The sequence below is a fragment of the Neopsephotus bourkii genome, unplaced genomic scaffold (assembly GCF_033783945.1).
Source record: "Neopsephotus bourkii isolate Nb327-2 ecotype Australia unplaced genomic scaffold, CSIRO-AGI_Nbou_v1 NB_382, whole genome shotgun sequence".
Taxonomy (NCBI): Eukaryota; Metazoa; Chordata; class Aves; order Psittaciformes; family Psittacidae; genus Neopsephotus; species Neopsephotus bourkii.
In genome coordinates this window covers 1,710-145,888 of record NW_026900887.1, presented here as the reverse complement: position 1 = coordinate 145,888, position 144,179 = coordinate 1,710, and the positions used below count along the sequence as shown (strand labels likewise).

General features: G+C 40.9%; 1 protein-coding gene across 1 annotated transcript; it reads right to left on the bottom strand.

Moving 5' to 3' along the window:
• Positions 1–54,300: 54,300 nt before the first annotated feature.
• Positions 54,301–139,031, bottom strand: SETBP1 (SET binding protein 1; the record flags this gene model as incomplete). Its single annotated transcript, XM_061349040.1, has 3 exons — positions 54,301–57,165; positions 63,144–63,311; positions 135,566–139,031. Coding segments are annotated over 3 exons (4,197 nt in total), but the record flags the coding sequence as incomplete, so codon positions are not given.
• Between the last annotated feature and the right edge of the window lie 5,148 nt (positions 139,032–144,179).

Here is a 144,179-nt window from a genome sequence, read left to right as displayed (position 1 = left end):
CCCAAGCTAGAGCCTCTTCCGATTCGCTTCTGCATTTTAGGTGCATGAATCACTCTGAGTTGTCTCCAAACAGACGAATCTGTGTCATGGCTATGTGGCAATGCCAGGTGCCCAAAGGAGTGTATGAATGAATGGACCCAGTTGCAGACTCAGACCCATTTCAGGTAATTCCTATGGAGTGTGTTAGAAAAACCTAATACTATGAAAACAAAGACATCAAAATACTTCGATATAAGAATATTTAGTTGTGCTAAATGGCTCTGTGAACCTGGAAGAATTTGGGATCTTCTCAGCTGACAGAACTTACTGTTGCTGGAACTTGAAAGGATTGTGAGCAGGTTTGAATTTGGGGTGGGGTCTTTTGTCAAATATTTGAACAGTGTCAAAATACACTTTTGGACGCTTGCAAAGGAAAATATTTGGAGTTTTATTAACCCATGTTTTTGCTTTGATATTTGAATATCTTTGTAATTAAAAACCAAAATTAGGCTCTTTCCCACAGGAAAATGAATCTGAAATCTTGACTATGAAAGTTGCTTATGACATTTTAGGTTCAGTGACTTCACTGCACTTAGTTGCCTGTGACCATTTCAATGTGACCATGCTGTAATATTCTTATGGTCATTTATGTTAGTCTGATGCACTTACAAGGAGTCCAAGTGTCTTCAGTGCTCTTCTCTTTTGGCTCCTGCCACATGATGACCCACACTGAAGCCTTGAACATGGGTGCAAAAAGCCACAGATGTGATAAAGAATATGTGCAAAATATTAAAATCATCCTCAGGCAGTGTCATGGTTTAAATTTCCATTTCTGTACCAGTAGTTTTGACATTAATCCTTTTGCCTTGAAGATTTCATTTCCTTGGAAGAAGGAGGAAGAAAGGGATGGATAATCACTCTCTAGTTCCACTTCTGTTGTTGTATGGCCCTGATACTGAGATCCCATTACTCAAGCTTTATTGACATTGATAAAAACCTTTGACTTTCTGAACTTGCTCTCACTTTAGGTACAGCTATGGAATTATGGATTTCCCGACAAAATAATTAATCTTTTTCTTGCTTTCTCTCTACGTATGTGTGGGAACCCAGTAAGCTCATATATAAAATGTTTTGATGCAGCTTCTATCCAAAAACAGTAACAGTTTTTTGCTCATAAACTTCCAGGATAAATGGCCAAGGTGATCTCTGCCTTACTGTGCTAGACACAAGAAGCCACCATAAGTTCTGCCATTGTAAACTCACTCTAACCAACATCCTTGCAAGACAGATCAATACTCACGTTAAGAAACAGATGGACAAGTGGAATGCAATCTCACTTTCAGCTAGATAGAGAGGGACACATTCAGATTACACCATAACCTTTTTCAAATCCCTACTGTTACTTTATTTAGGGAAAGACTATAAAAATTAATTCAGTTTAGCATAAAATTGTGAGATGTAGTGAGGCTCTTGCTCGACCACTACTATTTAATGACCACAGGATATCTAGAAATGAAAGTAACATATTATGACCCTCATGTATTTGTTATATTCTTTATCATATTTTGAAAATATATTGGAACAGAATACCTTATATTCTGGATACAATATCTTCAGGCAGAAAGAAAATTGTACTATAGGTATTGTGTAGTAATTTTAAAAACTTGGAAACTGGAACAAAACTTTTAAGAAGTCATACGGGGAAGCTGTAGTGAAACCAAGAAATTTGTATCTTGGTTAAACAATATGACTCAGACATTTAAGGGATCTACCACAATCTGAAAGTTTTCTGTGGATCAGCTGAGCTGTGGTCGTTGTCCGTGTGTATGCTTTTAGCCCATGTGCAATGGTTCATAAGACAAGTTATCTAAGTGCTCTTCATTGTAGTCTAAGCTGAGATAGAGGATCGTGCATCAGAGTAGACCAAGAGCATACATAAATGTGGTTACAGTACGGTAAATCTGTAAGCCATGATGAAATGTTTTGATGTTTGATCCCTCAATCTGGTAAACAGATCATGAGACTACATTTTTTACCAGGCACCCCCACGGGACAGCTCCTAACTGTGGTGTTCACATCACCTTTTAAAGTAGGGAAAGAATATCCTGATGGCTGATAAACCACATGCAAATTGGAATCTAAAGTGATGTTGCAATAGCAAAGTATTCATTAATATTTCTGGGTTGGTGTTCATGTATTTTTATAGACATGGACAGGCTGGTCTTCAGAACTTGCAAGAATTTCCCTCCCCTGACACACACATGAAATGACATTAGGAACATGTTGATATTTTGGTAAGGTCTTTCTTTTTTGTATTGAAGCTGCGAATAGCATCATAAAAATTAGATTTGGGAATTCCAGAGAAAAGAAGATGTCCTTGATTCAGATATAGCAGTCATTTTTTCTCCTTCTTAGTAGCTGGTGCAGTGCTGTAGTTTTGACTTTCAGCCTAGGAACAACACTGATAACACTGATGTTTTTAGTTGTTACTATGTAATGTTTACTCTGACCAATGACTTTTTGAGTCTTGTGCTCTTCTGGGGAGGAGGGGAAGCTGGGAGGAAGCAGAGACAGGATACCTGACCCAAACTAGCCAAAGAGGTATTCCATACCACAGCATGTCATGCCCAGTATAGAAACTGGGGGCAGTGATGCAGAAGGGCTGGATTGCTGCTCAGGTCAGCTGGGTATCGGTCGGCAGGTGGTGAGCAGTTGTATTCTCTTCCCTTGTTATTTCCCTTATCATTATTATTATTGGTGGCAGCAGCAGTGGTTTGTGTTATACCTTAGTTACTGGACTGTTCTTAACCCATGGGAGTTACATTCTTTTGATTCTCCTCTTCATCCCTTGGGGAGCAGAGGGGAAAGAAGAAGTGGTGGAGTGAGCGAGTGGCTGCATGGTTTTGGGTTGCCAGCTGGGCATCAACCACAACAGAACATTAATGAAAATTTGTGATACAGATTGCAATAGGTTTACCTCTGAGTTGCCCTTTTCATAAGGGTCCAAGTTTCAGTGTTTCAGGTGCAAAGATTAGTGATCACCATTAAACTTCAGTCTATCTCTTTCTCACGAGTGCACAAGCAGGAAAACAAGGACCCAGCATCCCTTAGTATTAGTGAAGGAGATCAGCTGCATCATGCTGAAGATATCAGAGAAGACTCCAGGAAGACCTTAGAGGAGCCTTCAGGTACTTAAAGGGAGCCTACAAGAAAGCTGGAGAGGGACTTTCTACAAGGGCCTGTAGGAACACGACAAGGTGGAATGGCTTTAACCTGCCAGAGGGTAGATTGAGATGAGATCTTAGGCAGAAGTTCTTCCCTGTGCGGGTGCTGAGGCGCTGGCACAGAGTGCCCAGAGAGACTGTGGCTGCCTCATCCCTGGCAGTGTTCAAGGCCAGGTTGGATGGGGCTTGCAGTAACCTGGTCTTTTGAAAGGTGTTCATACCCATGGCAGGGGGTTGAACCTCGGTGAGCTTTAAGGTCTCTTCAACCCAAACCAGTCTGTTATTCTATGAAAGTTGAATGCTTTTTCTGAGGAACCAATTTCCCAGTCTTTCTCTATCTAGCACTCACACATACTTATAATTGCTGCATCAGATTGCTACATCCAGCCACATGAAAGTGTCTTCCCCCTCCACCCTTAAATGCAATTTTAGGGAGAACGAACCAAAGCAAATGCTTTGACCTGCTCTGCCTGATCCCTTCCTCATCACTTTTTATTTGCCAGTGTCTTCTGTTTATTTATTCATTTATTCATTTCTCTCTTGAGCCCCGCTGGAGACTTGTGGCTGATGATGATTTGTTTGATGCGAAAAGCCTTTGCAATGATGTTCTGGACCAAATTTCATATCACTAGGAGCATAAAAAGATGGAATGAATTCAGTGCTAAAAGGAGCCAAAGGCTGCTGTGGAAAGTAAAGTTCAAGCTTTCTGTTCTATGGCTATGATGTTATGTCAAGAATACAGAAAAGATTAAACAAATGAACAAAACAATGCATTTTTTTAGAAGACTTAAAGAAATAAGACAAAGCCTTAGCAGTAGTTCTTATAACCTGAATATAACAGTAGCTGTACTGCAGATTTATTTAGGAGTTTCAACTTTTTTTGCAAACACTATGAATGACTGGATTATATATTGCCTCTGAACCAGAAAAAATAAATAGTGATCTTATTAATATAAGACATAATAACATTTTTAGCACAGATGTAAAATATTATGCTTGGAGGAATGTCAGAACTTTAAGTCTATTTCAAATTCTGGGTATATGTGGTTAGTTATACTGCCTCATATTTGCAAATATCAGAAAGTAACTGTCTAGGGGAGAACAAATTTTAAGTAACCCAGTGGGCACTCCTCGACCTAGCATAATGAAAGTGTATCAGTAGTGTCCCAGAAACTGATACAATCGTCATGCTTGCCTGAAGATTTTTAATCCCAAGCCGTACACAGTTAAGTTCTCCCAAGTTCTCTACTCATACCATGTCTCTCTGGCCCTATTTGGTGGTCCATGATTGATGGGTCTGGTGCAACAACAGTACTGACTTGTCAGATCTTCCCTTCAGTTACTAAGGAATTACGTGTCATAACATACCTTTCTGTGTCCTAAGCAGTGGATGTAAGTCTTGTGTTCACCTTATTTGCTGTAGGATTTCAAATGCTGTGTTGGTGTTGGGTGTAATGCAATGCAGTAAGGCAGGCATGTTTATGGGTTTGTTGTTTTTATTTTTTTTTTTTTATATTCTCCCAGGGTCTCTGCTTCACCCCACAGATACAGGAAATGGGTTCTCTTTCTTCAGCATCCCCATTGCACAGCAAGCCATCTTCACATAAACAGAGAGTGAAAGTAAGCTTGAGCTACCAATATTTCATGGTCAGACACTCTTCCAGCAGATTTTGCTGCAGCATAATCCGTTCACATTAGAGCTGTAGCTGGCAGCTGAGGGACATCAATATTCAAATCCACTAAACTGATATTTACCAAAGACAGTGTGTCAAAGTCTTAATCACAGAGTTTTTCCCTGACATGCTGTCATAGTATAATGATAACACTGGGAAAACATTATAACATTCCAACAATTGCATTTAAAATGCATGTTAAATTTGCTATCAATTTAGGTGTGTGATTGTGCATGTGTAAATAATAAAGTGATAAAAAAAACACCATATCCTTTTCATACTTTTTAGCTTCAGGTCTAAGATACAGATCTCCGAAGTTTGGAGGTTGTTTTTTTCCTTCCTCAGTATCAAAGACTTCTCCAGTGTACCTTGCAGTAAGGTTAAGCTTGAATTTTTCCTGCAACAGCAAGATACCTCCTGGATGGGGTGGTGTTGTAGTCCTTCTAGGTAATTCAAAGTCACTGAAAAATTGCTGTTTTTTCAATGTCCTGTTCATTATGTCTCATAGCAAACTACATTTCATTTGTTTATACTCCCCATGGTTTTGTCTTGTATTTGTTGGGAAAGAACTAATTGGAAGCTTGGATTAAATAAATTTACTGCCTCTTACAGTATTAGTAGTTTGAATTTTTATCTGTCCAAGCCAGTTAGCTTGCTTCACAATGTGTGGCTTGTTCTGGGGAAATAAGTCAATCCTAAAATATTACCCACTAAAGGCATGGAAAGGTTTCTACAATCCAACATCGAGTGTTGGACCAGGATCCTGTTAAAGACTTCTGCAAGTTTCTTTATGAGCAGCTTAGCAGTTTGATCTGTCAAGCTGATGACTTAAGTATGTAGTTGATATGATGTGACCAAATTCCCACTCTCATATAAATAAAACAGCTCTTTGCCAGCAAAGTGGGATTGCATTCTGGAATTAAATAGTTTGGTGTGCTTTGGTTTCTGAAGTACTACATTGCTTGCCTTTCAGTTTCCCAGTATTAATGTCTAGCAGTTCATCTATTTCCCAGATGTCTGAGTATTAGTCTACTTTCAAAAACTCAGAATGAAATGTTGCCTTCCCTGCCCTCCTTCTGTTCATCTTCTGGGGATGCTTTGTGCTTTAGGTATCTCTCTTCTTTGCTTGCTCTGTTTTTGCTCATGTGTCACCCATGCTAACTAGGTCTCTGATGTCCTTGGCCATATTTAGCCAGGACACTGGTTTTGTAGACTCCTGTTTTGTATTCCAAAGAGCACCTCTCCTTTCAGTGATCAGAGTGTTATAATTCAAATTACTACATCTGCAGTGGTGCTATGTATCCTTTATTCACACATCACAATGCTTCCAGAATTTCTGAGAGTTAACTTGGCCTTCTCCTATGCGACTGTCAACTCTAACAGAATATTATATCAACAGCTGGTTACATTTGTTGGTAGATAATAATAAAGTTTTTCACACACAAACCAGCTTGGGTAAGGATTTCCATATCTTTTCATGTTGTCCTTAGTTTTCCTCAGCTAAGAAGCTCATATGCTAGTTTGTTCTCATATTTCAATGCATAGACTTCTGGATTAGAAACTAGCTTTATACATCTCGTTTCATTATACGTGATACTGCAGGCATGCATTAAACTCATGCTGAAAATGGGGTTTATCTATTTTCTTTTAAAATTGTTCCCCTTCCCTGAAAAGAACACTTTGGTTTGGGCACTCCAACATCTATCAGATTCTTACCAAATATCCCTTGGAGGCAATGATACCAAATGCTTTATTCAGGCCACTCTGTGTAGCCTCTTTCTTCATATCATCTTTTCCTCATGGATAGCTGATGATTTGAGACATGAGTCAGCTGAATCAAGTAAGCATTATATGGACCGCCTTTATCCTCTTGACATACTAAGAATTCAAAGACATTTTAGTAGCTTAGAAAATGCTTTCTTCATAAACCCTAACCATCATAATAATTTAAATATACTTCTGAGAAGTTATTTACTATACTAATTCTATATTTTGGGAAGTACTGGAAGCCATTGGAACAGAAGAAATGTTTGATCTATATCATGCTTCAATGAGTTGCAATCTTCTCTTGATTTTGTTTGTATTAAATTTCAAATGTATTCAGTGACTCGTTCTTGAAAACAGATGGGGTTGTGATTGTGACCTGTCACAGCTTCTGTCATGCTGCTTCTATGGGCTATGCATGATGGTTGTAGGTGGATTTACATACATACATCAGTGCTAAGCTAAAGACAGTGAAGAGTGATTCAGAGAACACCCAGCCAGGGTTTCCACTGCCTGTTTTCCTGTGCAGTCATGGAAAGAAGCAGGAACCAACCTCTTGTACGAGCTTAACTGAGGTATGGTGGTATATCTCTGGAAAAGTAAGGAAGTATTTATGTCATTACATTGCCAAAGACTTTGAGGACATGACATGTCTACAATCCTGGATATAGCTTTGTAGCAATCACACCATTCATGTAAGCATGCATTTGGTTCTTGGACCCTCTGGTACTGCTTGCCAGTGAGCTGATATGGTATTATTTCCTCCTAACAAAAGAAGATAAAGAGACTGAGAGCTGAAACATACCCCCAGGGAGATCTATTGAAGAAAATGGATATGGATCTTGAACTGACAAAGCCAAGACTAGCTCCAAACAAGTCAGGGCACAGAAGGTTAAAACAAAAACCTCAACCTGTGCCTGCTTAAATCTGCAAAGAATCAGGTCTAACTCCTGGTGCACAAGAACAAGCTATAGACATTTGCTGTTAGAAACTGAAGAGGTGTGCAAGCACAGAGAAGAAACAGAGCTATCAATTCAGTGCTATGCTGTGCAGGAGTTGAGAAGTCCAAGAATTACAAGGTCAGTGCTGTTTCCGACTAAGGACTATGTTATAGATTTACTGTACTATCCTGGGGAAGTGAAAAATTTGAAGAGTTTAGGAATAGAGTAGAAGCATTGGCAGTTGGAAAGCTAAGAGTAGCATAGAAAGAAGTGGAAGAGTTACCAGCTGGAGGTTACCAGCTCTCCCTTGAGTAACTAGCTCAAGGGAGAGAGAACGATTCCCAGATTAAGATATTTAATTTAGGTGTTCATGTGAAGGCATATGCTTGTGAAGTAGTTGTCTAAGCCATCATCAGCTTAAACTAAAGTCAAGAGAAGGAGTCATTACAGTCCATGGAGGCTGGTGTAAGGTTCAGATTGTTGTATGCCTGGAGTGGTTGCCTCAACAGTCTATTTAATCAAGCGTACTGAGGAAAGGCTTGATTCGGTTACCAAAACAGTCGCCTTTTTTGCATCTGGGGTTTTCCATACTGAGACATTCTATGGGTCTGTCAGATAGGACCCACAAATCTGCTCCTACATACTGTTCTTCTACCTCAAAAATTACAGACTATGTCTCAGTCAAAGTGGATTTAGTCAGCTGAATTGGGCATCAGATTGTAGAGAGATCACAGATACTATCATCTCATTTGTACACACCTAAAAGTAGGTGTCTCATTTGTGGTCATAATCCCATTTTAAATAATGAATTATACTAAGATAAATTTCAATTCTGGACATTTCATGCAAGTGGGATTTGTGCAATCAGAAATATGCAGAGGTTTAAGCCTCACAATAGGATGCTTTTCTTATCAATTAGTGTGAAAATCATAGAGCTTAGTACAAGAGATGAAGCAGAACAAAAAGATCATGTGAGGGGTATATATCTGTGGCTTTGGAAAACAGAATTTGTATTTGTACTGCCTAATTTATTTCTTTAGAAGGAAACTGTGGGCTATGGACACTCAAGGCAACAGAAATAGCTAGTTAAGAACTAAATAATTAAGGCAGCCCAAAAATTCAGAAAAGGAAAATGCTTGCATTTGTTTCGGAAACAAAATTAAATCAAAACAGAACAGAATAAAGTTAGGAAATAATTGTCTACAATTTTACCTATCAAAATATTCCTTAAAGAGAACAAATGTCAAATTTTCTGTGAAGAAATTTCAGATTTCCCGTAAAACTTTGATTTTCCATGAGAAAACTAAAATAAAGAAAATTGAAAATTGCAATATTCTGTCAGGGAAGTTCTGATGTTTCTTTTTCCCTGTACAGGTAATTTATGGAAGATTATTGCCACAAAATTAAAGCTGATAATAGTACGGTTTTGTTTTTTTTTTTTTTCATACAGATTTGAGGAACTCCCCTCTAACAGAATTAAAACTAAGGAGCTTGATCTTGTAAAAAAAGCCTTTTCTATTTTTCATACAGTTTTACTGGTCAGCAATGTTATCATTCTGTCTTACCAGTGCTGTCACATGGCAACAACGGAAGCATGATTTATATTTATAATTATTCTGTGCTACTGTTGGGAAAATAATAGTTAGATTCCCCCTGTTCGTAATGCTCCCTGTCTATGTCATGTCATGTCCCTTTGGCTTCTCTACAGCAGTTTTGAACAGGTTATTTTTAGTCTTATTATTATTTCTTGGTGCCTGTGCTTTCAAGTTTCCCTCTGACTTTAATTAAAGTGTCCTTAGGCTTGTGCATGTAAAAAGCTAACAAGTTCACTCAGTCAAGATCTATCCTAATTACAATGCAAAGTAGGAGTTCAAGTGAGGAGAACATCAAACAGTTTTTATGTGACATATGAGAGCTTGACACTGTATTTTGACAGGCCTGTTGTAGAGTACATGATGCCACTAAAATACATTTAAAAAGTAATATCCCAGCTTACACATCAGCCACAAAACAAGCTGATAGTGTAGAGAGCAAGCTGTACAACATACTGCATAGAGCAAAAGACAGTGTTTGGCATGTTATTGATGTGTTATATAAACAGTTGTAAGATCCAAAATACGATGACTTTTGGTTTTGCTTCTTATGTATGATGGCAATCACAGATTAACTAAATATGTAGGCCAGTTCTTCAGATGGCGGAGCCCACAGTGTAGCTGCTTGATGAAAGATTGAGCAGTGGACCTTTGCCATTAACAAACACAGCCTGCCACAGCATAAGCTAAACAGTGCAGCATTTCTAGGCAGGAGTAGAGGATAAGCACATTTTCTGTAGATGTGACACAGAGAAAAGGCATAATACAGTCTCATTACACTATGAGTCTATTCACCAAAATCCATTCTTTTCACCCTAATTACCTTTATGATCAATAAAAGTTAAGGTCCCACACTGCAGGTGCTTAGAAAGGCAGGCTGTGAACCCACCATATGCCTTCTTTTTAGGCTGCAGTTCATCCATTCTAGGCTGAGACTAACCATGCCAAGAGGTTTAATTTTTTCCTCTGCTTGTAAGAGGAGCCAAAGATAACTAGCTTAGATGTCAATGCTGCAAGCACCTTCACTTTAAACCCCACCAGTGAACCAATCCCTCTGCATTTTTTATGTCCTCTCTTAAAATTTTAGCTCTCCAAGTAAGCACAAAGTAAACTAGTTGGGGAAGGAGACAAGCTGGAACTGGGAGAAAATAAGAAGGGAGGATGGATATGACTAGTATATATTATCAGAGCCAAAATGAACAGGGATTTTTTGCTGAGAGATTTTCTCCTTCCACAGAAAATTTGTTGCTAAAACTGGAATTTTCTTGAAAAATGCATTGTTTGGTTGAGGTCTCAAGATATTGCAAATAAGATTGAGAAACAATGCAAGACATATAAAGAAAACGTCAATGAAAAGTATGAGCGGTCAATTTCCTGACCTTCAGCTCCACTCCTAACTCATTCTCATCAGCAATACTGAGTATCCTGAGATGAGAGCTGATGCTATGGTTGCAGGAATGGGTGAGTCAAGTCTTGTAGGCATGCAGATGACTGCACAGGACTCTTGCATGACCAGCACTTTTTATTTCACTATTCACAGTTTCACTCAGCACTCAGCAAGACCTCTTCAGTTGCAAGATCAATACGCTGAATGCGAAGAGGTGAAGAAAGGAGGAATGTAAGGGAGACAAAGAGCAGAAATACATGGAAGAGCAGAGAAGGAAAGTGGAAGAATGAGATGTACAATGTTAAAAGGGCAGAGTTTTTTCCTTTTTAATAATTGCATAAAGTCAGTCATGCCCATTTTTGTTCAAGGGTGACATTTCTGGAAGATTCCCACAGTATCTTTATCTGCAGTTTCTGAATTCTGCTGTCAATAAGAAGGCAATGTTAATAGAAACATTATTTCATACAGTATATCACAGCTTAAATACTTAAAGCAGCCTAACAGCAGAGCATCTGAACTGCCAAACAGCCAGTTGTCTGAGCAAAGTTTAGGACTGAAGAGCAGAGGTATTCTGCATTGCCTCAGAATTCAGGCCAAAAGGAGGCAACAACCACCACATTTTGCTTTCTGCTCATCCCTGGCTGAGAACAGCAACAATTTCCTTATAACCGGATGCAAGTACACAATATGCTCGGAGGCAAAATAATGTGCAGAGACTAGAGACATAGTGTCTCATATCTTAGAACTTCTTAGGCATCCATTATTAGAGCTGCATTTTCCTAAATGTATTTCAGCGTGAATTGTCTTGTAAGAAGTGTATGTAGACAGTGTTGTAGTTACTGTGACAGCCACAGGGTCTCCATGAATGGCATAGCACAACACACTGTACTTAATGTTGACACTGTTCAGTGAAACAATTATTACAATCTATTTGACTTCTATTGCTACTTCTTTTGTAAATCTCTGGGTCATTAACCTTAGCAACATCAATGTACAGTCAGTATACAGTTCCACCAAATTAGTGTCCAAGGTAATAGGAAAAGGAATGTACTAATGTGTTATTGGTGACTAAAAGAGACAGCAACCCTCTAATATGCTAAGAAGAACAACTGGGCATGCAAGAGAAGAGGAAGCAAAGAAAATCATAGCAGACGTATTTGGTGGTATATGTCAGGTTATCAGGTTAGGTGTTAAACAGCTCAAACTCTACCACAGGCTCAGGAAGGCTGCAGGGATGAGGCTTTGTCCATGGCATATGACAAACAAGCAAGGGATTTCATTTTGGGATGGGCAAAAAGAACCCTTTTTCACAAGGGTGAAGCAGAGCTCCATGTTTGAGCAGCTGAAGAGTAGCATTGTGTAAAATCATACGGTTGTACTGGAAAGAAAGGAAAAATACTCCTAACTAGGAAAGGATTTATTTTTTTTTGGCCCACATCATACTCCATAATGTAGGTTACACTTCAAATAACTTCAGAGAAGTTATGCTGGGCTAATATAAACAAGCCTTTGCATCACTGCCATCCAGTTTATCTTCCAGCTGGCAGGCTCTATGTGACATCTTCTGGTATTGTTTGAAATGGCTCTCTACTGAGACCATAGGTCTCAGAGCTCATCATGTCCAAAAAAAAAACAAACCACAGAGTACCCACAATCCAGTAGGATGGGTGCACTGAATCTCCAGATGGAGTGACCAATTGAGCACTGAAAATCCCACTGACATACAAGTGTCATGAGAAGTGACGTGTTTGAGCATAAGTCCTGCCAGCTTGCATTAGCAGAGAAAGGTGATGGATGAACTTGGCATGACCCAGGTAGGATTTGGATCCCTTTTAAATTCCTGCAACATCAGTCTTTACCTGTAATTACTGAATGGGCATTGTACCCCTCTTCCAAGAAAAGCTGTATTCAGATGGTTGATGGTTTTTCAACATCTTTGTCAGTGACATGAACAGTGGGATTGAGTGTGCTGTCAGTGAGTTTGCCAATGACACCAAGCTGTGTGGTTTGGTTGATACGCTGGAGGGAAGGAATGTCAACCAGGGGGAACTTGACATGCTTGTGAGGTGGGCTGATGCCAAACTTAATGAAGTTTAACCATGCCAAGTGCAAGGTCCTACACCTGGGTCGGAGCAATCCCAGGCACAGCTACAGGCTGGGCAAAGAATAGATTCAGAGCAGCCCTGCGGAGAAGGACTTAGAGGTGTTGGTCGATGAGAAACTTAACATCAGCCAGCTTCAGTATGCACTCGCAGCCCAGAATGCTAATCATATCCTGGGCTGCATCAAAGGGATCGTTGCCAGCAGGTGGAAGGAGGTGATCCTGCCTCTCTTCTCTGCTCTCGTGGGACCTCACTTGAAGTATTGTGTACAGTTTTGGTGTCCTCAACATAAAAAGGACATGGAACTGTTGGAACAAGTCCAAAGGAGGCCATGAGAATGATCAGGCGCTGGAGCACCTCCCATGTGAAGACAGGCTGAGAAAGTTGGGGCTGTTCAGCCTGGAGAAGAGAAGGCTGCATGGAGACCTCATAGCAGCCTTCCAGTATCTGAAGGGGGACTATAAGGATGCTGGGGATGGACTGTTCATTTAGGACTGTAGTGATAGGACAAGGCGTAAGGGGTTCAAACTTAACCGGGGGAAGTTTAGATTGGATATAAGGAGGAATTTATTTACTGTGAGGGTGGTGAGGCACTGGAATAGGTTGCCCAAGGAAGCTGTGAATGCTCCATCTCTGGCGGTGTTCAAGTCCAGGTGACATGGTTTAGTGTGAGGTGTCCCTGCCCGTGGCAGGGGGGTTGGGGGTAGATGATCTTAAGGTCCTTTCCAACCCTGGATATGGTTCTATGATTCATGTGATTCTATGAGTCTATGTAGCATAGAATAGTGTTTCAACGGACATCACTCAATAGTTATAAATATAAGCTAAGACAACATTTTTAACCAATTTCTCATTCTGTCTTCAGCACTCACCCATAATTTTTTATGCCACATCAGGTTACTACTCAATAATAATAAATAAAAGCTAAAATAACATTATTTTCATCCCACATTCCCAAAGATCTTTATAGGCTATAAAGGAAAGTTACCGCTTCAACACCAAAACAGAAATCCTTCATGATCAACCTTTCAGAGCATAAGAAATAGACAGGAAAAATTAGTGATATGTTTAATCATGAAAGTAGTATTTCTTGAACAAAGTAGATCAGGCACTTCATTTAGGGGTTGGCAGGATCACTGGATCTAAATGTTTTCCTATAGAGAAAGTTCTACAGGATTTTAATCTTGTAATTAGGATTCTTTTCTTAGGGCTGAAAAATGTCATTCTGTGTTCTGGCAGGGCACATTCCCTGGTGTTTAATTTATATTCTGCAAGTCCATACACAAAGGTAAAGAAAACATTATCGTTGTTATTACTATTAACATCATTATGAATAATAGATATTAAGAATAATTTAACCCTTATATTTTGGCAAACTAGATAACAAATGTATAAAAATATAAATAAAATACTTCAAGTTTTACATTACTGAACTTTTATCTTGCACAGCTGATCAAACCCATGGCTATCATTTGCTAAAAGTTCCAATTTTCTCCTATCATGAAAACCTGATGAAACATGTAACTGAAATCTCATAGTGAGTAAAATTTTAACCATCCCTACTCTCTCTCAAAAAAAAAAAAAAAAAATCTGCTGTGATAGCCTGATACCAAACCTATCATATAGTTCCCAACAGTATTGATGAATTCTGGATGAGGCTGTTGTACATGGCTAAAATTATTATTAATCTCATCAAATGGGATTAGTTTCACCTAATTTTAGCCATTTAATAGATTATGTGTCTAATCTGAGATTTCTGAATGATGATCTCCTATAGCAAATAGCTTCAGATAAATGCCCTGAGATGGGGTGTGGGCACAGATGCAGTTGCAGTTACCTGAGGTAGGTAAGTAGCATGGGGAAAAGGACTAGGTATCTCTCCTTATCAACAGAAGTAGGAACTGAGTTGGCTAGTTTAAATCTGATTAAAACTTTGAGTTCTGTATAATTAAATGCAGACGAGAAATGCAGATTAAATGCAAGGCAAGACATACTTCTTGTGATCAGTTAGCTTGTGAGGTGGAGCAGTGAAATGTCATTGCAATGTCACAGGAGTTCTCTGATGACACTTTGTTATAGAAACTAATTATTAATTAAAATATATTTTAGAAATATTTTAGAAAGGAGAATAAAGGGTGGGGCATACTATCTTCTTCACTGTGCTGCCATGGGTTGGAATTTCGATTTTCTGCCTTTCCTGGATGCCAAAGCAGCACTGAGTTTACCTTATCTTCATCTTTTCTTTCCTTGCCTTTTTTAACGATACAAGAACATGAAGTTTGACACTTGTATTGTTTTGCCTTAGGCTGTGTCTGCGAGAGAAAATGGAGGCAATAGCTCTACTTTCAGCACTGGATAGCCTAAGAACTTTTTTATTCAGAGGGATCTGATGAGCCAGGAAGTTTTTATTTCTCCAGGCCATTTTCATGGCATGAATTATGAATGTCATGGAAATGTGGCTATTACACATTTGAGAACGTGCCACTGCATAAGACCCACAAGTGGGGAGAGGAAGAATTATACTCAGTTTTAAATTATGTGAAAAAATAGATTGAATTTTCATCATTTGTACAGATTATCATTTTGGTTTGCATCACTATCATTTTGACTAAACAATGCTGGTTTGTTTCATAAAAACATACAGGATATTTTATATATTGGTATACCAAATATTATAAATAATACCTAATATTTGATAGAATGCCCCTTCAGTGTAGTACTTTATGAACATTGGGTAACATTTTCTCTTGAGACTCAGCCTCTTTGCATCACTCAGCTGCAAAAGTCCTGAAAACATTAGAAATGTCCAAATGATGCAAAACAGCAGGTTCACATATGCTAGTCTAAACTGGCATAAACCATCACTGTTACTGAAAGAGAAAGTCATATCTCCCATCGTTTATTCCTACCCAGGCTGTACAATCCAGCCAACAAAATCCAAAGCATTGAACTGATGTGCTTTAATCAGCTCCCTAACCTGTTTAGTGTGTGGTTGCACAGTTCTTGTGTTGCTATGTTGAAGAAGTGCCATAGAGGCAGCAAAATATAGGCTCACTCCTTAATTACTGCATTAGTTCATGTTCTCGTAGAGTTAAACATGAAACTCTGAAGCTCATATCACCTACAAAGAGAGATTCACCAATAGTGGGCACTACATTTCCACTCTATATCGTATGGGTTGTGCATGGAGAAGCAGCTGTAACTGAGCACTTCTTCCATCCTGAATATTGGCCAAGCTGTGAGTTTGTTGTCTGTTCAGAAGAGGAGTCTCCCAGTCCTGAATCTATAAGGCCAAGAAAGGCTGCTCTACTGAAAGAATTATGCTAGTCAAACACAAATTATTGGACTCCATGCAGCAGTAACTGAATACATTTTTTTATTGCCTATTTTATGCCAGAGGTCAGACTTGATGAGATAATCCTCCTTTATGGCTTTAGAGTATATAAAACCAGACAAAATTAAACCAGAGGACACCCCTATGCCTGTAGATGCCAAGCAAGTTATCTGCTCTATCTGATTTTTGGTATTCAGGGTTATTATAATTCATCGGCTATTATTTTTCTTCCATTATTGGATTTTCTCTCTTTGCAAATCCCAGCTTTTATGGGTTCATAAACAATGTGTGAGTAATATGAGCAGCATCTTTCTTTGTTTTCCCTGCCAACCTGGACTACAGCCACAGTTTCCTTAATTTTAAAGAGTTTTCAATTTTCTGTGGCCATGAGGAAAGTCAGAAAATGGTCTGCAACTCACAGATCAGAGGCCATTGCACATGGCTTCTCTTCAAGAAGAGCTGATATATATCAGGCCCATCTTTCCTTCCTTAAATTAACAAGAAAGAAGGAATTTTCACCTTTGTTCCAAGAAGAAGTCTGAAGAATATGGTCTGAGACAACAATAATGTCCCAGCAAAAAGGCTGAGGTTTGCCAAACTACTTTTCAGGTTATTTTTGCTTCCACCCAGAAGAAAAAACAATTTGTTTAGTCTGAAAGTGTGGGTTGGGTTTTTTCAGTGTGGACTGAGTGTGGCATTTTGGTATATACTTGTGCCTCATCTCAGTAGCATGCCAGTAACAATGCTTTCTGACAGGTATTAACAAATTTTGCTTTGCAGCTCTCAGGAGACATGAACAAGTGCTATTCTTGGCTTTTTGGATGGGAATCAAGGAATAAGTGTCTTGCCTCATAATATGGATTAAGTCAGTCACAGAGCTAGGAACCAAACATACGTGAACCTGACTCCCTCTCTGGATCTGTAATCAAAGCCCCAGCTGTCAGTAAATTAAAATCTTAAGAATATCAATATATGTGTAAAGCATACATGTCTCAAGATAGATGAAGCAAAATCTATCTGGAAATTTCTACAATACTTCCTCTCCTCTCCTCTCCTCTCCTCTCCTCTCCTCTCCTCTCCTCTCCTCTCCTCTCCTCTCCTCTCCTCTCCTCTCCTCTCCTCTCCTCCTCTCCTCTCCTCTCCTCTCCTCTCCTCTCCTCTCCTCTCCTCTCCTCTTCTCTTCTCTTCTCTTTTCTCTCCCTTCCCTTCCCTCCCTTCCCCTCCTCTCTCCTCTCTATTCTCCTCTATTCTCTAGTCTTCCTTTTTTTTTTTTTTTTTTTTTTAAGTCTTTCTACCAGACATACAGGACCCATTTCATAAGTACAAAGAAAAATGTGGACAATCAAAGAATACCAACTCATGGAAATAAATAGTAGGGGAGTCTTGGCTCTAAATTACACAGATCCTTTGTCACAGCTCAAGTGTGTTCTTTTGGCCTGGAAGTGAGATGGTTTTCTTGCTAAGTCAAGTCAGGCACTGGCAAAGTTTTTATCTTCATCACTTTAGTGGAGCATGTCCATTATTCGATGAGTTAATTTCAGAAAGAAGGCCAAGTTTGGAAGGATTAACTGCCAGCTAAAGAAACAAAGCTTTCATGATCTCCTGCCTATCTTGCTCAGGGGGGAAAATTGATGCAGCTTTCTATGTGTGTGCTCATTTCCAAGTGCCTTCATGAGACATGGCGTGACAAAGGCTGCCAAGTGTTTAGCACAGTAAATGGAACCACATTTTAAACACAATAAAAACCAGATGAAACCAGCCTTTTTTAAAGCCACCCACCTTTAGCACAACACATTAGAGACTTTGTAATAGAAAAACAAAAGGAAACAATAAAAAACATTTCTTTATATATATATATATATAAAACAAAAAAACAAACCAATAAAACCTCTATATAGGAGTACAAACACAGGACCCTTAGTGGAAATAAAAAGATCGGGAGATTTAAAGTTATTGTTTAAAAGGAAGCAGTGGTAGAAGAAGAGGTGTGCTCAAGGGAAGCAATCTCTATGGTGCAGCTAAAGATCTTAGGCAAGGAGCAGGCAATGCCTCAACATGAACACATAGAAGAAATGTGTAGAGTCAGATTGGTGAGCACCACATTAGGAACTGGAGGCGGTATTAAATGCTTACGAGGTTTTTTTCTGCAGCAAGGGAAAGCAGACAAAGCTTCTTCCTCTGGCTACTCTTTGGACTGGTCCAGCCTAGCAAAGGAGATGGCTGAAGACCAAGGGGAAAGGGCTATTGTTAGTGACTGCGGACAGTTTGGTGATTATGTCTGCTTCCAGACTAAACAGATTTCTTCTCTCCCAACAGAGCCCAGTGTATGGATAGGGTAAGAGGTGAGGACCATAAGAGAAGAGGCAGGAAGGGAATATGCCCTTGAAAGGTGTTTTTTTTTCTGAGAGTACTTATGGTCTCTGATCCCTGGTTTTAGCAGAGCTGTTTTGGCTGGTTATTGGGCTACAGCCAAGGGAAGCAGCACTCCTGATGCTCATAATGCTCCTCAAAAACAAGGGGCAGGAAGTTCCCAAACGGTGTGGTGGAGTAGCCAAATGAAACAGTTTCAGTGTGTTTTCCTCCAGGTAGAGATACCTGAACTCCAATTCAAGAAGCTCGAAAGGCTAAAACTGAAGACTGGTAATATATTATTGAAAGGGTTTTTTTAATGTTACTTGTTCAGATAGCAACAAAAACATTTCAGTTCTCTGGAAGCAAGTGTTTTCAGCTTAAATGTATACATATTTGTATATTTAGAAGGAGATAAGATTGATACACTTTTCTTGTCTTACCTTCAGCTAAAGAGGAAGGAGGCATCCTGCTGATTGCAGTGCATTTATCTTTATCTTCTACTAGTGAAAGGTTTCTCAGGGAAACGTATAAACAATTTTGTAAGTTAAAATGGCTCCAATGCACCTCTAGCACAACACTGATGGCCCAGACTCAAGAGCCGTAAGTGGCTTCTGTTCTTCCACATTCTCAAAAAAGTCCAAAGAAATAAGATAAATCTATAAAAGATTGAATCCTATGTGGCTTCCAAGAAGAAATATTTCTCTAGAGTATGACATGGAGTTGCATGGTGTAGAAATGGCTTTATATATTTAGAGTATAGAAATGGAGAAATTTTTATATCTGCCTTCCATATGCCTCAATCCCAGTGGGTGCAAGGAGGCAAATCAGGCCAATGGGTGTACTCTGGCACTGTCCCTCAGTAATTTGCTTTTAATATTGGCTTTGCAGCTCAGAGACCAGAAGAAAGTCTTGCTCTGTTTGGGTACCATTCAAGTTTTTCCTTGTATCATATGCAAAAGATATAAGTCAAATAGAATGTAAGCCTATCTGACTCCTAACCAGAAGATATGATGATGATACTATCTGCTTCTTTTCTTTTCTTTTATTTTTTATTTCTTTTATTCTTTGTTAACCTATTTTTGTGAGGCTTCAGGGAAATAGTGAGTAGTTAGTGCTCTGCAAAAGCTTTAAATACATCAAAAGTCCCAAGAATGAGATGGAGATCCCATCACATTCCTTTTGGTTTAGTGACAATGACATTTTTTGTTGTTGTTTAGGTACCTTTAACTTTATTCTTTTCAGAAGAAACAATTTATTAGAAAGGCCTAGACTGAATTTAAACCAGTGTCCTGAAGCTGCCTGCAAATTTTCCTGACATCTAGTCTGACACTTTTAGGTCCTCGGGTGTCATCTCTAAGGAGAAAGCTAGCAATAAAGATGCCTGCAGTTTGTAAACAAAGGCAAGAAGAACATCCTGACAGGAGGCTGTAATGTGGTCTTTTTTGCTTTAATTATTTACTTGCTGAAGAGTGAGATTTTTTCCTCTGGCCCCTTCCATGACATGGATCCCACTCTATGTGCTTCAACAGCACTCAACACTTGTCATTCCCATAGAGATCTGCCTTCACAAAGGGTACGAAGAGAAGATCTTGAGGCTGCTGCCTTGGCACACTCCCATGCCAGCGGGACCTACAGAGAGGCAGCGTCATGTAAGACAATTTGGCAGTTCCCCTACCATTTCAACAGTGCAGCAGAGTTACATCTCAGATATGACACTTTCCAAACTGTGGCTGGCGTAGAAGCGTCCTTGCAGGATTTAGTCATAACAAGAAAGTAAAGGAGTCAGGACAGTGATGGTTTAATTTAACACATGAAGAAACCCAAGTGTGGAGGCTTTCCCTCAGTGCTGGGGACAGCTGTGTATGTGGCCTTGTTGTTTGCCAGGCGATCCCATATAATTCTGCCTCCAGAAGATAAAGGAGGGCAGCACCCAGCCTGTGCTCTCAGCTGGAAGAAGTATGGATGTCAGTTTGCAACCTGATATATCATGACCCATGAAATGTGCTCATTTTCAAAGGAGTTTTTTCTCAGTTACTGAACAAGCAATTCCTTCAGCTTTCAGCCACTATCTTTAACTAGCTTTAACAGACCAGGGAGTTTGCTTACAAATATTTCAACATAAGGCTTTTAAGTTATTATGAAATGAGTCAAAAGTGACTAGATAGAGCCAGCTGTCATGCAAGCTTCTCCCCATACTTTTGCAAGGCTGTCGCTATGTGCAGTACCTATATACCAACATGGAGTATAGTCCTGGATTCAGCAGTAGCAGTCATTTTTCTCCTTCTTAGTAGCTGGTGCAGCACTGTGGTTTTAACTTTCGGCCTGGGAACAGCGCTGATAACTGATGTTTTCAGTTACTGCTCAAATATTTAGTCTGACCAAGGACTTTCTGAGGCTCGTGCTCTGCCAGGGAGGAGGGTAAGCTGGGAGGAAGCAGAGACAGGACACCTGATAGAAACTGATTCCATACCTGGGCACGTCATGCCCAGGATGTAAACTGAGAGTTACCCGGAAGAGCTGGTTTACAGCTTGGTCGGGCTGGGTTTAGATGGGTGGTTTTGTATTCTCTTCCCTTGCTATTTCCCTTATCATTATTATTATTGGTGGCAGCAGTACTGGTTTTGTGTTATACCTTAGTTACTGGACTGTTCTTATCTCAGCCCGTGGGAGTTACATTCTTTCGATTCTCCTCCCCATCCCTCCTGGTGTGGGGGGAGGGAAGAAAGGTAGGGGGGAGTAGACTGCGTGGTTCTGATTTACATTCTGGGCTTAAACCACTGCAAGTATGTTGGCTGTTACAGCTTTTAAGCAAGGCTGAAGGTATGACTTGGACCTGAATTTCTTCACTTCTGAGGCACATATATATGGTCCCAGATAAAGAAGATTCAAATAACTGTCACCTTAGAGAAGACATGGTGTGCTGATAATTTTAGCCCTCGAGCTACTCACCTCAGATGCTGAGGTGAGTAGCTCGAGAGAGGATGCGTTGAACACCGGGGCGGGGGAGATCAGCATCCAGGAGCCTCAACTCAGAGTGCCGAGAGCCACCGAAGGAGCCTCAAGACCTCGACAGGACCTGCCCAGGAGCCGGCAGCTCAGCTGTAGGCGAGCAGGGACTCACAGGGGGCGGGGCCAGGAGGGGCGGCACCAGCCCTGACTGGGTAAAAACCTGCCCCAGGGAGTGCGGAGAACAGGGAGGGTCAAGGCAGTTTGCGTGGGCAGGTGAGCAGGATGGTGAGCAGGATGGTGAGCAGGATGGTGAGCAGGATGGTGAGCAGGATGGTGAGCAGGATGGTGAGCAGGATGGTGAGCTCGATGGTGAGCAGGATGGTGAGCACTCGCCGTGTTACCAGGGCCGGCTCTGGGAGCTCTGCTCTGGCTGCCCGGGCAGTGGCCACTGTAGTCACCCAGACAGAGCCAATGAGAGGGGAGGCTGCAGTGCAGACTTCGGGGTGTAGAGAGTGCCTGCACTGCTCTGGTGAGGGACAGGTACACAATGGGCAGGGCTGCACTTGGTGCTCCCTGGTGGAGGACCCCCTGCAGCAGGTGACTGAGCTGTGGAATGCTATTAATGGGCTGCAAGATGTCAGGGTAGCTGAGAAGAAGCAGGACTGCTTGCTCCCGGCCCAAACTGTGCAGGGTTCTCAAGCTTTCCCTGTAGCTCAGGGAGGAAAGAAGGAGGCCGTTAACCCGCGAAACTGGGTACTGGTGACAAAGAAAACCAACAAAAAAAGGAGGAAAAGGACAATTAAAAGCAAGGGAATTCCGCCGTTGTCCCCACGCAGAACCACTCTGCTGTCCTGCAGGGGGCTCATGAGGAAACACACTCGGGCCAGAAACAGCCGGGTGATGCACTAGTAAAGAAGATCTCTACTGGTGCTGCCAGGAAAAAGTGGCGGGTTGTAGTAGTAGGGGATTCTGCTTTGAAAGGGACAGAAGCAATCGTCTGTCGGCCTGACCCAGTCTCAAGAGAGGTGTGTTGCCTGCCAGGGGCACAGATTAGGGATGTGGCAGAGAAGCTGCCTGTTCTAGTAAGCCCCAAGGACTATTACCCACTTCTGGTGATCCATGTGGGTGCTAGGGTTATAGATAGTAGTAGCCTGGGGAGCATAAAGAAGGACTACAGAGCCCAGGCAGAGGTGGAGAAGGGCTCTGGAGCTCAGATAGTCTTTTCGTCTATTCTCCAGGATACAGGGGAGGACCTAAAAAAAGCTAGAAAGATTAGCCAGGTTAATAAATGGTTAAAAGGGTGGTGTCACAGTCAGGGGTTTGGGTGTCTTGAATATGGGACCCAAGTTTGTAGGCCAGGTCTAGCAGGGGCTGGTGGAGCTGGACTGAGCAGTTTTGGTAGGAGGCTTGCCAGACTGGTCAAGGAGGCTTTAAACTAGATGTGTTGGTGGAAGGGGGCATCATTCCATCCCAACACACCCAGTCAGTTGCCAGCGCCTATAATAAATGCTCAGAGCAATGTAGAGATATTCCAGCCAAATGAGCCGGATTCATTTGGAGCTCGGCTCAGATGCCTCTATACAAATGCCCATAGCATGGGGAACAAACTAGAGGAATTAGAGATGTGTGCATGTCTATGGGAGAATGATATAATAGGCATTGCAGAAACATGGTGAAATGGCTCCTATGACTGGAGTGTTGGAATGGAAGGTTACAGACTCTTTAGAAAAGACAGGCCTCGCAAGTGTGGAGGGGGAGTTGCCCTTTATGTTAGGGATAGGCTGGAGTGTATGGAACTGTCTGGGGACTGGTGAGCAGTTAACAGAGAATTTGTGGGTCAGGGTTAAAGGGAAAACAGCGATGGGAGACATTCCTGTGGGGATCTGTTACAGACCGCCTGATTAAAGAGAACCTGTGGATGAAGCAGTCTATAGACAGATAGGAAAAGCCTCACGCTCACAGGCCCTTGTTCTCATGGGTGACTTCAATAACCCTGACATCTGTTGGAATGACGGTACGGCCCGGCACAAGCAATCCAGGAGGTTCCTCAATTGTGTGGAAGACAACTTCCTTCTGCAAGTAATAGAGGAGCCGACAAGTAGAGGTGCCATGCTTGACCTCCTGCTCACCAACCGGGAAGAGCTCCTTGGAAATGTGATGCTCCAGGGCAGCCTTGGTTGCAACGATCATGAGATGGTTAAATTTGAGATCCTCAGGATAGTGAGAAGAGCGTGCAGCAAGCTCACTGCCCTAGACTTCAAGAGAGCAGACTTTGGCCTCTTCAGGAACCTGCTTAGTAAGGTTCCATGGGCTATAGCCCCAAAGGGCAACGGGCCCAAGACTCCTGGTTGATATTCAAGTATCACCTGCTACAAGCTGAGGAGTGTTGCACCCCAAATAGAAGGAAGTGCAGCAGGAGGGCCAGGAGACCTCCTTGGATGGGTAAGGAAGTGCTGAGGAAAATTCAAATGAAAAAATGTCTTAAAGAAAGCGGAAGCAAGGACAGGCGGCTTGGGAAGAGTACAGGGATGTTGTGTGGGAAGCTAGGGATGAGGTTAGGAAAGCTAAGGCCCAGGTAGAATTAAACTTGGCTAGGGATATTAAGGATAACAGGAAGGGATTCTACAGATACATAGCAAATAAAAAAAAAAAACAAACACTAGGGACAGCATAGGCCCCCTCAGGAAGCTCTCGGGAGAACTAGCTCCTCAGGACTTGGAGAAGGCTGAGGTTCTGAATGAATTATTTACCTCGGTCTTCACTGGCAAAGGCTCTGACCGCACCACCCAAGTCTTGGAAGACAGACGCAGGGAATGTGAGAATGAAGACCTTGGGCCCACTGTAGGAGAGGAATTGGTTCGAGACCATCTTAAGAAACTTAACATGCGCAAGTCCATGGGTCCTGATGAAATCCATCCGCGGGTCCTGAAGGAGCTGACAAATGAAGTTGCTAACTCACTGTCCATCATATTTGAAAAATCATGGCAGTAATGTGAAGTTCCTGACAACTGGAAAGAGGGAAATATAACCCCCATTTTCAAGAAGCAGAAAATGGATGACCCGGGAAATTACACACCAGTCAGTCTCACCTCTGTGCCTGGCAAAATCTTGGAGAAGATTCTCCTGGAAGGCATGCTAAGGCACATGAAAAACAACAAGGTGCTTGGTGACAACCAGCATGGCTTCACTAAGGGGAAATCCTGCCTGACCAATTTGGTGGCTTTCTATGATGGGGCTACAGAACAGATGGACATGGGTAGAGCAGTTGATGTCATCTACCTGGACTTGTGTAAAGCATTTGACACTGTCCCACATGACATCCTTGTCTCTAAATTGGAGAGACATCAATTTGATGGATGGACACCTCGGTGGATAAAGAACTGGCTGGATGGTTGCACACAAAGAGTTGTGGTCAATGGCTCAATGTCCAGCTGGAGACCAGTAACGAGTGGTGTCCCTCAGAGTCGGTGTTAGTACTGGTCTTATTTAACATCTTCATTGCTGACATGGACAGTGGGATTGAGCGCATCCTCAGCAAGTTTGCTGATGACACCAAGCTGTGTGGTTCGGTTGATACGCTGGAGGGAAGGAATGCCATCCAGAAGGACCTTGACAGGCTTGTGAGGTGGGCTGGTGCCAACCTCATGATGTTTAACCATTCCAAGTGCAAGGTCCTACACCTGGGTCGGAGCAATCCCAGGCACAGCTACAGGCTGGGCAGAGAAGAGATTCAGAGCAGCCCTGCAGAGAAGAACTTGGGGGTGGTGGTTGATGAGAAAATGAACATGAGCTGGCAGTGTGCGCTTGCAGCCCAGAAAGCCAACTGTATCCTGGGCTGCATCAAAAGGAGCGTAACTACCAGTTCAGAAGAGGTGATCCTGCCTGTCTCCTCTGCTCTCATGAGACCTCACTTGGAGTATTGTGTGCAGTTCTGGTGTCCTCAACATAAAAAGGACATGGACCTGTTGGAACAAGTCCAGACGAGGCCCACGAGAATGATCAGGGGACTGGAGCACCTCCCATATGAAGATAAGCTGAGAAGGTTGGGGCTGTTCAGCCTGGAGAAGAGAAGGCTGCGTGGAGACCTCATAGCAGCCTTCCAGTATCTGAACGGGGACCATAGGGATGCTGGGAAGGGACTGTAGTGATAGGACAAGGGGCAACAGTTTAAAACTTAGGGAAAGTTTATATTGGTTATAAAGAGGAAGTTCTTTCCTGTTAGGCTGGTGAGGCACTGGAATAGGTTGCCCAGGGAGGCTGTGAATGTTCCATCCCTGGCAGTGTTCAAGGCCAGGTTGGATGAGGCCTTGGGTGATATGGTTTAGTGTGAGGTGTCCCTGCCCATGGCAGGGGACTTGGACCTAGATGATCTTAAGGTCCTTTCCAACCCTAACTATTCTGATTCTATGATAAGTAGATGGCATTCCTAATGGCTCTTGAATATCCCTTTAATATTTACGTAATTAATGTACATGCTCAGAGAGTGAGTTTGGTTAATGGAATCAAATACACATTTTCTGAGGTTAACAAATTACATCACCTCTTACCACTTTGAAGACTTTTTACAAATCTGTTCATTCATGGAACCTCACAGACAGCTGTGTGGGGTGATCGGCAAAAGGAAACCCTATGTGTCCTAGACCTGGACTTCCATTAGTGGAACTTATTTTTAATGGTTTCTTCTTTGTTTGTTTCTAGGATTCTAAATTCAGGTTTCATCTATGCTTAAAACCACCATGATAGGTCCTTAATTTTTAAGGTGAAAAAGAGATCAGTGGAAACAGAGGTTTTTATTTTTAGTCTCTCACCACTGGTCTCACCAACTAGTGGACCAGCATAAACACTTTCATAGGGGAACTCAATACTTTCCACTTCCTGAAAGGAGGAGATTGTACAGATAGTCAATTTGGGATTATATTTGGATTTTACTCCCAATGGTCAGTATTTTTCTGCTTTTTCTAACCAAGGTAAAGCCATAGTCCTTTCCGTAAGCATCCCTGAATTCTCCCTGGAGGCTCTTAGGAGCATCTAGGGCACTCAGTTGTTTGTGAGAACACTGATGGTGACAGAAATATTGTACCAGAGCTGGTATTGCTCAGGGTCAGAAGAGGTCTTTCCAACCTCCAGCTCCATCTGACTGTTCCAGGGGTATGTTGCCATCACCTGATGACTGTGAGATGGTTCTGAAATGAAGTGAAAACTCCTCAAGAGATGTTTGGTTTTCTCCATTCATCAATCATTGGGCAGGTGTCACATCACAAGAAAACACTACCAAGAGCTAACTCATTGCCTGCCTGCCTTTATACAAGAGACCAGAGGAAAATAAATGCAGGGACCAAGTGATTTTCCCCTATGTGATGGTTGAGGTCAGGGTTGATGGCACTTTGGGAGGGGGCTGGAAAAGCCAGGCAGGCTGGTGGGTATGATCATGGTTCTTCCTTTCATCAGTCCCTGCGTGTTCTTTTGGTAAAATCGGGTCTTCAAGGTCCAGTGAGCTGCCGGTGAAGCATCTTTCATCAGCACAGAAAACAGCCCCTCACTTTCCTCACCTGCAATTTCCCAAAAAACCTCTGAAGCCTAGTGAAACCTTTACAACAGCTTCCTGCTTGATCCTGAAATCCAGCACTTAACAGACTGTTCAAGAAGAGTGGGCCAAATCCCCTGCTAGTGCAAACCAGAGGCAACAATTCATTGCACTGCATTTACATTAGGCTCTGTGAGCATGCCCCAGCGGGAGACTTGGCCCTTTAGCCCTGGGAACTTTTAAAGAACACACATTAATGAAAATAAAACACAACAACAGAAACATGAAAGTGAATGTAGACTAGTAGATTTGAAATCTTTTCTTACCCCAAACAGAGTGCAAAGGAAAAAGATAAATAGCATTTTGTTGCAAGCAGAAAGCAGGAGATAAATGTGCAGGATCCGTGATCTAATATGAGAAAATGTTTATTTTCTTTGCCTGGGGAAAAGAAAATAAAGTAAATGCTGCTAACAGCTCAGCCGTTTTCCTCTACACTCAGTTTCACCCACCTGACTGCATTATGGCAAGACTGGCTCACATCAGGGAATCTGTTTGCTCTCTGGTAAAGCTTCACGGCAGGAGGGCAGGTTGAAGACGTTGTTGTTTTCTTTCTTGCTCCTCTAAAATACTTGCTTCTGGTGTACCTGCTTGGTGCGGCTTTTTTTGTGTATGTGAGATTGCATCTCCCCACTCTGTGCTCCATGCTGGATGTCTCTAATGAGATCATTTTGGACTTTCATTTCAGTTGGCACTGGTGACCCCAAACACAAATAGGATTGCTGAATCTTCTTTTTTTTTTTTTTTTTTTTTAAGAAAGTTTAGGGGGAAAAAGATGAAAAAGAAATAAATTTATTTTAATGTGAAACTGACACTGGTTAATTGAAGTCCAAAAGTTTGGGGGATCAGAACTTCAGTCAATCATGGTGTTTCTTTCTAGTCCAAATTTTATACGGCTCTTTTTCTGCTTCTTCCCTCTTCAAGCCGTAAGAAGTTTCTCTTTGGAGAGGGAGCTGGGGCAGCGAATCACACCAGGCCTCTCTAATGAGTGGTGGGATGTTACACCCCCCCTTAATTTCCTCCACATTAGCACCGCTTTGGTTCCAGGCTTGTTAAAGAGTTTCTTTAAGTCAGTACTGACTAATGTCAGTCTGGTTAGTGCTTGAACATAATATATTGGGGTGAATAGAGGTCTCATCCTGGTCCCTAACTGACAATGAACCTACCCTTCAGGAAGAGGTGGTAATTAGCTTCTCTACTGGCATCCTTAGAAGAAGAAGTAGGGATTGATTGGGCTCTGTAACCCAAATTGGCTACTTGCTACTAAAAGGGAGATCAGCGTATTGTTTCAAAATAATGTAAGAAAGGCTGGTGCTACTCCCATTCAGACAGTATGGAGTGAGATGGATCTTGCGTGGTGCAAACAAGCAATGGTCCATTGAAGAAAAATTCAATGGGTGATCTTGTCTGGTACAAAGGTTTGTTTCAACTCATGAATTATGCATGAGGCTCACTCATTTCATTACCATTTTATGTTTCACTCTCAGCGTCCCTTGCCCAGCCTCATCACTGTGCAAGAAGCACCACTTTGTGTGACTTGTCCCCATCTGCATCCATCCCCATCCTCAGGTCCCCAGACCAAGGGCAGACAGTGCCTCTCCCAGGCTCCTGCCTTGCAGAAGAAGATATCTTGTCTATTAACACATGCATTGGGTACAGATATATTTCAGGAGCCAGGATGAACTGGCTGCAATGCCAGTTCGGCACTTTTCATAAACAATAAAATTATCCCAAAATTTGAATATTCAGTGAAACAGTGACCAAAGGGGTTTTTTTCTTAGTAAAATTCTACTTTTCTTGTTGTACCTAATAAAACATCTTTTTCCCCAAAAAAAATTATTTTAGATAGTGTTTCTTTCCTGTCAGCCAGCCGTCACAGCTAGAATGACAATATTGCAGGGAAATAGTACAAACCACATCAGAACATCCAAAAGCTTGGCTTGCTTCAGCCTGTTTTCTGCACAGCAGGCCTGACTTTAATATCTCATCTTAACAGAGAACAATTTCTCTGGGAAAAGCAATAATCACACAATTTACTCACTGTGCCTCTGTATAGTTGCAGGCTCTCAATGGAAAGGAGGCAAGTCATTTGGATTTCTATTTTAATTGAATGCAGCACTGAGAAAATAGGCTTGCTGAAACCTTCAGAAGTGTTTGTTATTTTTGTTATGGACCAGCTTCCATATGCTCAGAGACACCCCATGTTAATGATTAAAATTTTCAAATAAGCAATATGAGAAAGAAGAGATAGTCAAATTTTTCCTTCAGCAATCCTTTGCAAAACTCAAATCCCAGAGGTGAAAGTGGGAAGACAGGAATGCCAACAGGCAACTTAGATGTCACACTGATAACAGAAAACATTGTGTGCCAAAGGGTCTATCTGAGGTGACTGCCTTTATTGGTGTTCTGGGTTGATGATGATTGGGATGGTGTAAATTAAACATTTTGTCCCCTTCCTAAGTCTCCAGTCCTTTGATCCCTGGCACTGGGATAAGTCCTTCAGTGACAACTCAAGAGATCTTTCTCCATCCCAGTCTTCTCCCTAAAATGTCTGTGCTATAAGTCTCGCTTCCTTTGTGACAGCTCACTGCTATGCTGGTGATCATAAATGTTGAAGATACTTTGGACATAGCGGAGAAACAGAAATATTATGGAAAAATTACCCCTGGGAGCACATGGCTGATCAGCACCACTGCATAGTCTGCAGTGCTCATCCTGTGGGCAACATCTCACCAGGACAATCAGGACCATCTGGCTGTGGCTTCTACAACTGTGGGGAGCTGAAGACCCTTGCAGGGGACACTGCTCAAAGGCACAGCCCAGAGATAGAGGTGGGAAGAGCCATGAAGGCAGAGAGACTGGGGGACAGGGTGGCAGTAATAGATGCTGTGAAGGTAATTATTATAAAACTTAGACCTTTACTATGTGCTAAACATCTGACTTCTGTATTATCTCTCTTTTTAAAGTGTAGATTTAATGCTGCTGTAAAGTGCCTGAGTGGCAGCTCTGGAGAGCAATGGACCTTTCCTTAGGACAGAGGGCAGAAACCAAACAAACTTTCTTCCATGCTAGCCTGCAGATGTGTTTCAGTCCCAGCCGTGCAGCTGGCTCGGGAGTGGTGGAGAGGAGAGACCCTTCCAAGTAAGAAGCCTGGAGAAATCCCATAGCCATTCCAGGCACAGGGCGCAGGACCTCTACAGGAAATACTGCAACTCCTGACACCACTGAGCCCACCATGCAGCCAAGCAGTTAAGCACAATTTAAAGCACAAGCTAGATTAAGTGCATGGTTAGCTGCATTTCCAAGTCAGGCATACCAAGCTGGTTACGTTTCACATCCCTGGTCCACATATATGTTGACTTGGCTGGACCAAGTCCTACATGGAGGTTTAGAAGGACCACTCCAGACCTATGCACCTTTGCTATGTCTGGACAGCTCATTTCATGCCAATGTTAATTATATTGGCATGGAAACTGACTGAATTTTGGAGCACGAAACACAAGGCATATGTGTTTTTCTCTCCAACATGGCTTGCCACTGGGTTTCTAAGTCCAGTGGTTCCAAAGTGCTGGGCTGGACGGCAGTTCCCATTGTCCTGGACATACAGCATTATTATTCTTCTACAGGCTTTGCTCCACCTGGCTCCATCAGCATTGCTCACTGTCACCCTCCTGTGCCCCTCTGTATGTCTCAGACTGTCTTTTTGAATCTTTCCTCAAGACTGCTTGGTTTTCCTCCAGGCTGACTGTGAAACGCTAACTGCTCAGACCTGAGAGAGCCCCATGCTGAACAGCAAAGAGCCACATGCAGCTCAGCAGCCGTAGCCTTGGACTCTGCGGCAGCAAGCAATGGCATGGACCAGGGCTGGCACATGTTTCACATCAAATTGCTGGTTTATTTTCCTGATTTATTTTTATTAACAACTATTTCTATAGAGGCTTCCTGAGCTGTGTTCAAAATACACTTGCTAGTGTTAACACCTGTGAGTTCACGCCTCCAGTGGGTTACATGGATACTGTGTTTCATATGCCTTAGCTGTCCCTGGGTCTGATTTTTGCCCACTGGAAGCTTGCATTCTTACTGAATTTCCTCCAGAACCAATGAGGAGCTGCATGAATCCATAAAGCAGCCCTCAAACAGTGTCACAGAATAATAGCATTGTGTTAAGAACACTAGAGCATAGTTTAGATAAAGCTTTATTTCTTATCCAATCTTGTTTCTATAAAATTATTTTCCCCATTTTTAATATATCCCTTGGTTTTGTGCTGCATTTTGTTTATTTTTGCTGGTTGAGATCAATGAATTTTTCCTTAGATGCGTCTTATACTTCATGGAACCACTTAATTGCTTTCCCATTAGGATATTGGAGTTATTTCAGAGCAGTGCTCAGACTTGGCTAAGGATACCACTATTTTCTTAGGACAAAAGACATAATTTTTAACATTTCTGTATAGCTGAGCCCTTCCTTTAATTAACTTAAGGAAAAGGCTGGAATACCAGCGTAAGTGGGTTAAATCCACACCTAATAGAGATGAAGGCAGTTCACTGTCACAGCTATATACTATCACACATGGCCCAAGTAACTTGCAGCCCTGAAATTTCTGGTGAACTAAGGTATGATTTTATGATGTCTGACACATATGAACTTTATAGTCTGCAGTCCATGGAAGTCTAATGTCTGTGGACCATGCACGTCTAGCCCTTAGAGTGGTGGCTCATCAAATGACAATAAGTATTCTCTTTGTTTCCAGCTTCTTAGGTTGTTTTAGGGAAAACTAAACCACTTATTATAGCTTTTTAATGGTCCTTTCTGCTGGAAGCTATTGGCACACAGACATCTTACTCACTGACAGAAAAATGGCTAGCAGGTACATAATGCAGAGGGGAAGTGGTTGTATAGCAAATTATGTGCTTGTTTGTCATCTATTCCCTACATTTCGGGATCCTTATTCTGGACAATAAATTACTGAGCACAAAGTAGAAAGATTGTACTGGACAATATATATATATATATATATTTTTTTTTTTTTTTTTTTGGTAATTTTTCTATGATCATGAATTTCAAGGCCAAACAGAATGATGGGGTTCATCTGCTTCTTACCACAGACTGTGGAGAGTTACTCAGGAATTCTAAGATTAAACTGTAAATTCTGCTGTCAAAACCTTGACAAAATAGCCAGAGGCAGAGGAAAACTGCCTTCATCTTGATCAAGGTATTCCAGTGGTTAATTACCTGTACATGCTGTGGGTGAGGACTGACCTTTGTAAATAGTGAAAATGCTGTTATGGGCAAATTTTTAACTGCACTTTCCCATTCATTTATTACAGAGTCTTTTGAAGAGGAATTTCATAATTTGGTCTTGCGTAAACTTAATGCTTGGGGAAAATAAGAAGTTAATAGCACTGATTTATTCCAGGTGTATGATGAAAATGGATTTGCAACATTAAGTATACAACTAATGTGCAGTATTTTGGAAATATGCTTCATTTGCTGTTAAGCTGAAGTTTTAATGGCAGATGTGAACATGTATGGCTGAGCAGGACAGCACATAGAAGAAAAGCTTTACACCGTCATCTGATGCCCATGACGACTGTTTCACACTATTCACCCAAGGTGAGCTAGGCACAATCACCATCAGGAGAAGGGCCAAGAGCAGTTGTACAAAGAGGCAAGAATATTGTGGGAGAAAAAAAACAAACAAAACCAAAACCAAAAAAAAAAAAAAAAAAAGAAAAAAAAGAAACCCCACAGAACAAAAAGAAAACAGTAACCAAGAAAAGTATCTGAAATAACCATCAGTCCCTCTGGAAACAGGAACAATTTGAAACTACTAAGGTAACATGGACTATTCTTGCTGAAGTAAAATGCTCTTTAATTTTTCTGCTACCAGGAGGAGAGTTTTATTGTGTGTAGAAATGAGAACACAGCACATCTTTGCCTGTGTGACCAGCTCGGATGAGGTCTGATAGACTGATAGATATGTGTATCTGCACCTAAGAAGTGAAGGACATAGCATTCAGGCATGGCAACTTCTGTTTCTTCAGTCCAAATGATCATTGCAAGGGTTGGCTAAATAGGGAACATGTTTAGACTAAAAATTAGTTTGTAAATCAGAGCCTTTTGGAAATTTCTCACTACCCACTCTCTACTGAAATTTAATGTTGTTGGAAGAACAATATTATTATTAGAAATGACACAGGTGCCATATTAAAAAATGCACAGTTTGAGAAAAGCGGTTTACATATCATGTGTTGTACTTGATTATTGGGTGAACTACTGATTGTCCTGCAACAGTGCCTACTAGCAGATGCATAAGGAGAAAGTGTAGGAAAACCCCGAAAAATTGGGTTTCCTAAGGTACATTTGAGCTAAACATTGAATTGATACGATTTTGTTTGATAGCTACCAAAGGAAAAAGAATGCATGTTTAGGATGATTTGTTTGACGATATCTTCCTTTACACATCTATGAATTAATGTCTTTGGGCTGTTGATGGCAAATCATGAACTACATGAAACTGATTCAATGTTACATCAAATCCTATGACCAATATACATTTTTGAATATTAAGTGGGAGACACCAAATAATACTGCCCAACCAACTAAGCAGGTAGGTTAAACAAAGTACGCAAATAAGATAGACGAATAAGACCAGGGTTACATATTGGAGAATGATGCGTATAAACCAAGTTTTCTGGAGAACACATACAACAGGACTGTTCAGGAAGGATCCATGGCCAAGAGCAGAAAAGATTTCTTAAAAGACAAGGTTTTCTTAGAACTCATTTAGATAATGTGTTAAACTCTAAATGTAATGCCAGCTTTGCTGTATGTTTCACCATGAGAGCAGGAAAATGTTCCAATAAAAATAATTCAAGACATCTTTGAAACAGCCACATCAGTGGAATGAACTGAAATTTCTTACCTTTCAAAGGCAGTTTCTATTTGTGAGACCTAAAATGTGTCTACACTTAGCCTCCATGACACACTAGGGTATGAGAAATGTGAGGTGAACTTGTACCTTTGACACTAACATGACACTTTTTAAAGGCAACTAAGGATATAAAACAAAATTTCTGTGATGTGACTGAACTGAAAAGTTATCAATGGTTTATTGCTGATAAAGTTCTGCGGAGATATGCTCAGTAATGTAATATTTTAATTAACAACCTGAATTATAGAAGGATAGGTATGCCTATTGAACTTGCAAATCATATGAAGCTGAAAAGAAATGGAGGATGCAAGTCTCCCTAAGGTTTAGATAGAATTCAAGCTAAATGTAAAAGATGCAATGACCTGATGAAAAAAGGATATGATTTAGCCGAAAGAATAAAGAACAATTGTGTAAAAAAAACGTGTTTACAAAACTTCAGGATGGATAATGATTGGTTTAGCCTTATAGAAAAGTTCTCTCATACCAATTGCCAAGCTGAACAAAACACCATTATTGGTGATAAAAAAGACACTACCTTATTGGATGCATAAGTAGAAGAAATAAGGATACCTAATGAGCATTGCCGGAACTTCAGCTGGAGAAATGTGTTGTTTTGAGCGCCACAAATGAAAGAAAGTGGCAATCAACTAGATACTGGAAGAAATTCAGGAAAGGGTAACAGAAAATAATTGAATTTTAGAGATTGGAACAGCTGGAAAAATTGGAACAAGTGAAGTTATTTAATTTATAAAGAGTCCAGGAGTAGTCATCATAGCCACTTTCAAACACTTAAAAAATACTGTGTTAGGAAGAAGAAGCAAAGTAAAAGCTATTGTCCTTGTTTGCTAGGTGTGGGATGTGTAACAATGAGCTGAAATTACAGGAGGATATTTGAAAGTCTAATATTATTAGGGGATTTATTATTCCATTATATTACCTAGGGATGTTTTGAAAGTCTTCAGTAAGAAGTTAGGCAAACATCTGCATGAATGACATAATAGATTTTATTCCGTTTAAGGCGTGGGAATGGACCATACCGTCTTTCTGTGGTGCTCTTTCTAAACCCAGCTCTATAATTATAATGGTGCAATGGGGAATCAGGCACTCTGTAAGAGAGAAAACTTTCATTGGAAGTTAGCGGTTTCTGTGAGTCATTAGATCAAAGATGGACACCCTACTGTGTAAAATCTGAACTTGAGCCAGGACTCTATGTATATAGCCTGTCACCCTACTATATTTTAAGGATGTGACAACATTATAGAAAAAAAATTAAAGCATAAGTTAGTAGAAGAGACAAGAAAAGAGTCAGAAAATCTTATTTTGCGCTCACTAAGGGAAAGATTTCCTGTAAAAATGCATATTCAAACTCTCTAGAGTTTATAAATCAGTTACAGATCTATAGCAGTGCTGTGAAACTACCCGTTGTCATGTTCTTAATTGAATCGATAGCTGAAAAAGTGGCAATAGCAACAATTAATTATAAAGATTTTTTCTTGTACATCTATTTTTTTTCAAAGGAAACGAGAGTTCCATAAGGTCAAATCTCTTACAAAACTACTTTTGTTGGGGAAACGTAGCAAGACTATTTGTCACCATTGAGAATGCTCATTTTGGCTGAAACCAAATTACCTAAGAGAGCTAAAAAAATTACAAATTTACAGATGGTTGATGTCAAGGCAAGTTGCCAGATTCTTTTCCCTGCCCTTTTGTGCAAGAACAAAATTATGTTGAATTGCACACCTTTTCTTTCCTTTCCTCAATGTATCTAACAAATAACAGGCAAAAAAAAAAATAAATTGTCAATATAACTGAATAATCAGAGTATGTGATTTGCAATTCAGCATACACACGCTTTCTGTTACAGAGTAGGGTGTTTTTAACAGTCATTTTCAGAGATTGTATGTTTTTTTAATGTATGATTAATTAACAAATAATTATCCTCAGCTAGTAGAAAGAGAAACAATAAACAGGCCATAAAATTTAAACAAACACAGAATCTGTTGCCATTTCTTTAAATCACAGCTAAGAATATTCACTGATGTGATAAAAGACATAGTGAACCAGCCACAACAGATAGTCAAGGTAAGATAACAAAATTAGTATCAAATACCACTCAGTAAGAGGTATACCAGTATTCTAAACCACCTAATTTATATTTTTCTTGGATCTTGCATTGACATGAAAAATTAAATAACTTAAATTACATAATAAAAAACTGCTTGTAAAGAACATGATCTTTCTTTCCCCATACTGACTGTATAGGAAAAAAATCAGTGGATGATCATTACTTCTGCCTACAAAGGAAAATCTCCTGAACTACTCTACTCTGATCATTTACTTAAACCATATGTCTCTACGTACTTGCATTTCAACATAGTCTACAAGATAACATCTTTTTGTGCAAGTTTGAGGATCTTCGCTTTCTGAAATTGATAGAAATTCAAAATTGAAAAAAACCCATGCCCCAAACAGAAAGCAATAGTAGTAGGCATAACCCTATCAATTCAAAATGTTGTAACTTTCTCTGAAGTCTTTGGACTGGCTAATACCTGCTGTGTCCTGGGTCTGAAATGTTTATTTTGCTATCTTGGTCACAAAAGCCTTTGAAATCATCCTCTACAAGAGTATATATGCACTGAAAGGATGCAATAGATAAGGACAGTCATAAGTTACCAGAATGTGAATTATGCCATATAGACTATCAGAATGTACTGTCACGAGTCAGTGCCTTCCATCCAGTGGTATTTTTTGATAAATCAGGCCTTCAAGGATGACATTTCAGTAGATTTTGGGGACTCTACGTTACCTTTTTCATAGAACATCTGCTTTCTGTCTTGTATACTGGACATATATGAGCATAAGTGTGTGTGTCCTTTTCACTGGAAGGAACAGTTCTTACTGCCATGGGTAAGAAGGCTTGTGTCCTTAATATTAATCCTTAAATCAGGTTCTTGCTATGAGAAAAAGCTACTTCTTCTAAGCCTGCAAACTGACAGGGGACCTCTCATGAAAATGTGTGTGATTCCTATGAACTCTCATCCTACCTCCTTTCTTGTATTAGCTTCAGAAAAAACAAACAGAAAAAACTCAAATTAAAAAAAAAAGGAAAAAAAAAAAAAAAGCAAAAACAAAAAGCCAACCACCTACCCTGCCAAAAAAATGCTTCACAAGGTGTGAGTGAAGAAGACTGTGTTCAGCCAGCAGCTATAATGGCAGGCAATTTTCATTACCTGTGTTTATAATCTGTTTTGAATTTGGCCAAGCACAGAAAATACCTCTTTTCTAATGAAATGTCAGATAAAACTTCCCTGCAGAAATGCCAATGTACTGGTGCTCTGTCTTCTCAGTGTTGTGGCAGAAAAGAGCAGCTTTGCCTGGGGGTCATGTCTGTTAAGTATGCTACAAGCATGTGATGTTTCCAGAGTCCCTTTTATCGCTCGCTTTCCATCTTTCCCAGTGCAATCAGCAGGCTATTTACAGAGAGAATGTGGGTAGTGGATGTTGTAAAAGTGACTAGTGTCCCTAGAAATTAATGAATAGTTGGAACACTGGATGCCTATGTATGAATTTTAGAAGGCAGCAATGTGTCAGTGCTATTTGGGTTTGAAGAACAGCCAAGGGCTGTCAATACCCAAACTCTACATCACTGACCTTTTGGGGTAGAGTTTGGATGAGGCTGTAGATCAGACATATCCATTAATCAATGACACTAATAAGCAATCCATACTGCTGGGGTTCCCCAAATCAGTGTCCATGGAGCTCTGAGGCCAGCTTTGCTTTTTAATGGAATCATAAAATCATAAAATCATAGAATGGTTTGGGTTGGAAAGGACCTTAAAACTCATCTGGTTCCAACTTCCCTGTCATGGGCAGGAACACCTTCCATTAGACCAGGTTTCCCTGTCCAGCCTGGTACTGGTGCCCCAGTACCTAGAGTGAAGGGATCAAGATTGCTACTATTGGTACTAACACTGGTAGGGCAATTGGGCAATTTTTTTTCCCTGTTTAAGGACTAGTGGTCTGAAATCAATTTTCCATAGGATATTAATATCAATAATATTTTATTCAGAATATGCACTGAAAATATAGGTGCAAATATATAAGCAATATGAAGACTAAATTGAACATCCAAAAATCTAAAAATTGAAGAAGTCCCATCACTGAAAAAAGATCAAGACAAAAGAAGAAAACAAAACTAGAGACTACATATACTGTGGCACAAGTAGAACACACAGAAGAGGAGGTATCAGAACTTGCAGTGATATGGACTGAAGTGATCTGGTTTCAGTGATAAACATCACATTGCACAAAAATCAGTTAAGCACATGACAGCTATTACAGTTACAGACTGGTATGGGTTGAAAGGGACCTTAAAAATCATGTAGTTCCAACCACACTGCCAAGGGGAGTGACATTATTATCCATGATTTAAAGAATTATCCTTGTTCTTGGTTTTCCATATTTGAGCCTCATCTTCCAGCTGGTCTCTTTCCAGTTTCTATTGATCTTAAAGGCACCTGAAATTTACTACAGACACAAGAAAAATAACGCCTTATTCTCTAGAATATCACAGTCTAGTTCTGTGGGAAATATTTTGTTTACCTTTGTGTGCTCCAGACATGCATTATTCTGAAAATGTCACTTCTCCCTTCTAAGCCAAACTCAGGTATCTTTATCCAACCCCCTTTCCCAAGCTTCTTTCCACCTCTGATTTTAAGTAATAAGGGGGTGCCTCAGTGTTCCACATCCCTACAATGCTGTTTGTTTTTCTCTTAAACACATAGCTGAGCATTTCTCCTATCCTGAACCACTAAAGACCTTACAAATAGTAGAGTTTAGATGATATTCCAGCATTCTCAAGGGAGGGGATTCTCCCCCTCTGCTGCACACCCAGGAGACCCCTCCCCTGCAGTCCTGGTCCAACTCTGGGGCAACAACACAAGAGGGACGCGGAGCTGTTGGAGCAAATCCAGAGGAGGCCAGGAAGAGGCTGCGAGGGCTGGAGCAGCTCTGCTCTGGAGCCAGGCTGAGAGAGTTGGGCTGGGTCAGCCTGGAGAAGAGAAGGCTCCTGAAGTGGAGACCTTAGAGCAGCTCCAGTGCCTAAAGGGTCTACAAAAAACCTGGAGAGGGGCTTTGGACAAGGGATGTAGGGACAGGACAAGGGGAATGGCTTTAACCTGCCAGAGGGGAGATTGAGATGAACTTTTAAGCAGAAGTTCTTGCCTGTGAGGGTGCTGAGGTGCAGGCACAGGGTGCCCAGAGAAGCTGTGGCTGCCCCATCCCTGGCAGTGTTCAAGGCCAGGTTTGATGGGGCATGGAGAAACCTGCTGTACTGAAAGGTGTCCCTGTCCATGGCAGGGGGCTGGAACTGGATGAGCTTTAAGGTCACTTTCAACCCAAACTAGTATGTGATTCTACGATTCTACGAATTAATGTGTATACACTTTTAGGTGGGATGTGTGTAGCCTGGATAGGCACAGTGTAGACACAGAACTGTTCAGAAAGGGAAATACTATTGTTTAGTTCTCCCTTCTCTAATTTTAATGCCTCGCCCTCAAACCTCAGTCCTCTTATCTGCTTTTCCAGCTTCTCACATTGCCCCTGTCAGTTCCACTGAATAAATGATGTCATCCTTGTCTGCTTGAATGTTTACTTCTTTCTGTACTGCCCTTGGCACAGAAAACTCTTACCAAAACTAATCCATCCTGAAAGCCATTTCTCTTTTCCTTCCAATCTACCCTCTGCCCGCAGTAAAATGGCAGCTGCAAATGGCTAAACAGATGCTAAGAATATAAAAGCTTTATAAAGTCTCTGCCTCCTGAAGCCAGCCCTCCAATCTCAACGCAAGCACTAAAAACTCCCAGCGCAGGCAGGGGAAGACCCGGCAACTTGAGATATGACTAACTGCATGAAGGACAGTACCGCAGTCTTTACATCTTATTTATCTCAGTCAGAGCTTCATGGACACACCGCCCACCGCTCCTGATCAAAGCCTCCAGTGGAAAGAAGCCAAGAAAACTGTTTACTTTTACAATGGAAGGAAGCGGTAACAGCAGCTGCAGCTGATGCCATGTGCTCAAACACCAGCTTGCTGGCTGTGTTCTTCCACCAGGAAAGAGAAATGACAGGCTCCCACTCAGTTTCTTGACATGCCACAGGACATCCATCCTTTGAAAGAAAGGAGTAGACAAAACTTCCTCTGACAGTCATCTGTTCATACAGATATGTAATAGAACCATCATTCCCCACAGAAAAGACCACTAAAACAAATCAGGGAGAAAGAGCTTACCTGTGAATGTAGATGTGCTAAAATGCATTGTTGCAAACCTGGGGAGCTTCTAAAACCAAAGGAAACGACAGTTAGGGTGAAGTGGTGGCTTGGAAGGGTGTACCTTGCCAAGGACATAGGTCCCAGGACTACTCTGGATTTTCTCCAGGTTTATATCATTTGTCCTGTGGAAGAGTGCAGAAGGTAACCTAGGTTTACAGCATCTTTTTTTTCCAAAGTCTTTCCTCTTCTAAAATGCAGCTACTTGGTATTTCTAAGTTTACCACTGCTCTTTGGAGAGCTATATATTTATGCATTTTCCAGTATAATGAAATTGTAAGCCAAGTATTTCGGGAAGGATTAATACAAATTATACAAATGACAACAGAGAAATGATGAAAAGACTAGTACAAATTATGCAAATGATAACAGAGAAATGAAGAAAAGACTAATACAAATTATGCAAATGATAACAGAGAAATGATGAAAAGCTATGAAACTGGAGCAAAAACCCTACATCTTCACCAAGTACCTGATCCTTCTTTATGATCTCTGTTGTACTGTGTGATTCTGTGCAAGGTTCTGGGAGTGTTCTTAACTTGACATAGCTCAATCTGAACAAGCTATTTAGCAAGCATTTTCTCTGCTCTTTTTCTTCTTAATTACATGTACCAAAAAAACACCAAGTGAGCTTTCAAATAAAGTATACTCCTTCTCTTAAATTGAATTTACTGTTGTCAATATAATTGCAGATTCAGCACTATTATTTAATTTCAGGATTTAATAAATGTTGTCAGACCTCCTTAAGGGATACACATGAGGCTGATGAACTGACTTACGGTTCACTTGTGCATTGTAGTCTTCAATTTCATTTAACTAAATAAAGTCTTTACCCACTTTCTTCCGTTGACCTTTGTAAACATCTCTGAAATTCTCTGTGTGTTATACCTCTAGAAAATGTTACCCTGTGTATGTAGTCCCCTTACACCTTCAGGGTTACTGCTAGCCTCTTATTCTTCCTTGTAGCTTCTGTTCATCTTGCACTGGAGAAGAACAAAATAGGCTTTACAGGGATTCAGCTAGTACATTATCTCCAAGTGTGTCTACCTGACTAGGATGTCTTCCAGGCCTGTGACAGATATAGTGCAGTAGCTACACCCCACCCCACTTCCCACCCCCCCCCCCCCCCCCGCCCAAGGCATTTCATGATTTAACAGCGCAATTGTTCTAAAGCTCTCTCCTTCCCCAAATTATCTTGTGTTGATTCCTGGCCCAAATTTTGGGATGGCACTTATTATATGCAAACTTTCAGTTCTGCTGCACAGGACAGATATGAATATACTACTGAATGTTATGATCAGAGTAGTTAACAGAGAGTAATAAAATATTTCAGACCTATTTTTGAGCTATATCATGGGGCCATTCTCTATTTTAAAAAGGACATCATATTTTCACTTTAGCTTTAAACGTTACAGAAATATTTATTAGAAGTTTCTTGGTGTCCTGATGATAATTCAATCCTGAATTGCTACCAACCAGCTGTCTTAGAAAACAACTACAAATTTTACTTTCTCCTTACCTCTACAATCATGAAAGTCTCTAATTTTTTCTTCAAAAATCAAGAAAGAATTTTCAAAGGTCACAATTTATTCCCCAAAATATCATTATATTTCTTCCTATAAAAATGCTACCAAAATATGTAAGCAGCGTATCGAAATGGAAGATAATAAACTAATGAGATAAAATTGGGGTCAACTGTAGTAAATAAATGCCCTTTTTTTAGGCACCTCAAACACAACTTATGGGCCAGAATAAAAGAAAAACTAATTCTTGCTTTGATGCTTATTTCAACAGTATTAAAATAAACTGATTTAAACAAGAAACTAGAACTGATAAAAGGGGTGAAAAGGAGAGGAAGAAATATTGATAAGATTGGATATGTGGAGTATACATCAGCAAAAAGTAAGGAGTAAAAATAAGACTATTGGAGAATAATGGCCCACTGCAAAAGTATATTTGTATAATGGCACCCTACTTCTAGGTCCAACAGATTGCCTACGGGAGAAGATGCAGTTCTAAATCTGCTTGTGAGTTATCATGTATGTTTATTGAACAACAAAGCTGAAAAATCTTTAAGCCAGTGTCAACCTAAATACACCTGGGTGTATAACAATGTTACAACGAGGTTGCATGACTCTATCCCTTACATGACATAATTAAATACATAATTACACCGTTTAGGGTTTCAGAGCCAGCTCTCTTGCTGCATAACCTGTGCTCATTTCACCAAGGTCTTTATGCTGGCAACTAGATCATATTGTGCATCGCATTGGAATTATTTAGAACATACGAGTTCTAAACACTGCCAGCTCATGTTAAGCTTCTCATGAACCAACAACCCCAAGTCCTTCTCCTCAAGGCTGCTCTGAATCTCTTCTCTGCCCAACCTGTAGCTGTGCCTGGGATTGCTCCAACACAGGTGCAGGACCTTGCAATTGTCATGGTTAAACTTCATAAGGCTGGCATCAGCCCACCTCACATGCACGTCAAGGTCCCTCTGGATGGCATTCCTTCCCTTCAGCATGTCAACTGAAAACACAGCTTGGTGTCACTGGCAAACATGCTGAGGGTCCACTCGAACCCGCTGTTCATGTCACTGACAAAGATGTTGAACATCTTTGTGCCAGGAATGCCAAGATACCATCTTGGATGGGTAAGGAGTTGCTGAGGAAACTTTGAGGGAAAAAAGGGGCTTATAAAAGATGGAAGCAAGGACAGGCGGCCTGAGAAGAATACAGGGATGTTGTCCAGGAAGCTAGGGACCAGGTTAGGAAAGCTAAGGCCCAGTTAGAATTAAACTTGGCTAGGGATGTGAAAGATAACAGGAAGGGTTTCTATAGGTACATTGCAAATAAAAGACAGACTAGGACAACACAGGCCCCCTCTGGAAGCTATCAGGAGAACTGGCTACCCTGGATTTGGAAAAGGCTGAGGTTCTTAATGACTTCTTTGCCTCAGTCTTCACTGTCAAAGACTCTGACCACACCACCCAAGTCTTGGAAGGCAGACGCAGGGAATGTGAGAATGAAGACACTAGGCCCACTCACTGTAAGAGAGGTTCTGGTTTGAGACCATCTTAAGAACCTGAACATACACAAGTCGATGGAACCTGAAGAAATCCATCCACGGGTCCTGAAGGAGTGGGCAAAGGAAGTTGCTAACCCACTGTCCATCATATTTGAAACATCATGGCAGTCATGTGAAGTTCCCAACGACTGGAAAGAGGGAAATAAAACTCCATTTTCAAGAAGGAAATGGATGACCCAGGGAATTACAGACCAGTCAGTCTCACCTCTGTGCCTGGCAAAATCTTGAAGCAGATTCTCCTGGAAGTCATGCTAAGGCACATGAAAAACAACAAGGTGCTTGGTGACAACCAGCATGGCTTCACTAGGGAGACCCTGCCTGACCAATCTGGTGGCCTTCTATGATGGGGCTACAGAAATGATGGACAGGGGTAGAGCAGTTGATGTCATCTACCTGGACTTGTGTAAAGCTTTCAACACTGTCCCACATGACATCCTTGCCTCTAAATTGGAGAGATATCAATTTGATGGATGGACCACATGGTGGCTAAAGAACTGGCTGGATGGCCGCACACAAAGAGTTGTGGTCAATGGCTCTATGTCTGTCTGGAAACCAATACTTCGGTTGATACACTGGAGGGAAGGAATGCCATCCAGAGGGAACTTGACACACTTGTCAGGTGGGCTGATGCCAGCGTTATGAATTTTAACCATGACAAGTGGAAATTCCTACACCTGGGTTGGAGCAGTCCCAGACACAGCTACAGGTTGAGCAGAGAAGAGATTCAGAGCAGCCCTGAGTAGAAGGACTTAGGGGTGTTGGTCAATGAGAAAATGAACATGAGCCAGCAGTGTGCGCTTGCAGCCCAGAGAGCGAACCGTATCCTGGGCTCATCAAAAGGAGTGTAACTAGCAGTTCAAAGAAGGTGATCATGCCCGTCTACTCTGCTCTTGGGAGACCTCACTTGGAGTATTGTGTGCAGTTCTGGTGTCTTCAACATAAAAAGGACATGGAACTGTTGGAACAAGTCCAGAGGAGGGCCACGAGGATGATCAGGGGACTGGAGCACGTCCCGTATGAAGGCAGGCTGAAAAAGTTGGGGCTGTTCAGCCTGGAGAAGACTGAGTGGTGACCTCATAGCAGCCTTGCAGTCTCTGAAGGGGGCCTATAAGGGGGCTGGGAAGGGACTCTTCATTAGGGACTGTAGTGATACGACAAGGGGTAGTGATTTCAAACTTCACCAGGGGAAGTTTAGATTGGATGTAAGGAAGAAGTTCTTTACTGTGAGGGTGGTGAGGCACTGGAATGTTTTAAGAAAGGGAGTTGTGAATGCTCCATCCCTGGAGGTGTTCAAGGCCAGGTTGGACAGAGCTTGGGTGAGATGATTTAATGTGAAGTGTCCCTGCCTGTTGCAGCAGTGGTGGAACTAGATGATCTTAAGGTCCTTTCCAACCCTAACTATTCTATGATCCTATGAGTCTAATATGGACTGTGGAGACATTCAGAAACCTGAAAATGTGTACTCAGCTGTATTACTGATGAACAGTGTTGACTAGCTGGCATACTTCATCATCTTGACTTTACTTTTTCAGCTTCTGACCTGCTGCTGTGTCTTGTCCAGTTAGAATATAATTTCCCCTAGGAACTTAACTGATGTCTCCTACCACAGCAGTACCTTAGTGTTGAGTATAATCACAGAATAATAATAAACTAAACCTTACTAATTCAGAGTACCTGATGTGTATTCACATATTTTGGATATCCTCGTGTCTTGGGTGACTCTGAGTAAGTCTGCTTTCTTTTATCAGATCTTGAGCCTCAGCAGTCTCAGCTGTTTCTTTAAAGCTTGAAAGAGAGACTACTTGGACATCCCACATGGAAACAGGAATAAATCGTGAACCATGATAAAGAGGACAGAAAATGTGAGGTGGCAGAGATGGGACTGCAATGGGAATGTCCCTTTGGTTCCCAGTGCAGTTGTTTTTTATCCTTCTCTACCAAAAAATAACACATTATAGTGCATGAGAAACAACTCTATACTCCGCGCTTGATCTGGGTTCTGTTTTTGCAACAGTCCTCTAGCAAAAGATTAAGACTGTGGTTGGCGGGTGGATACTGTGTGGTTGGTATCCAGCTGGGTGTCATTCCAGAATTTCCTCCTTCCCTCTCTCAACCCTTCTGATGCATTAGAGTCTCGGTGCTTATTCAAAATCATAGACCGTGTCATTTAACAATGTTTGGCAAGTTTTATTTATTAAATATTTTCCAACAAAAGCCTGTAAGGCAACAGAAAAATAAAGCATAAAATACATTTGACTTAATTGGCAGCAGCAGACTGCGTGCGTCAGAAGGAATTAACCTTCAATAAAGCAGGATGTGCAGGAAACACAATGTACTAGTTTGATACGGTCTTTCAAAGCTACTAGAGGCAGAAATACAGGTTGGCTAAGCATGGAAAAGGCCATTGGATTTATCTGCATGCAATAACTCTCAAAGGAACCCACACATGCACATCTAGAAACCTAGAAAGAAGGAATTCAGGATTCTCTTGCAATGTCAGGGTTTTTATATTTATTTTGCCCTTTAGTGTTTGGATCCCAGGAAGACGGATCACAATGTTTATGCCTCACCACCAGTACTCACCCACAATGTACTTGCTTGGGCATAATGTAAATATTAAAGCAGTCAAACCAGACAGGAATAGGTTTTGTTACACCCTTATCAGTAAAGATATAAATACATGACCAATCCAAAACTATGTAATTAGTATCCTCACTGAGAACTATTTAGAGAAAGCTGAAAAAAGAAAGGATTTCATGTTACTTTTTTTGAGGTAATGAAGGATGGACAGAAACATATGGCTGCAGTAAAGAAGGACAAAGAAACCCTTGCCGTAATTTAAAGACTCATTTTCACTTTGCTGTGTAAATGACAATGCCTCATTCTTCATGGTTTAAAGAAATAAAGAAAGAAGCTGACTCAGAGAAAATGTCCTGTCATGAAAGTCTCAGTAAGGATGTTATCTTGTACGTATTTGCACCTTTTTTTCAAACAATTCACAGCTTTTTGGTAATGCTAACAAAGAGTCCTCCAATGTATGCAAGCACTGCTCATGGTAAACTGAGACCTGGGACTAAGAATACGTTGTGAGATTCTTAAAACCAGGAACTGATCAATTCTTATTTGCACTCAAAAAATAAAGTTCAGTTTGGGCAATTGGGACTAGGTTTTGGAATTAGAAGTCAGTTATTTGTGTAACAGTAATTAATCATCTATTTAATTTTAAAGTGCTTAAATCGTATTGACATCAGTGGGATTAAACCAAATGCAAGTTTTTCTTTATGTTACATCCCAAATTTCCAGAAGTGTGTGCTAATGTGACTTTTTGAATTGAGGTGACAGCAATTCAGACCCCAGGGAGGCTGTGCCTCCTTGATCCCCCTTGATTTTCAGGAAGAAAAAGCAAAGTAAGGATCCTATAATTCACAGCTGATAGGATCCAGTCTCTCAGGGTTTCCCTAGGTATTCTGGAGACAACATTGTAGTGAACCACCATTTGAAAATACAGCAAAACAAAAAAGCTTCTCATGGTACCCTATAAAAAACCTAGTAGCTCGCTTCAAGCCAGATTCTTAATTTTTTATTTTATTCACACTTCCACAAAAATCACCAAGATCCACATTCTGGAAAGTTTGCCTCTAAGAGGCCCCTCAATTAACTATATGGCCTCTTAAAATATGTGGAAAACACAGTATATATTGGGTGCTTCAAAATGGAAGTACCCAATAGCAGTGAACAATTCGGAGGGTATGAAATTTATTTTTTCAGTGTTTCAGTTGCCTCCTCTAACAAATAGGGTTGCACAATGACTTGTTCTTGGGCAGAAAGCACCTTGCATCCCCCTGAGAAAGCAAGTTGCTGAGATGCATAGCAGAAGGAAGTATGTGACCGTCAGATACTTGGGGTAGATGTTCAGTCAGCATAGATTCTTCTCATAAGAAGCTACAGGATCAACAACACCTAAACATTACTGTAATATCTTTGAAGTAAATTAAGCTAAGTCCAATTGTATCAGAGAGGGCATCTCTTTGAAGTCCCATCTTTGTAAGCAGACTTCTGTACAGCTGTTGTCTTTGCTATCAAGCCTTTGTTGACATTTGTTGATCTGTGCCCAGGATTTTGGGAAACTGTAAATATCAATAATTCAGGCAAATAAAGTTTTACTTCTAGCAGTAGCTACCTACACATCTGAAGTTTAAAAAGAGAGAACTGGAGACTAGTGGTCATTAGCTATGCCCTGATGGTAGCTGTTTAATGAGAATAAATGATGAGTTCTGCATCAGCTTAGAAAACGGCAATAAAGTCACAGTAAACATGCAGGCTGCCTCTTCCATCTTCTGTTGTAAGAACCATTTTTATATTCTGTCCATGACCTAAATCTTCATATCCAGCCTCTCCCTTTCCCTTTTCCTCCCTTGAATGAATGTCCTTTTGTATTTTTGAACTTGTTGCTTCCCCTTCAAGTATGCTGCTTTATTTCTTCTCCCCATGTCTTCTAAAAAACTAAGCAGTGCTTTCCTTAGTCATTATCTTCATTAAAGCTCTACCACATCATCATTTGCTTCTTTCAGAGATCACTTTTCATCTCTTTTATAATTGTGTTCTTGACGCGCTCTGAAAATGCTCACTAACAGATGCTCTTCATGTGCTCTCTTTCTTGCAGAGCCTTGCAGAGGCTTTCACAGTTTACCCTTTTGAACTGTTCTGCTTGATATACTTGATCTCTGATTGCATAAACAGAATATTGGTTCAGGAAAGTAGAAGACAGTATTAGCTATTTGATTCCACAGATAGCATTGTGGCATGCTAAATCAAGGAGATGTGGTGGAGAATTTTGTTCCGAGTCAGTGACAAAACTCCTATTGATTCATTTGGAGTGTTGTTTACCAGTAACACTTGTGGGGCAGTTTAAGAACTGCCAGATAGGAGCATGTGTGGGAGTGGAATGAAGTCAGACAAGAAATTTGCATGACTGACCAGGGGAGATCCAGAAGGGTATAAATCCTATTAGGCAAACAGATGCCATAAAAGATAACGTTTCAAGTGCTGCAGAAGAAACACTGGGCTCCCTATATGCTTGATTTATGCAGGGCTGATGAACTCCATAATACCAAGACCTGGAGAATTTCTTTGGAATTTTTTTTTCAAGTGCAACAGAATCGTGAGAGGAAGTACATACTAATACTTAAATACCTTCCTGATACATTGAAAATGATGTCTCAACATTCCTCAAAGACTCTCCACTATTTTTACCCATTTATTTCCACCGCAGCTCTTATAAAACCATGCTGACCTGTTTACAAGTGCTGCTCAACCCATTTTCCTATCATTTGATTTTTAACAAAGATCTACATTCTCAATATGATGCTTCTTAAAAGCAGCAAACAACAGTAGCTTGTATTACACTGTATTGCTAGCAGCACTCCAAAGGCACTTTGGGATGAATAGTTTCCATAAGGAAAACGAAAACAGATCTTTTGCTCCTGCAAACTGTTTTAATACATTTGAAACTGACAGTGCTTATCTGCATAAGCTGAGAATGTGAACCAGGGGGTCTTGCTCTGTGTTATAAAGCAAGTTAATTGTCATAATGAAATGACTTATGATTGTGCTAACATTATGTTAAGCTCCTCTTACAACTCCTGTGGTGCTTTCGCAACACTTATTCCTGCAGCTCACAGTAAAACCCTCATAGATTGTTTGATATGCCACACTTCACTGTGATTTCTATACACTATCTCTCTATGTATTTTCTATACACTTTCTTTTAGCTCTGAAACCTCTATGCAGTGCACTTGTCATGTGGCTCATTAGTTGTTCATCAAAGACCAAACATATATTTTTTAAGTTCTCATCCAATGTTTCCCTTTGTTTCTAGAACTTGCCAGATGGTAGGTACTGAAGGGCTTTGAGTAGGGTCTTGTCATTGATCCCTTCAAAGTATTGGATAATGTTTTCTACTTAGACAATAACAGTAGAATTGTTCTAAAATTATGTGCATGATTTGTGATACAGAATAGCAAGTAATGCTGCCATGAGCTCACACAACTTGCATACAGGCTGTGGCATCTCCATCAACTAAAATTTCCTTGACACAAAATGAATACGACACATGAGATAACTCTGGAGTCTGGTGGGATATGGTACCTGAGGGAGAGCCAGCCTAAAGTTGAAGCTTGTCTCCACTAGCTGAGGAGGAGTTAAGGTCACCATGGTCAGCCTCCTTATCCCAGGGGACGTGAACAAACTCCATAATCAAAACTGAATTAAGACCATACTTTGACCTAAGGGACTGTGTTCATCTCCTTACCCGTACCTTGATGGTGGAGTGTGAAATGCTCTCCTAAGTTCAAACTCCAATAATATGGAGGACGACCAAACAAAGTTTGAATGAAGCTTCAGTGTTTCTACGAGCAAAGGATGCTTAAAAAAAAAAAAAAGGATAATCAGAAAAAATTATTTTTATGACAGTTGTTTCCAACACACATGGTGTTTTTATTATTTTTAGTGATACCCTATCCCTGGAATTGTTCAAGGCTGGTTGGATGGGACTTGGAACAAGCTGATCTTGTCGAAATTGTCACTACCTGTGGCAGAGCGTGTTGGAACTGGATATTTAAGGTCTCTTCCAACCCAAACCATTCTATGAATATTTCAGGGTAGGGATTAATAACAAAAGTACTCTAAATTTGGAAAACAGTGAACTCATGCAAAATGAGACAAGGGAACAATACCTCATTAAAGAGTACCTAAAAAAAAAAAAAGTTACAACCTACCAGAGCTTGTAAAATTCCTAAACTTTGTTTCTAAGACTTTCAGCAGTTTTCATTACAGGTGGTTTAATCCATAGGAACTGACAGTGCTAGAGTAGTTACCAGAGATTAAACAGTTACAGATCCATCCTAGCAAGAACCTGACTGGCCTGAGAAGGCAGATGGGGGCGATGATCAAAAACTCTTCCAGGCCCAGGAGGAGGCTGGTGAAGGAGTATGGTGCTCTGGCCCTGTACATAGTGTCAGCAGTCTGGTGGAAAAAAGAGATCAGAGTAATGAAAACATGAAAACCTTGCAGACAGAGTCCCTTGTGTGTGCCCTCCACCAAGTGTTAGAAACCCAACATCCCCAAATGCAGGGTGACATCACCAAAGTACAGAGGAGCTCAGTAGCGATGCAAGGTACATCTCAGAAAAGAGCTGATGGGAGGGAAGATCAATCCTGAGGTAATGCAGCAGTAAACCCAAAACTTGACAATTCACAGATGCTTCCAAGGGAGACTTACCACAGGCCTTTTGCAAAAATGTGGTTTATTTGGAGACAGTAGCTTATACATCACAGGCCCCCATACAGTGAGTGAAGATGTCAGCACTTTTGCAACTGTTGTGAAAAGCTGGAGTTATGCACATGTTAAAGAAAGAAAGAGGAGAAATTAAAAAGCCCCATCATGACTGAGATCTTTACAGCAGCTCTATTACAGTAACATAAAGCAATAGCTGTGAAAACAGCAGTCAGAAGAGCCATAATTGCAGTTAGTCTCACCAAGCCAACCCACCCCACAGAGGTTCACAAGGGAAGAACGTGAGAGGACACTCATGTTCATGAGGAGCATTGCTGCCTCCTCAAGGAATTAAGATTTAACTTCCATCTGGAGGATGCTGAGCCATTGGGTAAGGTGGTGAGTCTTCTCTGAGGAGGAGGGGAAAGATAAAATCTGATGTTGCTGCAGAGGAACTTGTGGATGCTGAGGCTGTCTGTGTAACAGCAGCTGACCACTCTCAGCAGCAACTTTGAAAAGAAACTTAGAACCATGCTAAAATTGGCTCCCAGTCCCACAGTCACAGCATGAGATTTCACAGAATGGAAAATACCCCTTGGCCTACAGCCTTTCATCTCTGATGCTGAGTGGTGAGAAAGCTGGCCCCTTGTCCATAACCCAGCCCTGGGACTCCCTTTTCTGCAGGGATCTGGAAAGGGATGCTCCATCTGCTTCATGAGCAGAAACCCCACCTGGGTGGCACTACCGTAGTGGTGGCTGTAAGACACAGTTTGGACCAGAGAAGTTTTTGTTCATTTGGTGAGAAGCACAGCCTCAAATTGTGAATCCCCCCTTTGTCCATGGGGTCCACGGCACAGTCCGTTTTTAACTTTCAAGGATATTCTGGAAAAGAAAAATAAATAAAAAAAATAAAAGAATAGAACCAAAGCATGTTTTTCTCCATTACCATAAAGAGGGCTTGTGAATGCATGGTATTAGTATCCCAAAAGCTATTAAACTCCTTAGTGATGGAAAACAGATGGAAAATAAGGCAAAAGAATTCACAACTCATGTTAGACTGAATTGAATTCCTTTAATTTCACACAATGAATAACATATGAATAGGATTAACTTTTTTTGTTTTGTTTTTGTTTTGTGTTTTTTTTTTTTTTTTTTTTTTGTTAAGTGCTCTATAGTGTGCTAACCTGATTTGGTAGCGAAAAGACTGAGCTTTGTTTTAGAAAAAAATGTTTAAAAACCAACATCTAAGATCATGAAGGAGCATGACATTAAAGCATGCCAGATGTATCTAAGCCTCAAAGAACATCAAGTCCATACCCATTTTTAAATGTACAAAAATGCTTCATGAATAAAAACTGTTACAAAAAGAACATTTCAAACAATGTACAAGTTTTTTTCTTGCCTCTATATTCAATAAAATACAAATACATTTTTTTGCTCTAAAATATGTTTACATACAATCAAAGTAGAACATGCAAATTACACTTTAAAAAAGGCTTTTAAAAACCACTTATGAATACAAACTAAAAATTAGCCAGCACGACTTATAGAACAATCTTGTGCCCCATTTGTTTGATTTTTTTAATTTTTTTGAAATACAGTATATACATATTTAACACTTCATGTGCATTTATTATTTAAGAAATAGCTTAAAAAAATAAAGAAAAAGAAAAGTAAAACAAAGCAACATGGGATTGAACTGCTTCCCCATGTTGTCCAATTGGCAGCTCTTTTCATGTTTTTACTCTTTTTTTTTTCTTTTTCTTTTTTTTTTTTTTTCCTAGTAGTGTTTCATACAACCTAGGCAGGCATCTTAAGGAGATCTTGAATATGTGTTCTTTGTTGAAATGTGCTTCTAATTATCTCAGAACTGCTGCACCCCAGTTTTTTGGATGATACAGAAGGAAGAGGCATTGCAAGGCATGATGCTTGTTTTCTCCATTCAGAAAACCATCTTGTTGTTGTTTTTTTTTTCCTTTTTCCTGTCTTTTTTTGTTGTTCATTTTAGTCTTCAGGATGCTACTTATATGTGCTTAAGCGCAGTCCTGAATCAGGGCCTGTGAAAATAAGAGTTGGGGAAATCCTTGTGTACAGAACAGGGAGTCCTGTTTAGTCGTCGTATTGCTGTAACACTCAGAAGCCCTAGTGACAAACCAGAACCTCATTGTACCAGACACTACTCAAAAACTGTAATAACACAAACAGAATATTCTACACAAATGGTCCAAAGCATTGCGGTCAAGTGCAGAGTCATGGGCCATGCTGTAGGATACCCTTGTTATACCTTTTTTTCTTTTTCTTTTTTTTTTTTTTTTTTTTGTGTGTGTGTGACGGTTACCCAGAAAACATGTAAGGTGCTTCACTGAAAATCTGATATCGAAGGGCTCAAGGAATTGGCAATATGAAGTTCTTGGAGACACAAGGGCTTGTGTATTTTTTCCTCTCTCTCTCTGCATGCTTATCCCCATTCCTCATTTTATGCTGGGTTGAGGAATACAACTATGCAACAAGACCCATGGAGAGGATATAAACCCATTTCATGTGGCTCACAGCCATGTGGTCTTTTTTTGTTTTTCACATTTTTATTGAAGCATACTAGGATGTGTGAATCTGTGACCCAGTGGAGATGTCTGAAAGATATTTTTGGTCTTAATAAGCAAAAGGGCTTTCACCCCAATTTTATACAGTTGTTGGAAATGTGTGGAGAGAGTTTAGAGTTCCTTGGTAAATCTTCCTAGAGGTGGTGGTGGTGGTGGTAAATCAAAAAGCTCATTACTGGAATATTGTTGGGTAATAAAATGAAGGGGTGGAATTTTAGCCTTAAGCCCTAAAACTAAAACCTTTATGTTCTGCATGTAGTACATCGCCTTATAATATTATTCTGTCGGCAACTTGCTTATCATCTTTATAAACTATGCAACATGCAGAACACAAATTCTGAGTGACATCTAACAGTATATTCAGCCTGCTTTCATACAAATTAACAAGCTAATCTTTCTGCCAGCTAGGGTTGGCTGCACTAGGCTATTGTTTGGACAAAACTTGGGCATCTGGATAGAGTCCATCCTACACGGACATCTTGCAGCTACCAAGTCTTGTATGCTACCCTTAGTTTCTTTAGGATCATAAACAACTCTTCTTTTTTTTTTTTTCCTCAGTGGTGCATATATTGGGTTGGACCCTGTGAGTGGATGCTGTTCTTAAGTGTGGTGCCTCTAACAGCATTTTAAATAGTACTTTTTTGGAAGGATAACAGCATTTTTTTCCGTAATCTCAGGAACATGGGAGTCATCAGCCTTTCCCTACCAGTGATCCTTCCCTAGGTGGGCTGTATCCCAGTGCATGTGGAATCCAAAATCCAGACCTTATTGGCACTTTGTGAGTGCCAACTGACACATCTTGAAGCCATGATGGGTGTTCAGTGACAGAACTTGGTCTTTTCAGACTTTTGCTCCACTTGCTGCACATTGAAATGTCCTTCAATGTTAATAAAAGAATCACGGAGGGTAAAACTAAGGATATGTTGTTGTCTGGTTTAGTTTCAGCTTATAGGCTATGTGGAATACCAAATTTATAGTTTTTCTTGCATTTTAAGTGATACTGTCACCTATTTTCAGGCCCAAAGGAGAAATGGAAAAAAAGAGATTTCTGAATCAACTAAACCTCATCCATTGCTTTTTAAGGGAGAATGGGAAGAGCTTAAGGAGGTTTAAGCTTTTTTGTTTCGTTTTGTTTTGTTTTGCAGGCCTACAACTTCAGTAAGTAACACTGTGCTAATTCAAGACAACTGAAAAGCAAAATTGTTTGTAACAGAATGAGCGACCGGCCAGTTTATTTCTAAGCTGCATTAATTGGAAAACAAAAAGCACAAATGAGTATGATGAATGATGCAAAACAAATTTGAAACAAAATTCTGCAATCCTTCTTATCAGTTTTAAGGAAATATCGATGTTTGTTCCAGCCTTTAAAAAAACCCCAAACCCAACTTTCTCCCAGCCCCCCCAGCCCAATCCAAACACCAAATGCAATCAGTTTTAATAACCTAAGGTGCTATCACAGAAGAAAAATCAGTTTCTAAATATAATGAGCTGTATGTTTACAGTGTCCCTTTAACACCATAGTCTTGATATGATTTTTGTAAATAAATAACAGAATAGAAACACAATTTTTTTTTGTTTTGTGGGGACTTTTTTATTGGATTTGTTCTTGGTTTTGTTTTTTTTTTTCGTTTGTTTGTTTTGTGTTTTTTTAGTATCGTGCTATTTGAAATTTTCTTGGCAATAGGCCAGTTCAAAGATTTCTCAAAAAAGGGAATAGCAGTTGGCTTGTGAATCATTAAATAATTTCTATCCCCTCTTGCTTGCTGGAATTTTCCCTCCCCCCTCTCATTTTAATATCCATTTTGCCATGACAGGTGTTGAGTGTACTGAAGGGTTTAAAAAGAAATGAAATAAAATCAAAAGTACCTATTTCAAATGTCAATAACTGGCTTCTTTTCTAAAGCATTGTTACTGCAGTGGAACAGTTTCACATTCAGTCTTTGTTTTAGTTAAACTTTTTAATTGGGCTGTGGAAATGGAGCTTGGATATTTTGCTCAAGTTAACTCAATGGCTAACGTACAACTCGAATGAGAAATGTACAGTTTGAACTGACCATTTAAAGAGACGATTTGTCACACACAGTTTGCATCCATGCAGACTGAGACCTTTATAATTACAGTATGTACAAAAAAAAATTATTTTTTTGTTTTTAGTTTATTAAGGCAACCACAACTTGGAAAACATATCCAAAGTGGCATTAATACAATTGCAGTGGTGATACCCTTTGAACATTTTATTTTTATTTTCAGATAAGAACACTTATTCTTTTTCTTTTTTAAGAAATAATTGCCAAGAAAGAACCTATTTTCCATAAGGTGTTGTTTTCTTTTTTCTTTTTTAAACAATCTACTTTATCTATTTTCTTCAAAAGAACATATCAAGGCATTGCTACCTAATGCAAATTATTTGGATCCTGGGATTCCCGTCAGTTTAACTGGGAATTGCAGGTGGCAAGAACTGGTAGGTTTGGGCCCTGTCTTTTTACTCTATTTTTTCTGCTCTGGTTTTTTGGTTGGTTTTTTTTTTTTTTTTTTTAGATCTTTTATCTTTTTTATATTCTTTTTTTTTGGTGATTTTGTTCATGTTTACTATAACTATATTCCCCAGAAATGTCTTGCTGTTCTCTAGTCATATGTTCTGAGCATGAAAACAACTTGGTTGATGCACGACCTCTTTTTCACATGCCACTGAAAATGCCAAGTTGCTTCATAGAATGTGCTATCCATGTACACCTTATTTTAAATGCTGTGATATTCTGTTGTTCCTTGGAATAGCACTCGGAATGAGTGTGCACGCGTGTAAGGCTCTACTTTTCTATTGCCTATATTGCAGCTAGTTGTAACTAGGCAAGTAAATGAGAAAGAAATATATTTCTAGCAGGAGTCAGGCATTCTGGGTTATGCTCACCCAAAGCCTGGTAGGTATATAAAACTGGAAAAAAAAAATAAAATCAAACAGATTATAACCAAGATCACAGTTGAGAAAATTACACTTTTTTTTTTGTGGGTTTTTTTTTTTTGTTTCTTTTTTTTTTTCCTTTTTACAGTGATTTCTACTATGGTATGGTTACTCTTAGTTTCACCTGGCCCGCCAAACAGAATCAAAGTCGAGCATGCAGCTCTAGTGACAACGTTCAGCTCTCTGCGAGGATGACCTCCCACCTCCAGGTATGATATGAGAACAGCAATGCTGAGATGCTGATTAATTTTGGAAACTGTGTAAAGTAGATGCTATCCCCAACTTTGAAACACACCCCCCTCCCCCCTTATCCCCAACCTTTCCCACAGCCTTTCCCCCTCTTTCTGGGGGGGGCTGAGGCAAAAGCGATGAAGAGGAAGATGTGAATCCCGGCTGGCACAGATATCCACAATGGGTTCTGGCTGCCGAAGAAATGAAAAAGTCTGTTGTTGCCGCAGGGGCAAAGTGGACCGTGCTCCTCCAGTCCTTCAGTCTCGTGTGCCCCGCTACTAGCACCCCACTATCCTATGAGGTGTTCTGGCCTTATGGAAGGCCCTCATTTTCGCTCCCCTTGCCTTTCCGGTGCCGCTTCACTTTCACGTCTTCCTCTTCCTCCTGCAAGGTCTTGCTTTTCCGTTTCCCAACCCGCGGTGTGCGGGGCAGAGGGAGAGGTGGCGGAGGAGGAGGAGGAGGAGGAGGAAGAGGAGACGGCAGGGGTGGCGTCTCTCGAGCCATGTGTATGACAGCCTCAATGGTGGCCATGATTGTGTCTTGAGTGGCTGCTTGCTCCAGTATCAAAGGGTTGAGTGTCGGTCTCTGACCTCTTTTGCTGGGAAGGTCAATGCATTTTTCCAGAACTGGCATTTGGTCTCTGGAGTCTTCATCAAAGGAAAGGGGCTGCTTCCGAGGACGCCCTCTCCGCTTCTTGACGAAGTTATTGCCTGTCTTTGATTGTCTCTGCAGCCGCTTGGCTTTCAGGATCTTGTTGACATGATCCAGATTCTTCTTTGTGGACAGGATCTTGGTGTAGTTGCACATCTTGCGCACTTCGCACTGGATCGCCTCAATTTCACGGCGCTTGAACCTTTTCTTCAGTGGTGAGCTGGCTGTTGGGAGACAAGGAGAGAAACAGGGGTAGATCAAACAACAGTGAATGGAAACTCTCCTTTGCACGCTTTCAGAATCAGGAAGACTGAATACTTTCAAGCCTAGCAGGCTGAATATGACTACTGAAGAAGTGATAGCTGTAAGAAAGGATTCTGAATAGAAAAATTATTAAAAAGAACTAAAAAGAATATTTATTAGAATCCCAGAAAAATTGCTGTTACTTTTTTTTTTTTCACTGTCCTACTTGAAAACACTAACTATTAAGCAGTCTTCAGAGATTTCTCTTCATCTCTCTCCACTTCTAGAGCAACAAAGCTTTTCTACAGAAATGTTTCACCATGGGTTTGCTTCTCATTTCTAAACCTCTAGTGGCAGGGAAGGAAAGACTGCTTAGCATAGCTGTCATACTGGCTGACTGTGATTATTAAACTTTCTATAGCCCAAGAATATACACCTGATGTTTTCACCTCAGCCTTTAATACTTATCATGGATGACAGTTAGTATGGAAGGTCTGCTACTGAAACTGGTGGGCACAGGCTAGCTGTGTGGGTCACTTCACCTGTGCCAAATTCATTACCCCTACCTGGATTTCTTTACTATCATCACTGCAGATACCAACTGAAACTACTCAGTCATATAATTGACTTTAATGGCCCCTAAAGTAAGCTTAATCTTGGTTCAGATCACTTAGTTTAGACCTGAGCGAAGTCCAAAGTAGTTAAGTCTCTTGCCAAGGTCATGTTGTGAGTCACTGTCAGAGCTGGAAAGAGTATCCAACATTTCTTGGCTCCTGGTCCCTTGCTTAGGACATGAGACTTTGCTCATTTTTCTTAAATTGTCTCATTGTCCTCTACTGAATGTGTCATCTGTTTAGAGTTGAGGATTTGCTCACAGATTAAAAGTATCTTCGTGAGAGAAACAGAATGTATTAATTCTGCTGTTGCAATAACTAGTGCTCCTTTCCACTCTTAACATATCTATTTTGTGCTGCTGGAAGAGAAATGATGGAGTTCAGTATTTCTTTTACTTAAAGAATAAAACATCCTACTAAATTAACCTTAGCACACCTCTACTTGCAAACTTAATTTACACCTGACTGTCAAGCAGTCATTTGGGTTTGAAATCCTTGAAATTTCCAGAGCAGCCAAGATTTCTAGAAAGGTTCATTTGAAGGTTATCACTCCCTTCATGGCTAACAGGCTAACCTGGTCGTGGTAGTTTACATCAAGCTGCTATTGTAGCATTTTCTGCAGATAACCAGGAGCTGTCAAGTGGTAGAATCTCCTGTTTTCACTATGTGCTATGACAGGTTCATCACACAAACCTCAGTCACTGGCCTCCCCTCTTGGAAAACATAAATTATTGGCTCTCATACCACCATTGCTTGGATTCAGCATAGAGCTTGCATAAACAAACCCAAGTTACAATGCAAGAATTAAGAATGAGTCATAAACAAAACACAGGCATATGCTCTCTTATAAATAAAAGACCTGGATGGCCAACTTCCCAAAGTCTGGCTTTCATTAATTACAAAATAAAGTACATTTGCCATATGTAACCCACTCCCCACATCAACAAGAAAAATAAAACCCACTTGCAGTTTGTGATTCACAGAGGACAAAAGAAAAGAGGAATGCAGTCATTTTGGTACCAAATTAAAAGAGAAAGGAAATGAAATATCGAAGTTGCTCAGAAGCTAATCAGTTGCATGGAATTCCTCTCAAGTAGGTCACCCTTAAAAAGTATGTATGCAAGAACCCTAAGGGCAAGTGGCAGTGAGCTATTTCTCAGTCACCTGATCAAAAAACGCTTAAGTCACTGTCACACTAAAGGATTATTTTCATCTGGCCTCAATGGTGGTTGACATATACAGTCCTGATTATTTCCAGCTCTAAATATTTGACTTGAGTTGCCCCCAGATCTTCAGAGTAGCTTCAGGTAAGAAGATTTAAGAAATCAAATATTTGCACACTCTTCATATTCACTCTCCACCTTTTGCCTCTTATTACTATTGTCAGGGTACATTTTCAAGACATTTTTGAAAATTCCCATATTTAAGATGCAATTTTTTTCCCAGGAAGGAAAACTGAAAGTTTCCAGTTGATGATGAAAATCTTGAAGATGAGAAATCTAGCAGAAATATGGGAAAAATTGCAAGGTTCATGGTGAAATCAGAAGATCTGGCATTACTCTCAACTTTCAGCAGAAAGAAAGCAAGCCAAAGGACAGGAAATGAATACGAAAAAGAGCATTAGCCAAGTATCTGCAAAGATTTTATGGTTTTACTGAATTTAGCTATAGTTGGCTGTTTCTGCAGTTCAGCCCATTGCAGTCAGTGGAGATCTGCTGTGTACAGTTGTTAGAGGATGATCTTAATTTCTTAAATGGGAACTCAATGCAACTTAAGGTGACCATGCACATCCTTCTGACACCCTGATGTTGGATAAGAAAGGTGCAGGTTTATTGCCTATCCTGTCAAATCCAACAGGTCTCTGAGGCACCCAAGAGGTCCAGTTCACCCAGGGTGAGTGTCCAGTGGAGCTTGATGGTGAGTAGGCAGTGCCTGAGTAGAACAAAGGTAGGCATCTATTTTCTGCCAAACTGCCTAGTTCTCCAAAATTAACTGATATGCACACAATTATGAGTGGGAATTTACACTTATATTTAGATCTGTAAGTTGAACACCACTCTCAGTGTCTTACTTCACACTGGATACTTTTTTGCCTCATAAAACTTTGCAAGACAACAGCCCCTTTCCTTTCAGAATGAAATACTTACTTTCATTTAGAAAAAAAACCTCAAAACCTTCACTGTTGTTCTATGTTGGCTAACTGCATTAATTTTTCTTTCATAAATGCTTTGGGGTGTTTATGACTTTCTCTGGAAGCTTTTTAGAAGCTACTACTAATAGTTTCGCATTTCTTAATAGCAAGCCTCTGGACTTTCAAGCTCTAGAAAGTGTTTGAGTTGTTTTACATAGTCTGTCAATAGTCGGAAAGCATGGATCAAATAAATAATATGCTTTCAAGTCAGGCTTTTTAAAGGAGATATTAAAAAAACCTAATATTATTTTAACTTTTAAGAATCAGGGACATCTGATTCTACATTTGGTGTAGGGAGACTATGTGGAAAAGAGTTCAATGGGTCTGCAGGGGGAGATTTGATGAGGTGTGCATATGACAAAATATCAGGGAGATCTGCCAAAATAAACCACTATTGAAGAGAGAGCCATTAGGTGTTACTAACTCATCTGGAAGTTCTTGGTAAGCAATCTTTGATACAAAATATTTTCCTATATTGCCATGTGATATACTGCTCTGCTGAAAACTAAAGCTAAATACTAATCTTTTCCATTTTATCCAGACAGATCCTGCCCAACCCTGTACCCAAATTGTTCTGCATTGTTTTAGACTCTGTGTTCTCTTCCTGCACATATTGTGCTTCTTGCACATGGAAATATTGCCTTGGGAGGAAGACTTTTTCCTTGCTCTATCTAGTGGAATTCATATAGAAGTGTTTGAAGAGGAAGTGGGGAGTAGTAACATTATACATGCAGGCATGAAAGAGGGAATGTGCTCCTACGGGTATGATACAACAATATGCATGATAAAAAGGACATGGAACTGTTGAAACAAGTCCAGAGGATGATCAGGGGACTGGAGCACCTCCTGTATGAAGATAGGCTGCGAAAGTTGGGGCTGTTCAGCCTGGAGAAGAGAAAGGCTGTGTGGGGACCTCAGAGCAGCCTTCCAGTATCTGAAGGGGGTTTATAAGGATGCTGGGGAGGGAATCTTCATTAGGAACTGTAGTGATAGGACAAGGTGTAACGGGTTCAAACTTCACCAGGGGAACTTTAGATTGGATATAAGGAGGAAGTTCTTTACTGTAAGGGTGGTGAGGTACTGGAACAGTTTGTGCAAGGGAGTTGTGAATGCTCCATCCCTAGTGGTGTTGAAGTCCAGGCTGGACAGAGCCTTGAGTGGCATGGCTTATTGTGAGGTGTCCCTGCCCATGCAAGGGGTTGGAACTAGATGATCTTAAGGTCCTTTCTAACCCTAACTATTCTATGATTCAATGATTCTATGATACAAGACCCAGGTGCTGGGGATACATGGAGGTGGGCAGATTTTGCATGGCAGCAGTCATTTCCCCAGGCTGTTATCTCCCAGGCTGCATGGCCATTCAATGCTTTTATGAAGGCCTGAAGCTAGTTAGCAAAATACAGGCCAAAGTGAAGAGAAACTAGAATGCTTGACACTGCACAGGTGCTTCTACTTTTCCTTTATTTTCCCACCCTCCAAACAACCTCACCTAGCTGTCCCAAACAAACAAGAACTAACATTAGTCTTAAAACACAGCTTTACACATTTAAAATAAGGTACATGGAGGCCCAGTGTTTCTCCTGTCCCACGGTTACACAGATTCAGTGAGGCTCCATCTCACGAAGACAAACTGAAACAGACACAGACCATGCCAGGAAGTCACTCAGGATTGATACAACCTGGAAACAGTTTCTGAGGCAAAGAGAGAAATCTCTACCAAAAATACGCATTTCCAAGAATAGCTTGGAGCAGGCTGGAGGACCCACTCGAGCATAGCGGTGTTGAACAAACCCTTAGAAGTTCTCCATCAGTCTCCTAACTTTATTCTGGATAGCTTTGTTATGTCTGTAGTACTTAAAACCTTCTTACTGCCTGTCATTTTCCATCCTTTCAGAATTGCCTGAGGCCACTTGCCAGAACATGGCACAGAGAAGACTGTTTGTTCAACAGCTGGGCTCAGTTTGTCGACTTGGTTTGAAAGGAGGACTTTTCAAAGAGCTCCCTATTAATTACAGGAAACCCATAGAACCATCCTGTTTTCCCATTAACACAGTTTCTTTCAGTTTTCAACTAAATTATTTCAACATCTGGGATACAGATAAACCAACAATTTAATTAGACTTCTGAAAATGGAAAGAATGAACTATGCAGTCAAGCATACACTTTCATCTTGAAACTGATCATAAAATATTTGTGTGCTTTCATTCTCTGCTGCATTGAAAATCTATCCTGAGTATAAATATTAGGAAAGTATGAAAGACGAAACAGAGAATCCTGATTTTTTAATATAAAAAATCATCTTTATAGAGGCTACTTGTTTTCACCATTCAGGAAAATCAAAAGGACTGCATTGAAACAACACATTCAGTTGAATAATTAAATATGTGATAATTCCATGACTCAGTGATACACATATATTTTGTGAATGTGGTATCAAAAGTTTGATAAAACTTTGAGACTACTAATACTTGCACATACTGTGGGTTCTTCATTCACTGGAAATTAAGACACAATGCAAAATTAACTTCTCTAACCATACCCAAGAAAAGGCATGATGACACCTGAATGACTTGACTCAATTTCTGACTGTATAAAGCTATCATCCTTCTGATCTGATTCAAAACAGAAGCACAAAATATAAGTTGATTGAAAAACATGCTATTCTGACTTATTTATTCTGATATATTTTAAATCGCTGTTCATTGCCCCAGACAATTTCTCATTTGCAAGACAGAATATTATGCTAAAATCACTGAAGTATGCAGAAAGAAATCTCAGCTTCTCCTTAGCTATTCATTATGTATTCTTTGTGTTCATGTTATAGGGATGGGAATGTTCAAATAAATGAACAAGGTGGCTGAGAAAGGAACCCAGGAGTCTTGCTTCAGAGTCCCTTGCTAGGCCATTTGGGTTGGTGCTACTTGTGTTCTCATTTCACAAATGGTGGTATGTGGATAAAATAGATCTGATATGCCGAGATAGGACCATAGTAAGAAAGTATTAGAAAAATTGCATCCAGATTATCACACTAGATATGCACATTTGCAGTTACCTCTCCAATTAGGAAGAATAGTACAAGCATGTGTTGTCCATTCCAGTGCCGGAAGGAAGGAGATGGGGGAGAAATAGAAGGGATGGAAGGAAAAAAAATTACCTGCTTCAGATGTTGCTGATGAAGAAGGTAGAAGAGATAACACTGGAGTTGGCATTGCAACACTGTCAACAGCTGCTGGTTTCCTTCTGGTCATCATGTTACAGGCAGAACTTTCCATTTTACCATGAAGTAAAGTCTGGTCTGCTTTTAAGTGGGGACCTGCAATTCCTTGGGGAAGAAACAAAATGTAGATTAATACTGATGAAGTTACAGGTCTGGGGAATATCTGGAAAGGAGTAGTCAGCTGCTGTTCTCGCTATGACTATGAATCTATTTCTGTATTTCCCCATGTAGGTGTCTATAGTATGGTCATGATACCAGCAAGGATCATAATTATTATTTGGCTTTGATAATTTTGCTTAAGAACATACAGTCATGGATCTCTATAAACAATGTAGCCAACATAATAATTCCACATTACTACTTTTTCTTCTCCAAGCAAACACACACCCTGATACATGTATAAAGAGACATCTGCTTCATATCTCTATTTAGTGGGGCTATCTGTCATTCGCTGGGTAGTTGATTCTCCAACACAGACATACGTCTATAATGACCTGACCCAGTGGGTGTTTCATCTGAGTAAAGAGCATTCACCAGGAACAGCCTCAATATGTAGTTACCTATCTAAAGTAAATTAAACATATTTTTAGGAGTTCCCTCCCTAATGAAAATTTACTGAACAACTCACCAAAGAGACAGGAGTTTTTTAAAAATGAGCAATTTATCACACATTTTTCCTACCTAGGGATTGCAATGCAGAATATGTAAGCAGTAGAAATACACCAAAGAGGTCAAATATATCAGGAAAATAAAAGTTATGCACTCAGGGATGGTAGATTCTTCCCTCAGCAATGCTTCTCAAACTCTCTTATGGTTTGAACACATCTTGTTTGCTTATAAACACATCAAATTTTAACTGTTGGATTAAAATTTTACATAATGGATCTCTGTCTAAAACTCCTGAATGTGTATCCACCTATTTATATGCAATATTTGTGTGAGTTCATGTGTGTGTCTACATATTGCATGTGTATCTGTATGAATTTACCAGGTGGAAAAGCAGCTAAAATGCCCCAGTCACTTTTTTACTATAAGACTGCAGGAATTTTTGCCCATTTTACAAAACTTCTAGCAGGTGCTGCTTTGTAAAAATCCAGTATCCCTACTCTCATGAGACCACAGAAGTCTGCTAGGATGCAGAATTGCTATTGAGTCTTTGACAACTTATGAAAACCTCTCCCAGTCTGTCTGATGCTGGGCTTCAACATACCCAGGACAGCCATTCATTTTCCAAAGATAATCCTTCATAAATTCCTTCTCTTGTCAAATCTCAATCTGCACTTGGGCCTCAGATAAAATGCATCAGAGTCTGGCAATTACATTTCATGAAGATTCAAAAAACACAGAGCAGTTGAGGTTGAAAGGCTCCTCTTGAGACCACCTAGCCCATCCTACCCTGCTTAAGCAGGGTCAGCTAGAGCAGGTTTCTCTAGACTGGCCAGGGAGGGAGAGTCCACAACCTTTCTGTGCAACCTGGTCATCCTCACAGGAAAAATATACGGTTCAGAAATAACCTCCTGTGTTTGAGTGCCCACTGCCTCTTTCCCTGTCACTGGGCACCACTGAGAAGAGCCTTGCTCCATCTTCTTTGTTCTCCCCCATCAGATTTTTGTGCACATGGAAAAGAACTCCCTGAGCTTTCTCTTCTCCAGGCTGAGCAGTCCCAGGTTCAGTCCCAAGGCTGAACAGTCCCAGGCTGAACAGTCCAAAGTTCTCAACCTTTTCTCATAGGAGAGACCATGTTTAAAGAGATATTGGGCTCAAGTGAAAGTTGGACTCTCATATACATGCACGTCTCTGTTTTACTGAGGAGCCCAGAATTGAACACAGTGTTCCAGTGTGACCTCACCAGCGCTGAATAAAGGGTAAATAAAGACTGCCTCTCTTGATATGCTGGTAATGATTCTAATGCAGCCCAGGAAACTGTTGGCCTCCCTTGCTGCAAGGGTACATTGCTGAATCGTGATCACCTTGATGTCCACCAGGACTCCCGGAGACTTTTTGACAAGCTGCTTTCCAGATGGCCAGCCCCCAACAGGTGCTGGTACAAGGGGTTATTCCTCCCCAGGTGCAGGACTTTGCACTAGCCCTCATTGAACTTTGTGTGGTTCCTGTCAGCCCATTGCTCCAGCCTGTTGAGGTCCCTCTAGAGGAAAGCGTGACCCTCTGGAATACTAACCACTCCTCAGTTTTTGTATCTTCTCCAGATTTGTTGGGTGTGCTCTACCCCATCACCCTGGAAATTAACTAATATTTTAGGTAATTTTGGCCACCTTAGCAAACCCTGGGGTGCATCAATAATGACTGGCCTCTATCTGGATTCTGTGACACTGATTATAATCTTTTGCTCCCAGCAGTTCAGACAGTTTTCAGCTCACCATACTGTACATTTTTCTTGCCTGTATTTTATCAATTTGTCTATGAGAGATTTATAGAAGACAGTGCCAAAAGTGTTGCTAAAGTCAAAATAAACAACATCAGATTGGTCAGGCATGATTTATCTTCATAGATTTAGGCTAACTACTCCCCATCACTTTCTTCTCCTTCGTATGTTTGGAAATGCTCTGCAGGATTATTTGCTCCATCAACTTCCCAGGGGTTGAGATGAGGCTGACCAGCCTATTGTTCCCAGGGTCTTTCTTCTTACCCTTATTGGACTGACATTTGCTTTCTTGTAGTTCTCAGGATCCTCTCCCAGTCAGCACAACCATTCAAAAATAACTGAGAGTGGCCTCACAATGATGCCAACTAGCTCCCTCAACACTTCAGGGTCCACCCTGTCAAGTTCCATACACTTGTGTATGTCCAGTTTGTTCACCTGTTCCCTAACCAGAACAGACTGACCTCCACCTCACTACAATCTCCTGTCATGTAGTTTCAGAGAGTGATGAGGTCTCCCCTGAGCCTTCTCCAGACTAAACCACTAAGTTCCTTCAGCCGTTCCCTATCACACTTATGCTCCACAACCTTCACCAGCTTCGCTGTCCTTCTCTAGACCCACTCTAGCACCTCAATGTCTCTCTTGTAGTGAGGGGCCCAGCACTGAGCACAGGATTCGAAGTGTGGCCTCACCAGTGCGCAGTACAGGGGCATGATCACTGCTGTGGCCCTGCTGCCACACTATTGCTGACACAGGCCAGGATGCTGCTGACCTTCTTGGCTACCTGAGCATGAGCTGGCTCAGGTTCATCTGACTGTCAACCAACAGCCTGAGTACAGAAACAGGAGTGAGTCAGTATTACAGATCACGGAGTGGTGGACATGTACAGGAGTCTCTCCCTCTTATACCACATCCTTCCAAAGCTTAAAATCCAGTATTAAGCATCTGAAATGCTATCTATTCAACTTCAATCTCTTCCTGCTCAGCTACTCTATTGCAAATGAGAACAATAATATAACCCTCATCTCAAGAGCAATGCTGCAAAAATAAAATTATCAGTATTCATGAAACATTTTTCTATTCATATGAAGGATTAGAAATGTGAAATAAATGAGATATGATGTCACACACTGAATAGCAACAGGAAAATTCAACTGCCAAATAGCTGTTCATTAGGTGAGTGCTCTACACTGAATAAAGCAGTGTCCCATAGAATAACTGGGATATTTGACTAGGTAACTATGCTTATGGGATCACACCACTGTGGAGTTGTGCCTACGCAGAACTGAGGTTTTACCACTCCATAGTGCTTGAATTTGAGTCTCAGCATTATTTATTCATGAATATAGTTTTTGCAGAAGAAATGTGTGTATGTGGGTACATGTATCAACACACATAAATATACATGCATGTGTAGATGGTACATAATGATGCTAACAATCTCATGAATTCCATATCTGGTTCTAATTAAACTGAAGGGCCTATATAAAGAACCCTATGAAAACATGCAGCTGTAACCTGTCGACCTTTATTGATAAAAAAAAAAAAAGCCTCTGTGAAGCTGTGCTTCAACATACCAAGGGACAGTCATTCATTTTTTCAAAGGTAATCCCTCACAAACCACTTATCCTCTCAAATCTCTACCTGCACACAGTGTTTGCATTAGGGACCTTGATTTATGGATTCCCAGTCCTTGGGTGGAGAGGCTGACTTCCTGTTGCCTTGGTTACTTGGATCTTGGTTCAAGGTTAAACTACTCCCAGATCAAAATCAGTGTCAGGCACAGCACCTAACAGCCAGGTTATTGACTACCCTAGGATGCTTAAAGGTCAGAGACCAAAGTGCTGCTTACTGCCTTAGGGGTGAGTCAATATTTTCAATATTTTTATTCTGTTTCTTCTGAAGAAGTAGTTGCTGCTCAATTACCACCTATCTGGGTTTAGCAAGGTCATACAAATCACTGAGGAAAATCCTCCCCCTACAGAAGGGAGACAAATGTAATGAATTACTTCAAAGTCTACATGGCCCAACTGCAGCTCATTGCTGGTGAATCACGGGTTCAGCCATCTGTCTTTTGTTTGAGGCATTTGGTTTCTTCAGCCTATATCACTCACCCCACTGAAATGCTCATTTAAACTGAGGAACAGGAGTAATTTATGGATCTGGAGTGGACAATAAGGAAGAGCCATCAGGTTTCTTTCACAGATACCAAAATGCAAACAGAGACTCAGAGGCACCATAGGAAACCAGCAGAGGTGCAGCTCACAAGGCTGTGATTCATGCTGCAGTAGTGGAAGGTCCGTCCCTTGAGTGATGGACTGCTGGCATGGTATGATCACCTTTACAGGACTTTTTCTTTTCATTTGGGGTTCTCTGTTCAGAAGGCCTTACAGAAGAGAACTCCCCAGTTCAGTCTTTGAATCAGGTGAAAATAAATCATCTGCAACACTATCATGGGACAGGAGGGTGAGTTTAAAATTCAGACAGACACATATGTGATTCCAGTGTATTTTATCCTTGGTTGCTGCTCCAGAGAGAGAACAAGATGGTATATACAGGTGGCCTGATTCAGACCTTACTTATTGTCTGTGTGTTTTTGTATTGCCTGTCTTTGCGGATTTCCTCCAAATTAAAGCTTGCTTCATCCTATGAAAGACCTATACCTTAACTTTCCAGAGTCCTACTAATAGCACAGACAACACTACATACACATTCGAGTGAGCAATGGCCAGCAAAGTAAGGAGGAAACCAGTCATTATTTGCTTAATGAGAAAGGGCAAAGGGAAAGGACAGCTTTAAAAACAAAGGCAGACATGAAGGAGATTACCAAGAACCTAACCCAATAATGGAATGATTATAAATGAATAATCCTAATGATCATAGAGTAAACAGTAAATCAAATAAATAAATTAAAAGGGTGAATCAGGAGAAGCACTCTTCTAGTTCAGGGCAGATTGGCAGAAAACCTGCATATAAGAAAACAGTATTGATGTGAAACAGGTCTTTTTCTTTAAGATGCATGGAATTCTTCATTCACTGGCTAAGCAACTTATGAGCCCTGACTGGTAATTTATACACTAGCTTTAAAGGCCTAGTCATTATTGTTGTTGTTATTAAGTACTTCGGTTGCAAGATAATGTGCTCTAGCTCCATTGTGCTAGGTTCTGTACAAATGGGTTAGATATTCTTGCTTTATTGTTAAATCATCCTCACTCTGATTATCAAATTAATTGTCTCATTTTGTACTCAATATGGAAAATTTCTTGGACAACATCCACCTTTTCTTCTTTAATTTGTGTACAGAATCTAGAACAATGTACACTCAGGCTGGAACTCCGAGTGCCAGTTCAAAAGGTAATAAATGTAATTTGCCATTGGAAAACAGAGAAAATCAGCTGATAAAAAATTGACCTCAGCAAAACTTCTGCTAGTGGAAGATTTTTCTTTAGAGAATTCATTGCACTGCATTTCATACTCCCCACATATTTCTGGAGATCCGCAGCTATACTTAAATTGTTTATGCATCTGACCATTGTTATGAGAAAACTCTTACAGTTTTTCTCCCAGTGTCTTTGCACAGTGTAGCTACACAATGCAGCTGTACAGAGATGCACATCTGGACTTTAAGTTACTCATGCTATTTGCATTTTGATAACTCCTCCATTTTGAATAAAGAACCAGAAGAAACCTTGTATCTGAGTGAATCTTCTCTTAAGGCTGATTTTAAATAAATAAGTCAAAAGTTTGGCATTGCATGATATTCCAGAAGGCAGAACTGAATTACTATGTGATAAATGTAGTTAGGGAAAGTAATTATTCTTCTTAAGGTAATATTATTACCCTTCTAACTTATGGAATTCATTTTCCTGGCTTCTATTTGACATGTATTATCATTTAAAAATAACTGTACTTTCAATGTACAGCACTGCTTTATGACTTTAGGTCCTTTTATCGTATACCCTTTTCCACTACCACATTAGAAACTTCAAATTACACCTCTTCTGTGAGGGATTTTCTATTCTGGAGGATGTGTCCCCCTGAATAAAGCCAAGATCCTGTATAATAATAATAATTTAAAAATATTGCCAACACACAGAAAGTTAAGACACAGAGTCTGCTTTATTTCATTCAGCTATTTTTCTACATTTTTTTATTTTTTTTTTAATCAGGATTCTTTAGAGAAAGAAGAGGAAGACTGAGAAAGCTATCATTAGGTAGATCTTCTGATCTTTATCTGCAGTAGCACAGTCAGAAGAGCTAACGCTATGATGATAGCTTTGAAATCTCTTAGGAACTGGGTAAAGAGAAGCGATAGTGATGAACTCCCAGCTAATAAACACAGAGTGCTTATTTCTGCAGAATGATCAATTTCCAGATGTCCTGAGGCTTGTCTGATACAGTTGATTTACTCATTCTCCCTCACTTCACTAATAAAGCTCAAGTCCTACATCAGATTAGAGAAGAACCAGATTTCTTAAAGGGGCAGAAGGAGGGCTGGCATCATGGCATGCAAATGCTGGGAGACATACTAATCTCTTCTGCCTCCTCCTATAACCACCAAGCTGTCTTAAACAGCTGCCTTCCTCTGCTGAAATCATACACTTTATCTGCTTTGGGTTAGTACAGTAATACAGACAATTAATTTGTTATCTTGTTAGTGGAAATTTAATGCAATGATCTAAAAGAACTCTTACATATTGTGATAAACTTTAGTGCCTCCAGGGTGCTTCTCTTCCATAGGACTCATTTCACATTCCATCCATTATGTAAATGAGATGTGGAAATAGTTTAGTTCCCCTAATGTATCTGTACACTGATGGATTGCACAAAGTCATCCCTACTGAAACTAATGAGGTTAAATGCATCTTGCCATTCGTTTCTACTTGAGTGAATCTCTGCGCCCAAGTTCAAGAAATGCAGTGCAAGTCTTACTCTTCACTTCTTTGTGAAGATAATTGTGTTTCCTGATGGGGAGCACAGTGGCAACTGCTGCATACCTGAAGCCTCACAGGGCCTTACTTCAACAAGCAGAGCAGCTGCTGTTGCTATATACAGCACTGGGGATGTCTGTCGAGGCTTCAGATCATCTTCCACTTGTGGGAGGTGGGTCCCAGGGCTCCATGGAGCTGTAGGATGCAAGAATCTGCAGCCTACAATGATATCCAGTGTCTGAAAACAACATAGCTACCTGATGAAAAAACTGAAGATCTAGACCCAAGGAGTAAAGGGTAAGAAAGCGCTATTTTGCTCATCATCAGGATAAGCCACAGATCACCATTGCCCCTCTGCTAAGAGGATGATCAGCTGTAATTTGAAATTTCAAAAGGCCAGTTTCTTGCCTGTTTCAAGCCCATATTTGCAATGAATTAGACTTCCTGAGAGATGGAGTCTTGAGCTTTGCCTTTTGGGTCTGCTTTTTGGGATTGCTTTTTCCTGCAGTGGTACAGGAAGAATCATGGATCTTCCATCTCATTCCTTCCCCTCATTCTCCAGAGGGTGTCTGATTCAGGGGACTGAGGAATAACTGATGTGCAGCCTCAGTCATGGCAGATGAAGTCAGGTGTGTCTGGAAGCTCAGTCCTTCATGTAGACAAAGATGATAATTTAATGGACCTGGTGGAAACAATTCATATTCCAGGGCAGTACAAGGCAGTAACCCAAGGGGGCTGTAAGTTTACTCCTGCCTAATCTCCTCCAGCCCCCCCTGCATGCCCTTTCCAAGCCCCAGACCTTCAAACAGAGTGTGATGGAATTTAGAAAATGTCATGGAAGAAACCACCACATTTTGTCGTGGCAGGAAGTGGATGAGCATTCCAGAAGAAGTTGGATCAAAGTAGAAGAACATGTTAGCTGTACACTGGTGACAGCAATCAATAAATTTAATGAGAGAAAACCTCCAAAGTTCAAAAGACTAATTCAGAGTCAAAGGGTCCAGGATCCCAGCCTTGTGGACACGGATTTAAGCTAAAGAGGCTTGCTGATGGGTTCAGAGTCAAAGGCTTTTCCTGCCCAGAGCCTGAAACTTCCAATTGAGCAGAAAGTTACTGTTAACAGTTGCTGGAGTCTGATAGAATCAAGAGAGAGAGAAACCTATGGTGCTGGAGAAATGAAATTTGTCATTAAATATCTCAGTGAATGAATCATTTAATACACAGTGATGAAGAACTAAATTCTCTCGGAGAAGGTTAAGAAGAAAAATTAAAATCTTTTAAAGCAGTTAAATGAAAAAGAAGTGTTTGATGGAGGATGGTTAGCTAGAAGAGTGAGCTAAAAGGCCCTTTTTAGAGGCACAAAAACCCATTAGCTATGCTGAGGGGCAGAAGCAGAAAGACCTGCAGTGAGGAGCAAGGAAATACCTAGAGATGAGTAGTCACACTAAGATGAGCTGTCATAGTGGATGAGGCTATGCTCACTGGGGAGGAAGGAAAGGGAAGATAGGATTTCTTTCTCAAGAGCACAGCTGAGGAAAGACAGATGGGGAAATTTCAGTCTGTAAGTAATGAGAAAAGTCAAGGGTGGTGTTTTGAGTTGTTGTTTTTCTTAACAACAGGGATAATAATTTTCAAGCGTGGCAGATAGAGCTGATATCCACTAGGCAAATGGAGTTGGGAGCAGTTCATATTTATCACAGATTAAATGGGACACTGACAGCTTTGGTAGGAGATTGCTGGCATGAAGCACAGGCAGAACAGTGAAGTTGCTAGTGGGGGTAGGACAATAAGACACAAGGGCTGGGCTGGTGTCATGATGGAGTCATTTTTCAGGCACATCCAGTGTACAAAAAGTGATGAAATCTAAGAGGAGTTAGCAACATAATTAGCAAAAATCTTGCTGAGCAAGTTTGTGTAAGAGACCTCCGCTGAGAGAAAACAGTACCGTATTCCTTCAGAAATGGTAAGGCTTTGTTTTTCCTGTGTATGCATTTAGCAAAATACAGTACCTGTAAGATGTAGATTCAGCTGATATTTTTCTCTAACAAAAATGTTATATTTGCATTACACCAGTTTAAGTACTCCTGCGGTGTTGTCTGTGTTAGAAAAGTAAACCATACCAGGGATGTTGCTCAAACCCAGCTGCCCATCCTGTTACACAGAGGGAAAAGAGAACCAGTTAGGCACCTTCACCATCGAATTTAGTCCAGTAATACTTAAAATTTTCCCACACCTTTCTACTCACTGCAGCTGCAAATGAAAGCAGCTAATCCATGGTAGTAGGCACTTGGGAACAGGTGAGATGAGGATGGGCTGAGAGACATGTTGCTGATAGGAGCATCCAGGACTGCTGTCTTCTAAGTTAGCATTCTCTCTCCTGGGCAGCCTAGTCATTTCATTTTTCTTTTTATATTGGTAATAAGCTATGCCTCAGTTCATACAATGAGAAATACTCTGAGTATGACATGCATTTGAAGTAAATTCTCAGCACTTAATAGAAGTCCCTGCATACTCTGCAATCTAGTAGACTGTAATGGAGGAGGTTTTATTTTTAGAAGGTCTTGTGCTGGCTTTAATATCTGAGTCCATCCCACTTTAATGCTGATTTATCACTAAAATGAGTGCTTGCTTAATCAGCACTAGAGATGAAAAATAATGCACACTGGGGGTGCATATATTGTTCTTCTCTCTCCTTTTCTGTGTTTCAGATCAATAGATTTGGGTTATTTTTTACTTTTCATTCCAAAACCCACAGCAATTGACTGCAATATGAAAACTGAAATCTATTTGAACAGATGCATAGGTAAGATTGTGTTACTGCCAATTAACTTCAACAAGGAATTTAACAGTTAACGAGTATTATGGTATACAGGACTGTAAATGTTGCCCTATTCTAATGGCATTCTGAAAACAAGTCAAATATCTGAAAATGATCACAGTATTTTAACAGCTCAGTGTTACTCTGGAGAAAAAACAGATAGGTCTGGATATCAGATTTTTTCCTGAAACTCATCCTTTTCTTTGTATCTTGTTAAAAACCTCAGTGATATGCCATTGTTCTGATATGAGCTTTAGTGTAAAATCCTCAGGCTTACCATTTCTTTTTCAAAGGAAAATTCTGAAAGAAATACTTTATAGAGAGTGGTTCTCATTAACATTCTTGCTAGATACTGCTTCCTATAACAACATAAGAAGGATGGCAGAGGGACCACATGTAATAAGGTCAGAGAATGCCTCCATGGACTATAGACACAAGAAGGGAACTGACTGATGAAGAAGAGGTTAAAGAGGTGAAGAGTGCAAAGTGGTATGAAATAGGGAAATAGATGGAAATACGAGACAAAGAATAGATTGGAAGGAAGCTGGAGGAGGGAAATCGCTTATTACAGACGTGTGAAAAGCAGATTGACAAGAACCAGAATAAAGAGCATACTGGGAAAACCCTAAATGCTCTTAACCGCTGACATTTGGAGTTATGCTATCAAGTTGAATGCTGCATGTCTATGCTTGAGCTGCTCTAAATTTCCAGAGTGTTTTTTCTGCACAGCTTTGGTGCAAACTTGTCTTCAGTTTTCACATTTATTGGAGCCAAAACAGGATATTTTAGGTTCTTCAACCAATGAACCGCTATCCCCATATTTTATAACACCAGGCAGACAAAATACAGAAAGACAGATCAGGGTGGGAATATGTTCCCTTTAAACATCCACTCTGAGACATTGTCATGGCGGAGTAAAGATGATACAAGCAAAGATTTTCTTTAATTAAGATTGCTTTCCTGGGGTGGCAGAATTTTATTATCCAAAATGAAAGATTTAACAGTGGTATAATTTGATGAAATTATGACCCTGACTGAGATTTTAGTCAGGCCATAAAACTTTAGGAAAAACAATAAACTTCAATAAACTGTCAACCACAGGCTTTCCAACCTTTATGCTTGAAATTAAGTTGATAATGTAGATTATTTGCTCAGCACTCCATATTTCAGAACAGATTTACTCAAGGATAGGTCCCAGTTTCAGACAATTGTTTGCAAAAGCTGGCTTTGGAATTTTTGCAGAAAAACTAGTATTCTGGGAGGAAGAAGTCTAAAGGGATTTTATTTAGCAGTTTGGGCATGAAAAGGCACTCAGGCCTTGTTTTCTCTTAGTGGGACAACTGCCCAGAAAAACAGCTCAATTGAGTTCAGTAGTTTGAATTTTGTTTGTGAAAATAAATCTATGGATTTGTACTTACACCTTCCTGATGGTGTTTTCCTTCAATAACTGAAGGAATGTGGGGTTCATCTCATCTAACTTTAGATGGATGTAACATGAGTGTCTATATAAGAACTGTGTGTTTGAGCTGCCATGACAAGCAGAAGAGATCAAATTGATAGCATCGTGAGTGGAGTGAGTGTTTCATCTAAAAAAGTGGGGTTTACTTTAGTCCAAGATTAATTACTTTCCAGGCAGTGTTGGCTAAACTTTCACTGACTACAGTGAAAGTTGAGAAACCTAACTCACATAGCAATCTTATGTTGTAGACACCCAGATTCAGGTGAGAGGATCCATCCTCCCCCTGAAGCTCTGCGGCCAAACCACCTCTCAAGTTTAAATTCTTCCCACTTAAATGGAGAGGCTCAAGTGTGGGTGGTACATCCCTGGGCCAGGAGTCTAAGCTCTATATAGGCACCTGGTTGTATTTGAGATGCCCTGAGCTATTCGAAACATCTGAGGAAGGCTAGCAGATATGATAAAAGGCTTCAGGCAAGACCTCTGCCCTTCTGCAAGAGCAGTTGGAGGCCAGGCAGGATATCCTAGGCATCTCAAATGACAATTGACAACTACGTGTAGGCAAATTAATTGAGCCCTGAGCCTTCATTTTCCCTTGTCCCAAAGTCTCTTGTGGGTGGGGAAATATCACTGTAAATATCCCCTTGTCACCCATGAAGGAGCAGCACAAACATGTCCTGTCAGCTCTTCCCTGAATGGGAAGCAAAATGGCTGCAATGCAAGACATTTAAAATGCAAGTAAATTTAAAATGCTGGAAATTGCTCTTGATCCTTTCGGATGGATTTGTTACCTAAGAAGAAAGATTTTTTTTTTTTCTGTCCCATGACAACGGTCTTTTGGTTGACATTATAAAGAAGTGAATACATTTTCTTTTCTTCCAGAAAACAGAGCATTAAAGAACCCCAGAATTTAAAAAGAAAAACCAACAACCTAGCAATTCAAAATTGCAGGTAAGAAAAATACACAAGAAATAAGGGACACAGCTCTGTAAATGCTATTATATACAAAAGAATCAACAAAATAAATGTAACCTATCCAGTAGATACAAGAACAAGTCACTGAAAGTCATAATTTGCTTCATCTGTGTTTGAAGCTAACTAAAAGCAAAGGCGGCAAAATGTCTCAGAATGATTAGACAACTAACTAAGCTTAACATTTCCTCTTCCCTCTTGTTTATCCATTCTTCACTGTTCATTTAGAGTTAGGAAAAGTATCTGGAAGCAAAACCATCATGATGGCTTACATACATGTATCACTTAAATCCAGCATAACCTCTCAATAAATCTTCTAAAGGCAGCCTAAGTTATGGTTAGGTCTTAAGCTGTGTTTCTCCACAGGACTTTCTCTCCTCCCCACAAACATAAAAGTAATTTCATCTACAGATATGAATCATCAGAGATGGGACCCTCCTCCCTCCCCAAATGCCAAAGACAAATCAGTAAAACATCTTCACCAGTGAAGATTAACTGTTTCAATGAAGAAAAAGAATGTTTAGCAACTGCTGTACATTTCCAGGACTTGCTGTGCTATTTCTGCATAACCATGCGACTGTTTCTCATTCCAGGAGTTAATGGGGAAAAATAAAAAAGTCTTCTATTTTTTTTAAATTATCTGGAACCACTTGGCATGTGTTTAGTGCAGCCTTACAAAAAAGTCATGCAAATCTATCAGCCTAGTCCCCAAATCTACTTGCCTGCCTTGTATCATCAGTCATCATGCTAATGAAAATACTAACGACATTTCAATTGCATTTCAAGAGAAATGAGCTATTTCAACTGAACACGAATTGGGGAAAAACCCCCCTAACTTTTGCACAAAGAGTATATCGCTCTCTGGTGGGTTTTTTCTGGGCTTTTTTTTAGTTAGATGAAGCGTTGGCTTCAGTGAAGGCTGAGGTCTCACTGTAAAAGTCACAGTAGACATAGAAAGTGAGAAACAGAGCAGATCACTAAACAGAGAAAAGTTAAATAAAAGAGGAAGAACAATAAGTATAATAGGAAATGGAAGCACTAAAATGTTTTCAAGCTGCTCAGTGAAGTCTAAGCTATTTTAGGATTTTATCTGATCAACAGACAGAAGACATCTCCAGAGGTCATCTCACTCCACCTGGGGTAGATGCCTGTGTTTTGAGTACAATTAACTGCCTCTGGAGTTACCCACGTTGACTGAGAACCAGACATCCAACTTTCAGAAGTATGGCCATATGAATCACAGGCAAAGCATCTCCCCACCAACTCATAGCAGGTCAGTGGGAGATGCAGATTCACCCTCCCATTCCCCAAGCCAATTCCCTATTACAGCCATCATCTCAGGGTTATTGGCAAGATGGGTGCAAGCAGTGCATAACCTCAGGAGCACAGGGGCTGGACAGGCAGATGGTTCCACTCCCCAGGTGGCACCACATAGCCTGGCCTTGCATTATCAGGAAGGAGCTGGACAGAGGCCCCCAGCAGATGAAGGTGCCAGCAGGTGGTGCTGATGACCAAGGGGTATAAGCCATGGTTTCATTGCACCAGTGCACCTTGATCATGGGCAGTACCTGTTCCTTCCCACAGCTCACATTTTCCCTGGAAATGATACACATTAATCACAACATCTTCAGAGACTTGCGATGTCTATTGCAGGTTTTGCCTGTTATGTTTCCCAGTTGCTGTCTTTACTTCAACCCACATGTTTTTTCACCTTATCTTCTCCTTCTGTGGAAGAGTAGGAGTGAGAGAGTAGCTGGGTGGGTGTCTGGCAGCTGGTGAAGGTCCACCCACCACAGTAGGGGACATGGATAGGGTGCCTATAGGAGGTTTTGTGATGGATGCATGTGCCATGGTCTTACAAATCAGAAGCTGTGGCAAGAAGCTGGGACTGGTGGACAGCAAGGAGGGGCACTTGATCCTGGGCAGTCCCTGCTATGTGGCTTGGGAAAACACCAGCACTAAAGTAGCTGCCTGCACCAGTGGGTGAGCAGGCTTGACAATCCAGGGGACAATTGCCAGGTCTGATCCCAAACCAAACACTTTAGATTTGGAAATCTGGAAAGATCTTTAGCAAAAAGCTTAAGAGGGGGGATGGAATGTCTTGCCTGAAATAAGTACAACAAAAAAAAAACCTGTCTCTGAAAAGCCACAACTGTTCCCTGTTTCAATATGCTCTGCCATGAAACCAGAACAAATAGGCTGCGGCACAGTTTTAAGAGTAGATTATAAAACACCCCATCAGAACATAAACATCCCACATCGACAAAGTAATCTCTGTGGATCTCAGTGGGCCTGACCCGCTGCTGCCCTCTTCCTTGTATAGTCATGAATACAAATGCAAGGTGAATGCTGGCTGCCTTCTGATCTGGTGACATTTTACACCCATGTTACTGATGTCAACAACTGCATGAGGGAGCAGAGAATCAAACTCAGGATAGCCACTTGCAAAAAACAGAAGTGCAAGCTGAAGGCATGTTTCCAAGGGTTTAGGTATTTCAGATCTGAAACTTACATGGCTAAGTCAATCCCTTCTGCCCTCCCACTTTACTTAGAGAAAAGTCTTGCACTTTGCATTGTGCTATAACTTATCGCTTGAACAGACGCTGCCCTTTCTCAACAGGAGAGGTGTTCTTCATTTCTGCCATTTCACCCTGTGAGTACTAAGTCAGTGTAGAGAAATACCTCCCCAACAAAACTCTTCAGAAATTTTTAGGCTGAAAGCTGCAACTTTTGTCTCTGATATGCGTTGGGAGAATTATGACTCATGTCTCATTCTGTTCAAATGGTCTTTTCCCTTTTTAGGCAAACAAACAAATAAACAGCAAATGCCCTATTCCCACCTGGCATTAGGGCAATGTTATGTTTGAGGCCTTAAAAGCATAAAAGTCAAACCATTCAAAATGATGGGTCCCGAAGCAAATGTAACATGGTCCCAAGAGTAAATACGTGGTGTATGGTATTGCTGCACATGATATTAACTTTTATGTGTTCATCTATATATGCAATGTGGCTCATTTATAGTTGCTCTGGGAACCCCTATGTTTACATAAATTTTAACTTCTTGTCTTTTGTTTGTTCTCTTTATCATCTTTCTAAAACAAAATTTTCCTTGTGAATTTTAGTGCTCAACAAATTATCCGCAGATGGAGGCACTGGAGAATTGACATCCTCTGATTTTTCCATGTGGCCCTGGCAATATACCTCCACTTTGGTTTGGACCCATTAGGAACTGTGGAGCTCCAGCAGTGGCACAGTATTCCTACTAGAGCAGGCCTGTTCCCACGGGTCATGGCAATTTTGGTCTGCTGTCTCCTGGGATCTGGCCAAAGCCTTCCTGCTGAGTTGACACGGGCCGTATCATAACTCATTTTCCTGTTTTTTGTTTTCCTTTCAAATGCACAGCTTGTTAATTGAATGAATCTGGCTTTTGACTTCATATAACCACACTTGAATTATTTGACTTCAGATTTTGGTGCAAAAGCCCTTTGCCTAACTAAATCAAGGTGTTTACAGCTGCCTGAAACTCATCTTTCATTCTAGCTTGCAAAACTAATGCCTTACTCAGTAGAGATCTGATGGCACCTTGTTACAAAAAACATTATTATAAAAGATTGAACCTTAGAGATGCCAGTTACACAGAAAAACAGTTCATGATGGTCCAGCTACACATTAATGCAGTGATCTTCATAAGCTGTTAATTAAAATTCAGTGTTGACAGGACCAAGCCTTGCTACTATTTTTTAGGGAAACAAAGAATAACAGATAAAGCCAAATTATAATAGGTCGGTGCAGCAAATCCAAGAAAAATATGGCAGTTCTCAGCAGCTGTGATAGGAATCCTTCCTCCTTTTGAATAATAAAGGCTTTTGCTAATTTTAACCAGAGCTGAATCTGAAAAACCTGCAGTTGCATGTGACTCAGAGAGCCCCTGGGGAATGGGAGGTGGGGGGAAATATGTGTGTGTGTGTGTCTGTGTGTATAATCTAGCAGTGCCCAGAGCTTTTGAGATCCTGGACCACTTCAATAGCACAGGCCAGATTCATTAAAAACCCTGGCTACATTCCAACAGTCAAAATTGAAGCAGCATATTTATTGCATTTTGCTCAAATAAATCTGAAAATGTGTGAATCATATCCCTTGGAGAGAAGGGAAGAAGAAGTAAACAGTCTCGGGCTCTCACTCAGAAGCAGGGTATGATGAACAAAGATGCAGGAGGGTCATCTTCACAAGGTGCTGAAGGATGCTTGTTGAGCCAGAGGGTTTGGGAGGCTGAGGGTTCAGCTGCCATTTTCTCTGCTGCTGCTATTCCATCCTTGGATCATTTGTTTAGCTTTCTCTATTTTATTTATAACCCTTACACACAAACACACACACACGCACGCACATGCTTATATTTTAAAGACCTTCTTAGCTTATGCAACTCCACGGTTCTCTGTGGTTTTCCAGATGCTGTTCATGATGCTGGCATCTCACCCCCACTGCAGCTGCATTCAGCTGGGATTCAATTACAGCCTGTCTTGCAAAGGAAGATTGGTTTTTCAAAGATAACATACTTTGGGGATGGAGTTGTTCTTTTTATTTTTTTTTCTCTGAAAATAAGCAATCTTTATTAAGGAAGGAGATGCATGACTTGTAGCTTGATCTTGCCAGGTGCTGAATGCCTCCAGACAGGTCCTTAGCACCCTCGATATTGTTTTTCTTCAACACTTTTAAAGAAAATACAGCACCCTGCAGGGTTAAATTCTGTGAGAATAAAGTGCTGGCAGAGCAGTCTCCATGCCTGCTTCTCCCATGGGGAAGCTATCAGAAATGGTATGTTGATAACCAGTTTTCCCACGACTGACTTTGCAAACAGTAATCAGCTTAAAACCAGGAAGAATAATCACTGATTTATTTATTTTTTGACAGATTTTTTGGGAAAAGAAGGGTAGATAGGTGTTGCAAAACCAGGAGGTGATTGAACAGTCTTCCAAGAATTTCTCTGCACCTTGGATTTCCTTTTTCTTCAGCAGTGTGTAGCTCTCCTTGAGGTGATGGACAGCTGATGTGCAGAGAAGAATCCCACGGCTTGGCTGAGTGTAAAACAGGCAGTGTGGGAGACAAAGGGGGCACCAATGCCAATGCCCAGCAGCTCAGTAAGGCTGCACTATGAGGAAGGTGGGAGAGAAAGGACAAGTTTCCAAGACTGTGGTGTATTTAGAGACTGGTGTTGGGATTAAGAGCACACCCTGGGAGCACAAGGGCTGGAAGGGTGGAGGGATGACAGATTTTAAGCTTCCAGTCCTTGTTTTCACTTTTACACATATTCAAATATTGGTTACACTAATGAAAGCAAACTGTCAATGTTACTGCTTCCTTCCAGCTTTGAATGGTTCTCAAAGAGGCTGAACACAGTACTAGGACTTGAGATACAGACATCGTTGCTCCTAAAGCATCTTGAGAAATCAAAGAGAGTGAAGTTGTACATCATCTATTCCTGATATTAGGCACCAAAATAAGCAGCCTGATTTTGGTAGATGTCAGTTGTGGTCTGGTGAAATCCTCAGAAGCAGATGATAGCAGGGATCTTTGCAATCCAGATAATACAATGTGTTTTGGTGACTGATCTTGTTTTGGCAAATGCTGATCTGCACTCCCCTGCCTTAGTTTCCCCTGTATGTAACAGGAGCTGTGGGGATGGCAAAAATAACAAGGAATATGAAGATGAATAAAAAAATGCTTGTTTTAAAGAAGAAATGATGCTTATCAAATGAAAGTATGCTGAGGCTGTTTGCACTTCTTTGGGTCAGAAAACGAGACAATAAAAGCCTTATTTATTGCTTATAATAGCCTTATTTATTAATCCTGTACAGCTCTAGCTTTCCTCAGTCCTTCTATATGTGTTTTATTTGCATGCCATTAAACCCAACTGCCTTTTCAAAGACTTACTAAAGTTCATTACTTGCAGGGGAAGCAGCTTTGACACAAAGGAGGAACAGACCTGGGAAACACAACTGCAAGGTTGTTGGAGGAATTTCTTCAATTTAATAAAGTCCAAAGAGGCAACGCTGGCAGAGCAGCAAAGAGGGCAGTATAATGGTGCAGCAGCAGAGACCCTCTATATCTGTCTTCTTAGTGCCATCGAAGGATTGATGGAGCACTGAGCTTTTACAGGCCTCTCCCTGACTGTTTGACTTATCTTCAGTGGGAAAGCTTGCATTTGCTATGAAGTAACCACACTGCATTAAAGAGACACAAGAGTGGCACTGAGCTGAAAGCAGCTCAGAACATCTTCTCCAAGCCCACCTTGGGATTTCTTTCTGATGATGGGCCCCATGTCCTCAAGGAACAGGTAGCAAGGTGAGAGATGGAGCTTTTGCTTGGCTAAATGTCGTTGCTCAGGTTTGGCTTTGGGAAACAGCATCCAGTGGCAGTTCAGAGCTAGCTCCTGTTTAATCTAAATCTTAGTTTAACAATAGCTTTACATGTGTCTTACAGTGCCATTTGCTTGAGCAGTGCAAAACATTTTTACATATATTAACAGATGTGGTTACCCAGAACCCCTGGAGCTGAGAAACATGATTCTTCTTTCTAGTGAGTGAACTAAGCTATCCTATTGATTTTGTATCATGATTTCTCTTGAGGTTTTGTGACAAGTCATACACTATACCTAAAGGCAGACTTTCTGAATTATACCAGTACTATCATTGAGATAAAGACAGAATATTTAATTCCCCAAATAATCTTTCTTTTTCTAGTTAGTGAATTTGAAGACATAAAGAGTAACTGCAGGTCCATTCAATTGGGGGAGCAACGCCATCATAGCAGGGTACATTGACATGAGATGTTAGCACAGGCACTGGAGAATAAAAAACTGATTTGAACCACAGAGAAAGACAACACTGCAGATCTGCAGCACTCCTGATGTTCTTTCTACATAGTGCAAGGAACAGTCATGAATAATTATTTTAATCACCTTATCCTCAAGTAGGCTACATAAAGATCCTCAAGTAGACTACAGAAAATATAGCACAAATGAGGAAAGTGGAAGATATTTACTGCCCTGTACCAGCCATCTAGAGCCTGCACCTCTCCATTGCCTGCATCTGTATATCTTTACCAGCATATTGTGATTATGTAGCACACAGCGGTTTTCGTTATTGCATGGTTTTCAGCATCAGAATGTCTACTTCTTCAGTTTTGATTTGTAAAAATAATATTAACCAAAAAAAACACCAACACACCCAATCCAAAACATGAGGCATAAGTCCATGCTTGTGTCGACAGGGAGGAATTTAGGGTAAGTAAGGAAACTTGTCTAAATATTCGCCCATCTGACTTCTGGAATGTGTTTAATAAAGACATTTTTCTTGATGACATGGTCCAGTGTCCACTAAACTCTCGACTGCATTTCTGTTGACTAAAGAGTGCTTTGGATTAGGCCTTAAATGAATAAACTAAACAAAACTAAACATTTGCTTCATCAGCTTGATGCATGTATATTTAGTTGAAAGGTTTCCACTAAATGGAGGGAGAGTTGTGAAGCTAAATCTCCAGGCGTGACATCAAAGATTTGGCTGCAGAAACTTATTTATTAAGGCTAAGCAGGACTTCAGTGAGTGCGGTTTAAAAATAAAAGCATGGGTCTTGAAATGCAGTGCCAGGTTTTTGCTAATTCCCTCCTCCCTCATCACATACATTTTCCTTTAAGGAAAAACAAAAGCTCGCAGACCACTTGTGTGGCACTTTATTTGCTGTCTGCAAATAGAAACAGGAATGTTACAGGCCTCCAAAAAATGCACTTTTTAACTGTAAGACAAATTGACCCTCGAATGCAGTAGCACTTTGTGGCCCCACATGCAAACAATCCTCTATTGATTCTCAAGGCCTCCAGCTTCAAACCCACTCTTGTTTTCATGAGGCTTCCCACTGCAGGCAAGACACTGTCCTTGCTAATTCTCCCTGCCTGGAGGCTGCTCGGCATTTCTGCTCCTCGCTTGAAGTGTTATCAAAATAACGACAGCTTGCAAAGGGGAATTATTGAACGTTAGTTTTTCACTGTTTTGGAGTACAGGCAATGAACTCATAATCGTACAAACGAGCTTTTATTACCGCCCTCTTTGCACAACTGCCAGAAATAATATTGAGGAATATGATATGGGAAATATACAGCACCAGGAGGAGGGATGGAGTAGATCAGCCGCTACTGTAATGTGTCCCAGGGCAAGTTTCAGTGAATCAAAGGCCATCGAGGAAAGCTGCTTAAGCCTCAGTGCTCCCTGTAAGCATAGTATATATGCCACAAACAAATCTGCTTTATGGACTATAGGGGAAGATACAGAGGGATCTGAAACAATAAGACTTGAAAAGGAAATGCCATATAATATATCTTAGATTTTCATTACAACAAGAATTTACACTTCAACTGCCTCAATTTCAAAGTTTAAAATGTTCAAATCACTTTGGTATACCACCAAAGTACGGGTGTGAGGTATAAAACAGTTGTGCAGCACACACAACACAGCTATACCAGCAGTTTGGGATGGGCTGCGATCCTAATGTATTGGCTTGGAGAAGGTAGCTTAGGCTGTGATGGGCAAGGATAAAGCTGGTGACTACACTCCCTCATGTGCAATGAAGAACTTATCTAGTCTAAGCAGAAAGGAATTGTGCTTTTGCTCCTACATTTAGGTATGTTAGTATCACTTAACTGAAAGTGTTTAAATGCTAGATGGGTATGGACAGAGCTTGAGACTTCAAGTTTGGAGATGCGTACCTCACAATGGAGATCCCATTGATTCCTCCCCATGGACTGTAATTACTGACCTATCCACTTGCCATAAGTCTCCATCATCTCAAAGAAAGCAGTCCTTAATCTCTACTGCTGAATGAGACCTCAAATGGAAATGGTGCACTAGTCTTAGTGTGAGCCATAGCAGGAACCTAGGGCATGGACTCTGGGGAATACACAGGATCTACTGAATCTAACAATTCAAGTTGCAACACTTACTCATCTGTGACATTTTTGCTGGTAATTGTGGGTCTTTACTTTACTAAGTATGTAATAAATCAAACACAAAGAAAAAAAAAAGAACCTGGGTTTGAGTGGAAGAGTTAATAGATGAGCACTGAAGGAGAGCACCTCATGGGCTGTGAAATAATAATTACTCCTTAGGGACCTGAACTTCCTAATTGTTAAATATCTCTCAGTAGATCCACTGAATGTTTTTGGCAGAACATGGCAAACCCCTACTTTTCCCTGGAAGAGGGACCCAACAAACTCACAAGAATGACAAATAATAGTCTAAGACAAAGGAGTTATGTCTAGATACAAAGGAATACCCACAAGATAATTTACTTGTTTGTTTGACTGAAGGCTATTGTGTTAAAAAAAAAAAAAAGGAAAAATTGCAAGAGAAGGGTGCTAACCTGAGCATCCTATACTGACCAGCATGCAGCCAGATCATGCAAAGAGAGAAGCCACACAATAGAATGCTGCCAGCTACTGCAGCCTTCACATATTGTAATTTTATTCCACAACAATTTCCTTTAAAGTAGAAACTTCTCAAAATAAGTGATGATGCATGTAAGATGACTTTAAGAAAACGGAGATGGGGATGAGAAGAAACATTACACCCTGGAAATGCATGAAAGAACAAGTTGAGCACAATGAAAACGGTCTTTTACATGTTTGTAAATATAAAAAATAAATAAATTACTAATTCCCCAAATTGCTGATGCCTGAGTGTGTTAGAACAGTTGGGGTGTTATGGCATTGCTAGGACATTAGGATCAATGTCTTCAGGTGATATTTAAAGAGAAGGAGGAGGCCTCAGTGAAGGGCTTATCTGGGGGGCTGTGGAAGAAATCAGCTCTCCATTCAGTACCCTAAAGATTTATGTTCATAGGGTCCTACACCCCCTATAGCCTCCAATAAGAGCAGCATGACCTTCTCTACATGCCTGGTGTGTTCTGTGTATCATCATGTTGGAAAAGCCACACCAAGTCTTGCACTTCCGCACTCAGGAAGAAACAAAGATATTAATGTAAATGTTGGTGGGGTAAGGAGGTATTATTGATTGCACTCATAAATGAGCATAAGAAAAGTCTCTCACAAAATCATGGTGGAGTCAAAAAGTTGGACAAAATGGATATTTTCCTGTAAGCTACATGGACATATAGAGAAGGTGCAGGCTGACTTTTGAGCTCATCAGCTCAACTGGACTTTCACAGATTTCGAGTGATGCATAGAATAGTCTTTATCAGTGTGACATATACCACCCCCTTAATCTAAAATGTAATTAAAAAAACTTTTAGAGTAGCACCTTATTACTTTCCCACAAAGACTTCCCAGGGACAATCCTTATCCTTCAGCTTGGAGTTTGTTCCTTACAGTAAAAACACTCCAGCGCTGACCTGGTTTTTGGTCACCTCCAAGGGGAGTAAATGTTATAGAATCACAGAATCACATCAACTTGCTCTTTTGCAATATATAAAATGAGGTAGCGAAGGGAGGCTGTGACCAGAGTTAGAGGTTGCAAAGGATAAACCAGTCACCATTCAACAGAAAAGTTGCTTACCCCTTAGAACAGCTTTCTCACTCTGTATTATTCCTGAAATCATCAGCTGACTTGTACTGAAGGGATATTATGCCAAATCTCTGACACTGGATCTCTGCACAAGATGCAGAATTGGGGAATGTCAGTGTGATTGGTTGATGTGGTCATCCTATGGCCTTTTTTTTTTTTTCCTGGAAGGATCCCATGTCATCCCTAAAGCTAACCTGACACAATTTGTATCATTTGTTTATTCTCAAAGCCCTTTCAGAAGGGAAGAATGATGAAACTATTGCAACAGAGATTCCCCAAAGAGTCTGGGTTACAGAAACTGAAATGCAAAAGAAAATAAATATATATGTGTGTACACACTCTTAGGCTTAGATTCATTTATATCCTCAACAATCACCATGAAAATTAAGTAATGCTTTATTTACTTAGACTCCACAGACCATGACAAGTGGGAGGAAAAAACAAGTCATGTCTGAACTTAACATCCGTGTTTTCAACTCAAAGTTTATTTTTCCTGCCTGGAGTGAGATTATTTGTCATTTACTTAAAACCTGCACCATAACAAGGCATGCATTGATCTTCCAGCAATTTTTTTCTTCAGTGTTCTTTCCATAGTCTCTTCTTTTCTTTCTTTAACTGTTTCCCAAGTTCCCAAACAAGATAATGTGAGTCAGAAATAGGAGGCCTGATCCCTTGCTACTTCTGGAGACCAAAGTATCTTAGCACAGAAGTTGGAGAGGGAAGAAGACAAAAAGCCACAACTGAATGTCCAGGGATCCTGTGGTTATGACTTGTTTGCCTACTAATAGTGCTGTTCCTCATTTTCTGGTATGTTCCTTGAAGGCATATCTGCCTGCGTTGGTGGGTCTTGACAATCCAAGTTTAGGTCAGACATATTACAAATGGAAAAACCATATTAGCTTGTCTAACCCATACTTCCAGCTGTCCCAGAATAGGTTAATCCATTCAGCCTTAAATTACTAGGCTTCCCCAACTTCTCTGGGTGTTGTGGTTTAACACCAGACAGCAACTAAGTACCACACAGCTATACCACTATTAGGAAGAAAATTAACTGTGTTTCAGCTGAAATCATGACACTAGGAAATATTATTTCAAAGTCTGTTAGGCTTTCCTTGTATGAACTGCTCCTGATGTTAGATTAATTTAGATTTGTTTTTTGAAGGAGAAGGTTTAAGAACTGTCTGCTCTTGTGGGAAGGATGGAGCTGTGGGTGCTTAATCTGGAAGAAGAGATTTTCACAAGCTGCCAATCACCTACAGAAAAGGGCTTTTAAAGGACCCTTGACTGCATGAGCAAGGCACTAGGCACTTTTGAAAGGTTGTTTTTATATACATATATATACAGATGGATATACATATGTAAAATATATACACATGTATATGTAATATAAAAAATAAGGGTTTTTAAAAGCTGGTATAGGGGCAGAACTTATGCTCAAATGCTTGTCTTAAATGTTTCTGAGGGATCATTAACCTGGTCCTCTTGTTACAGGCTTGTCACCACTTACAGAGGCAGATGAAAAACTAACTCCTAAGCAGAACTGAACATATCACTTTTCTGTAAGTAAATATGTTACATAAACTCTTTCATGCTCTTTGACATCATACAGTAAGATGTAGCTGTGGAAAAAGCTCTCCACAGCTACCATGAGTACCCTTACAGGCTGTCCATATGTGATGACCTAGATTACCTTAACTATTGTCAGTGTATGAGAATAATGGGTTTAATTATAATGGCACAAAAAGCCTCTTCCTAAGCTGTGCAGCATCCCCTGCAATGGCAGCAGGCATGCTTCTGTGTCTGGGGAGATGATGGGGGAAGTGAGACGATTGGGCTGGCTCTGGCATTGCCCTGTTCAGGGCAACAGCCTTTTAGGAAGGTCTGTGCTGGAAACAGTTAAGCAATATTGCTGCATAGCCCATACTACTACTGCTGTTTGTCTTCCTCTGCAGGCAGTCAGTGCTGTTATTGCCTTGTCCTGGCTCTAAGATGCATTACTCACTGACCTCTTTTCAGTCTCTGTGGCTCTCTTTGTCAAAGCAAGTTCAGCCTGCTTTGAGAAAGCTGGCTCCAGTCCCTCTTACTGGCCATGACAAAGGAACTCGCAGTAGCTCAGATCCACTTTTTACCTGACCTTGAACTGATGTGCTACCTTACCTTCTCTCCAGAAATTTACGCTTTGCTACTTGCCTACTAAGTGGTTAATTTGTGCTGGATGAATAGTAATAATAAAAATATTAAAAAGCTAGTGCTCCCAAACAAATGTTACTTTTCTCTGATAGAGACAGGGATAGATGAAAGGGTTTGGGTATAAATGTTATGCTATGAAGTTTTTAAAGACATCAAGGCTACTTGTAGGCTGAGAGGGAACAGGGATTAGAGACACAACACGTGCACAGAATCCTCACATATTTCATGGGACTGAAGGCCAAAGCCCATAATTTATCCAGCGCAGCATGGCAAATAGATCTGCCAGCTGACCTGGTCAAGAAACATTTCCCAAGGCAATGTGTGCATGTTGGAGGTGGCCACTTTGGCACTGTGCTGATGGCACCTGCTCAATAGCAGCCCTAAGTCATGTAGGGTAAGGATGGCTACTACACCCTTCCTCTGACAATGTGAGGGGCTCTGCTCTGCGAAATCAGTTGGAAAAAAAAAGCATCAAGACACCCCTGAAGAGGTTTGGGGTATTTTTGTGCTTTTTTTCTTTTTCATCCTTTTGTCTTCAGAAATTTGTGTGGTTTTGAGAAATATCAGGTAAATCTCCATGAACTACATGGAACAGGCAGAAGGGAAACATTATCTTTGGCCCTTGGGCAATAGGGGAACAAAACAGTTTTAAGGAGCAAATTAGGTCTTTTGTGTCCTTTTTTAATTCATTAGGGATTAATTGAAGGTGCAGTGAGAAAAAGCATTCACTGCCCTTAAGGGAGACCAAAGAGAGAGGGCAAAGGGTATCTCCCTCCAAACAAGCAGGTTTTATGCTCCTGGAGTTGTGGAGCACTGCAGTTTCCATCCTGCCGCATACATAACTCCATTGAGTTGACAATAATGTGACATAGCCTGTGGCTATAACATCATTGCAATTTAAATAGATCAAAAATGTACCACCACGACCACTGTGAACAGACAATGTGATAGACGTGGATGTGAAAACAGACAGGTGGATAAATGGGCAAGGAGACAAAGCAACAAATACAACAGTCTAATCACAAACTAGAGATGAAAAGCTGCAAGGGTGACTTTGCTCTCCCTTTGAGCTCTTCCCTACTCCCAGAGCTCATCCTAAGGAAGTCATCAGGTTTCTCATTTCCCATCACCAATGCAGGGGAAATCTGAAATGATGAGTGCTTAGGCAGTTGGCAATGTTGTTCTCTGGAAACTATAAAATGCTGAAACCTTTTTCTCAGCCATATGATTTCTGCTGCCTGGAGACCTACAAAGAAGCAGGCCAGCACCAGAAGAAAGCCTGAGGCTGCTACAGATGGCCAGGACCCTCAGGATTGCCTGTAGACTCAAAACCAGTCCAACAAACTGCGGCACTGGAAGTTCACAGCATCCCCATATCCTGAACCATGCTGGTTTTAATACCAACCCTAGCACAGCAGAAATGCCCTCAGCACCCCAGGAACAGCTTAAACCCAACCATATGCAGCTCTCTGTGTGATCTCTCCACAGACAAGTGTTAATATTATGCTAAGACCCCATGTGTTCAGCAGACTCCCTGCTCCTATGGATGATCCGAACTTGAAGCTGTTAATTTTACAGATACTGCTAAACCAGAACCTGAGTTATGAGAATCTCTAAACGTTAGCACAGCTGCATGCTTTTGCCCAGTCTTTGCAAATATTCCTTTTCTTTTAATGGACTAGTAGAGGTCTCAGAGCTTAAACTCAAGTCAGGGGGCTCAGCAGGATGCCAGACTATTTTGTATATAAAAAACTAAATGGTACAATATGGACTTTTCTTTTCCTTTTTCTTTTTTTTTTTTTTCACATAATTTCCAGCCCACATCCTCTGGTCTGGGTGGCACACAAACTTTCCCAAACACTTTTGCTCTCACTTGAGAATTTACTTACATGTGTTTAGAATATACTGATAGCTTTTGAGACAGAAAATGTAATCAAAACCCACCCTAACCCATAGTAGGAAAAATCAAGTGTCTTTAGCTTAAATATTTGCTTCCTCAGAAAAGTTGGAAAAAAGCAGCTCTTGCACATTCAAGTCACTGATGGAGAATTGCCACTTACTACAGCACAGGGAAAGAGTCATAACATATCTAATGTATTATCCCCACTCCAGCACATTATAGCTAATTAGTTGGAACATAAACAGCTGAAGTTAAAATGCCAGAGACAGACTGTGACTGCACAGTTGTGAGTTAAAAACACATTGCCATGTTTCAAAGAGCTCTGAAGCAACAAGGATTGAGGCAACACAAAAATTAGTTGCCCTACACAGAAGAGGAGGGAGTACAAAATGATCCAAGATTGCAGTTCACTTATTGTCAGTATTTTTAACATATTGTAAAACCTCCTGATTGCAGTAAAGTTCTGCTGATCAACGGATATATCAGAAATGCAAGCCACCCATCCACTGAACAGAGTTGGGTACATCCAAACCCTGGTTTCAAAGCTAAGCTGCTTTCTCACTGCTTAACAGCAAGCAGAGACTCCTTTTTATTGAGAGACTAACACAACTTTATGATAGCACTAAACAGATACAACTGTCTTCTTATCTCACAGAAAAAAGGGTGCCTGCCGAAATAATTGCATTACTGGGTAGCTACTGTGTTTTCACAGGGCAGTAAACTCAAAGTTCAGATCAGTGCCATGCTGATAATGAATCGATAGTAGTCATATACGAGCACAAATAATCAGGAGAGCAGGTAGTCAGATAACGCTATATTTTTATGACCCTCTTCATTCAAATATAGGGGAAATGGTAATGATTACAAAGAATCATATTAACGGCTAAAGAAAAGAATGGGAAGTCTCTGGTTGCTGCAGCTCTGGAGTTTCCCTGTTCCTAGAGCAAATTGCTCTGTCACTGTGTCTCTGTTTCCCTCTGGCAGTCAGGTGCTCCAAGGACAATATTCTAGGGGTGCTTGGCTCCTGGAAAGTCCTGCAAGACTTTCCTCAGAAGAAACCATTGGGAAGGGTCAGGAAAGCTGTGTCGATACAGTGCTGCTAATCTCATCACTCATATGTTAAGTGGGAATTGGTGGTTTAACACCAGAGAGCAACTAAGTACCGGACCGGCTGATCCCTCTGTATTTCCTGGTTGGGTGCAGAGAAAAACATCTCTGAAGTGGGATCCCCTGTCCCAGTTAGCCAGGGGAAAACAAGGAGAATAAAAACATCTGGACTCCAATCCATCCTTCAGCACCTTTGCCCATTTCAAAGCCTCTTTGGCATCCACACTGGCAGCGCCCATTCCTCATGAATGCCAAAAATGCAGGACGTTCTCCATCAGCATTTACCCAGAAAAATGGGAATATGAGTTTAACCCATTCTCAGACTCAGAGGGACCAAAACCTGACACCTCCCAGGGGAGTGCTCAGAGCATGTAATGAGTTTTCTCTCTGTCCTGCCAGCACATAAGGGCAGTCAGAGGGAGACTAGTTCAGCTGTAAAAGCTGTAGTGCCAGTGAGCTGCTCTCAGAGCACCCTGTCTATACAAATAATTTATCACCCAGTCAGGACAAACCTGCCTTGAAAGCACCTCTTGTTGCCTCCTTCCCAGAAAGCACAATGGGGCTCATCAGACTGAAGTACATGGCTGCCTACAAGTGGAAACACTGATTTTAGAGCAAGTCTTTTATGGGTAGCAGAAGCTAGCAATGATAACCAACACAGTTTAAGGGGCAACTCAGCCCAACCTGAAGTAGAAGGATGGATGGTTTTGGATGAATGATGCCACTGCTGGCATTGACCTAGCTGCACTGACCCTTTCTTCATCCACCATCTCATGCCATACTAGGCTGGTTGGGCCAGTGCTTCTGGATTTGAGGAGATTTGCACAGCTACAAGTGCTACATTTTAGGTGCTGCGACTGTCCACTGCATCAGCAGAAATATGCAATGAAAATGAATTAGCCAGAATCCTACATCCTTCCACCTGCAAAACAGCTCTATTAAATGGTGCACATATCACCTTTCTTCCTTGCATCTGTGCTGGCTAAAAATTTATGGCACTCACAAGCAGACATCACTGCCTTTATTATTCCCTTCCTCTTCCTTGCACCCATTGCAACTTGCAACATTTGCCTCACACTCCTATGCAGCAGAAAGGACAGCAGGGCTTGGGATATGCCACAGCAGCCTAGAAAAATATCTTTCTGCTTTAAACATGCTTGGCAGAGAATGAGGATCTGATTCTCCTCTCCATCATGGCAGCATGAAAAAGGAGTAAATTCCTTGCAGTGGAGAGATGAGATGAAAATGATCCTGGGAGACAGGGTCTGCCTGCTTGATTGATTTATTGCATCAAAATGTAAGCTTTCAAAGCTTTTTTCTCTTCCCTTCATTTTTGGCTTTACCTGTTAAAGGGTAGTCCCTCCAGACTACAATAATCACAATCAGCATAAAAGGAGTCAAGCTGCTTCTCCCTTAAATGAGTTCATTTTCTTGGATTCTGCTCTTATAACAAGGATTGAAGCAAGGCAGATAAAACCTGGAGGCTCCGAACAGAGAGGGTAAAGCCACCCACACTTTGTAATAACAACCAGTATTTTAATTCTGGCACTACCTTTGGAAACATTTACGGTCTTAAAACATAATTACAAAGATACGGGGGCTTGGGGGTGGTGGGAAGAAAGACACACACACTGAAAAGAAGAAAAATGAGTGAAACAACTGTTTAATTTCTTGCTGTCATTAATACCAGAGTATTAAATAAAATCTCCCAAATGAATAGAATGACTCTGCTGAGACAAAAACAAAATTCCACTGGACTGGCCCTGGTTTTTGCAAATAGCAGTATGTGTATGCAAAGGAATTCCTTGTCCCTGAAAATGTTTACAACTCAGAAATAATTGAAATCAGAAGCCAATCCTTTCCACAAAAAAAAGGCACTTTTTTTTTCTGCATTTGTTTCTTGACTTTTTTTCCTCCTTCCCTCTCTCCCTCTCTCCGTTGCTGAAGGTAAGAATCACTGTGATTGTAACCCCTTCCAGCTCAGATTGAAGCTAAAAGCAGAACTGCCTTAGAGATGTGCCAGGTTTTTCCCAGTGATTTCAAGGGTAACAAACCTGCCTGCTTAGGTCAGTTACAGAAGAAAGGGGTGGCAATTCATTTTTTGGTATTTCATGTTTTTTCAGACAAAGATGTCAAACAATTTTACAGATTTTAGTGAATCGAGCCTTTGAAAGAGAGGAAAGTACCTACAGTTATTATAACCACTTCTTTACAGATCATAATTGGAAATGATTGAAAGGCATATGGAAAAAAAAAAAAAAAGAAGAAAAAAAAAATCCCACTGCCTGCTGTTTTGTTTTGTTTTTTTTTTTTTTTTTTTTCCACAATACAAGGACTGTACAACCCTTAAGTCCACTCCTTTTCTCTTCTCTTTTCTTTATGTGCACAATTTGGTAAGTTATCTCTGAGGATTAAAACTTTGGTTCCCTGACTTTTTTGGTCTTCAGAGTCCCATCAAGATATGGCTAGAAGTTCTCATGAGTAACAAATACAGTGATGACCTTCTGCTGTGTCTGCAGATTTGACAGCATGCCTTCCCAGTTAATTTTTACTAGGGTCTACTCTTCTATTCTAAGCCCACAGAAACTGGACAGTCTCACTTGCGCATTTTTGGGTTTCTAAGAAACAAACTTTTTATATGCTGAGATAATTCAGTAATTATATTATTTTACATTAAACTCAGTTTCATACTTCTTTTTAGACATGTATGTTTTCCATTGGAAACATCAAATTTAGCTTCACTTTTATTTAATTTTTGGGTATCTTTAGTTGGAAAGCATTTTATTTTAAGATAAAGAAACTTCATGTGAAGAATGGTACTTTTACCAGCAGCAAGTCCTAGATTTCTTGCAGGACCAGCTGCTGCAGTTATTAAACTGTTTTGTTATATTCCTAAGAAAAACACTGCCTATTTTTCTGTTTTTTAGAGTCATAACACAGAAAAGAGAGCATTATGTTAATTTCGTTATATACTGAAGCTTCCAGTTTGCACAAGGGGAAGAAGAGGAGCCTGTTGTAGCCATTTTCCCTATATAACTTCCCCAGGTGCTTGAAAGTAGAAAGCAAACATGGGCAGTTGTAGAGGTTGTATTCAATTTCTTCATCAAAACCAACTAGTGTGACTAAAAGGGTAACATCAACCATGCTCCTTCTGCTTCTTGGAAAGTGGCATTAGAAGAAGGCAGGTGATTAAAGCAGTCCTTGGAGACATCTCCCATCACATTGCTTCTCTGACATCCAGAAAAGCACTAAAGGTTTTTATTAAAGATAGGCTTTAACACTCAGAAATGGAAGTCCTTTGACTCACTGATGTACTCTAATAGAATGGATCCCTATACCCCCTGAGGCACCCACATAAAAAACTTGCGGGCTCTGTACGTCATGTCTGTTGGTTGTATCAACCATAGCAAGGGAAAAAAACCATGCAACTGATTTGTTGATTGCCTTTATTAATACGTTTACTGTGTCCTTGGAAATATCTCCATTTGGTAACCGTCATATTTCAAGAAGAGGCACTTGGCATATTTTCTGTAATTTTGGATCTCACTTTTTGTCAGAGGTTCAGAGTTGCATAGGGCCTCTTTTTTCATACGAGAATATTGCAGTGATCCTTTGTGGTCTTTTTCTCAGTACTCATATAGGACTAACAGTCCTTGAGTGAAAAGCATTTGTCTGGAAATATAGAGAGCAAAAGGGAACTGGCACTTCTTTCCTCCTGATTTACATGAGGATATTTCTTGCTTTGTCTGAAATGGGATCCATCTCTCATTTTCAGTAACCACTGGGCCCTGAACCTTGGCTGTCCTGTCTGCAAGATACACAGAGACAGTCTTCAGAGGCAGGAAGAAAGCTTGGGTAATATCTCAAGAGGATGGTCATATGTCTGTGCTGGACATTTGGCCTAAGCTCACACGTCCAAGGGGAGCAGCTGGACACTGGTAGTGGGGCAAGAGATCTCACAAACGCATCTGGGAAGTCAAAGAACAACCAGAAACTACAAAATACCCAAGATGTCAGAGTTACTATACCACATTTAGAGTATTTTAATTAATCAGTCAATTAATTAGCAATTTCGAAGCAATGTCAGCTGGAAAGGGATAGCATGTAAGCACAAACTAGACTGTAATTTTTTCTGATTCAGTCTGGTTTCAGGGCAGGTGAAATTTTCCAATAAGATCAGGTCATGCATGTCTTTGTCCATGAAGACTGGGAGTGGCAGTATGGCAGCAAAGGCAGCAGCCTGTTATAAGATCTGTGTATATAGCTCTGTCTGATTAGACTGTACAGAAAACTGCTTAAAATGAGGTGACTTTGTAGTAAGAAGACACAAAACTATACACCTGTGGATTTCTTTTACCCACCTGGAACCGTATTCAATGCTTACTGAATGCCTACCTTAAAACTGCTACATATAACTAAATAGAGATGGCACATACCATCACACGTACTTTTGTGTCATTAATTATCATGTAGCGATCTAAGTCTGTTAAATAGGCCTGGGATTTGCAAAAGATGCTAGCATCTAGATTGCTGCCCCCTTCTGAAAGTGAAATGGTGCTAATGATATCCAAAACACCAGTGAAAAATGTATGCTATTTTATGACACAGTCACCGATAGACAGAAATAACCTTCACATGTAGTGACTGTACATTTAAGTACCTACATTTTTCCAGATGCTTGCTTCAAATAACAACAGACATTAAGACGGGCTCAAAATGGTCTGAATCGCAAAAGTACTATTTTTAGCATACAGTCTTGAGGCGGATAAGTGATATTTCATCCATATCTGATAATACCTGGCTCAGGTCTCTGTGTAGCTTCTTAGATCTGCAAAAATCCTTATCTAATGTCCCTTTAGGTAGCGCTTGTTGCTGAACAGCCTCTTTCTGCCTCCAAAATGCGGTGCTAATTAATGTGAACCAAGTTACAGTATGTGCTAAAGATTCCAGCTTTCTTACTTATTTAATGAGCTTTGTGGGATTTGAACATGAGGCTCCAAGTAGCAGGGGAAACCTCATAATTAGTTTCAATTAGAAGAAGTTCCTATGCATTACAACTATTTGATAAACTGCAGAGGGTAAAGAACTACTGAACAGATACAAATCACTAGCTTTGTTTCGTTTGTTATTATACTTATTTTCCTCTTAATTAATGCTGATTGGCTTATGATCCTAATTAATGCAAAGGAATTTGGATTGGTATATAATGGTATGGCTTAGAAGATGCCAGAGTGTACAACTGCTAAATTATTCCTAATTGTTATTTACATGAGGACAGGAAGACTAAGTAATGTGCTGCCTAATTAGCATTAAAGATACGGTTTCCATTTACAAATTAAACAAAGACAAATGGGATAAAATCATTACGGTTACCAAAAAAAATCTCATCCTTCTCTTCTGAAAGTCAATAGTTGCACTGCCAACAATTTTTTAACAAGAAAAGACCAAAGCCAGCCAAGAAATAAAAGACCTTCAAGAAAATTTAGACCCTTAATCCAAAGTGGACACTACTGAAACCTTCTCAGCTGTCACTTCAGAATGTTTAACACTATATCTATTACAGGGATATATTACTAGCAGCAAGGACTGTGCCAATCTTAATTAGGGAAGACTGTAATGATTTTAGCAGTTAGCGCAGGTGTGCCCAGCCTACAGAATTGCTCTGCTACAGCGGTTAGAAAGGCCAGTGTCTTCAGTTACTGCCTTCAGAGCTATACGGGAAAGTGTCCAACCCTAAAACACCAGAAAACTCAGAAAAAATCTTGAATTTTATCCTTGTTTGGTCACTGACTCAGTGTCTGGCCTTCATAGTCACTTCACCTCCTCTTCACCTTCCTCAGGGAAGGCAAGGCAATAGTCTCTTTGATAAATCCACTGACACTGATAAAGCACTTGTAAGTATAGCAGATTTACATACCCATTTCACAAGGTCTCTACCAGAATTACGTAATTCTTTGAATACATAAAATGCTGTGTCAGGGTCATAGTAATTATCTCCCTTTTTTATTCTTGATCACTCAACATTGGAAATAAGATAAGAAACCTCCACGTTGAGGTTTATGGAAAACTTGTTATGTGAGAAAGGAAAAGCCGAAGGCATTTAAAGACAGCTCCAAGTTCTTTTTTTCTTTTTACACATCAGTTCGATGGATCTCAAACATAACGTGCAGCGGTTCTCACAAGCCTTCTGTTTGCACTGTGACTTCTGCAAAAATAGACATTTCATAGCTTTAATGCTTTTTTTGTTTGTTTCTTCTCCTGAACCTTGGCTCCAAGGAAATGCCCAGGATGATCTAACAGGCCTTTTCTATCACTTATTTCCATGATTTGATGAAAAACTATATTCTGCATGCTTCTCAGCCCCATGTACAAACATTATTCTTGGCCACTAGTCTATGCTTAAGAATGCTATTCATTTCGTAGGGTTTCTAAATGTTACATTTTTATATGTACACAAGCCTGAATATATTTGGTCTATAGTGCCTCCATGCCAATTTTCTTTTTGGAAATAGTTTGAAATTAAAAAAAATGAATAAATAACCCAAAATATCCTAAAGTCAGGAAGACTGCAGATATCTGGATGTTTTCTGACCAAATACTTGTATACACATAGTCATCTATGTTATAAACATATATCAGTATATAACAGGACACAGCCTGTGCTTGCCTGAGTCGCCTTGTTCCAATTTGTTTCAGGGCTCAGAGAGTTTGTGCTTTGCTGCGAGCAAGGGGCCTTCCATTTACCAGATCAATGCAGAAAACTCAGCACAGCCGAACAGTATTGCTGAATAAAGATGCAGGCTTGTGCATGAAAACCACACCATTTTCATGGATTAGAAATGAGCACTGAAATCTGAGCAACAGACATTTCTGTGACAAGCCTGCACTGAAGGCTCCAGCCCAGCAGCACAGACTGAGTCCACTTGGGCTTCATTCTCACTTAGGTGAAGTACTTTTTCAAATTATAAAAGAGGCATTTTCCCCTATTAAGGTTTTAGCCTGCCAAACCTACCAAAACAGGACTTGCTGGAAATGGGAGATGAGCCTGAAGCCATTATTGATGTCGCATACATACCTGAAGTTGAGCTTGTGATTAAGTTGCTTGCTGGAGCCTGAAGGCCTTTAAAGGGTTTTTCCTTTTTGTTTTAATGGTGTTCACAGTTTTTCATCACAGCAAGTCACCCCATGTTTCCTGCCCACACATGGCTCCTCTCTCTGCAACCAGCTCCACTTTTCATTCTGGGCCACCTGACTGCCCTCTTGCACCCAGTGTAGCTGCTACTTGCTATCCTAGAAACAGCCGCAGCAGCACTGCAGCAGTGGGTGGCACCAGAGTTATGTACGTGGCTGAGAGTGCATTTAGAAAGATGACAGCATATTGCCTGCTGTATGTACCGTCATCTCCCATTTCAACATTATTCTCAAATGACCCATCTTAGCATACTGCAGTACTAACCTGTGTTGCAGTTTCACAGAATGATAGAATCACAGGATGGCTAAGGTTGGAAAGGACCTTAGAGACCAATCAGTTTCAAAACCCCAGTCATGGGCAGAGATACCTTCCACTAGACCAGGCTGCTCAAGGCACTTTCCAACCTGACCTTCAACACTGCTAGACATGGTGCAGATACAGCTTCCCAGGGCAACCTGTGCCAGCGCCTCGCCACCCTCACAGTAAAGAATTTCTGCCTTACATCCAACCTAAATCTCCTCTGTTTAAGTTTTAACCCAACACATCTTGTCCTATCCCTAGAGTCCCTGATAAAGTGTTCCTTTCCAGCATCCCTGTGGGCCCCTTACAGATACTGGAAGGCTGCTATGAAGTCTCCATGCAGATTCTCTGCTCCAGGCTGACCAGCCCCAATGTTCTCATCCTGTCTTCATATGGGAGGTGCTCAAGCCTCCTGCTCATCCTTGTGGCCCTCCTCTGGGGGGGGCAGTTGAGGACACCAGAACTGCACACAGTAGAGGACACCAGAACTGCATGTTGAGGACACCAGAACTGCACACAGAGCTGCAAGTGGGGTCTCATGAGAACAGAGTAGAGGGGCAGGATCACATCCCTTGACCTGCTGTTCACACTGCTGGGGGTGCAGCCCATTACACGGTTGGTTTCTGAGTTGCAAGTGCACACTGAAATCAGCTCATGTTCAATTTCTGATTGACCAACACTCCCCAAGCTGTGTTCTACATGTCCTCTCTGGCCCACCTCTTTGCTGGCATTTTTGTATTTTTTAATCTCACTCATCTCTGGGTCTTCCCAAGTCCTGTGCAGGCTTTTGCTCTACACATTGCAAATGCTCTCAGAATCCTTCCTTAGCTTTGCTGTTGTGCCAAGGACTCCCAGTGAGGCTCTCTGCCTTGCTACAAAAACTCACCAGCTTTCAGCTCCTACCCTGCACACCCCTGGATTTCAGCAGGCCTCCATGCCCCCACCAAAGACTCAAGGTCTGCCAAGAAGTACAAATGCAGGAAACATGCAAACATGTTGAAGATAGACTCATCAGCTAGACTAAACTCCAGCCCACCACAACAATGCTGAAGAAGGGGAAAAAACACTGGGCATTCCTGGGCTCCAGAGGAAGAACAGTGTCCCCAGAAACACTCCTTCCAGTGCAGCACAGAATCATAGAACAGTTAGGGTTGGAAAGGACCTTAAGATCATCAAGTTCCAACCCCCATGGCAGGGACATCTCGCTCTAAACCATATCACTCAAGGCCTCGTCCAACCTGGCCTTGAACACTGCCAGGGATGGAGCATTCACAACCTCCCTGGGAAACCCATTCCAGTGCCTCACCACCCTAACAGGAAAGAATTTCCTCCTTATATCTAATCTAAACTTCCCCTGTTTAACCCATTGCCCCTTGTCCTATCACTACAGTCCCTAATGAAGAGTCCATCCCCAGCATCCCTATATGCCCTCTTCAGATACTGGAAGGCTGCTATGAGGTCTCCACGCAAGACTTCTCATGCCAGCTGTGCCTCAGTATGTTCCCACACCTTATCTCCTTGAGGACTCTATGGCGGAGGCACAACAGGAGGCAGCAGCAGACCTCTATGCCTTGCCAGCACTACAGGTGAGATCCAGCACATTTTCAATTCCCATTTAATCATCATCTTTACCTGGATACTGGACAACTGCTTTTTTGTCAATGGATTTTGCCAGGTTAGAAGCTTTTTATTGTCTTGTTAAAAGCGTAATCTGGCTCTCAGTGATATTAATGGTCGTTGCATTATTAATTTTGCCTGGAGCAAGAACATGTCTATGTAGTTATCCAGGACCTGATACTAGCACCTACCACAGAAGCATCTGAAAGGCATTGTAGTCCTATGCTTGTTATCTTTGGTTCAGTCAACTGACTGACGTTCAGAAGTAGAGCAGAAAAACCACTTTATGTTCTTCATTTATGGGCTGAGGGAGAAAAAAAGCCTCGGGAACAATGTGGATTAAAGGAGACATTAAAATTTGGAGGACATTTGCTGAGCATTAAAAGAAATTTAGATAAGGTCACATTCAAGAACTCCTTGAAAATATCTCTTTCAAACCATCTTTACCTAGCCAATGATACACTGACAACACTAATAAAAATCAGAGGCTGTGAACTAAAATCAAAGTCTGCCTCAAACTCATTCATTTTCAATTCGCAGGGTGCTGCATGCAGATAGCTCACTGGACTTGATGCCTTAAGCTAAAAATCAACTTCATATTCCCTCTCTCCTAGGCTGTTGCAGTTATCATAAAGTTGTTCCCATTCAATGGTTACAAAACAGCCTCTGGAAAATGAGAATATTGCCATTATTGTTGCTAGTGGAGATGATCTTGTTATGAGAATAGCCTGAAACAGTTACTAATTCTTTGAGCTCTTTTCTCAGATCTTGAAGTAAGGGTCAATGCAGGCTGCCTGTCCTTGCTGAAGAGAAAAAATTATTTAGCTTTTTTCTCATCATTAAGCTCAATTACCTTTTCATTAAAAACACAGGAGAGCCTTGGAGGGGGCCACTTGAATTTGCACTTAGGAATTTATTTTGAATACACTTGTATATAGACTAAACCACTACTTATATTTTATCAAACTGTGTGATTTTTAAACTAGGCATCTTGTAAGTACTCAGTTTCCCCCTGTTTTTTGTCGGGATTTGTTGACCTTATGTATAGCAAGGCTTGAGGACTCACTTTACCACTGTGAAAGTTTATTTTCCTAATAAGTAAAGGGAAAATGTGAATTCAAGACTTCAGAACTGCCTGCCACAGATGAACTTGTTTTCCACATTATCAGCTCTGAATGAGGCCCTCCCACCTTAGCAAAGGGTAGAGGCAGAAGAAAAGCAACTACGACAAGAGGCAAACTTTACTAGAAAAAAGGTAAATTCTTCTCAAACTGGCACTTTCATGCCTTGTAGGACTATTTTCTCCCATTCAACACCAAGCTAAGAAGGCTGATTTAAATAGCAACCAAGGGTTGCCTGTAAAGCTCAGACCCAGTTTCCCTGAAGACAGCCCTAGCAGCAACTGCTGTTTGATGCCTTGTAAATCACATCAAGATTAACTGAAGTCACACATATAGACACCAAAAGAGAAACTGAGCTATGAAATAAACACCAAGCTCTTGATCAATCGTAATTATCAAGACATATATTCTCTGACAGGGATATGGACTAGCTGTGACCAAGTCTGTACATTAACACCTTTCTACCTATCAGGAAACACAATAAAATCCACAGTGGAAAGGCAAAAGGTAAGAATCACTTGGTTGGAACTTACCTAATTGCAAAGCACCCTCAATATCCACTGTCTGGGCAAATCCCCAATATATCCCTTGGGGAATCTCTGATATAAGTGTCAGCCCTATGAGCAAAACTAATGTACTGACTTGGTCCTAGAACATGATTAGAAGCAATAAAGTCTAGGAGGAAGACTGCAGCAGTGAAATAATATACACAGCAGACAAACGGGGGGGGGGGGGGGGATGTTTTTAAAAACCACAAGAAAAAGAATCATAGCAGTATTTAGAATGCATGCCACTCTTGATTCAGAATGCATAAGGGCCTTGAGAGCTATGGAGGAAAAGTGATACAAGAGAACAAAGTCTCATTTTCTTATCACAATGACTGATCCAATGAGTCCTTTTTTTTAAAGGAGCACATGGCCATTTTCCTCATTTTTTGCTGGTAACCAAATTTCCCTCCTCCCTCTTACCCTCTGTTTACTGTTACTGGCTTTATATTAATCCAGCAAATGATGGCATTTTTTTGCAGCCTAACTGGTTAAATGCTGAAGCATAAAATGAACAATGTCAAATCATATCCTGAAAGCTGATTAAAAGTAATCCTGCAGATGCTAAATATGGATTACCACAGCAATTACAGAAAATTTATAACCTTGCTAAAAATGCATTCTAATGGAGTTGTGCAGAATGCCGTAGTTCAGGGTTGTTTACTTTTTTAAAACCAATTTGCAGTATAATGTGTAGAAATGTGGTCTTACGCAAGCTTCATCCATTTCTGAATACAAAATAGTTGTAGCTGCTAGAAATCTATCTATCTGATACTGTGAAAACCATCCGCATATCCTTTTAAATCTTCTTTTCTAGACCACTCTTCTCTGCCCTTTCTTTTTCTGGTCTGTGTTGCTGTTGAATTTGAGCAGTGATTTTTGTTTGCTGCTGATGTTGAGCAGTCAACAGAGAGTTTGTGGGTCAGAGTTAAAGGGAGAACAGCTATGGGAGACATTATTGTGGGGATCTGTTAGAAACCACCTGATCAAGAGGAATCTCTGGATAAAGTACTCTACAGACAGATAGGAACAGCCTCACGCTCACACGCCCTTGTTCTCATGGGGGACTTAAACCACCCTGATATCTGTTGCAGCGACAGTATGGCCTAGCGGAAGCAATCCAGCAGGTTCCTCAATTGTGTGGAAGACAACTTCCTTCTGCAAGGAATAGAGGAGCCGACAAGTATAGGTGCCATTCTTGACCTCGTGCTCATCAACAGGGAAGGGCTTGTTGGAAATGTGATACTCCAGGGCAGCCTTGGTTGCAGCGATCGTGAGATGGTCGAATTCGAGATCCTCAGGACAGTGAGAAGAGCATGCAGCAAGCTCACTGCCCTGGACTGGAGGCCAGTAACAAGCGGTGTCCATCAGGGATCAGTGTTGGTACCAGTCTTGTTTTACATCTTCATTGCTGACATGGACAGTGGGATTGAGTGCGCTTTCAGCAAGTTTGCCAATGACACCAAGCTGTGTGGTTCGGTTGATATGCTGGAGGGAAGGAATGGTATCCAGAGGGACCTTGACACGCTTGTGAGGTGGGCTGATGCCAGCCTCATGAAGTTTAAGCATGCCAAGTGCAAAGTCCTACACCTGGGTCGGAGCAATCCCAGGCACAACTACAGGTTGGGCAGAGAAGAGATTCAGAGCAGCCCTGCGGAGAAGGACTTGAGAGTGCTGGTCGATGAGAAAATGGACATGAGCTGGCAGTGTGAGGAAACTTCAAAGGAAAAAAGAGTCTTAAAAAAGGTGGAAGCAAGGACAGGAGATCTAGGAAGAATACAGGGATGTTGTCCAGGAAGCTAGGGACCAGGTTAGGAAAGCTAAGGCCCAGGTAGAATGAAACTTGGCTAGGGATGTTAAGGATAAGAGGAAGGCAGGTAGAATGAAACTTGGCTAGGGATGTTAAGGATAAGAGGAAGGGATTCTATAGGTACGTAGTAAATAAAAGACAGACTAGGGACAACACGGGCCTCTCTGGAAGCTATCAGGAGAATTGGCTACCCTGGATTTGGAAATGGCTGAGGTTCTTAATGACTTCCTTGCCTCAGTATTCACTGGCAAATGCTCTGACCACACCACCCAAGTCTTGGAAGGCAGACATAAGGACTGTGAGAATGAGACCCTGGGCTCACTGTAGGAGAGGAATTGGTTCGAGACCATCTTAAGAACCTGAACGTACACAAGTCCATGGGACCTGATGCAATCCATCGGTGGGTCCTGAAGGAGCTGGCAAACGAAGTTGCTAAGCCACTGTCTATCGTATTTGAAAAATCATGGCAGTCAGGTGAAGTTCGCAACAACTGGAAAAAGGGAAATATAACCCCCATTTTCAAGAAGCAGAAAATGGATGACCCAGGGAATTACAAACCAGTCAGGCTTACATCTGTGCCTCAAAAAATCTTAGAGCAGATTCTTCTGGAAGGCATGCTAAGGCACATGAAAAACAACAAGGTGCTTGGTGACAGCCAGCATGGCTTCACCAAGGGGAAATCACAGTATCACAGTACCACAGAGAGATTGGAAGGGACCTCAAAAGATCATCTAGTCCAATCCCCCTGCTGGAGCAGGAACACCTAGATAAGGTTACACAGGAACGTGTCCAGGCGGGTTTTGAATGTCTCCAGAGAAGGAGACTCCACAACCTCCCTGGGCAGCCTGTTCCAGTGTTCTGTCACCCTCACTGAGAAGAAGTTTCTTCTCAAGTTTAAGTGGAACCTCTTGTGTTCCAGTTTGTACCCATTGCCCCTTGTCCTATCATTGTTTGCCACTGAAATCCTGCCTGACCAATTTGGTGGCCTTCTATGATGGGGCTACGGAACTGATGGACAGTGGTAGAGCAGTTGATGTCACCCACCTGGACTTGTGCAAAGCATTCGACACAACATCCTTGTCTCTAGATTGGGGAGACATCAATTTGATAAGTGGACCACTTGGCGGATAAAAACTGGATGGACGGCTGCACACGAAGAGTTGTGGTCAATGGCTCAGTGTCCAGCTGGAGACCAATAATAAGTGGTGCCCCTCAGGGATTGTTTTTGGGATCGGTCTTGTTCAACATCTTTGTCACTGACATGGACAGTGGGATTGAGTGCGCTCTCAGCAAGTTTGCCGATGACACCAAGCTGTGTAGTTCAGTTGATACACTGGAGGGAAGGAAAGCCATCCAGAGGGACCTTGACAGGCTTGTGAAGTGAGCTGATGCCAACCTTATGAAGTTTAACCATGCCAAGTGCGAGGTCCTACACCTGGGTCAGAGCAATCCCAGGCACAGCTACAGGCTGGGCAGAGAAGAAATTCAGAGCAGCCCTGAGGAGAAGTACTTGGGGGTGCTGGTCGATGAGAAAATGAACATGAGCCGGCTTCAGTGTGCGCTCACAGCCCAGAAAGCCAACCGTATCCTGGGCTGCATCAAAAGCAGCGTGACCAGCAGGTCGAAGGAGGTGATCCTTCCTCTCTACTCTGCTCTCGTGAGACCTCACTTGGAGTATTGTGTACAGTTCTGGTGTCCTCAACATAAAAAGGACATGGAACTGTTGGAACAAGTCCAGAGGAGGCCACGAGGATGATCAGGGGACTAGAGCACCTCCCGTATGAAGATAGGCTGAGAAAGTTGGGGCTCTTCAGCCTGGACAAGGCTGCGTGGAGACCTGAGAGCAGCGTTCCAGTATCTGAAGGGGGCCTATAAGGATGCTGGGGAGGGACTCTTCGTTAGGCACTGTAGTAGTAGGACAAGGAGTCACGGTTTCAAGCTTCATCAGGGGAAGTTTAGATTGGATATAAGGAAGAAGTTATTTCTTGTGAGGGTGGTGAGGCACTGGAATGGTTTGCGCAAGGAAGCTGTAAATGCTCCATCCCTGGCAGTGTTCAAGGCCAGGTTGGATGAAACCTTGTGTGAGATGCTTTAGTGTGAGGTGTTCCTGCCAATGGCAGGGGGGTTGGAACTAGAGGATCTTAAGGTCCTTTCCAACCCTAACTATTCTATGATTCTGTCATACCTCCACAGACCGTGTTTTGGCTATCTCTACCTGCTATTGGGCCAACCCTGAACTGCATGATGCTAACATTATATCTCTTTTCCAGTTTAAAAAGGTTTGAAATCTATTTCATTTCTAATTTAAGGATATTTCATGATACATGTCATTCTAGGAGAAAGACATTTATTGCCTTAGGGTCTTTATGTTCAACCTGTCTACTACACTGACTTGGTTTAGCACTGTTACATCCTATCATCAGTGATAATCTAATGAGAAAGAATCTGGCAGTTCTACCCCACAGCCTCTAAATAATATATGTGAACACAGTAATTATGAAAAGCTTCCCATACCCCATCTTTAATACATATTTTGCATTGTTTTCAGTGACAGCTAAATCTGTGCTGAGCTTCAGCAAATTCTTCTATTGGCAACTCTGCTACAACTGTCATTCTCACCAGACATTAGTGGTTAAAGTTGTATTTTCCATGGCTGAGCTGAGATGGAAAGAGAACAACATCTCTCAGCTTCAGAAATTTATTAAAAAACAGAATGGGGATGGATAACTGTTCCTCTGTATTCTGCTGACCTTTTTGGCAGTGCAACTCTGTTGACAACATCAGAGAACTATGACTGTAACTGCAATAGACTGTTGCTGTCTTCCTGAAGTTCATATTTTCTAGACTGAAGATTAATGATTTTATTCCTGATAACAACAAAAGAAAAATAAAAATAGGAGTTCACAGTTTTTTAAGTGAATAAAGTTCTTAGAGTTTTTTGTCAGTACATGAGGAGATGCAATAGCTGTAGAATTTTTGTTTATCAAGAAACAGTAAACATGAATAAGAATAATCCATGCATGAAGAAAACAGTGCTTCTGTCCTTACAGTGTTCCTAGGTAAGAACATTAGAAGACAGAAGTACAGGGATTAAACAATTTTATCTAAAGCTTGGTAAAGGTTAGTACATTCTGCCCTTCCCTCTCATAGTGACTTGAAGGCAAATGGGATACATTTTCAAGTTTAGAAATCAGATGCCTCCCTTGCTTTTCCATTCACTGATAAGGGAAATGTTACTCTACATACGGGGGAAACTGATTATGAAGGTACAAATACTTTGCACTTATCTAGCATCAGTCCATAGATGTCATATTGAAACATGATCCCTCTACGTAAGTCTGATAATATCAAAGCAAACAAGAAAGAAATCTGTTTCAGTTGATAAAACCATTTTTTCTCTAACAACAAATGAAATTCATGAATCATATACTTAAAAAAAAAAAAAAAGAAAAAAAAAAGGGAGCACTAGCTTAAGTTGCACTCTCCTGTTGCCAAGTAGTTGCAGTTTCACGCTCTTGGTGGATCGCTGGCAATGGTCCCGGTTCACCAGCAACCATGATGACAAGTAAGTTCTTTACTTGCTTCCACCAACTCAGATTCCCAAGTTCATCTGTCATTAATGAGAACTTGCAACACAGGTCTAGAAAGGGAAGACCCAAAACTGACCTCTGTAAGCAAGATACATGTTTCTTTCTACATTCTTCCAAAGGCAGTAACCAGTCTGAGACCTGAGGACTTAATTGTTGCCTCCTACTCTTTTCTGTCTGCACTAAACAGAAGATGCAAAGCTAATGAAGTCAGAAAGTTAACTTGAGATTTTTTCCAGTCTGCTGATGTATTGCCTCAAAAGAGTTAACTTTTGTGCATGTGCCTGTTAAGGGAAGAGGAAAGACTTTCAATCGTATCTGTAAAGGATTATAGCCACCTCTACAGAAGGGCTCTTGACATCTTCCGGAGACTAGGAATCTTCTGTTGCACTAGCAATGGAAAGTGTATGACAAGAACAGAGTGTATTGACTTTCCTAGGTGGTAAAATGACCCATGCTGCTCATGGCAAAGCCCTCAAAGCTTTCTGTTTAGCAGGATCCTACACAAATACAGATCAATAGCTTCAATTTGATTCTCACCAGTCCATCTGTAAAAACAGTATCATTCATATGTGTGCTGTCAACACAATTGCTCTCTCTGATCCAAACAATTTGTTGTTCCTATTTATTCAGAAGAAAAAAACAAACCCTCTGAACATTCAGATTATTCTGGAAAAACTACTCCTTTTCAAACTATGCTTTATAATACTTTCACTCTCTCTTCTATGCATTAAAAAGTAGTTATCACACAGAAATGCCATTATTCCTTCTTTTCTTCTAGTAAAAAAAAAAAAGGCATGGAGTGACTTTGATTCATTTACTTTAAACTAAATAGTAGGTAGATTTTAATACTGAATAGAGGTACTTCTTCTGGATGGTAAGAGCACTCTTTACCATGCTGGAGATAACGCTGGCACACTGGAAGGTGTTTAAGAAGAAAAGAACATAGAAAGAATGATGGAAGCCTTGATTTGCAGGGAAAAGTTACATGTGTTGCTTAAACCAAGTAAATAATGACTGGAAGTAGAGATGATAACAATCTGCAGATGTTTGATGGAGGCAAATACAGAGGAGAGTTTTTTTCTTAGGGTCATCCAAAGGGTAAAAGTAGCAGCAACACTAGATGGACAAGATAAATTAATAGGTTTTCTCCACCTCTAATGACTATGACTCTATTATATTAAAACAGAAGAAAAGCTACAGAGAAATACTGAACCCATTTCTAATCCAGACCTTTGCTGACAGATTAAATAGTACAGTAGATTGTAATTTCTTCTTTTGTATTCAAATGTTAATTAGATTCCTTGCAGCTGTCTGTATATCCTTCTGAGTTGGCTGATGAGCACATTAACAATGTGAGCTGATTCATGAGTAGAACAAAACTTCCTTATGAAGCATAATGACACATTTGAAGCATAGACTGGTTCCACTGAAATACGAAACCCACTAGTACGCAGTGGCTCTGTTGCATATTTTATACCATGTGCACGTGGCTTTACTGCACTGGCAAGTTCAAATAATTTATGAATCTCAGCTCCTCCACCAATGCAGCTATCAATGATTATAAAAAAAACACAGAAACTGTAAGCTAATAAATAATTTTTCGTCTTTTCCAACTAATCATAGGAAATAGTTAAGTCACTTGACACTTCTAAGGCTTCCTCATACACCTGTAAAATGAGGAAACATTACCTCTCTTCTTAGCTTACTGTTGACAAAACCTCTGTGTCCTTGGCTGGACATTGCTGAGGTACAAACTATTATTTTGCTGTGTTACCATCAGTTCCATTAATTCCCAGGCATTTTGTCATTTTCCTGAATCTTCAGCCAAGTAAGAAACTGGAAACAGAGTTCTCTGTTCCATTACCTTGCTCTAGAATTGTTAGGAAAACAGGTCTTTCTTAGTCAGTTATATTAAAGGTAAAGATAAAAGTTCAAATTCAAAACAAAACAATCAGTTGAATTCTGTTCAGAGACATATTAATAAAATACTAAGAATGGTTTTAAAGTTCAACTTTGGGTTCCTTCTTTAAGGTTAAATTATGTGAAATCACTACTTAAACATGTAATCCACTCACCTATATCCTAGGACACAGACTTTGACATATAACTTTCTACTGAGACGAATGAAACTTCATGCCTAAGTGCTCTGCTTGGCTTTTATTTTAAAACCTTGCACAGAATTTGCTAAGATTGAAACAGCTCTAGTTGCAACTGTAAACTTAGAAAAAATGACACATATATTAAACATTTGGGGCACAGCTTTTAAAGCATCTCCTACTATGTGCTCATAACAGCCATGAATATTATTAGGGCAGGTAGGTGAACTGGCATCACCTTCAACTCAACAAAATAGATACCCAGTTGCCATCATTTCCACTTGCAGTTTATTTTGCCAGTAGTTTTAAGGGTACTGCCTAAAAATTATCTTCAAAGGGTGAATATTGCAGCAGTTACGTTACTTTCTGTAAGTCTGATATTTTGTCCTTTTGAAATAATGAAATTAGACCTCAGGTCTGAAAAATGATCCTGTAGTGGAAGGAGAATGGAATATATGAACTAGTAAGTCCTGTGATTCTTACTTATGTTCTAATTGCCAGCCAAATAAAGTCTTTAAAGTCAAATCTGATCTTTTTTATTATATAAAAGCATTGCCTGAAATGCAATTGTTCAAGAACTAAATTTTAGTTTTCACTTTGCTGATGCAGCATAAAGCACTCCTGTTCAAAGGTTCTGTTATTGTCAAGGAGATAAATTATAAAACAACTTCGTATTGTGTAATCTGCAGATTTTATTGACAAAGGTGTCAGGAGCAGAAGATCTGGGAGTCTCTCTCCTTGTCATGGGGTAAACAAGAGGATCTTCAGAGCTCTTAGCTTTATTTAATTTGTTTAGATGCAAGTTGACTGTGAACATTGATTCGATGCATGACCAGTTATGGGGAGTAATAGATTGCTCTAAAGTGAGTACAAGGCTGCAATTCACTTGGGAGGCTTCAGAGATCATGCTGGAGCAGGGGCAGACTGGTCTGAACCTCCAGCAGAAGAGTTTTCTCCTCCCACTCCAGCAACAAAATATTGCTTCATCTCTTCTCCCTTGGGGAAACATCATGACAGGTCATATTTGTGTGCTAGAGGGTCTCCATTCATAACCCCTAATTTTTTACAGCTTAACTTCCTACCCATATTGCCACAAACAGTGAAAGTCTAAGCTGCTGAGTAGCAGAATCACAAAATACCAGCTAATTTCCTGGCTAAGAGAAGCCAGAGCATGAGACTAACACAATATTTTGCTCTTTAACTACCTGGCTTTTGCCGCAATGCAATGTGTTTTCCTCATTCGTATGCCACCTAGTCAGTCTGCCATTTCCTTGGAGACATGGCTTTTGCCTTCGTATTTGTCTAAAAATCACTAGATTGCTGAAGGCATGCTGGAAAGCAGGTACAGTGACTGTCCAAGTAAAAAGCATGATCCTAAGCTCCCATCCCACATTATCATTGATTAAACCTAGTCCTGAAAACTCATCCTTCCTTCAGGCAGAAATTCCCTTGGGAGTTATCTCATTGGAAACCCAAAATTATAGCAGGTTACCCTAGGCAAATGAAAGTCGGCATGGAAGTCAGTGGGAACAAACTGCTTGGATGGTGGCTGAATGAGAAAAGATCAAACACTAAAATATGATTCAGGATCATTTGCCTAGAGAATAATGCTTTAGTAACAGTGGAAGAAGCTCTCATTGACTTCTCTGCCAACTGAGCTTATAAAATATTTCTGCTGGGTACCTCCAATGGTGCTGTTGCAAAGATGGATCGTGCTCAGTGCAGAAAATGAAGAAAGAGGTAAGGGAGGGTGGGATTTATCTCATATTCCAGCCACCTAAAAGCCATGTATCTAATGTTAACTAGTTATCTATCCTGCCTCCATAACGACAGGCAACTGCCATGCTGATTCAAATGACTGGTCATATCTTCAAGAGGATCTTAACTGCAAACCAACTCATTTCAGGCTGAAAATCCATTACATTGCAATTTTCACTATCAAGCTGGATGAAATTTTATCTTAAATCTCTGGAATAAAGGATTGCATCTTTAGGCTTTCAGGCCATGTAGGCACCATGTACTGTATCAGTTATAAAGCCCTGACATTTCAAAACCCATGCAAAATAGTTCAAACTTCTCCTTTGTTGCTCTCCATGCTGTTGAAGTAATGAAAACTGGAAGATGCTCTGAAGCCTTTTGCTGGTAATGATGATCTAAACACAAAACCAATGCTCCATCTTTGTCAAAACTCTTGATTTGTTCTGGTATAAATTACTTGTTCAGCAGCAGTGTAATTTTTGGCTTAATGTAACACTGGAAAGAGAACAATGCATTTAGAAGGAATTCTTTCTTCTTTAGATTTTTCTTTTTCCTTTCAGCCAGGTTTATAGCTAATTCTGTTTATTTTCCAGCTCCCAGTGATGGTAAGAAACCTGCAATGTTTTGATCTTTCAAACATTTTTCACAAAATACGTCAAGATCTTTATTTCACAGATAAATCTGTTCTTCTGTTTCATTATTTGTTCAGGCAAAGTTATTCCAAACTAAGAATTTAAATACTGTGTTTCCCACCAGAATCTGAAAGGGAAAAGGCAAATTGCACTTTTTTCTTTACTGGAATGAACAGTCTCAATAAAGAGATAAAATAAAAAATAAATTAAAACTTATGTGATCCACTAAACATAACTTTACTGGCTGTTTTAAGTATTCTGACAATTTTCCAACATTATTCAATTTCAGAATAACACCTCATTAAACAAAGGCAAGAATATGTTATCAACTGATTGCTAAAGAACAGTGAATTAGGAGACCTCGTTCCTATTGCTAGATATAATCCAGGTTTGGGAAAGCCACTTAGCATTTCTGAATCTTGCCAGTTTCATAGAAGGATGTTGAAGAATTCCGAGCTGGACCAGTGCCCACTTCCCAGCATCAGCAGCAGTGAGTCACTGATGTAGGGAATGCTGATGGTCTACCCATGACAGACAGAAATACAGACCACCAATAAATCATAATACAGAGATCCTTAGATTTTAAGCATAGGGAACGCATTTCACTGGATATCTTTTTATCAAGCCAAGTGATTTATGTGTGAATACACACTAACAGGCACCCAGTTTTGATCTGTAATCTTTAAGAAATGGAGCATCTGCACTGTGGTAATCACAGCCATACCTTCATTTCCTTCTCAGCTTTCCTTTGCACTCCTCCTGAATTGCTTTTTAATCCCCTTGCCTGCATTCATGTGTTTGAGTCTGGAGCTGAATCCCAGCACTTCTCTTCACATTAGAGACCCTTCTGCCCTCCATCAGCAGGATAACATCCCTCATTCTCTGTGTAAATAGTGTCTGCTTTCTGTAATTAGTCATACCATTTTCCACTGGTTTTCTTATACTTCTCGAACAGTTCTGCACTAAGGGCATGTAGTGATAGGACAAGGGAGAATGGCTTTAAACTGAAAGAGGGGAGATTTAGATTAGACATCAGGAAGTTCTCTGTGAGGGTGGTGAGGCGGTGGCACAGGTTGCCTAGAGAAGCTGTGGTTGCCCCATCCCTGGCAGTGTTTAAGGCCATGTGGGACGGGGCTTGGAGCAACCTGCTCTAGTGGAAGGTGTCCCTGCATGTGGGACACCTTAAGATCTTAAGGTTCTTTCCAACCCAAACCATTCCGTGATGCTACAAACAGAGTAGGTACCCAGGGTTGTAGCCCAGCCAGTGGCACAGTAACTCTTGGAACAACATCCTGTGGCTGCCACTGCAAAAATTCCACAGTGACTTTGTATGTCACTGATAGCAGTAGTACAGCTTCTGCAAGATACTGCACATCATTGGAGAGTTTCATTCTCTCTTCCTCTCCCACCTTCCTTTAGCAATAAGGAACTGAAAGTGTATTTGTAGGACTTAAGGGCTCATGTGGTTAAGGGCATACGATTAATAAACTCCTCCCCTTATGAAAACATCCTGTGATTTTTAATAGCCTTTAAACCACCAAAGGATCTAATTTCTTTGGATTTAACTCAAAGAACTTGTTCTGCCTGTAGGAAATAGCCAAGTACTCAATACATCTGCATTAGGTTGGTAATGATCCTGCTGGTATTTGAAATTACAGCTAAACTTGATCTGAGGCATATGGCTTAAGCCGCTAAGCCATTGCCTGTTGTCTCTGTTTTTCATTTGACTTGGTAGCTTCCTGAGAGTTCCTGAATTCATTCTTGAGGATAATGCAAGCTTTTCCTGGCAGCAAGTGAGCTGTCATGACTTACCTATGTGACATTTAAGTGGGGTAAAGAAGGATTACTCTAAATGCCTGACTTAACCTAACTAAAGTTTGACCCGTCACATAATATTTCAGTGTCTATTACATATGTGTGGTTTAGTTATTTACACGTTGCTGTCTGTTTTCTTTGGAAAGTTTCAGACATTGAGCCAGCCAATCCTTAGCCAAAGGCTAACATAAACAGCAAACAAGGATGTTCCTAGTACCTGTGTAGAAGCAGTTTAACACATTCACTGTTTCTGACAATAACTTTATATGCTTTTGAAAAAATGGACTTAAGAAAGTGTTGACATGAGAAATGTCAAAATGCAGCTTGAATCAGTTGAAATCAACTACACTAAACTGGGGTAAAGGACAGGAAAAGTGGGTCTAGAGTCTGCTAAATGGGTGATAGCATATATAAAATATACTTGTCCTAAAAGGGAAGGAAGTGAAATGTCACTCTTTTTTCAGCTCTACCATACAAGTTTTTCCCCCTGGGCAGTGACATGATGCTCCCCGTGGGCAAATAGCACTCGAGTCACAGGGCTCCAGCCTGCTGCCTGCTCTGCCTTCCTGTACAGCACCATGTGAGTTTCATGGGTGGAGGAAAAGTACCTTTGACCTCTTTTTTTTTTAATGAGCAGAGACGTTAGTGGATTTGTTGGAGGCTGTGCAAAGCGTCAACAAGATGTGCTGCCAGTCAGGGACTGGTGTCTTTTACAGAGCCATAGAATGGTTTGGGTTGGAAAGGACCTTCAGAAGTCATCTAGTCCAGTCCTCCTGCAATAAGCAGGGACATCTTCAACTAGATCAGAATGTCCAGAGCCACATCCATCCTGGCCTTTAATATCTCCAGTGATGAAGCATCCACCACCTCTCAGGGTAGGCTGTTCCAGTGTTTTACTACCCTCATTCTAAAGAATTTTTTCCTCACATCCAGCCTGAATCTCCCCTCTTTTAGTTTAAAGGACACCTTCTCCTGTCACAACAGGCCCTGCTAAAAAGTATCTCCTCATCTTACTTATAGGCCCCTTTTAAGAACTGAGAGACTGCAATAAGATCTTCCTGGAGTCTTCTCTTCTCCTGGCTGAACAACCCCAGTTCTCAAACTTTCCTCATAGAAGAGGTGTTCCATAGGAGATCTCTCCTATGTAAGAGGTCCATAATCACCTCTCATAGGAGAGGTATTCCGTCCCTCTGATTATTTTTGTGGCCCTTTTCTGGACCCTCTCCAACAGATCCATGTCTTTCCTGTATTGAGAACTCCAGAGCTGGATGCAGTACTCCAGGTTAGGTTTCACCAGAGGAGAGTAGAGGGGCAGAATGACCCTGCTGGTCATGCTCTTTCTGAACTCCCTCATTTCTCTGGCACATTGTCCCTCTCCAGCTTGGTGCCTCCAAAACACTCGTTTTCTGAGTTCATCACAGCAGCATTCATTTCAGCAGGGACGCATCATTAATCACTTCTGGGACAGGAGAAATCCTGCTAGGGGGAGAAGGAAATCTCCTCAAAATCTTTCCTGCAAATGACGTACTCCTGCCCAAGGTACCTCTTCCTTTTCCTGGAAAAGCCACTGCATGGCTCTTTCTCCTACATGCTGCAAAGCCTCCCTCTTGCAAACAGCTCTAATCAGTGCTGCTCAGCAAATCATGGCAGTCACTTATGTTAACTTTATGAATTACACAACTGACAAGCTCATGCAGATGTTGTTTGCAGAATACTGGAGATGGTGCCAGCCAGACACTTGGCACTAAGACTCAATGTGGGAGATGAGGAGCTTTCTAGGCTCATTCTTAACATTAATTATTTTCATATTTAATAAAATTGGTGCGACACATTAGGGAGACCAGTCAGCTAGTAGGGAAACTATTAGTGCAGAAAAATGAATAGCCTGGCAGTTAAAAGTCTGCAATACACACATACTAGTTGGAAAAAACTTAGAAATAGGGTTATTCATCTGAATTTATCCCATGGTCCCTGGGTCTCACAACAGTGGTTGAAAGTGGCTGAAACACTTGCACTGCTTGTTGCTGGATCTGGTTACTCTGCATTGACCAGTGAGTGTTTTTAAGACAGGGTTGTCCCAAGTCTTAAAATCTAGCAAGAAGAACTCAGAAACTTTGCAGACACACTTGTGTGACACTAGCCATTTTCTTGAGTACAAACCCGCTGAAGATCAGCTTTCTAATGATCGCTTGAAGGGGATCTGTGGGGTGACTGATTTCAGAGGGTCACTTAGGAGGTTGGGTCCTGGAAGTCACTGTTAGTCACTTTCTAGCACCAGTAAAGGGAAAGACTGTCTTTAAAATTTGCTTAATAATTAAAGTCTCATTAACAGCAGCTCTTGTCTCACAGGCTGCTACTTGTACTCAAGTCCCAATTTCAGAAAAACTCTGTTAATCTTTCATTCTTTTTACTGTCTTTCTTTACATTTCTTTTATAGTGCTACCTTCACTGCTTACATTTATTTGGCTATGTCTACAACAGTAAATAAAATGAGCCAGCATCTACCCTATGACCCTGAAAGCAAGTGGATGCCATGGCTTGTCTTACTACAGCTGAACTTCCCATCAGGGAAACAAAATAGCCTTATCTGTGTCTTGCTGACTGAAAACCATCCCTGGCTCATGATGTTCACTGGGTCATGCTCAGGTGTTATGTGGAGAGACCTTACCAGGCACAGGCCAAAATATGCCATGAAGCAGATGAAAAGCACCTCAGCAACATCATCTCCTATCCCCACTCAATCCAGCAGCACAGACATTGCCTTTGGGTCTGTAGCTCAGTTCCTCTGTTCAACAACATTTAGACCAATGGATATTGAATAGATTTCCACACATGTTCATTCCAGTGAAATTTCTCCATAGCTCTGTTTTTCTGATGCAATGCATCACCCTTTCAAAGTTTCTTCCTCCCTCCAGTTACTGGAGGAGGAGCTCAGATGACTAGTTTCTACTGGTTGCCTATCTTTTAGGCGGCTAAAGTTAGATGAAAATCCAAAGTTAAACGATTAAGGACTTCCTCCATTTTTAAATCTGAGTGGTAATAAAACCAACCTCAATTTTGCAGGGAATGAAGAAGTCCTGCTTAGAACATATGCAGTTCAGTTCTTTCCTGTGAAGTTGCCATATGGCAGAAGAGTGATGGGAAGAAGAAAAATATTGACAGTGATGATACATCTTATTACAGAGCATACGGACCAAATTTTCCTCTCAGTTACTCTAGTGAAAATCTGGAGTGAACAGCCCTATCTTGATAGGAAAATCAGATCAGTCAGTGGATATACAAAGCCAATTATGAGACTGAAACAAAAGCAAGCTTGAGAAACACTATGGTATAGTAAGGAAGATATGGTAGGATGCCAGAAGACAGGATATCATTGGACCCAGCACACTTACTTGTCCTTTGAAAAAGATCATCCAATCTGCAGTAACCACAAGTGGTCAGAATCTTGTTTTATGTCTGAACTTGGCAAACTGGATGAAAACTGTACAGAAACATCTGTTCTGGATTCCAAACATTTATATAGCCCTTTGTTAGAGTACCAAAGATGGCATCACATCAATAGAAAGGAAGAATTGCAGAAAAAAAAGCAGTATAAGGATGCTAGAGGGCAAAGTCCAAGATTAAAACAAGACTTGCAATGTTTTACACACCAATAACTTTTATTTACTCCTTGTGAACATTCAGCTGATCAAAATTTTAAACTATATTTGATGGGCAAAATCAGCAAGTGCTTCAAGGGCAGATGCCATGACGCGTTCTTATTTCTATGCTATGTAGAAATACATTATCAACAAATTAGAGGAAAAGCTGTAACAATAGCACTGTTTACTACTTTACAAAGACATAAAGGTCAACATGTAGCTGAGAAGACTTCTGGAAATATAATGGGAAGTATTTACTCAATAATAGTTTAATATGGTTTATTTGAAACTTAGTCTTGCAAACTAGCAAAATAACTATTTTCAATTTAAGATCCTTTTCAGTTCACAAAGATAATCAGAAATATATAATTTTTTTGTACTTATATGGCAGGATATCATTCATGTAAAATAGAAGAAATAAACACAAAATCTCAGACAAATAAAACCCCTGAAAAACCCAGATAGAATTACCATCAGCAATTCTGCACACAAAAGAGTTAAACTGTAACTTAATAAAAGATGTATATTTTTTTCTTGGAGCCCTGTAAAAACTGAGTTTTTGCGAATGAGTTCAAAGACAAACTATAGCCAACTCAGTGTCCACAGTTTCTTTGGAAGCAGCATGGAACATTTGGCCAGAAGAAACAGTGCCAACTATCCAGTGTAAAGCCTATACTTTAATTTGCAAAAGCAAAAAGCTGTGATTTATACCTCTGACAGGAAGGAGTAAAAAAAAAAAAAATACATAAAATCTAACAGTACATTCTGTGTAGGTTATTATTTTGCCAACAGTTTGTGGGTTGGATGATGAGGTACGTTCCTGAAGATCAGACATCACCATTTTTTTTTAAACAAACAAAACAGCAGGAAAAATCAAGATTCCCCTAAAGGAGAGGCAGTCCTTGTGAAAAGTTCAGAGCTGTTATGGCTCCCCTTGGCTCCTATTTTTTAAATTAAAAAAAAAAAAAAAAGAAAATCCATCAACCAATAGCGTTAATCAGCTTTGGCTCACAGGCGGCATTTTTGCTTCCAGTTGAGGACAATTAGAGGCACAGTGTCAACTGGTCATTTGTTAGGTTGTGCAAAGCTTTGTGGATACACATTGTTTTTTGACATCAAAAAAATTCTCATGAAAAATGGTACTGTTGCATGTAGGCATCCCCTGGTATCTTCTTTTAAACTCAGCAATTTGCTAGTTCAGAGGGAACTGAGTAGTGTTTTGGATAATAAATTCACACTGAAAGCAGGTGGCATTGCACCACTGAAAAAATCAACTGATAAATGATAATGAAGAGGGGTAGATGGTGAGCTATTAATCCATTTGTTTTCTCTGTAGCACGGCTGAGAGAATGCGGTCTTGATCTGAATAAATATTAACTGAAGAAATTTAAGAAATGAAGATTTAGTCCTTTATACTTATTGTGGCAATACTGCCCATCACATGATTATCCAACGTGATTTCTTCAGGCCTCCTAAACTGTCAAAGCGGATGTCTTTAATAGGTGATGGGCAAATATGTTCATGGTAGAGCCTCGGTAGATTACTTAAAATTTGGCAAGATGTTATTGTTAAAAATGGAAATTTTTTTCTTGGAGAGGAATGAGCCATGAGTTCTCCTAGCCACCAAAGGCCTATTCCAACATTGCAAATTAAAACTTAGAATAAATATATCACCATTATGCAACTAAAGAGCTCTGCCAAAAAAAAAAAAAAAAAACCAACAAAAACACAACCCACAAAAAAACCAAACCCAAAAGCACATGAGGTCCCAAGGGATGAAGCAATGTCATTCTGCAGCCTGAAAAATATCACTTATAGCTGAAAAAAGGCACTCATAAGTTGCACATTGTTAGACATTTCTTCTGGGTTTGTTGGCAGTCAGTCCGGAAAATCTATTTCTTTAAATTTGCCTCTAAAGTGTCTTATATAATCCTAGTTAGAACAACAGAAATTTGGAAAGCAATGCTAGTCACAGTCTTCTGGTCCCTAAAATGTGTGCGAGATTTCAGCACACCACTACACAACCGTTTCTCTCCTCCTTAGAGATAACTGTGCATTAATGAATAAATGTATTTTCTTTGTAAACTTCATCTCCTTTGGCAACACCCAAGGTTGAAGGCATTCAGGCAATGTAAAAGTATCTTTCCCCAGATCCTACTTGGTGTAAATCAGGATGCGTCCTTACTGAAATCTTAGCCCTGCCCACAGCTTCTGTCCTCTGAGACTCCTATTTTATGAACCACTGCTATTACTCTGGAGCTGGTTTTCACAAGGGTTCTCATCTTTAATATTTTTTTTTCCTAAATGGCTGGTCACATTTAAACTTTTGCTTCCTGTGGTGGGATTTGTGGTGGGATTTATTGAAAATAGTATGAAGACAAAAACACCCCATGAGTTTCCAAAGTGTAGATGGTCAGAGTATTTACTATTACACTGGGAGAGAAAAAGAAAGGATGCAAAAAGTGATCCCTAAGGAAAAAAGCCTATCTCTTAATCAGGGGAAGGCCCCATGTACGCCATTTTCTTCTTCTACATGCTTTCTCTTCCACATTCCATGGGATATCAGATGAGTTAGATGCAGTGTGGCAATTATTACATTCTTCTGAAACACAATAATTGAATATAACACAGAAGTGTAGTACATCAAGCTGCATACACTTATAGAAATACAGGTGGCTAATCAGTCTTCATGGCACCTGGATTTTTCTTGCTTATGTGAATTTCACAAACTGTATCTTCCTTTTTTTTTTTTTATGTTTTTTATTTTCTCATTCAATTTTGTATTATTTTCTAGGATCTTTTAAATCAAGATTATGGCCCACTGGCAAATGTTCCTTTAGGAGCGTGATAGTCATCAAGAGAGCAATGTCATCTGGATGAAATAAGACTTTCTAAGGAACCTCTTAAGAGCTGGAAAATACATAAAGTTCCTACTGAAAGGTAACCCAAATTGTGATTTGGTCTTTTGAAGTAAAATATTGGGGAAGCTTTACAGATTTGGAGCATTTTTTGGTAATAAGAAAGAGAAGATTGCTGCTTTCTTAGGCTACCATTATATATTTGTGAGGCAGCAATAATTCTTCCAATGAGTTTCATGTTCCCATTGAAATGCCTTCACTTGGTTTACACAAAGGAAGAATTACAAAATGATACTATGCAGACAAAATCTAAAAATAAAGTCCCCTGGCAATTGTGTTAAAATAAGCACTGCTAGTAGCTTGATGTAAATAGGAGGGAAACCATATCCTAAAAATTAATTCTATTGCTCTGGGCATAGTCACCCAGGTGGAGGAATGACACCTGTTCTTTCTTAAGTCATTTGTGAGTTCTGGGGAGAAAAAAATCTCTGGGGAGCATATCTCTATCTTTGGAGAAGAGGTCAGTACTGCTCTATTTCTGTCTTTGGTAACTGTGAATAACTTTGTGGTTGGTGCTGTAATAAGAATTACTGATATGCATGCACAATGATGCATTTAAGTCTGTTGCAATTAGCTGTTTCTTGCTCTGACACCAACCTTCTGGCATTAGACTTCCCTGCACCTTAGTTTATCCACCCATAAAATGAGGGTAAAGATACTGACCTCTCTTGTAAAACCTGTCTGAAATTTACTGCTGAACACCACCACGTACAAATTAGTTAGAATATTTAATACCTAATAGCATATGTAAAAAAAGCACAAACTTCATTGGCTTATCAACTCTGAGAGATGCACTCTTGTGACATTCCCTTCTGACTGAACTTGACTTAAAGTGACCAGTTTATGTGAATCTCCGTTGACAGATGAAAAGCTTATACTGGTAAAATTTTACTTGGTCTTCAAGGCATCCCTTACCCCCAAATTAGGAATTGCCACTGGGGTCAAATGTAAACTCTGCTTTTGATGAAGACAGAAGATAGAACTATGACAACAGCAGGCATGATGCTTTCTAGTGACAGCAATGGGTTGGAAAAGTAATTATTTTTCTGTGGCAAGGATCAATACAAAAGGGTCATTTGTTTAGTTCAATTTAGTGTACTGAACACTACCAGGACAATACATGAAGCCAGGGGGCAATGCCAAGGGCCCTTTTGTACAATGTCAGGAACAATAGCAGCATGCTATGGATGCAAAAAAGTTGCTCCTGGAGCAGAGGACCTGCTGGTAGGACCACCCAGCCATTTGGATTGCTGATCAGCCACACCCTCCTGAAGTGGCTAGGTCAAGGCAGCATTCCTTGGATGCTTAGTGGCATCACCTGGAGTTACACTGTTTTATGGTAGATGCTCCTCTCTCTGTCTTTATGGTGCAGTATTTGCCCGTGTTTCACATAGCAGTGGAGGCAAAGTGCTTAGCAAGTAAGTTTATAGCATTCTTCATTGAGAATCTACATACAGAGAAAATTAAACCTGCTTGGAACCTAATGAGCTGTTTTGCACTTTGATGAAGCAGCGTGACCTACCAAGGGACTTAGTGCAAGGAGTTTTCTGCTGTAATTTGATGCTAAGTGCAAGAAGGACTTCAGGGGTACCAACTTCTCCCGGGTTTCTTGCCCACCATTGAAACTGCATGGCTATAATTAACATCAGTCATACTACAGAAATGGAACTACCTGGGAAGTAGCTACCTGGGGAAACTACAGTGCTCAGGGTGAGGACCTGTGCTAGTCAACACTGTCACTGTCAAGTAATTAGGTCTTCTGCAAATCCTAGTAGGGCTGTCTCATCTCCAGTTACCTTCTGGCACACCTCACTTAAACACTGAGTGCTGGGTGACTGAGGACTCCAGTATAGATGGGGTAATACTGAGAGGGATGAAAAAGGGGAAGCTGCTAGAACTTTGGCCAGCATTCTTGGAATGAGAAGCAATACCTCCTCCCTGGAACATTTCAACCAGTGTAAATATATCAATACAATTCACATTTTAAGAGGTTTTCTTTGTGATGAATCAGAGGATGCAGCTGCCCTGCTCTCTGCTCAGGCAGGGTGTGATAATGAAGGAGAAAGTGCCGTCAAGTCACAATAATACACTTCGTTTATAGACCTCATTTCATTTCCAACATTTCAAAACCTTGACAGTATTAATTCATTAAAACCTTGCAACAGTTCTTTGAAATAGGCAAGGACTGTTATATCATTATTTCAGTCAGTAAATGTGGAGACCCTGAAGGCTAAACTGAGACTGCCTTCTTTAGGCACTCTATTTGTTGCAAAATCTGAAAAAGAAAATGAGTGTTTGGCTCCAGCAGAATGATTCTGATCACTTTAAGGCAGGTGCCTATGCAAGCTACACAAGGAATGCATATAATGGGTGCTTTCAGATGCCTCTGAAGTAGCACCCAAATGACATTCACATTTCTCCATCAACTGAAGGGTGAGCTGTGGGTCCTTCACAAGATGATTTTGTGTGGCTGCACTACATGTGCAGCCACTCAAATGTAGGCACTAGGAAACATTATTCTCATGAGTGTAGCTGAGTAAGTGCTTAATTCAAAGCTCAACAGAGTGCAATCCTGTTTACACAGGAATCAAAATACTACGGATTTCCCTCTAAAGGGCAAGCACCTGTGTTGTGGGATAAATGCAAGGAGGAAGAACAAGGTCTGAGCACTTATCCAGAAAATAGAAAAGTAGAGATCTAGGATGTCCAGCCTGATGGCATCTGATCCCAGCATTTCCACTTGCTCAGATTATACCAGCATACAGATAAGGCTGGAGTGGAGGCATTGTCTCTTCCTGCTGAAGATGAACTTTTTAAGAAACAGTAGCGCAAGATGAAGAAGATAGAAAGTTTTAGCCCAGTGAAAGGGGAGGTCTTTTGTTTGTAAATCTCTTTTAGAGTTATATCAGATAAATGACATGAATTGGGTTAGGCTGGGGAACAGGCATTCTCTTGTGCCTGAGGGTTAACTGCCATTTAGGAATGTCTTGGTGTTTCCCTACTGCCAGACTGACTTGTCCATCCCCCCCTATCCTGGCATCAGGTCCTCCACAGCCTGAACATGTTAGCTGACTATCTGGGAGTCATTTGTTCCATCAAAAAAAAAAAAAAAAAAAAAGCTGGGCATGGCCAAGATGACAATGTGCTCCAGCCTCTGCTCCACCCACAATGTGGACATGCACCCACAACTTGACCTATGCTAACCTCAATTCCCCAAACCCCAGTATCTCTCCTGTCACTTCCAGAGCACACAGCAAGTAGATGGCTGTAGAAAAGCCTCTGTTTGGGTGTCTGGATTAGGAAAATAACAAAAAATATTTCAAAAGTGCTTATAATTGTAACCAGGGCTACAGAGAGATCAGGATCTGCCAAGTGGAGATCAGGATCAAGCGCTACACAGCATGGGTTGGTCTGCCCACTCAAGGCACCCTCAGCCATCATTTGTGGGAACACAAACCAGCCTGCAACAAGCAGTTCAGAGGCATATACTTTCTTTCCGGTTCAGCCCACAAAATCAGTATAGCCATGCCCCATATTTCTGTGCTGAGGTGTTCCATGCTAGGTCAATGTCATCTAAAACTGGTGGGTTCATTTAAGCTATGACTTAATGAAGTGGGCCTTTTCAACACTTTGGGAGATATTAACAGCTCTTCATCTACTTATGAGTCATGATGGACTGCCAGGAGCTGTCAGCTACTGAACACATGTGAAACTATATGCTTATGTGCTTAAGATACACTTTGAGTCTGAACCACAGTGTCCAAATTTGTATACACATTCAGTTTCACTGGGAGGTGGGTTCTTCTCCAGATGAAGCACACTGAGCCATTCCCTGCAACTTATACACATCCAGTTCATTCTCATGGGGACTTAAGTTGTCTCACTGATAGTCTAAATCACATTCACTAACTTCTTCAAACTATGCAGCCTAGAAAAAGACTAAGGAGTCCTGAAACTCGGCTTGAGACTGATTTATTATCATTTTTACCTGCTAGGGGTTTCTTTGATCTCAGCAAGACTCTCTCCCGATTAGCAGTAGAGAAGGAGGATTTGGGTTAATGCATCCTGCTCTACCCACTCTTTAACATAAGAGTGGCTCCTATTAGCATTTTAGCAGTTTGTCTTTTTATGCAAGAACTTGCACAGCTGACTTGGCTAAACTTTTAATGGGTATGCTTCTAGTGTGGGAGGAAATGTTAAGCACTGCTTATTGTTACTTAGAATCACACACCCAAATGCCATAGCTCCATCCAGAGTTCCCAGGCATCTAGCTATTTTACTACCTACCACAGCACACTATATCACAAATAAGATCTTCTTTATTACCTAAAGTAATGCCATGATGCAGTGTAGGAGCCAAAGAATGCTGTGTTTGCAAAATGCTTGCATTGCTTCAGATTGCAGTGAATTCATTTAACAGGAAATCAGGCAATAACCATTAATTTCAGTGCAATAGATTTCTCTGCTCTTCTTATTTACCAAGATGTTGCTCACTAGATCAAATCAATGATATTCCAACAGGTTGCCCAGCATTCTGACAATGGCCAGTATCTGCCTAGCATCTCGAGAGGCATCTCTTATCAAACGCCTCCAGTTTCTGTCTGCCACATCTCTACTTGTTCAGTATGTTCTACTGGAAGTAGAAAAATTAAGGTTTTCCAATGTACTTGGCTGAGTCAAAAGCTGTTTTGGGCAGTCATGCACAGGCGCACGTACTGACTGCCCTACGAGCAATAAATTTGCCCCCACCATGTGCCAAAGGAGATGTGCTATTGTCCTTGGGTGCTCTCCTAGACGCCACATGTGGGGCGTACACAACTCCACCCTCAGCTGAGGTGGGAAATTTGTTCAAAGTGGTTTTGAGGTTTTGCTAAGAAGCAAAACAGGAAATCTTCATGAATCTGGAGTTTAACTATTTTTTTAATACTTTTTTTTAACTTGCTGCTCTCCCAGATTTCATTTTCTTTAAATGGAAAATAAATAAATATCAGAATGACAAACGTTCTCCAACTGACCACGTCCCAGTTCTGGGATAAGACCAAGGTTTTACTGGTGCAGACTAGACTTGAGGCAGCAAAGAGAACCTGGAGTAGTTCAGGGATATTTTCTATTTTTAAGCAAACTGAGCAACTTAGAGGCTGTGTCAACTTTCTTAAGTGCTCTTTATGTCAACCAATCATAGCTGGTTCAGAAAACAATGCTGACTACTAATCTCTTCTTGCCTACACTGGAGGTGATGAAGGCCGAAGACAGAGCTGAAACAGCAGCGCTATGCCATCTGGAGAGGCGGTATCCTCAGCCTGCCTGCCTGGGAGCAGAGGAAGGACAGCTGAGTTGCACCTTAAAATCAGTGAAAAGGTCAATGAACACATCAGTGGGGTGAGGAACATCAGCACAAGTCTGCCTCCCCTAGCATGCTGACCTCCATATACAGGAATGTTACCATTGCTGAGGGTGCCCTTGTTCGTTTTATTATGTGGTTTCCTCTGCTAACCATGTAAACCATAACAGCTGGGTTTATGCCTTTAGGACTATGGGCCCTCCCCAACCCCCCCCAAAGCTATTGTGAAGCTATCAAGTTGTCTCAGGAGCCCAGGAACAGTAAAGCTATCACTACTGTTCTCAGTGTGGGACCTAACAGCAAAAAGGCTCCATCACCATAACCGGAAACTACTGAGCCTTGTGGTACATTGCTGATTCACATTTCATGACACTGCTAAGCAAACTCTACCTAGAAGTCTCCACAACTCTGCTTATAGTGCTATATAACCCTGAGTTTGGGTCAGATTCTTTTGAGATAAGCTGTCGTCATTCACAAACAACTGCACTAAGGCAAGCAAGTTACTGATAGGTATACCACAAACTGGCTGAGCTGTATCTTGCAACTGGGATCAACCAGACAACTTCCTCACAGTTTGCTCCCATTTATTTAAGCTGCTTGTGCGTGCTTAGCCATCAGCAATGCTTTTACTGCTGTTCCAGCATCACTCTGACGTCAGCACTTTGATTTGATTTTCTGTCACTGTTCCTGCAGATTAAATTTCAACCAGTGACCCATGGCTTGATAACTCATTAGCAAATCCCTCTGAGCCATCTAGTCCTTTGCTTCCGTGACAGTTAAGTCTGCATTGGACACACTCCTGAAGACTCCTGAAATCAGCACCGCCCCATGTGAAAGCTCAGTCAGACTCAGTGCTGCTGCAAAATCCTACGGGGACCCATGCCCAGCTGCATGTTTTCAATGACAAAACACTAACAATTCCTATTATGAGTTCCTTGGGTCTTCTCAAGTCATTGAGGTTGTTTAAAAACTCCTCCATGGGCAGTCAAAGCTTTCCCTTCCCTCCCCTTCCCTCAGCCCTTGATCTATAGGAGAAGTATTCTGACTTCTCGGTGAAGCCTTAAAACAGGATATTCTTACTCCTTATGCTGTTCAGCATCATTATTGTAAGCAGGCAGACTAAAGCACCTGGCATAATGCTTTTACAGCTTTCCTTTGCTGTGATACATGAATATAAAAGTCTTGGCAGGCAGTGGGAATGGAGAAGCTGCTTTAGATCATGCTCTGGAGGTCACAGACCCCAACTCTCACTTTTGCAGTTGAGTAGGACAGGATGCAGGTTGCCCTGAGTTATCCCACTCATGGGCAAGTGTCTTGAGTTCAGCTTTTGCTATGGCCAGCTTTAGGTTATGTTGACCAGAAGGTTAATAGTGAGGATAAAGCCATTGCTCTGTTTTACTTCCTCCATGCATCATGAAACCTCTTGCATTTAACCTAGATTATCAGTGTCTTTGAGCAAGAAATTGTATTTCATGCATTCCAGAGCTATAGCACCCTTCTAACTCTTCTTAAACTGCCAGTTATACAAGTATCTAGGCTGCAACATATCAAAATCTTAACAAATCCTCTTCCCCCAACCTAAGAAAATCTTGGCAGATGCTGAACTGAGGCTGATTTTTGTATCCAGCAGGTAGAGCACAGCCTCAAGGACTCCAGTCAAGCCAGAGATTTGACCTCCCAGTCCCACATTCTCTTTTCACCTCAACACTTCACTCCAAAAGTCAACTTCATTGATTTCAGTAGGGAGACATTTGATTTACACCAGGCCTAGAAGAGAATATGGCCATGATTCTTCAGTGCCTTTAAAAGCCAAGAGCGCAGCAGAAGCCAATTGTGTCTGACACGAAGCTGTTGCACACCCAGTGTGGAATCTGCACAACTCCATAAACCAGCAGTGGTCTAAATAAAAACTTCAAACAAGACATTCTGGCATTGTCCAGAAACAAAGAAGATAAATAGCTGGGAGCTGCCAAGTTGTGAAGGAAGAACTGCTTGACCGCTGGACAGAGAGCAAAGTTAGAGGCAGAAATTAGGCAGGGTGCTGGGAGGCTTGTAACACTCCCAAAGAAACAAACGGGTCATAGCATTTCATTTGATTAATTCATCACCGGTCCAAAAGACTTTGTACGGAGCCTCAGGCAATGCAATAAACATACAATCATTAAGAGAGGAAATAAAAGATTGGTTGGATGGCAAATACTCCAGCTCCCTCTGCCACTACAGCTTCCCTTTTGTTTCTTGTCTCTTTGGTCAGTGCAAACATTGGAAGCGCACAGTAAACAAGTGGTAGCATTAAACCCACAACAACAGCAACAAAAATCACTGTAGTTCAAATGCTTTGTTCAAAACACTTTCCAGAAAAGCTTTGACTTACTTTCCCCATAATTTTTGTTATCCTTCAACAGCCCATTCCTCTAGGAAACGCCATTGGCAGAATGGAGAAACAGTCATGCTTGCTTGGCCTCCTCTCCCCAGGACTGGCAGAAGATTTAGTGGAAAACAACAAAAAGGCTGTTTATCTTAAGGGGGGCAGATAATGCTTTTGAAGGTAATTTCAGTAGTTTTGGTTGTACTCCTAAGCATTCAGGGGGCCAAACAGCTGTTTTGATGTAACTTAATTTTATTTGCAAATAATAGTGTTCCGTAAAGCTTCGATACTGACTTTTATAGGCCAGAGGGTACAAACATTGACCCCGTAAGTGTACAGCACCTGTCGCTCACCATAGGACACAGCAGAAAGGCACAGCCCCCTTACTGACACTGTGGCTGGCAAACTTTTGGAGTTGCTTGAAGCTATGTAGGAGCCTGGGGCATCTGAGGAAACCACAGCAAAGGCAGAGCTGGGGAAAGGGAGGGTGACTAATACTGCATACATCCTCAGTGAGGGAACTTCATGTCTGGCTCTTCTCCCATCCACTTCAAGCACTGCCATTGCTCCCAAGCTGCATTCGCTGGGCATTAATGTGTATCAGACCTCACTGTGGTCTGATAAAAGCAGAAATTGCTTTTATCCCCTTTTCTCAGGCAGGAACTGAGGTTTACTGCAACTTACTTAAGACAGTTTTCTGCAGACACATGAGAAAACTATGATATGGAAGACGAGTCTCCAACCTTTTGACCATGCATCAGCCTGCCTCTCATTTGTGCACACAATGCCATATGGCACCTAGGTCCTGTTGAATCAAATACCACTACTGAAGAAACCAAGGTGACTTAAACGTGAGTTTGAATTGGTATCTAATGAACTTCATTCATTATTTGATTTTCAATTTTCTTCCATTCTTCCAGTATGTAAAGATGCATCCATGTGTACATATATGCAAGACCCAGCCAGTAGAGACATTGATTTTGTCTCTAAGTTGGTCAGATGAGGAAGTGGTCATCGAATATAGTGTTGGATTACTGTTTCCTCTGTTACTGAGATAATTTGTTCACTACAGAATAAAGAACAACTCTGTCATTCTGGAGTTATTAAAAATAACCTGGAAAGTATTATTGTACAAAAACGAGAAAAGTTTGTTTAATGAGGCAGTTGGGTAACCCCATTTACCTGCATTTTCCACAATAACAAATATGCTCACCTACTACTGAAAAACAGACACTTTCTCAGTGTAAAATTGGCTGATTAAGGCTTCAAGATAATGGTCCAGAACTGTATATGCTGTTCCTTAAAAAAATAAACCAAACACCCCCCTCAAATCAAAACAAAACTCATGGTGCCTTTGAGAGTATTTCACCATGTTTGGTTTTGCTCATAGCAAGCCCTGTTTTAAATCACACTAATGCATTTGACTTCTGAGAGAGGATGAACCAGAGATTTATTCAATGCTGTGTGGTAACGGCCTATTCCAGCAGGAATCTGAGGGGAGTTTTGTCAGAGAAGAAATCTCATCTGGATAGATAACACTCCTCAGCAGGGCATAGTTACTTATATGTGTGTTTGTACCGACATCAGATGCTGTTCATCTGTTTGATTGTCACTTCTCCTCCCTTCCTCCAGTATTCCTCCTACTCTTCTTTTGGAAGGTTTAATCACCCAGTGTGAGGCTTTTTAACTGGAACAAGGGAACTTTTAAGATAAAGACATTGGAAAAAAACTTCAAACAAGTACAGTGCACATCCATGCATTTACTAAGTGCAACTTGAGTATGTACACATTCATGACACAGCCTCTCTTATCCCACTTAAGTCATAGGACCAAACACTACTCACTGCATGATGCTCATCCTCCATCTAAAGCTGGTACTTATTTCTTCAGAGTTAAACTAGCACCATACAAACCAGCTGAGGAGGAAAGGTCAAATCAGAAGAAATTAATTTGTGACGGTTGGATGTTGAAAGAGGAAGGCATGGGGGGCTTGTAGGTAAGTTAAGCATTAATTTGTAAAGCATGTTTGTCATGCTAACTATCCAGCATTCAGCGACTGTTGATTATTACCTTCCTAATAGCTGCATATGATTAACTTCATATTCCTGTAAATTTACTGTGCACGGTGTCTATGCTGTATCTGATGAAACTCATGTACTTATTAGCTGATTTTTGAGCCATGATGCCTATATGCAAGCAAGGCAATCTTTGCCTGTATAATCATCTTTAGGAAAAAAAAAAAACAACAACCAAGAGATAGAAATACCACAAGGATGAGATAGCAGAGACCTTGATTAGTCTCATTACAAAGGCAGGCAGAAATAGAGTCCTGCATATAGTGACTTTTGACCTCTGCTTCACCCCCAGGTACACCCTTGGCCTGCAATGGTTGTAACTAGGACATAGAACCATAGAGCAGTTAGAGTTGGAAACAACTTTAAGATCATCTAGTTCGAAACCCCTGCCATGGGCAGGGACGCCTCACCGACCATGTCCCCAAAGGCTCTATCCAGCCTGGCTTTGAACACTGCCAAGGGTGGAGCATTTACCACTTCTTTGGGCAACCTGTGCCAGTGCCTCACCACCCATACAGTAAAGAACTTGTTCCTTGTACCTAACCTGAACTTCCCTTGTTTTGGTTTGAGCCCATCACCCCTTGTCCTGTCACTACAGCCCTGATGAAGGTTCCCTCTCTGGCATCCTTATAGGCTCCCTTCAGACACCAGAAGGCTGCTATGAGGTCTTCACACAACCTTCTCTTCTCCAACCTGAACAGCCCCACAGGTCGTATACACAAATTGCCATCCTGTCTATGCACTTCAAAATGTTAAGCTTTTACTCATTTGCCCACCTAAGGAAATAAGGAAGAAGTAACCATTCCTGCTTCTTCCCAAGGAACAAGCTATGTCATCAAGGCTGCTCATCAGAAACACAAGTCTCTTCTTCAGCATCATATATGAGGCCAAAGCAGGCAGATATATGACAAAGAAATGTGGAGTTTATGCTACAAAGACCTCTGTAAAACAGAGCTCTGCTCTCCATCTCCCCAACCCAGCTGTGGCACCAATCTGTGGCCTCTCCCTGGGTCCCTCACCTGAGGCTTTAGTAACTACTAGAGAGCAGACGAAAGGATCATCCATCCAGCTGTGTGCAGTGCCTCAGGTCACAGAGTGCCGGAGGCGCCTCAACCATGTTTTGCAAATCCATGAGGCATACCTCTGGAAGGATGGAGTCAGCCAAGTCAGTGTTTGGTGCTCACAACTTGAAAGTTCGGTTTAAGATGTGCCCAAGTGAAGCTACGACTATGGCAAGGCAGGATCTGAAACGCTTATTCTTGTATCCTTCCCTATAGGCCAGACTGATGCCACTGGACTAGTCTTCTGCATCAGCCAAATAGGAAAGCAGTGTTTAATTAGTTTTAATTAATTAGTCTTTCTAAATGCAGGAGGATTAGGTGAGCACAATGAAACTTACAAAAATAGCAATTTCAGAAAAATGCAAAAGCAACAGTTCATAGGGATTGGATGGGAAGGAAGGTGGGAAGAATTATTAATTAGCATTTATTAAAAGGACTCCAGTTTCTCCACGACAATGGTGGAGAAACAGGCAGTGCACTAGGGGAATAGCCATATGCATTAACACTGCACGTTTAACCCCAAGAGGTCCCAAGAGACTTAAAATGAGCTAAAGCTCAAAAGGTCCCCACTAATGAATGGCCAGTGATAGTCCAGTATAGGGAATGGACATTGCTATGAACAACCAAGGTGGATGGTGGCACTCTCTTAATGGGATCCTTCACAGATTGATACAGATTTCCTGTGCCAGAACTGCAGGCAGCTTCTCCCAAAAGTAAGAGGGACAACTCTTCCCTTCACATACTAAACTTTCTGGATTATGAAATCATACATAGGCTTTAAGGTTACATGGAAGAACTGTTTTCTACCATATGCATGACCACTACGTAGAACCAGAGAACTGTGATCTTTTCAGAAATGACTAGTACTACACAGATAGTAATAACAAAAATAACAATACAATGGCATCGGCACCAGCACACTACACTGAAAAGAAACTGTAACACCTGAATACCAAAGAGCACTAAATGGTTCTCTCATCACTCTTTCTCACACATATTTCTACTGAGTGTGGATGGGTTTTGCTTCATATTTCATCTCCAGCAACATATAATGAAGCTGCAAATGGCATTACTGATCATACCAAAATGCCCATGCACTAAAAATAACACTGAAATTGTGATATAAATCTATTTTCAGCTTTCATCTGAATATTCAGGATGTCTCCTCTTATCTCTGTTATGTATTATTTTTATATTGTGAAAGATGACAAATACAGAATGTCAAGAGCAATCAAGCTATGGAAATTGCCTCCTGGGACAGAGCTGTATTTTCTCATAGGGCTTTTTTTCTTTTATTTTTACGATTAGCCAATGCAGTTTAGCCACCTCAAGAAAATGCAAGGTTAATTAGGAGAAAGAAGGTCAAGGTTATCATGGAAATATTTCATCCTTCCTCAGTGGGAACCGGTTAATAGTTATGGCTAGACTGAAGTGCAGACCTCTGTTGGGAATCCCAGTGAAGGTCAAAGGCAGATTGGCAAAAAAGCTGCACTGAGATCTTAGAGAGTCCTGAGCAGACAGATGTTCCTAAGCTTTAATGAGCAGTCTTGGCTCCAGGCCTTTCTTGGCAGAGTTTAGTTTTAGTATTTTCCCTTGTAGTGCAAGGTATGGCTCTGGTTAGCTAGCTCTGCTTAGCTAACGGCTGATGATTTTTCCATCTAAATAATAGCTTGACAATGAAGAAGCCAGTTCATGATCTGTGACTTGATGGATTAGGTTATGGGGAACAATGTGCAGTTGTAATCATGAAAAGTAAAAAATAAATAAAAATAATTTTCGTTTTAAATGAGAACCAATTTAAACACCAAATCTGATGGAGTTCCTAATGAAAGTTCTACCACTCCACCTTATGTTTTTATCATCACAGACAATAAACTGAAGGAAAATAACATCAAATGGACCTTTTCTTTACTAATTCTATTTTGAAGCCAGCATGGTGGGGATCATACCCCTACTTTGAAAACTCATTTGGGTTCAGCAGTTCTGAAAATTTTGTCTGAACAATTTGTTACACCAATGTAAAATGTATTAAATTGGGAAATACGTTCAGAAAGCAAAAAAGCTACAAATCCAAATGTTATCAAACTGTGAAATCAGCAACTTCCACTAAAAAGCTGAGAAATATGCTTGCTGAAAATTTCGAAGACTTTTAACCCTTGTCAGTTAGGCACAACTTCCAATGTGGTGCAATAGGCACCACAACACTTGGTAGAGAATAGTTCTGTTCTCTATCAGGCATGCAGCAATCCTGGTAAAACCTGTGACTGAATTCAGTCTCTTCTGGTGTTTCCAGGTGTCACAATTGGTCTGATACAATATAGTACCATGAAAGTGAGTATTTTCATGGCTCTCATTTTAGACTTGCCACAGTCCAGATTCTGCTCTCAGTGAAGGAAATGGAAATGTCTAGGTGGCTTAAGTATGAACAGTCTTTGTATCTCAATCAGTTACAAGCCAATAAAAAACTTAAAAGCCTTGCATTGACAGGTTATACAAATTCTCTGCTGCCTTTGTGTTCTCAGATGATTCTCTTTTCATTTTTCAGGCTATGAACTACATCTCTTTGTAGGTCTTTTTTAGCACATCAGTATCTCATCCACCACAAGCTGGTGCAGTAAAGCTCACCCTTTTCCAGAGCGGAGTGTGAAATCTAGCTTGATAAATATCTGATGGTGCAGGAGCTCTGGGCTTGCTCCCAAGCTAAATTCATTTATATTTCAGTGAAACACCTGCCTCTGTGTTATCACAACAGCAGTTCCCTATTGTAAAGTACAATGCAGTCTCTCAGACACGAGTCAGATTCCCTTCTTTTTTCCCCTCTGGAGGAGAGGAACAGATGTCCTTAGGAATCTAAAGGAGCTTTTTCCCTCCTCATCTACTAAGCTTATATATCTAAGTCATGAGTCTCAAAACTTTTCAGTCAATTGTTGAGGGTTTATTGTTTCCATGACACCAGTCCCTTCCCACGGCCAGGAATGATTACTTTACATAACACCTGCTGGCTGGAAGCGACAGATTTACACTAAGATCATACCTAGGGTCTCCATACATTCAGCCCAACTACCATCATGATGGGTCCCTCTGGATCAGCAGTACACCACACCAGTCATGGGACACCAACCCAGCTCCACATCTTCCCACATGTCTGGTCCACGCCATCAACAAATGGCTTTTGAGCATTCTGTGGGCCACAGCAGACTCTCTGCTCAACAATATGGCTGTTCTTCCAAAGGTTAGGCAATGACTACCATCCCATGATATTAGACACCAGTAACAGATACGCCTACCTTGCCAACAGGGTTTACAATTGCTGCTGCTGCAAATTGCAATGGTGATATTTTTGGAGGAAGCACAACAAGCTATGAGAGATAAGCAAAGGCTGGACAAAAGTTTAGAAAAAAACTGTGTAACAGCTCAAGGACTTTAAGAGGTTTTGGCTTAATGATAGCTTAACGCATGTCCTGGGTTCAGCTATAGCGGTTGTTTTTAATCCTTCTTAGTAGCTGGTGCAGTGCTGTGTTTTTGACTTTCAGCCTGGGAGCAACACTGATAACACTGATGTTTTTAGTTGTTGCTAAGTAATGTTTACTCTGACCAAAGACTTTCTCAGTCTCCTGCTCTGCCAGGGAGGAGGGGAAGCCAGGAGGAAGCACAGACAGGACACATGCCCAATACATAAACTGGTGGCAGTTACCTGGAAGGGCTAGATCACTGCTTAGGTCGGGCTGGGTATTGGTTGGTGGGTGGTAAGCAGTTGTATTCTCTTCCCTTGTTATTTCTCTTATCATTATCATTATTGGTGGCAGCAGCAGTGGTTCTGTGTTATACGTTAGCTACTGAACTGTTCTTATCTCAACCTGTGGGAATGACATTCTTTTGATTCTCCTCTCCCTCGGGGGGACGGGGGGGGAGTGGAAGAAAGGGAGGGAGGGAGGGAGCAGCTGCATGGTTCTGAGTTACCGACTGGGCTTACACCACAACAACGCATGACCAATGTTCTTGTCAATCTCCCCAAAGTTTGGATGAAGAATGAGAGTCAAATACAAAAAGCCAGAGAAGTTACTGGCTCAAAAATATTTGCTGTAAATGAGAAGAACCTCTTGTTCAGCATTACAATTTAAATGCAAAAAGGTAAAATAGAATAAAGTAGCCCTTACCTGAAGAGGCTGAAGAATCATAAGTAGTTCTATCCTTTCTATTTGTCCTGAAGGGCTGAATGTCCTTTTCCCTGTAGGTTCCAAACCCTTCAAAGCTTCTTCTTTTATTCCCACTTGAATCATTGTCCCGCTTCTCACTTGAGGAATTCATTTCACCAAACACATCCAGGGACTCTGACCTTCCATTACTCTCAGTATTACCAGAGTATCTCTTTGTGCAAGAGTCAATGGGATCATTGCTTAAGTCGTTTTTATCTTTACTTTGTGTCCACTGCTGGGCATCAGAAAGTGATAACGTAGACAGTGTATCCACTTCAAAGTTACTCTTTGAGCCTTTATGTCCGGTTTCACAATGTTGGTGCTTCTGCTTCTCCTTATGCTTGCTTTTCTCACTCAGCAAGGAGAGGTCTTTATCTGAGCCACTCAGCCTTTCACTGATAGCATGGCTAGAGAAGCCAGTGGGCTTGCTAGAAAAGAGACCACTCAGATCTTCATGAGTTCCCAATATCCGCTCATCCTTATGCTTGTGCTTATGTTTGTGTTTCCTTTTGTGAAGTCGGCCACTTGAAAGGCTTGTTCCTCCAACCTTTGGAGGAGCCAAAGAGGACTGCATGTCTCCAAGGCCCATTCCCACAGGTGTTTGCAGGTGTACTCCGTGTTTCACTTTATGCTTGGCAGTGGTGGACATCTTCATATGAGAGCTTGCATGGAACTGTGGTGGGGGCACGGTTGGTCTCATAAATGGGGAAGCCGCTCCGAGCGTGTGAGACAGGTACAAAGGAGCTGGATACTGACCATAGTAACCAAGATTCATCATAGGCATTGATGTGTAAGGCATTCCATAGGGTGCATAGTAACTCCCACTGGGAATAGGGTAACCGAACCCTTGTAAAAAAGGCACCTTTGTCATGGTGTCATTGGTTTTGGCAGGTCTACCACGCTTCTTCTTAGACTTCATGTCAGAGGTCCTGCGAAGATAGAGCAATGGGTCATACTGGATATATGGCACAGGGTAGTAGTGATCAAAATTAATCCTGAAGATGCTGGGATATGGATTTTCATGATAAAATGTGTAACTTCTATGGGAAATCCTGAACACTTGAAACTTATTGATCAGTTCCTCAAGGTCTGACAGAAACTGGAGATCGTCTCTGTTCTGCAGGCCTTTCCTTTTCCTCTTGTGCTTTGGCTTTTTAATACTCTCATGAGAGAGAAAGTTATCCACAATGAGATGTTTCGGCCGGTGACCATGCCTGTTCTTTGTGCTGGTGTCAGATGGGATAGCCTCTGGATTGTCCAGGGTGCAGAAATCAAAGGAGTATCTCCTGCGGGACTCTGAGCTTTTCTCAGCTTGGTCAGAAGTGCTGTTGTTGTCTGTACCTATCCCACTGTCGCTCGGTATAGTTTCCTCACTGTGAGACTCACTCACTGGAGACAGGGTTACTTCTTTCAGAGAACCTATTTCACAGAGGTGGGAAGGTGAATTAGCCATTAACCTGGGTGGAGACAGCTTCCAATTTCCACTGTGCATTCCTTTCTGTGTTTTTGTAGGAAGAGCACTGATAGGTTGAAGATTTGGCATAGTTTTTAGCTCTGAAAAATTAGTTTCAGTGCTTGCAGGGCTAAGGTTGCCGTTAGTCCCGACTAACTGTGTCGAAAGCGAATGAATAGCTGCTGGTGACGATGCCACAAGTGACTGCAGGTTGGAAGGCACTGCTGGGTTTTCTGGCTGGCTGGAAACAGGCCTTGAGTGCTTGATGGTTGTCTTAGGTTCTTCTGTCTGAGGCTGCAGCTCTGCTCTTGGCTTTCTGCCCCGTTTTTTGCCAATATAGATCGTCCCCCTCTTGCTGACATTGATCTGCTTCCCTAGTCTGGCATCAATGGTCGCTGGCCCAGCACTAGATGGTGGCTGCACTTTTGCCTTCAGAGCTATGCTGCTGGAGCAGGAGGACAAGATTTGATTCAGAATATTCTTCCTCTTAAGGGTCTTCATTTTATTAATGGTCTTGATGGTCTTCTTATCCAAGACCCCAAGCTTCCCAACTTTTTTGTGAAACTTGAATTCATTGATGGGCTTGTCCTCTCCTGGGACCATCTGGGCCAACTTGGCCAGATTCCGTCTCCTTTTCCTTTTCTTTGTTCCTGGAAATTCATGACTGATTGGACTCACTGGGCTGGTGGAGGTCCCCTCATGAATGGTTTCAACAGTGAGCAGAGGCTGTTTCTTTGGTCGTCCTCTTTTTTTCTTGACAGGTGTGATCACAGTAAGACTGTCAGTATTGGTATACAGAGGGCTGGATGGTGTGATGGGATAGGCTGAAGGAGGCTCCACCATCAGCTTCTCAGACGTCGTCATGGAGGTTTCCCGAAGGATAGATTTAGGCTTGCTGCAGGTCCATCGCCGCTTAGTCACATGTTTGGGGTGCTGGATCTCAGATAATTTGCCAGCTGTGGGAAGATCTGTGGGTAGGAGAGTGGATGTCAGAGCGACAGGTTTTCTGAGTCTGGTGGCACTGTTGGGGGAAGCTCTGTCAGTGAGCATGCCGCTGTCAATAGTTACTAAGGGGGACTCATTTTCAATCACTTTCCCTGGCTTTGTGGCTCGAAGATCTTTTTTACTTCCTTCTGGTTGAGAGCTAGTCCTGTTTGCTACTTCACTGCTCATAGCAAGTCCACGAGGCAGGCTTTTCTCCTGGATAGCTTTCTCAATAGAAGATTTTGTGGATTGCCTTTTTTTCCTTTTGTGGCCAGATCCATCTGTTGTTGGAGACTTTATTGGGATAGTAATTCGTACATGACTGGCGTCACTTTCACAACTGCTAGCAGAAGTGGGATTCTGCTTCAAGGGTGATGTATCCAACAGACTTTCCATTGAGTAAGACTCCTTTTTCCCTTCCATGCTGTCATGGGATTTGCTGTCAAATGCTTTCTGAGCACTCTTCACCCATTCAATGTCTGTGGTTTGGATCGTTTGACTTAACAAGTCCTTTTTGCTGGACTTCTTCTTTGTACTCCCAGTGGGCTGATCGGGGACCTCCAGCTGCATGCTTCCCTCTGGATCACCAAGTGGCAAAAGCCCACTGCACTCGGAGGCACTGCTGGGCTGGGTGGCCACGCTGATGTTGTTAGGTGATGGGACTGCACTGCAAGTGAGAAGCTCCTTACTACTGGCCGACAACTGCCCCCACGTGCTGCTAGCGCAGGACTTCTTTGCTTGAGATTTGTTGTAAGAAACTCCTGCCTCTGGAGTGGAGGCCTTGGTGGCACTAATTGCTTCTCGACTGGGTTCTGTGTTTATGAAGCAACTCTGAGAAGCAGATCCAGTGTCGGAGCTTGTTGACCAGTCAAGGTGGTGCTGGTTGCTACTTTTCTGCTGGTGCTTTGATTTTAAGGTGTCACTGGTGAAGTCTTTTTGGAGGCCGGGATCGTAGTGCAGAGCAGAATGTTTTTGTGGCCTTTCATAAATCTGGAAGGCAGCAGAAAATAAATAGAAAATAAAATATTAGTTTATCAGTCTATTCATAACCCTGATTGCAGGTCTTTATTTGTACAGCAAATGACAACTCTTCTTAACACATGCCCTTGTAAGGGTTAGGAGCCTTTAGAAAGTTCTTATACTTGACCCAAATTTGTATTTAGATTCATGCATTGTAAACAAGTTTTGTTTTGTTTTCCCACTGTAAAAACAATGGAAATATTTCTACAAAAGCAGAATTGCTAAGGAAACATATTTATTGATTTTTAATTTAAAACAGAAGTAAATTATTTCCTTTCAATGGATGAATGATGCAATTCGGCCTCCTGGTGAGAATCCCTTTTCCCTAAAAAATAATCCCTCACAGAACTTGATGCAAAACAGCAGCAGCTAAGCTTATTGTTGTAAACAAGAAAAAATGAAGAATTATCTCAGAAGTTGTAACAAACGAGGAAAACCTGTGGGTCTACTTCACTATGAATCCAGAAACAGCAAAGATTTACTTGCTAAAATTTCCATGTAGAAGTCATCTCTACAAACCTAGTGCTTAAAATCATATGTATAGGATCGAGTGTGTGAGGCACACTTGGCAGGTTCAAGATTTGCATTACTCTCTTTTCATTTTAATAATCAGCTATTTGCAATGTTGGTAAGAGATATTTTCAATATGATTTCCAATCTAACAGAAGCTCTTCAAGCCGCAGAGGTTACAGTACAGGCAGAATTATACTGAAGGCTCTTACAGAGAAAAAGAAAGTCTACTTTTTCTTCTTGGTGAGCCTTCTTCAGTTAAAGAAACAGCATTTGCTGCAGCTGTAACCTTTTGAAAAGTCTCTGAAAGAAAAAAAATAATATTTATTATTTTTACCTTAGTGAACTGACCTCTTTTACCCATTTGTTTTCTCCTGTTAAATTTAGGAGGATGTTTTGTAAAGCTCTGGATGAAACTGTGCAACTGATTTGTACACCTAGTACTGCAAACAACTGTTGTTAACAAACTGTAATGACACTGACCCAAGTGCCAAATAAATGATGAGACACTTAAAATGTATGCGTAACCAAGGAAAGGACAATAGAAACAACTGCTAAGAGTCTCATGTTTCTGAAAACACCCTGGTACAATAAAGTTTCTACTAGTAGCGTTATGTTAAATCCCTTTTCGAGTTGTTTGCAAAAGAAGCCTTGGGTCAAGAGGGCTGTCAGCATAAGAGGGTTTTGAGCTGGAAAAAGAGGCTACCCTAGTTCAGAGTAACTTCAGAGGAATGTGAAAAGTGCTGAACACCCCCAAGCCCACGGCACATTATTTGGTGACCAGTAAACATACATGTTATTGGCAAATTGATGTTGAGATATCCTTCAAGCATATATAAAAACGGGCATGTGGCTTTTCTGGAATGGGTAATAACAATGAAGCTGTTCTGGTCCATCTTCTGAGGAGTAATCAGGGACTATTAAATCCTGTGGATAGCTCAGCTGCTGTGCACATGGACCAGCCATATTCAGGGAAACCAGAGTTTTCCAGGAATTGTGGAGTGAGAAAATGAAAGCACGCAGCTGTGGTGGAGCTGCAGATGTAGCAGGCAAGCGACACCCGGTTTCTTTAGCCTGAGAAAAGAGCCAAAAGCATAAACAGCCCTTGGGAAATGAATCAGTTGTTCCTCCTCCTCCTGCTCCTTCTCACAGTGGCCTCCCATGAGTGAGCCACACAGTGTGCAGCAGCCATGACCCATGTCGCTGATGCCCTCCTTTGGAAGATGAAGCCCACCCATGTCCACATCCTTGGGATGAGGCCAGGTTGGGTTGGAAGGAATTCAGCAGCACTGACACCGAATTCTGATAGTTGAATGTTATGGTTTTGGTTTTTTTTTTTTAACTGATCAGAAAGCTCATGATCTTCATTCTACCTCAGCCATTTGGGGCTTCTCCTGCTCCCAGCTGCCAGTAGGTCATGGGAGTTAGCTGTGCAGAAGGTGGCCACCCCCTGGTAAGTTCTCACTGGACTGGAAGTGGGTGCCCCTATGCAAGCCCCACATGAAAACATCATCTTCCTGAGGTACCTTGATTTGGAAATGGTCGGCTGAGGTTTCTCATGGCCCCCAGAACTCACACCATGAGCATGGCCAGGCTGTTTCTGCACAGATCCTAGCCTTGGGGCTGCCACTGAAGGAACTCTTTATACCCATGTTATTTCCAAAATGCTGAGCTATGAAACTAAATGACCTGGAAAATTTCATTTGAAAGGAAAAAAATAAAAAAGAAAGAGGTTTGCAGCAGTAAGTGCAAACATCACATGCCAGCAACACCCTGACCCCTCCAAGTGCACCACAGAGAGAGAGATCTCTAGTTTAAAAGGAACAATAATCTCTGCTCTATATTTTAAGGCTATTAATAAGGGCTCAGAACTGCGAGGCCAGCTATATATCAGTGATGAATGCTGACATATTGCTTTGTTCCTCTAGCTTCATTTCCTCAGCCTGCACATTATAAAATGATGATGCAACTTCCAACATATCCCTAATGATAGCCTTGTCATTACTCCAGCAACACAGGCCACCACAACATCTAACTTAAAATTCATGAGAAAGATATGCCTATGTCATCAAAGGTGCCAACTCTGGAGGCATTTAATCACACGGATAAGCACTTAGATTTTAACAGGCATTCAAAAAATGACCAGTCTATAGGATGTCAAAACAGTGTATCTGCCTAAGCACACAACAGTCCAATGAGTTACCCCATGCTAGTTCTTCCAGCATAACATTTACTATTTGCTCTAGCTTGCCAGACATGTCCATATCACTCCAAAGTAATTCTACAGCAACCAGAGATTGTTAGCCTGCAGCAGGGTAGGTTTCACTGGCTGCAATATTAGGAGAGATGGTTTACCTAAAAGTACTATCAAAACAGTTGAAGTAATGCAGCCTAGTGTATTTCGTTCCCTGTACATCTACACCTGGGTTGCTGTCTGATCTCAGAGGTCCTAATGTTGGGCCACAAAGATGATTGGAGGGTTAGAGCACATCTCCTATGAGACAGGCTATTTTAGCCTGAAGAAGAGAAGGCTCTGGGGAGACCTTAGAACAGCTTCCAGTGTCTAAAAGGGACAAGAAGGAATCTGGGGAGGGGCTTTGGATACGGGCCTGTATGGCCAGGACAAGGGGGAACAGCTTTAAACTGCCAGAGGGGAGATTTAGATTAGATTAGACTCTTCATTAGGGACTGTAGTGATAGGACAAGGAGTAATGGGTTAAAAATTAAACAGAGGAAGTTTAGATTGGATATAAGGAGGAAATTCTTTCCTGTAAGGGTGGTGAGGCACTGGAATAAGTTGTCCAGGGAGGTTGTGAATGCTTCACCCGTGGCAGTGTTCAAGGCCAGGTTGGATGAAGCCTTGGGTAATATGGTTTAGAGCAAGGTGTCCCTGCCCATGGCAGGGGGGTTGAAGCTTGATGATCTTAAGGTCCTTTCCAACCCTAACTGTTCTATGATTCTATGGTTCTATAGATATTAGGAAAAAAATCTTCCCTATAAGGGTGGTGAGACACTGGCACCGGTAGTAAAGGCTGCACAGCCAAGAACAGCACCAAGAATAGTGGCCTTTTTCATGAAAACGGAAAGATTTAGCTTTATTTACTTTTCAGTTTATGAGACCCTAAAAATACTTCAAACTTCAATGCGTGCCTCTGTTTGTAGTTTGCCCTTTCATTAAATGGGATTTTCTTTAGCAGCTAGCTATTTTGCACTGGGAGCCTGCTCCTTCTTCTCTTTTGAAACCAGAAGCATAACTGAACCCATGTAATTTTATCACATCTCACCAGACTTGGTCAATATTTCTCTTGACATTCAGTTTACTGGAAGTGCTAAGTGTGTAATGATCCCATCTCCCCTTTAAAGAATATGAAGTATACATAAAGAAGTTAATAGTTTTTGTAACTGCAAGTTCAAGCAGCATGATCTAGCACACGATAAATCTTAGACTAAAAAAAAAATATGCTGAATCCTATTATCAGTTGTATACAGTTTTAATGCCAGACTCATGAGTTTCAGCCCTCAGCTTTGGCAGTAGTGTGCAGAACTATGAGCAGGACACACTACATGCACGAGCAACTGCAGAGCACTGGCCAGAAAGCAGAGGAGGTGGGACTGTGTGTTTACACCTGCCTTGCCAAACCTCTGCAACCTTGCACCTGCAGAAGTGGTTACTCCTTGTAACAGCTTTATTCTGGCATGCAGCCCTTGCAATTGAGAGGATGAGACTGCATCAGTCCCATGATAAGCAGCACCCAGCAGCAGAATCCATCCATCCCTCAGGGACTCTTGACGTTTAACTACTGGATGTCTCACTCTGCCTCCCTGATCCCTTGCCTGAGCGTCTACCTATATTCACATGCTGCTTCCAGTCCCAAAGCAAGAAGTGGCAGGAGATACCAGCAACAAATCAAGAGCTTAGTAAAATAAAATAAAATAAAAATAATATAATTAAAAATAATGATAAAATACATAATTAGAGAAACCCACCACCTGAAAAAAAATCTGACTGCTTCCAGGGGATGAAACACCCTTCTCCAAACACACCTTTCTGAGGAGCTAACATGCATACAGCTTGTCAAGAATCTGGCTTGCAAATCAAAGTCAATACTATAACGCCCCCTCTTTAAATCATTTGCAGATCCATCTGTGTAATGGCTTCTCAAGTGTAATTCCCTATTAAGAGGCTTTATCTGGAGAGATAAGCAGCTGGTTCCCATGTCACTAATTGCTGTCTGCTGTGATTTTAAAACATCTGCACCATTGTGCTCTTCATTTTCATATTCTAATCACTCTGAAACTTGAAAAAGGTACATCATTGATTGTTTCTGTGGGTTAATTAGTACACAGTCTCCTTGTAGAGACAATTTAAAGGCAGTCAGAACCTCAATCAGCAAGTTTGTTTTAAAAATTAATAACATCGGGAGCGTCTGCAGGGATTGGCATCCACAGTGACACATCAGAGTGTGCTCTGGGGACATACCATCCTTTGTTATCTTCTTCATAGGCTGGAAATAAAATTAAAATAAATAAATAAATAAACGGAAAGAAAAAGAAGAAAGCTTTCCTAAATTAATAATGTAACTTAGAGTCTTGGGAAGCGGCTGCTTT